Source organism: Cibotium barometz, chromosome 41, assembly GCF_041138505.1.
Source record: "Cibotium barometz isolate CiBa-2024 chromosome 41, ASM4113850v1, whole genome shotgun sequence".
NCBI classification, from domain to species: Eukaryota; Viridiplantae; Streptophyta; class Polypodiopsida; order Cyatheales; family Cibotiaceae; genus Cibotium; species Cibotium barometz.
Genome location: NC_141086.1, coordinates 47,381,946 through 47,526,124, shown reverse-complemented (window position 1 = coordinate 47,526,124; position 144,179 = coordinate 47,381,946). Strand labels below are relative to the sequence as shown.

Sequence of the window (144,179 nt, the reverse complement as noted above, 5' to 3'; positions counted from 1 at the left end):
AGTAAAACATAACAGTGATGGAAGCATAAACAGGTATAAGGCTAGATTGGTAGCCAAAGGATATGCGCAGACATATGGCATTGATTATGAGGAAACTTTCAGCCCAGTTGCCAAGATGGCAACAGTGAGAGTTGTGATAGCAGTGGCTGCATCAAAGCAATGGTCTTTACATCAGATGGATGTAAATAATGCATTCTTGCATGGGGATTTGCAAGAAGAGGTGTTTATGTTGCAGCCACCTGGTTATGAGGATGTGAGTCACCCCGAGCATGTTTGCAGGTTGAAGAAAGCCTTGTATGGCTTAAAACAAGCACCAAGAGCATGGTCTGACAAGATTTCTGAATATCTTGTCACTATTGGCTTTCATGTAGCCAATGCAGATTTCTCGCTGTATGTGAGACATGGTGATAGAGGGGTTGTGCTTGTTGTCATCTATGTAGATGACTTGATCATTACGGGGGACCATGATGCAGAGATCTTTGATGTAAAGATCTTGCTTAGAGAGAAGTTCGAGATGAAGGATCTGGGGGAGCTCAGATATTTCTTGGGCATTGAGGTGATTAGGTCACCACATGGTATTGGATTACTGCAGAGACAGTATGGCTTGGACATGTTGTCCAAGTATGGTATGACAGGCTATAAGCCTATTTCTATGCCATTGGATCAGAATGGCAAGTTGAGTGCAGATTTAGGAGAGATCTTGGAGGATCCTACTATGTATAGGCGCATAGTAGGAAGCTTGATCTACATGACAATCACCAGACCAGATTTGAGCTATGCTGTTGGGTTGGTGAGTCAGTTTATGCAGGTTCCACAGAAACGACATTTGGATGCAGTGAGACGCATACTGAGGTATGTGAGGTATACTTTGCATTGTGGACTATTCTATGAGACTGGGACAGAGATATGTGTACATGGGTACACAGATGCTGATTGGGCTGGTAGTATCTCAGATAGAAGATCTACGAGTGGATTCATGTTTTCTTTGGGGAGTGCTGCTGTGACTTGGAACAGCAAGAAGCAGCCTCCGGTTGCTCTATCCAGTACAGAGGCCAAGTACAGAGGAGCTGCTATGGCAACATGTGAGGTAGCTTGGTTGAGAAAGCTACTTGCAGATTTGGGTCTATCAGTGAAGTTGTCATTTTCTGTGACAACATTAGCAGTATACAGTTGGCCAGGAACCTAGTCTTTCATGCTCGTACAAAGTACATAGAGGTTCACTACCATTTCGTCAGAGAGAAGGTCTTGGCAGGAGACCTTGACCTTGTTTATGTCAGCACAGAGGATCAAGTAGCTGACATCTTCACCAAAGCATTGGGTATAGAGAAGCTCCGCGGATTCAGGGCTTCACTTGGTGTACATGAGATGGAGTTGAGCTCGAGGGGGAGTGTTGAGATATCGAGCTCGTCTAGTGAGGCGGTGGACATTGATGACCCGCCTGGGGGATAGGCCCCACACTTACACCACTGGCATGGTTGGTGAGATCTTGGGTGATATGCAGCCAGTGGGATGACAGGCTGTATGACAGCCATTCTAGAGACTGGCATAGTTATAGCGCCAGCTCATTTAGTCGAGTTCACACTATAGAGAACCTGTGTATATATTGGTTGAGTACCTTTCATATTGTGTGTACTCTTATCTTGTATATGGTGTGTTGTGTTGAGTGAAGAAGAAGAAGATTTCTACCTCTCACCTTGGGTGTTCTCTATTAGGGTTTTGTGAGTGTGTGTGTATGCTTGCAAGAGCTCAAGCTCTCTTCTCCCCTGCATCTTTTCAAGGTTTTGTCCCGAGTACCAAGGAAAAGAGTTCCAAGGCCCCCTAGCCGGAAGTACATGCAAACATAAAACTAGTCACACCACTTACACACCCAATATGAAATTGCCTTTTTCTCAGCATCAACTAGCTTTAAAACAATCCTTTAATAAAACCATTATGTCACTGATGACAATCCTCAAAGTCTCTGGTTGAATCCTTATTTCCAATCATTCATTCATCGGTGTACTTATGGCATCATTGGCAACCAGAACGCTCACCACCTGTTCACTCAGGGGCCTTTTCCATAGTTCCTAGCTCATAGTAACCGGTAATATATTCACATAATAGAATGGAATCTCCGTGGAAGATCAGCAAGATCAACCATCAGATCCATATAAAAGAGCCATGGACTCATCCGTTGAGGACCAGCAAGGTCAATCAACCAGATCCATGCCCGGTTTCAGAAAACAACTCTTATTCCTTGTTCCAAAATCTTCCACGACGCACGTGTGGGTATCTTCGACGACGCAGAGCCCGAGCACCGTATGGTCAGCACCCTCTAGGATCCTTCGCAGGTGACCTAGCACTTCACTCATAGGCCGCTTCCTTGGTCCCTAATCCACCGTATCGGAAGCTCACCATTTAAATCGAACCGAGGCTGGTCAAGACCTCGGTCAACCTTGCTACACGAGATGTCCTCCATTGACTCTCCGTCAGCAGTTGCAACTTTATCAGTTCGGTCTTCATGACCTTAATCCTCAAGACGGTCAAAATGCTTCCCCAGTATTCTTGACATAAAACAGTCATTTACAAACAGTCACAAAATACAGTTTCTATATTAAACTCTCGTCTTTCCACATTATCCCTCCTCAATCCACATTACTTAATCCACATTCCATTCAATGCGTATTCATTTTCATCCATTTACTCATATCGACGACACATTATTTTCCATACACATTCACGTTCATTATTCTACATACACATCCATGCATACATCCACATCATACCTCCAATCCCACATCCACATACATACATCCACATCTGCATTCACACATCTACATCTACATGTATACATCCACATCTCCATGCATACATCCATATCCCCATTCACATTCACATCCACATCCACATCTCATCCATACATTCACATCTCCATGCATACATCCACATCCACATTCTTATCCACATCCATACTTCTACATCTACATGCATACATCCACATCTCCATGTATACATCCACATCCATACTTCTACATCTACATGCATACATCCACATCTCCATGTATACATCCACATCCACATTCTCATTCACATCCATAGTTCTACATCTACATGCATACATCCACATCTCCATGTATACATCCACATCCACATTCTGATTCACATCCATACTTCTACATCTACATGCATACATCCACATCTCCATGTATACATCCACATCCACATTCTCATTCACATCCATACTTCTACATCTACATGTATACATCCACATCTCCATGTATACATCCACATCCACATTCTCATTCACATCCATACATCTACATCTACATCTTATCCCATCACATACACTTCTTACCTCATCCCATACACATCTTATCACATCTTAACTCCTCTTATCACATCCTAACTCATCCCATATGTATCTTATCACATCTTAACTCATCTTATCACATCCTAACTCATCTCATAAGTATCTCATCACATCTCTTATCACATCCTATCTCTTCCCATATCTATTTATAGAATACAAGGGAATTCTTATATTGATATAAGATTTCTTTACGCATCTAATTATGCATAAATTCTATTTAAGGAGACTAACACTTTCGAAATAAAAATCAATCTTTTATGCATCTTTCTATGCATAAATTCATTCTAAATGAGAATGACACTTTGAATTAAAATTCAATCTTTTATGCATCTTCCTATGCATAAATTCACTTTAGATGAGAATGACACTTTTGAATTAAAATCAATCTTTTATGCATCTTCTTATACATAGATTCAATTTAGATGAGAATGACACTTTTGAATTCAAGTCAATCTTTTATGCATCCTCTTATGCATAAAATTCAAATGTGATAAAAGTAACACTTTTACAATAAAATAATTATTTTTTTGTAACATTTTTACAATAAAATAATAATTTTTTTAAATCTCTATGCACGAAATTCAATATGATAAAAGTAACATTTTTATAATAAAATAATCATTTTTTTTCTTTATAGTTTTATAATAAAATAATCATTTTTTTTCATAACTCTATGAAATTCAATTATGCTAAAAGTAACACTTTGATAATAAAATATTCATCTTTTATGCATACCTCTATGCATGAAATTCAATTATGCTAAAAGTAACACTTTTATAATAAAATATTCATCTTTTATGCATACCTCTATGCATGAAATTCAATTATGCTAAAAGTAACACTTTTATAATAAAATATTCATCTTTTATGCATACCTCTATGCATGAAATTCAATTATGCTAAAAGTAACACTTTTATAATAAAATATTCATCTTTTATGCATACCTCTATGCATGAAATTCAATTATGCTAAAAGTAACACTTTTATAATAAAATATTCATCTTTTATGCATACCTTTATGCATGAAATTCGATTATGTTAAAAGTAACACTTTTATAATAAAATATTCATCTTTTATGCATACCTCTATGCATGAAATTCAATTATGCTAAAAGTAATACTTTTATAATAAAATAATCATTATAAAAACTTGACATTAATCAATTAACCATTCACCTAGGATAGAGAATGGTTGGTTTTGTTAGAAAAGAGAGGGAAATACCTTTTTGTAATGAGGTATAACATTTTTAGAGAAAACATAAAACATAAGAACCATTAAAGCCATAAAAATCATAAAATAAGTAAAAAGAAGAATCACCAACTTACTAATGACTTTGAAAGCTTTCCTTTGGCTTGATGGTTTGAGGGTTCAACTCTTGTTTGGACAAGAGTGGCCAACCAATCTTTGGAAGAGGGAAATGTCAAAAACTAATGAATTATTAATAAATTCATAGTTCTTGGCTTGGGTGAAATAGAGTAACAATGCCTTAAACACTATATATTTTCAACAAGGGGGAGGCTTCTATTTATAGGAAAAATTGAGCTCCTAACCAAACAAACTGATTCTAGAATTTTCCAAGTCAATTTGGTCAATTTTGACCATTTTTAGGTCAGTTAAGCTAACTTTTTGGAACTAGACTTGAATGAGGAGAGAGGAGAGATGAAATATCTCAATTTTTTATGATAAAAAACTCAATTTTTCCATGTGAAGTAGGCGCCTCATTGAAGGCCCTCCCCTTCCTTACATATGTGTCGAAAATGGAATCATTATACTCAAAATATCTCATATTTTTAATATTGCTCATAGTTTCTTACTAATAAACCTTGTACATATTCAACTCTTCATCTTATGTGAGAATTGAAGGGACTCCCCTTCCTTACATATGTGTCAAAATGGAATCATTATACCCAAAATATCTCATATTATTAAAATTACTCATAGTTTCTTATTAATAAACCTTGTACATATTCAACTCTTCACCTTATGTGAGAATTGAAGGGACTCCCCTTCCTTACATATGTGTCAAAATGGAATCATTATACCCAAAATATCTCATATTATTAAAATTACTCATAGTTTCTTATTAATAAACCTTGTACATATTCAACTCTTCACCTTATGTGAGCATTTACTCATTTTTGGGTATCTTCTTTTACAAAATTGGATTTATCTACTCCCCACACATGGATTGATCTTATTGGTCCATAAGAACCTTAATTGGACCATAATCTAAGATTTTTAAAAATCTAGACCCTTAGGCTAAGGTCTTTTATACCCATTTCCAATTAATTCCAATTGCACATTGGAAAGTTCTTTTTGAATTTCTGTTTCAGGGGAATTTATTTTAATAATATGAGAAATTTTTCTATCTAAAAATATTCAAAATCTGAATATTCTCTCTCTAAAATATTTTCTATCTCTAAGTCAAAACAGGCAGAGACAAGATCTTTTATATTTTTGAAGAGGGTATTGATTACAGGAGAAGATGCTGGACATTTTGAGAGACTGGGGAGGAATCTTACATTCTCTCCCACTTGAAAAACGCGAGATGTCCTCATCTCGCAAACTGGGGTAATTTTACAAAACGCACGAATATGAGACTGAGAGAAAATTTTAATTAAGATTAACCATCAAGAAAAGTCTCAAAGAGAGCAAGACTCACGATAAGAACAAAGATTTCAACTTTATTCACTCTTAGAACATATACAGTAAAGATAGAGGAACTTTTTTACAATTCCATAAGCCCGTCCATCATATGGTCACAAAAGCAGCACTCATCACAAGCTGCACATGTATAAGGTAACTCATCTATGGGAATAATTCGGCTGGTTATTGCAGCACCTACCTCAGTGGTATGAGGTGATCTAACAAAAGGACCTCTAAGATGCAAGCCAAAAACGGGATAAAGGCATATCTTCTGGTGAGGAAGAAAGCACGCTAGTAAGAAGACCCGCTCAAAAAATCCACCATGCCTTGATCTCATCACGCAGTAGTATCGGGGACCCAAACCCAAAGCTTCAATAACCATAGCCAAGCGGACATTGTTACAGAAGTGCTGTCGCCCCCACGGTGTTACCCTAGTTATATCTCGATAGGTCCGCCATTTGGTCTAAGCTACAGAAGTTCCCAAGTGAGGGAAAAGTGAGCGCTCATACAGTTCTATAAAATCCTTCTTCACAGACTCGCTTGCGTCTTGAAGGTGAGAAATCATCATGGATAAAACCAGTTCTTGCTGCCAAGCCATAAATGAGATCAAGAAAGAAAGGAGATCAATGGAAGTAAGATTACTGCGAGCGACAAGTAAGAGTTACGACTTATATAAAAGAAGAACTAGCGTAACCTAGAAGCCAACGGGGTATCTTGCCACTGAAGTTTTACCATCTTTCCATGATTTGGTTTTTGCACATATTTCTATAGAAGGCCTATATGAAATACATTATGAATTTTGAGATGAGGAGGTAAAAGAAGTTCGTAGGCTAAGTCACCTACTTTCTTTGAAATCAAATATGGCCCACAATATCTAGGGGCTAACTTCTTATACTTCCCAAGAGATAAAAAACTTCTTTTGGGCCATTCTCAAATGAAGACCATATCTGCTTCTTTGCATTCTCTGACTGACCTCTTCTTATCAGCATACGGCTTCGGTCAATCCTGGGCAGCTTTTATATCTTTATGAATTGTCTGCATCTGCTGCTCCATGACGTCAAGCATTTTTATGGACATCTCGACCCAGATCAATGGGCCGGACCTAGTTACTGGAGTTAAGCAATCTTGTGCGAGAGACGGACCCTGATTAGATTGGTATGAAGGAATTGGTCTCTGAATTTGGGTTCTTGACTTCCTTTCGCCCTTGTCATGGCAGGAGTCGGGCAGTCTTTTAACTGATGACCAAAACCTTGGCATCCAAAACACCGGTTCTCACTTCTGAACTCATCGTTCTGAATCCTTAAAACAAGTGGGGCTCCTGAGAAGTATTCTGGGTTAAACAGAATCTTTCTTTTATTTTAGAGAGGGAATAATTATAAGATCAGAAAGGGAGGTTCTTACTCCTATATACCTCGAAGGCTGGGGGAGGAATCTTACATTCTACCCCACTTAAAAAGGTGCGAGATGTCCTCATCTCGTAAAGTAGAGGACAACTCTTTTTCTTAAGACCCAATTTATTCTGGGGTTCCTTATATTCTGGTCAACCCAACAGAATATGGGAATAAATATCCCTTATATAGAACTCATCATTAAATAACAATTCATTTTAGATCATATCATTCATATCTTTAACACGATAATGGTCCATTAGATCAAAAATTTTGTTTTCTGAACATTCCTCCACGAAAATTTCAGTCAAGCAAGTTCTCAAATTGTCATCCCTTAACTTGATCTAACAAGTCAAGTGTTAACAGCAGCAATTTAACAGCACAATCCACTAATCTCATAGTGATTTGCTGAAATCATTATCATCATTCCAGTTATGAATATCATCACAGGGACTCGTCCCATTCATCCTCATTGAGGTTTCGCTCAGCTTATTACATTTCAACCAATTTTCAGGGATCATCATTTTTCAATCAGAATCCAAATCAATTCATCAGTTCTCAAACAAAATTAAAAATCATATCAACCACATTCGAATTCATCAACTGGATAGCATTAATGCTTATAATTTCAAGTCTTAGATTTACTCGTGTATACTGTCGGTAAAGAGCTACAGTTATATCCTCGGTATATACGGGTAGTCATGATACTTGGAACTATAAGGTAAATACCATCATGTCTAGGCCTCAAGCAAGTTAGAGTTCCATACAATTGCAGTACTTCCATCTGAATACCCAATTACTAATTTACGATTTTTTTAGTTTGAATATCAAATTGTATGAATTTATATCACACAATTACAACCTTTTTATGCTTCTTGATAAATTTTTGACATATTTCGCTTCTCAGTTGATCTTTATTAGCTAATTTGCTCTGATACTAACTGTGAGATCCTTGTTCCCACCGAGCAACGGATTCGGGATACTAGCAGCGAAAGTAGCACTTCTCGCGCGGGACAGGGTTCCACATTTCAGGCCTCGCCCACGGATATCCGGACAAGAGACTAATCCGTCGGTTTTCCCAAAACCGGACCCGGAAAAACTTCCCTTACCCGGAAAGCACGGGCGATTCCACCAGGTTAACTTTTTACTCTAACGTAGTCAAGACCATTACTAGTCTAACTGATCCGACTGCACTTATAAAGATACTCGGTCAGATCAAGGAAGAAACTTGCACTTGGATCATTGGGATCAACGCTTTTTTCCCCATCAAGAGGCACAGTCATTGATTCCTATCCATAGAACAATTACTATCCGGGATTTACTTTATCTATCATAATAACAGAAATTGAGTCTCGATTTACGGATCCATCAGTCCAGCCTGACCCCATCCAGTCCCATGGGTTAGCCAACCTCCCAACCACTGTAGTGATGGGATCCAATTTGGAATTTGGTTAGGTTTTGTCCCGGGTACCAAGGAAAAGAGTTCCAAGGCCCCCTAGCCGGATGTTCATGCAAACATAAAACTAGTCACACCACTTACACACCCAATATGAAATTGCCTTTTTCTCAGCATCAACTAGCTTTAAAACAATCCTTTAATAACACCATTATGTCACTGATGACAATCCTCAAAGTCTCTGGTTGAATCCTTATTTCCAGTCATTCATTCATCGGTGTACTTATGACATCATTGGCAACCAGAACGCTCACCACCTGTTCACTCAGGGGCCTTTTCCATAGTTCCTAGCTCATAGTAACCGGTAATATATTCACATAACAGAATGGAATCTCCGTGGTGGAAGATCAGCAAGATCAACCATCAAATCCATATAAAAGAGCCATGGACTCATCCATTGAGGACCAGCAAGGTCAATCAACCAGATCCATGCCCGGTTTCAGAAAACAACTCTTATTCCTTGTTCCAAAATCTTCCACGATGCATGTGTGGGTATCTTCGGCGACCCAGAGCCCGAGCACTGTATGGTCAGCACCCTCTAGGATCCTTCGCAGGTGACCTAGCGCTTCACTCATAGGCCGCTTCCTTGGTCCCTAATCCACTGTATCGGAAGCTCACCATTTAAATCGAACCGAGGCTGGTCAAGACCTCGGTCGACCTTGCTACACGAGATGTCCTCCATTGACTCTCCGTCAGCAGTTGCAACTTTATCAGTTCGGTCTTCATGACCTTAATCCTCAAGACGGTCAAAATGCTTCCCCAGCATTCTTGACATAAAACAGTCATTTACAAACAGTCACAAAATACAGTTTCTATATTAAACTCTCGTCTTTCCACATTATCCCTCCTCAATCCACATTACTTAATCCACATTCCATTCAATGCGTATTCATTTTCATCCATTTACTCATATCGACGACACATTATTTTCCATACACATTCACGTTCATTATTCTACATACACATCCATGCATACATCCACATCATACCTCCAATCCCACATCCACATCCGCAATCACATTCACATCCATACATCTACATCTACATCTTATCCCATCACATACACTTCTTACCTCATCCCATACACATCTTATCACATCTTAACTCCTCTTATCACATCCTAACTCATCCTATCACATCCTAACTCATCCCATATGTATCTTATCACATCTTAACTCATCTTATCACATCCTAACTCATCCCATAAGTATCTCATCACATCTCTTATCACATCCTATCCCTTCCCATATCTATTTATAGAATACAAGGGAATTCTTATATTGATATAAGATTTCTTTACACATCTAATTATGCATAAATTCCCTTCCCATATCTATTTATAGAATACAAGGGAATTCTTATATTGATATAAGATTTCTTTACACATCTAATTATGCATAAATTCCATTTAAGGAGACTAACACTTTCGAAATAAAAATCAATCTTTTATGCATCTTCCTATGCATAAATTCATTTTAAATGAGAATGACACTTTGATATAAAATTCAATCTTTTATGCATCTTCCTATGCATAAACTCACTTTAGATGAGAATGACACTTTTGAATTAAAATCAATCTTTTATGCATCTTCTTATGCATAGATTTAATTTAGATGAGAATGACACTTTTGAATTAAAATCAATCTTTTATGCATCTTCTTATGCATAGATTTAATTTAGATGAGAATGACACTTTTGAATTAAAATCAATCTCTTATGCATCCTCTTATGCATAAAATTCAAATGTGATAAAAGTAACACTTTTATAATAAAATAATCATTTTTTTCTGTAACATTTTTACAATAAAATAATATTTTCTTTTCATCTCTATGCACGAAATTCAATATGATAAAAGTAACATTTTTATAATAAAATAATCATTTTTTCTTTACAGTTTTATAATAAAATAATCATTTTTTTCATAACTCTATGAAATTCAATTATGCTAAAAGTATTACTTTGATAATAAAATATTCATCTTTTATGCATACCTCTATGCATAAAATTCAATGATGCTAAAAGTAACACTTTTATAATAAAATATTCATCTTTTATGCATACCTCTATGCATGAAATTCAATTATGCTAAAAGTAACACTTTTATAATAAAATATTCATCTTTTATGCATACCTCTATGCATGAAATTCAATTATGCTAAAAGTAACACTTTTATAATAAAATATTCATCTTTTATGCATACCTCTATGCATGAAATTTAATTATGCTAAAAGTAACACTTTTATAATAAAATATTTATCTTTTATGCATACCTCTATGCATGAAATTTGATTATGTTAAAAGTAACACTTTTATAATAAAATATTCATCTTTTATGCATACCTCTATGCATGAAATTCAATTATGCTAAAAGTAACACTTTTATAATAAAATAATCATTATAAAAACTTGACATTAATTAATCAACCATTCACCTAGGATAGAGAATGGTTGGTTTTGTTAGAAAAGAGAGGGAAATACCTTTTTGTAATGAGGTATAACATTTTTAGAGAAAACATAAAACATAAGAACCATTAAAGCCATAAAAATCATAAAATAAGTGAAAAGAAGAATCACCAACTTACTAATGACTTTGAAAGCTTTCCTTTGGCTTGATGGTTTGAGGGTTCAACTCTTGTTTGGACAAGAGTGGCCAACCAATCTTTGGAAAAGGAAAATGTCAAAAACTAATGAATTATTAATAAATTCATAGTTCTTGGATTGGGTGAAATAGAGTAACAATGCCTTAAATACTATATATTTTCAACAAGGGGGAGGCTTCTATTTATAGGAGAAATTGAGCTCCTAACCAAACAAACTGATTCTAGAATTTTCCAAGTCACTTTGGTCAATTTTTGACCATTTTTAGGTCAATTAAGCTAACTTTTTGGAACTAGACTTGAATGAGGAGAGAGGAGAGATGAAATATCTCAATTTTTTATGATAAAAAACTCAATTTGTCCATGTGAAGTAGGTGCCTCATTGAAGGCCCTCCCCTTCCTTACATATGTGTCAAAAATGGAATCATTATACTCAAAATATCTCATATTTTTAATATTGCTCATAGTTTCTTACTAATAAACCTTGTACATATTCAACTCTTCATCTTATGTGAGAATTGAAGGGACTCCCCTTCCTTACATATGTGTCAAAATGGAATCATTATACCCAAAATATCTCATATTATTAAAATTACTCATAGTTTCTTATTAATAAACCTTGTACATATTCAACTCTTCACCTTATGTGAGAATTGAAGGGACTCCCCTTCCTTACATATGTGTCAAAATGGAATCATTATACCCAAAATATCTCATATTATTAAAATTACTCATAGTTTCTTATTAATAAACCTTGTACATATTCAACTCTTCACCTTATGTGAGCATTTACTCATTTTTGGGTATCTTCTTTTACAAAATTGGATTTATCTCCTCCCCACACATGGATTGATCTTATTGGTCCATAAGAACCTTAATTGGACCATAATCCAAGATTTCTGAAAATCTAGACCCTTAGGCTAAGGTCCTTTATACCCATTTCCAATTAATTCCAATTGCACATTGGAAAGTTCTTTCTGAATTTCTGTTTCAAGGAAATTTATTTTAATAATATGAGGAATTTTTTTTATCTAAAAATATTAAAAATTTGAATATTCTCTCTCTAGAATATTTTCTCTCTCTAAGTCAAAACAGGTAGAGACAAGATCTTTTATATTTTTGAAGAGGGTATTGATTACAGGAGAAGATGCTGGACATTTTGAGAGGCTGGGGAGGAATCTTACAAATGATACATTAACCATTGGAGCTTGGGAAAAAAAGCGAGGCACAAATGGTAAGATCTTGTATCCCTACAATGAGATCAACAATATATTTGTTGATCTACAACGTCTTCAGAGAGCTATGATCTTATTCTATGGACTGTCTAAATAATGTAAGTAATTTTTTACATTCTTTGCAAACTAATAGAAAAATCTTTTAAGTACTAAAACTTATTTACTTTTGTTTGTCCTACAAGGTTACAAGGTAAGTTTTGTGTTGAAAGTGGATGAGTGTCAGATTGTGAAAGGTAAGATGTTAGAACGAATGAGTATCACACTTATGAATGAGGCAATGGAATATGCAAAGAGTGAGATCAACATGACTGAGGAGATTGAGTTACCTTTGGAAGGTTCTAATGAAAACCCAGACAATTAGAGGAGCAATATGGAGAGGGTTTGCAAGAAGTCAAGTTTTTCCTCTTTTAGTGTCCAATCTGAGAGAGAGATATGGTGGCTTGGGGTGATTGAAGTACTGAAGGAGACACATGAAGGGCTGACTTGGATATTTGATAGGATACCATGGATTACCAATGTCATCAAAGCATAGATTCAGGGGGAAAATTCAGAAGTGGAGGGTAAGGGCACTTATACAGCAGACTAGCATTTAGGAGGTGACTTGAAGACAATAAAGTGCCTTCTTGGGTGTCCACAAGGTGCTAACACCCCAAATCCTTCTCCATGGTGCATGAGAATGGTGAGAAAAAAGAAACAGAAGAAGGCACGAAGGAAGATGAAGCTAGAGAATCAAGATGATGAGAATGACACAGTGGTGGATGATGATGCTGGCAATTGGGTTGGTGGTGTCTTGTCTTCTAACATGCTAGCTGAGCCAAACAAGCATTTTGAGAGACCTCAAATGGAATCCTACCATTCGAACTTAAGAATGTCCACTTTGTACTTTGCATGCATTCATGCGTGGGTTTTTAATCGTCTGCTCAAGTGTCACGTTGATTATGCAGCAAGGCAAGGAAAGACAACATGAAGCTCTTCAAAAAGTAGAGGAGCTACTGAACTCAATTGGGTGCCATGGCAGCAATGTGCATATTACTATTAACAAGAAGACCTCTGGCATAAATCATGAAGTGGCCCAGCAGAGTGGATATAAGGCAAGACATTTTCTAGAGAGGCCAAAAAAATTTAAAGAACTCAAAGTCCTGGGACTTGTGGAAGGATTTGTGTAAATGTACAACGTTTGACTGCACCAATCCAAGCCTTGTAGTTCTACGTGAGAAGGTTTGGTCAGACTTCAATACAATGGTTAAATTAATAACCAAAAGCAGGATGACTGTAGAGGAGTGCCAAAAATTTCAAGAAGAGCTTCAAAATTTTACAAAAGTCATGGTCAATACATGGAGTGATACCAACATTACGCATTACATGGTAAACACAATAATGTAAGAACATTTTCTATTTTGTTTATTTTTTGTTTTATAAACTCTTTCAGGGCACTTATGAAGGAATTGCTTCCAAATCAAGTCAATTAAATATTCATTTGTGATCCCTTAGTGTCGCCTGCATTGATTGATATGAAGAAGAAGACTTTCGATCTCGCATCCTATTTCAAACCAATGAAAAATAAGAACATTTGTTTTGTTGTTTTGCCATATGTAGAGAGGTCTGTCTCTAAAAAAATTGATGATTCCTATGTGTTTACTATATGACATATGTGTAGAATTCTTTTAAGGATATTCTCTTTCTTAAATATTTCTTTTACTTTTTTCTAGTGGACACTGGAGTGCTTGTGTTATCAATATTCCGAGAAGAAATTTTATCAATATTCTGAGAAGAAGTGTTATTTTTATGAATAGCCTGATTGGCATGCATGGGCAGATTAAATTGTAAGTAGTTCTCCTTAATAACTTGAATATTGATCTTCCTTCTAAGCTTTATACTTTATTTTTCCTTGTATTCAAATTAAATTTTTAATAGGGCATGTAAGAGAGCTATTGCAGCTATTGAGACGAATATCCGAATTTGAAAAAGGAGGTAGAGTTTAAGTTTCTGAATCATGCTTTACAAAAAGATTCTACCTCATGTGGATGGCATGTTATTGCCAATGTGTGGAAATATCTTTTGTCTAAATATATTGAGATTGATAGTAGTCTAGGTTATATTAAAAACCCACTATTTTGCAGTAAATCTTTACCTAATTTTTTAACTTATTTTCTATAGTTCCAAGTTCTTAAATTTGAGAAATTTTCTTAATTTGACAGACTCTTGGATCTCACGAGTTTTGGATGTGGAGTGTTCATGTAAGAGAAATCAATATTATTTTGAATAATTCAATTACTTCTAATGATCCAGACTCTCCACCTCCCCCAAGGCAAGCCTCTCCATCTAAGAAGAAGAAGAAGAAAATTCTTGTACATTCACCACTGAAGCATTTTATGTTTAAGCAAGGAACTCTACATAAAGAAACCAAGAGTGCTCCTCAACAAGGCACTCATAAAGAAACCAAGGGTACAAAACCAGGAAAAACTTCAAAGAAAAGTGGTCCTCAAATGGGTGCCAAGAAGGGTGTTGGCAAGAAAGCTAAGAAGGAACTCAAGTTTGCTGCTAAGAATAACCAAAAACAGTCAAAGAAATGGAGACAAAGGAGGCCACAAAACCATAGGAGCAAAGGGGGACATGGAGACAAAACCAGAGGAGACAGAGACAAATAGAAAGCTTCATCCTCCTCCCTATTTATCATTGTAAATATTTATAAATTTTCTTCTAATTTTATAAAGTTCTTTTATAAATATTGAGAAATTCTCTTCTCATTTTATCATGTTTTTTACTCAAAACACATTTGTACTTAAATTTTTCAAGGTAGGAACATGCGTTTGTAATGGGCTGGCTATGGTTTTGAGATATTGTGCCAGAATTGCCTTCAAATATCATCTCATGACTCGAGTACATCTCTAAAAGAAAAATATTAGAACTCTAAAAGGGCTTCATAAAAAAAGCTCCAAATATTGTAATTCTAAAAGAACAACATAAAAAATTACAAAGGCACAACAATCACAAGACAAAACTTCTCATTGATGAATTACATAAGTAAATTTACAAAATTGGTTTGAGCATTAGGAAAATTCCCAAAAGATGATAGGTATGGATTGTAGGTAGATTTGGACATTTGTCCAAATCTAAATGGAGTGGTTAGTCAAATATAGTGAGAGAGGAGCATTAGCCAAGTTTGTGGTTAGGGTTAGAATTAGGAAATCCTTTAATGGGGTTGAGGTCTAGTCAAAGGATCATTAGGCAAGTCTCCAATAGGAGTAACCTATGAATTATAAATAGATTTGGATAAGTGTCTAAATCTATATTGTATGGTTGGTCAAATCTATTGAGAAGAGCATTAGCTAAGTCCTTAATAGGAGTGAGATATCAATTGTTATAGATTTGGAGAATTGTCTAAATCTATATTGAATGGTTGGTAAAATCTAGTGGGAGGAGGATTATGTGTCTCCAATGGAATGACCTATATAGATTTGGACAATTGTCTAAATCTATATTTAATGGGTGGTCAAATCTAGTGAGAGGAGAATCAGACAAATTCCCAATAAGGGTTAGCCTTAGACAAGTCTCCAATAGGGATGAGGTCTAGTGAGAGGAGCATTTTCAAAGTCCCCATTCGGACTGAGCTATGAATTGCAGTTAGATTTTGACAATTATCCTCCTGAATTGGGGTGAGCTATGAATTAAAAATAGTGAGAGAACCTTTAGGAAGATCCCCAATAAGGGTTAGTATTAGGAAATCCCCCAAATATAGGGATGTGAGGTATAATGATATGAGCATTATGCAAGTACCCAATAGGAGTGAGCTATGAATTATAGATAGATTTGGATTATCCAATTCTATATTGAATGGTTGACTTTGCATTTTTTTTGAAAAATCCTACTTTTTTAGGGTTTTTTGACCCATGAGTTTAATGGGGCTGAAATTGGTGGAGCCCTCTACTTTTTAGAAGCTACCCCCTTACTTTATGGCACCCTCCTTTTTTTGCACTCCACCTCCCTAATTTATGAAGGCCACTCCCTACTTTTTGAACCCCACAAATGTAGTAATGAGGGAGACAAGCCTAGTTGCCCCCTAATTTTGGAGGAGACCAAATGTGCACACTCCTCTCTTCCTACTGGTCCATTGCTAATGAAGGTCATTAGCAAAGGGCCCAAAATATGTCCAAAGGTTTCCTGATGTATGAATGAAACTAGCAACATATCAAAAGAAACTCCTCACACAAATGACCACAAAAAAAAACCCAAACATATATTCTCAACTTCAACAAGATCATCAACAACTATATACTGTGCAACAACTACTTATAGGCTTCAACTGGCAAATACAATTGGGAAATGCTTGTCAGCAATCCTTAATCTAGCCGAAGTTCCAATAGTATTATTGCACTCAGTGAGGTTCTAGGACACAATCTCCCACACAGAACCCTCAACCACTCCTATAACCCCTTGCTCTAGACAGGTCTAAGTCTTCTCAACAATCACCCGTCACCTTGTACATAGAACAAGCCAAAAGATAGCTAACTAGCTTCACCGCAATCTTCACAACCATACAATAGCTCTCTCAGCAATCTCTTCTTCAACACACAAAAGCTTTATCAATTCTCTCACAATACAAAATCGCTTACACACAACACTCTTACCCATCCTCCTTGTGCAACTATGCTCTATCTCCATGCATACCCACACCTACTCTACCCAATCTTGTGATCTATTCACCATGCAACAGTCCTAATAGCAGTTAATATAACAACAAATAACATATAGTCTACTTTTACGCTGATGTCCATGTAAGAAGCCTATATATCCTAGGGTCCCTAACCATGACCAATTTATTATTTTCTTCTCTTGGGGTTGGGATAGGCATCTCCATTGAGAATGTACTCTTGGCCACAAAAAATCCTATCAGCATCGCCACCCTTGATTCTTCAAGAATATGCATTGCCTAGTTCTTTGGATCACCATGCGCCTTCTATTTTTATTCATGCAACTGCGTTTTTCATCTGGGCTGCCACATGCAACCTTTTGCCACATGGACTCCTCCTCACACCATCTCATCTTCATCATTTCTATCTACACATTGCATTTAGGAGGGGCTTGTTTTTCTTCTCGCATATAGCCAACTGCCCTAGAGTGAAAACATTCATGTTTTCACTATTTTCCATGTGTTTCAAATTGCTCTCTTCCACATTACACTCTATATAACTCTATATACAACAAAGGCATGATTCGGTACTTCAAAAACCCCTTCGAATCAAATGGGTGCAATTCCATCCTCCACAACCTTCCAGTTAAATTTATCCATCCGCCTTGGATCAAATACTTTCAAAGAATCTACATATAACATCAAAGCTCCGCCTCCATCAAAAAACATATCCATACCAGACTTTATATATGCCCTTTTTCCATTCCGTCGATTCATAAAAACCCTTGACTCTCCATAAAATTCTAAATTTGTTTCACTTGTGCATGCCTCCATTGATCCCTCCATTGATCCCTCATAAAAAACTTTATTATCTTACCTTTGTATTGCATGCTCCTCTATCCCAAACACATCTTTACCATCAAATATCTTTCCATTCATACCATTCTCAGGTATATCACCAATAACATTCACATAAATATAATGAATATCTTCCAGCAACGAGTCTCAAATGATTGCATCGCATTCCCCCTGAAAAATTGCATCTACATTAAAAACATCATCACACTTATTAGTCACATCAACCCAACTCTGCATCTTCTTCAATTGCTCAGCATCATGCAAACCATTGTCAAGCATACCACAATTATCTAGTTGAATCCCCTCATATAAGGGCACATCATCATCTCCAGCACCACTCCCATCATCAACTTCATTAAAATAGTTAACATCCATCTCATCAAGGAAGGTTCCAACAAAACTTGGAGAAACATCATCCAACTCTGCTTGACCACACACTGATCATCCTCAACATCACCACTAAGTTCCCTTTCTCCTCTAGAACACACTCAAGTTTCTCTATAATGTTATCCTCCTTCAGATAACCCTGCAAACCTGCACCAGGTTCCTTAATATGCATCTCAAAATTTTACTCCAAAGCTCCCCAAATATCAATACATGGGTTTCCCCCCTCTACTTTCAATAGACTCTAATCCAGATCTACATTATCAATTTTATTTAAGAACTCTTCCTCTTTGATGTAATAGCTCCAATCATATTTTCATTTTCACATTGCCCCCCTGAGGTTGCATCTGATCTTAATCAACTCCAAGGACCTCCAGCACAACAAAATTTAAATTCACAATCTGATCAATCTACTTCTGTATCTCCTTATGGAGACCACTCTGCCCTCTACATAATTCTTCAAACTTGGGAGTTTCCACACAATTTCCCCTTTGTACATGCACATCCGTGGGCAAGGCTGTCACCCCAGATCTATCTCATTCCCTCTCCTTCCTAGCTAATTCCTATGTCCTCTCCTTCCTAGCCAATTCGTGCTTCCTCAACTTCTTTCTCCATTGCTCAGTTGCTATCCTAACTGCATTGTTGAACGTGTCAGGATCTTTTCATTCTACTTTTATCCTGATGCTCTCATGCAACACTCCAATGAACCTATCTTTTTTTAGAAATCAAAACTATCCATCTTTCTTTGTCAACATTTGTAGCTTCATATTCAAAAAACTCTCTAAATGCATCCTCCAACATCAAATCTTCCATCCTCAGCTTATAGGCATCATCATCCATGTTATTGCCCAAAGCCACTAATTCAATCTTCCTCCAAAATAGAATGGCATACTCACCCTTTTCACCTCTGAATACATCAGCCAAAATGAGACATTGGTCCTGAGTTGCTGAGCTAGTGGATTCCAACTTGCTGACCAGAACCCTTAAACAAGAGCCTTCTAATCCTCAGTGGGGGCACCAAAACAATGTGTGGTGGGCATGTATGATGTCACCAGTCAAAATTGTGTCTAGGATCCTCAGTTGTCCTCAGCTGACTTCACATCCACATCCTCAGAGCCTTCCTGGACACTTTGTCGACCTTCTTCTAACCCTCCTCTAACTGAAGGGGATTGGATTCTGTCTTAGTAATCTAACGCAGAATTGGCTGAATCAGAAGTTTACATAGAAACAAAAACCTTTCCACTTATCTTGTAGACTCTCTCTGTCCCTCAAGCAACTCTAAACTCGAATGGATATCACATTATTTGCTCCCTGCTCAGACAGTTGCAAACTCACAATAGATTCCAACCTCACTGCCCTCTCAAGGATGGCTAAGCTGACTCAGTTGACTTAGGATTCTTCTGCTTTACATTCACTTAGACCTCTAAGTACTCTGAACACTCAAATCAGGCAAAGATCCAACCTTTTAGACACCTAGCTGACAATACCTGACTCACAATTGCCTTATAAACCTCATTTAAACCACAAGCTCATCTGACTGCTGATTTTTGAAGTCAGTTGTGACTCACGACCACCTCACTTCAACTAGGACAAGCTAAAACCAATCTTCTACATCATCAGCTGACTTTACTAATGCCCAACTTACTGGTTGACACTTTGAACAGGTTTTGAGTGAGTTAGCACTGACTCAAAAACAACTCCACAGTCAAGAGACTGAATCACATAGGAGTTGCATCTCCACATGAACTCAAGGAAAACGATAACTTTATCAACAACCAAAACATGAGAACTGAAGATGGGACCCAAAATCTTTGTTTGCTTCAAAATATATCACAAAACCTATCAATGTCTCAACAACCTTGAGACATAGGTGTAAATAGACAAGAATAAAACTTCACATAATCTTAAAGGTCTCCCATAGGTAGACCTTGGTAATGAACGCACTTCCAAGCTTCCACTTCACGAGCTACTACAATTGAAGATGACTAGATTGAACCAAGTCTCTAATAGAGGGGCTAGCTAGAGAACCTAAGGACACACCTCTAGGCCAATTCTCTGATCTTCGGCCACCCTCTACTTTGATCAAGCCAAATCCTTCCACACTGCGCGGTCTTCACTTCTGTAAACTTGAAAAAATGCTGGTACTCTAGCTTGCAACCCTCATGAAGAAATGAAATTTTCCCCACCCAACGCAAACCATATTATATCAAAAAACTTCTTTTTTCACCTCAAATTTCTCTCCCTACACATTAGTCTTCTCTCCAACATCATCCTCTTCACCCCAAACCTCAAATCTCCATAGCTCATTCTCTCTCTATTGTGCAACCTTCTCTCTCTCTCTCTCTCTCTCTCTCTCTCTCTCTCTCATCCTTCTTTCTACTGTGCTCAGATTTGCATCCTTCTATCTCTATTACATGCACGTGCACACATTCGAATCTCCTCACACCCACATCTAACTCCCTCTCCCCAACAACCTCTAATCTTTACTCTGAAACCTTCTTTCTCTCTCTCTCCCCCTTAAAACCTTTCTAGCAAAACACACCATGGAGGGTAGTGCATATTTATCAAGGAGAAGGCCAAGGGACGAGGTTGGGGCTCTGCTCATGCACAATACTAGGGATGAACACGGTGCTTGAGTTGAAAAACAATTTCAAAAGGGAGATCGGCCAGTGCCACTAGACCGCATCGAGTTTAGCGTCGGGATGTGGTTGAGCACCATTGGAAGGGACGTCTACTAGGATTCAAGGAAATAAGGCATGATGGATTGGTGGCCCTAGTGAAACATGTGTACTTGGCATCAGAAATTTCTTTGAGCCCACATTGTCATAGTGCCTCAGAAACCAAATCCATCAAGGGGGAGAAAAGCTGATGAATATGTGAGTCAGTGTGAGGGATCAACATCATTGAGAAGCAGCCCATAAGGAGCCTAACAGGAACATTCTATGCCGTACGTGCACATTGGGGATGGTTTATTCTCTGACAGCGCCCCTTCTAACCTTGCTAGTTGAAAGATTTTCTTCTACACCCACAAATATGTAGTCCTGACACAGGTCAATGGGTTTGGCAAGCTTGAAGAATTCCCATCTCCTTCCCTCTCTAGTGTTGAATGGCTAATGCCTGATGTTTGGACTATTGTTTCTCTTAAAGCAAAGATGGCCAATGATATACATTCTTCTTTGAAGTACACAAAGGCCTTAAGATCGATTGGTCTTAGCTGGGCATGCCCTGTGCATATGTTTGCCCACATGTTTTGAGCCATTACTTGCACACGAACACCAACAATGTACATGTGCAAGGTGGTAGGCTATGAAGAGATTGTCAATTTTCTTGGCCAAGGGTGGGACATTATGGAGGGGGAGCACAAAAGAGAGAATTTTAGGTGTAATGTAGTGCATTACAGTGTCTCCTTTTGATTCTTGCAAGCTCGCACCACTTTGTATACTCGTTTTTGTTACGAGCGGTGGATGAGGAAGAAGGGTGCATGGATACCCTTACAAGCTCAAGAGGAGGTTATAGAGCCTATATATCTCTCTATAGGCCTACCTAATGTGGAGGTAGATATTGTCCAAGAAAGTAAGCATTGGAGCCTTTTGAACGTCCGTGATCACCTACGCATTTTGGGATTTGAGATAATTAGTAATGTTTGCTTCAGTGTGCAGGGTAGGAAGGTAAGGATTGTTTGACATTTAAACCTCTATATCTGCTCACCCCTTTCTGGAGTCACTTACTATGTTTGGTGTTTGGATATATTGGAGGATGGAAGCAAACACTAAGGTGTCCTTGGATTGGGGGATAGATGATGTCACCTTGGTTCAAAGAATCTAAGCTACGAGTTTCCACTGGAGGAATTTTGTAATATCCCTCCATCGGAGTTTTGTATAAAAAAATATTTTCTTAGATAACTTAGTGTTTAAATTATGTTGTCTAGTTTCTTGAAGAGGTGGTTTCATCTTTTTAAAAATCAACATTTTTTTGGTCCAATGTGAAATGGCCGCTATCTTGTATAAATAGTACTTTGAAGGCCATATGTGTCATTTTTCACTTATTCTCAAGAGCACAAGGCACCTCCACACTCAAGCTTCAAAGAACATGGCTACCTATGAACGCTTCATGGACTTCCTCCGTTAGAGCGAGTTTCCAAAGGCCACACACTTGCATGTAATGTTCACTCCGTAAGATCGATTGGATCTAAACACTCCACCTCCATGAAGAAATTTTTGTGGACACATTATCTTACATGGACACCCACATCAAGCCGCACTCTGTCTCTTTGGCCACCAATGACAGATATGGGTGCTCTCCAACCTCCTAGAGTACATCAACCACAACAAAAGCCCTTCCAAAAATGGCTCAGAAGATTTGAAGCAATGGAAATGAAATCTAGACACTTCCTAGAGCTTGACAAGAAGCAAGTACGCAAGCTCAATAGAGGTGCCATTGGTGGCCATAATTTCCTATCATGAAAGCCTCAGACTATAGCGCACACAATTGTATGTGAAAGCCTGATCGTCTCGCAAAACAGGAGGTGTGCTAGGGCTCATAGAAAATCCACGCCACTTTGAGGCCAGTGGAAGTGGCACATCAATTGAAGATGAAGATGACTCTGCCCCCTTCTTTCCTGAGATAGAGATTGACTCTCTATGTCCTGTTGTGGTAGGGGGGAGATTTTCATTTTTTTGCATGACATTGAAAAGTCATGTGGCCTCTACATGGATGAGTTCTTGAGCATGTTCAAGGTGAAGGTCGAGTTCCCATTGGACGATTCTAATACATGTAACATGGAGGAGAACCTCCTCCTCATAGACTCGGTGGAGGAGATGGTGGTCATTACTCTCTAGAGGCAGCTAGGAATGCAGAGCAGGCAAATGTCACCGAGGCCTGGAGTTCCAAGCGACGGCGCAACAAAGTGTATCCCATGTAATCGTGCCTGGGGGGGACACCAAATCCAACACAAAATATTGAGGATTCCAAGTCCCACATTGACTTGGCTCGCGAAAGGCTGATGCATATGAAGATGATAAAAGCAAGAGAGGGTGCTAGAGATGGATAGTTATGCTATGCAGGGTGGAGGAACATGTGCTACTACAGGACCATATCCGACTCTTGGCCACTACATCGGACACCTCCCACCCAATGACTGTGATTATTCACAAATAATTCACACCCAATGCCAGCTTCCACCTTTTTGTATTAAAGACCTTCTCAAAGCAACTCTACGTGGCCGCTATAGGCCAATCGGTCACTTTTGTAAACCTAATTAAAAAGTCATTAGTCATGACCACTTTTGGGAGCGGCTATAGAGGCAAGGTGCTTGCCCAATTAGGAATTGCCAAGTCGCTTGGCCATGACTCACCTTGATAAATTGCCACTGCTATTCTAATCGGTGAGCTCCCCATAGAGCTAAGAAGGGACGAACCTTTCTTGTAAAGATTATTCGCAAATCGCACATGTAAATTTGTATATCAATACAATTCTAAAATTTGCTTTTAAGTACATGTGTTTGATTTGTAATCTAAAAAAGAGGAGGGTTAAAAGGGTGTGAGAAAGGGTTGTCTGGGGGCCCCGCATAGGGCATTTTTGCACCCTTCTGGCCATCATGTAAAAATATTTGCTAGTTAATTTTAGTTGGTTTTCAAGTGAAATAAATGTGTTTTCCCTTGATGACATGGCTAGAGAATGTGTGTAGTCTTTGTAAGTGACTCGTTGAGAGAATCTTTGTAAGTGCCATGTTTTTCACTCATTCTCAAGAGCACATTGCTCAATCCCTTTGCTAGAAGATGTAAATTTTCCCAAATCCCACATGTAAATTTTTATATCAATACAATGCTAAAAGTTTCTTTTAAGTACATGTGTTTGATTTATAATGTAAAAAGAGGAGGGCTAGAAGGGTGCGAGAAAGGGTTGTCTGGGGCCCTGCATAAATAGGGCATTCTCGCACCCTTTTGGCCATCATGTAAAAATATTTGCCATTTAATTTTAGTTGATTTTCAAGTGAAATAAATGTGTTTTCCCTTGACGACATGACCGCATAATGTGTGTAGTCTTGTAAGTGATGCGTTGATAGAATCTTCGTAAAAAGTGACATGTTTTTCACTCATTCTCAAGAGCACATTGCTCACTCCCTTTGCTAGATGATGATGTAAATTTTCCCAAATCCCACATGTAAATCTTATATCAATACAACGTTGAAAGTGGCTTTTAAGTACATGTGATTGATTTGTAATCTAGAAAAGAGGCGAGCCAGAAGTGTGCGAATAAGGGCTGTTCACGGGCCCCGCATAGGGCATTTTCACACCATTTTGGCCATCATGAAGAAATATGTGCCATTTAATTTTTGTTGGTTTGAGTTATACCATGTTCGATTTTAAGGGATTTGAGTTTTAATTTTGATAAAAACCTTCAAATTTTAGGAAAAAAGCTATTAAAAAATTAGGTTGAAGGTTTTTCGAATTGTTGGGAAAAATGGTGCTATTGCTCGAGAAAGTCCTATGTTTCTGTCTTCCGTGTCCACCCCCAGCTCTACCTACCACCACAAGACAATTTGCCACACAAGAAAGGAGCGCTAGAGGGGTGCAAAAATGGCTTGTACGAGGCCCTTATACACAGCATTTTCGCACCCCTCTGGCCATCATGACTTTCCTACTCTTAACCCCATTTGAGCCACCCCGTTCCCTTCATGATGAGAGTTTATCTCTAGAATTGACACATCTTACTAGAAAACCATGTGGGTCAGAAGGGTAAAATCGCCATTGCACGGGACCGGGAGGGGCCTTTTTGCACCCTTATGGCCCTTTATTGAAATCTGATGGAAAGCATATACATGCTTAAATCAAGTAGACAATAGCAAGATAAAGTGCACATTTGAAAATTTCAAGATGTACACATCGACAGTTGGAAGATATATGACACGTCAAAAATTTATTAATATCAAAAATTGAGATACATCAAAAATTGAGATACATCATTGAACACTCCTCATTTTTTGTTCCTCTTTTCTTCGTGAATACGGTGGGACAATTGCATATTCTTTACCATTATGGTGACCCGCTTTTCATGGATGGCGCACAAGTTGGTGTCCTCAAATAGATTAACAAGATACACTTCAACGACTTCAGGAGCAAGGCCTTAAGGGAAACCGACTGCATCCGACATTCCATCTTGTATTCCCATAAAATTTCTATGCACGTTCTTGAGAAAGGTGCCCTTCAGATGAGAAGCTCTACGGACTTTTGGTAGTGTCGTATCTCTTGGAAAGCCCTGTACCTTGAGCGTCTCTTGCGGGCGAGGTCATGAGGAAGACATTCGATGGGATGTGGTTGTAGAGTGGGCGAGGCCTGTGATAGGTCAACTTCCTTCTGTTTCTTTTTGGGGCTAGTGCTTCTTCCTCTTACTCCCCTTGCTCCCCTTTGCTGCTCCTGCTTTGTGTATTACCAACAATCAAACCTAGCACGGGAAGCATATCAATCTAACAAAATTGCTAATGATGCATGGCTTCGTTGTCCTCAAAACCAAGGGGGACACCAAAAAACACAACAAAAATTGCACCAAACACTGCTAGTGCTCTGCAATGTTCCTAGCAAACTGCAACGCCCTCGTGCAGTCCACTTGTGGTATGGAGAGATCATTACGTGGCCTCCCGCTCGTCAGCATCTAAGCCCTGTTGATACTATATGCAAAAAAACAATTATTGATCTAGGCGGCAAGGTTGTGCAAATTCTTGACTTTTAGATCCTGGGTTGAGAGGTCATCCTCATCAGGTTGGATGGGGACCTCGATAGAGAATAGGTATCGTGTGAGTTCAAAAGCAGTGATTGTGCCCATGAGGAGTTGAGTTCTTGTGTGCTCTCAAAGTGCTTGTACAAAATGGACAAAAAGAGAGAGGGTGCTCATTTATAGTGCTGGCCAATGTAATCATTATAAATAACTCTCGTTTTTTTAGAGAAATGTCACGCACCAGAAAAATGGGTTTTTAAACATGAAAGATAACATGGTTCCATATTAGGCAAAAAAGAACCATTTAAATTCTCAATTATAACACATGATTACATTCGATGGATAATATCCCCATAGATCAGCTACACATCAACCCTAGGCCTCGTTCAAGTCTATAGGGACCCATACTTTACCAACTCTCCTACATTCGATGGTGGATAATATCCCCATAGATCAACCCTAGGCCTCGTTCAAGTCTATAGGGACCCATACTTTACCAACTCTCCTACATGTAACCCTCCATGCCGCATGACATGCAAGTCCTGTCCCTGCCCTCCACCTTGTTTTTTTCTGACTCTTACTTTTCATTTCGGCAATTTGGACCAATTTGGACATTCGAGCCCTCTCCCTTGAAAGGTTTCTTCCAAAGGTTAAACGGAAGAACCAATCAAACATTTCTTTGAGATAGTTTGATTGATTCCTGCCACCTCCATATCTTGTGTTCTTGAAATAAACTCACCTTGCACAGTAACGAATTTTCTCCATTCCTTGGGTGCTCCACATATCAAGCAAGCCATAGAGGCATTCATGAAATATGCACCATGAGTGTACAAGATATGCTGCAAATACCAAACAAAACCACCATTCAAGAAAAGTGAGTTAGAAGAAGAAATCTATTTTGCAAAACCTTTAAAAGCGTTCTATTACCATGTAGTTCACAATATTCAATTCACCCCATGTGCGAACCATGACTTCAATGAAGCTTTTCAACTCTACTTGAAATTGTTTATGGTTTTCGTGTGTTGTGCTGCTTTGACTCATCAACCACACTACCTTATTGAATTTTGCTGACACTTGCTCATGCAAAATAGCAATGTTTGCATCCAAGCAGTCTGAAGTAGTACAAGCAAAGGTCTTTCCACACAGCTCCCATCTCTTCAAAGGAACATTTTCACCTTCCTTTACATGTTACCTATCTCCATTTCTCTGAACCTTTTCTAGTTTGTTGAAAGCTTCTCGAGAAACCTTCTCGCCTTGCTTCCACTCATTAAAACCTTTTGAGTAACCATATGTGAAACTCTAGAAGTCTTTTGGTTAACGCGTATCTCCATGTTTCCCCCATGGAAACCAATGTCATTTAAAATCTTCTCCACTCTAGTAATCGCCTCATCTTGTCGAGTTTTACCAGGCATAGTGAATGCATAGTCTATGCAACACTTTAAGAGGTGGTCAAAGATACGCATAAAAGTATGCACAGTACAAAAGTGAACATTGCTAAGAGGGAAAGGAATTATGGGGTTCCAACTATTATCCCTTAAGTCCCTATTTGGAGGAGCCAACATAGGTGATGAAAGGACACCACCGTCCCACTCTCCCTTGCAATCTCGTGTTTCCTCACATTCCTCTTCACCACTGGCTGTCCCCCTGCATCTTTTTATTTCAATCCATGCATGCACCAAGGGCATGGGTGAGCTACATTTACACCTTGAGTGTAACCCAACATACACTTTAATGTCTTTAGATCCCTTCCAAGATGCCAATCAATGTCAAAGCTCCCAAAACCATTAACATCCAGCTTCTCACCCCCTATTTGTAACTTTATCACATGACTAACTCAAGGCAACCTTGTGTGTCTCCTTGGTAACTTCAAATGCTCCTAACCACCATATATCTTTCTTTGATTAAACACTGAATCATTAGGGCCAAAAACGGCTAGAAAAGGGTTGTTTGTTAATCTAAGGATTAAGAAATTGTCCAATTGTGAATTGACACGTATACAAAAGTATGGCATTCTTGTCTCCTCTAAATGTCTTCTTAACGGTTCTATTTTAGTGGCGAACGGCTAAAACGGCTTAATTTAGACGTTTACGATGGCTAACTGTGAGATCCCTGTTCCCACCGAGCAACGGATTCGGGGTACTAGCAGCGGAAGTAGCACTTCTCGCGCGGGACAGGGGTCCCACACTCGGGGCCTCGTCCACGGATATCCGGACAAGAGACTAATCCGTCGGTTTGTCCAAAACTGAAATCGAAAAAACTTCCTTTACCTGGAAAGCACGGGCGATTCCACCAGGATAACTCTTTACTCTAACGTAGTCAAGATCATTACTGATCAAACTAATCTGACTGCACCTTTAACGGTACTTGGTCAAATCAAGGAAGAACTTGCACTTGGATCATTGGGATCAACGCTTTTTTCCCCATCAAGAGGCACAGCCGTTGATTCCTATCCATAGAACAATTTCTATCCGGGACTTACTTCATCTATCGTAATAATAGAAATTAAATCTCGATTTACGGATCCATCAATCCAGCCTAACCCCATCCGATCCCATGGGTTAGCCAACCGCCCAACCACTGTAGTGATGGGATCCAATTTGGAATTTGGTTAGGTTTTGTCCCGGGTACCAAGGAAAAGAGTTCCAAGGCCCCCTAGCCGGAAGTTCATGCAAACATAAAACTAGTCATACCACTTACACACCCAATATGAAATTGCCTTTTTCTTAGCATCAACTAGTTTTAAAACAATCCTTTAATAAAACCATTATGTCACTGATGACAATCCTCAAAGTCTCTAGTTGAATCCTTATTTCCAGTCATTCTTTCATCGGTATACTTATGGCATCATTGGCAACCAGAACGCTCACCACCTGTTCTCTCAGGGGCCTTTTCCATAGTTCCTAGCTCATAGTAACCGGCAATATATTCATATAACAGAATGGAATCTCCGTGGAAGATCAGCAAGATCAACCCACAGATCCATATAAAAGAGCCATGGACTCATCTGTTGAGGACCAGCAAGGTCAATCAACCAGATCCATGCCCGGTTTCAGAAAACAACTCTTACTCCTTGTTCCAATATCTTCCACGACGCACGTGTGGGTATCTTCGGCGACCCAGAGCCCGAGCACCGTATGGTCAGCACCCTCTAGGATCCTTCGCAGGTGACCTAGCGCTTCACTCATAGGCCGCTTCCTTGGTCCCTCATCCACCGTACCGGAAGCTCACCATTTAAATCGAGCCGAGGCTGGTCAAGACCTCGATCGACCTTGCTACGCGAGACGTCCTCCATTGACTCTCCGTCAGCAGTTGCAACTTTATCAGTTCAGTCTTCATGACCTTAATCCTCAAGACGGTCAAAATGCTTCTCCAGCATTCTTGACATAAAACAGTCATTTACAAACAGTCACAAATACAGTTTCTATAACGAACTCTTGTCTTTCCAATTTATCCACTCTCGGACCACATTACTTATTCCACATTCCATTCACAGTGTGTACTCGTTCTCATCCATTCACTCATATAGATTACATTATCTCACATACATCTTCATATTCATTATTCTACATACATATCCATGTTCGTACGTCCACATCATACATCCAATTTCACATTCATACATACGCATCTACATGCATACATTCACATCTACATTCATACATCCATACCTCCATTTCCACATCCACACATCCACATTCATGTTCATACATCCACATTCACATGCATACATCCATTTTCACATCCTCATTCATACATCCACATTCACATACATACATCCACATTCGTATCTACATCCATACATTCACATCCACCTCTTCATTCACAATCACATCCATACATCCACATCTACATACATACATCCACATCTACATACATACATCCATACATCCACATCTATATACATACGTCCATTTTTACATCCTCATTCATACATACACATCCACATACATACATACACATCCGTATCTACATCCATACATCCACATCCACATCAACATTCACATTCATACATATACATCTACATGTATACATCCACATCACATTCATACAACCATATTACATCCATTCTCATCCTAACACATCCCATATACATCTTAACACATCCTAACTCATCTTAACACATTCTATCACATCTCATACACATCTTATCACATCTTTTTACATCTCATACACCTCTTATCAGATCCTATCACTTTCCATACGCATCTTATCAAATCTTATCACATCTCATACACATCTTATCACATCTTTTTACATCTCATACACCTCTTATCACATCCTATCACTTTCCATACGCATCTTATCAATTCTTATCACATCTCATACACCTCTTATCACATCCTATCACTTTCCATACGCATCTTATCAATTCTTATCACATCTCATACACCTCTTATCACATCCTATCACTTTCCATACGCATCTTATCAATTCTTATCACATCTCATACTCCTCTTATCACATCCTATCACTTTCCATACGCATCTTATCAATTCTTATCACATCTCATACACTTCTTATCACATCTTATCACATTTCATATCTTTTTTTTTTTTAAAAGAGAATTCTTATATTTGATATAAGATTTCTCTACACATTTATTTATACATAAATTCCATTTAAGGAGACTAACACTTTCGAATTTAAAATCAATCTTTTATGCATCTTCTTATGCATAAATTCAATTTGGTAGGAAATTACACTTTTAGAATAAAAGAATTTCTCTTATGCATCTAAGTTAAGCATAAAATCCATTTATGAGGAAAATCACACTTTTAGTATAAAAAGAATATCTTTTATGCATACCTATATGCATGAAATCCAATATGATAAAAGTAACACTTTTGATATAAAAATTTTCCTTTATGCATACTTCTATGCATGAAAATTAAAAATGATAAAAGTAACACTTTTGATATAAAAATTTTCCTTTATGCATACTTCTATGCATGAAAATTAAAAATGATAAAAGTAACACTTTTGATATAAAAAATTTTCCTTTATGCATACTTCTATGCATGAAAATTAAAAATGATAAAAGTAACACTTTTGATATAAAAAATTTTCCTTTATGCATACTTCTATGCATGAAAATTAAAAATAATAAAAGTAACACTTTTGATATAAAAAATTTTCCTTTATGCATACTTCTATGCATGAAAATTAAAAATGATAAAAGTAACACTTTTGATATAAAAAAATTTTCCTTTATGCATACTTCTATGCATGAAAATTAAAAATGATAAAAGTAACACTTTTGATATAAAAAAATTTTCCTTTATGCATACTTCTATGCATGAAAATTAAAAATGATAAAAGTAACACTTTTAATATAAGAAATTTTCCTTTATGCATACTTCTATGCATGAAAATTAAAAATGATAAAAGTAACACTTTTAATATAAAAATTTATCCTTTATGCATACTTCTATGCATGAAAATAAAAATGATAAAAATAACACTTTTGATATAAAAATTTATCCATTATGCATACTTCTATGCATGAAATAAAAATGGTAAAAATAACACTTTTGATATAAAAATTTATCCATTATGCATACTTCTATGCATGAAATAAAAATGGTAAAAATAACACTTTTGATATAAAAATTTATCCATTATGCATACTTCTATGCATGAAATAAAAATGGTAAAAATAACACTTTTGATATAAAAATTTATCCATTATGCATACTTCTATGCATGAAATAAAAATGGTAAAAATAACACTTTTGATATAAAAATTTATCCATTATGCATACTTCTATGCATGAAATAAAAATGGTAAAAATAACACTTTTGATATAAAAATTTATCCATTATGCATACTTCTATGCATGAAATAAAAATGGTAAAAATAACACTTTTGATATAAAAACTTATCCTTTATGCATGGTATTAAAATTCAATTTCTCCATGATTGTAAAGAAATTCTTTCAATTAATCTAGGATGATAATTCCTAGAATATGGTAGGAAGTCCTCTTTTTATGCTTTGAATGAGATTATTTTATGCATAATTTTTATAAAAATTTTGCCATAGCTCCGCTGCTATGACTGATAAATCTCAATTTTTCTAAGGGATAAAGCTTATCATTAAGGAAATAAAAATGATCTCTAATTGGCTCATTAATCCATAATGGATTGAATCATCAATATACATAAACTAAAAGCAAAAAAGCCATTAATTTAGCCTCAAGCATAGCTTAATCTTGGGTTAAGAAAAAGCTTTATGAAAAGCTTGATTTGGATTGAGAATGGGTCATGAGTATGACCATTTCTTGAGTGAGAGAGAGAAATTACATAAAAACTATTAGAATTTAAACATAAATGGAAATTAACTTCAATAGCATTTATTAAATTATGTAACTCTTCACTACTAATCACCAATTAACTTCAATAGCATTTAAAAAACCATACCAATTAAGCTTCTCAAGCTTGAGAGGGGTTGAGAAGAGAGAACCATTGAGAAATTATAGAAAGATCAATATTCACTAATTACCTTACAACTTGCTTGATTCTTTGTTCACGGTAGAGGCCCCCAACCAATCAATTGGTTAAGTATGTTGATGGAGCCACTAATGGGGATTGAAGAAAGAGGGAAGCTGCAAAAACTAGTGAATTATTAAATGAATTCACAGTTCTTGGCTTAGGTGGAGTAGAGTAACGATGCATAAACACTATCTATATTTCAACAAGGGGGAGGCTTCTATTTATAGGAAAAATTGAGCTCCTAACCAAACAAACTGATTCTAGAATTTTCTAAATCAGTTTGGTCAATATTTGACCATTTTTAGGTCAGTTAAGCTAACTTTTTGGAACTAGACTTGAATGAGGAGAGAGGAGAGATGAAATATCTCAATTTTTATGAGTTTAAAACTCATTCAAGCATGTGAAATATGCACCTCCTTTAAAGAACTCCCCTTCCTTACATATGTGTCATAATGGAATCATTTTAATATTGCTCATAGTTTTTTTACTAATAAACCTTGTACATTTTCAACTCTTCATCTTATGTGAAATATGCACCTCCTTTAAAGAATTCCCCTTCCTTACATATGTGTCATAATGGAATCATTTTAATATTGCTCACAGTTTTTTTACTAATAAACCTTGTACATTTTCAACTCTTCATCTTATGTGAAATATGCACCTCCTTTAAAGAATTCCCCTTCCTTACATATGTGTCATAATGGAATCATTTTAATATTGCTCATAGTTTTTTACTAATAAACCTTGTACATTTTCAACTCTTCATCTTATGTGAGCATTTACTCATTTTTGGATACCCAAAATATCTCATATTTTTAATATTGCTCATAGTTTTTTACTAATAAACCTTGTACATTTTCAACTCTTCACCTTATGTGAGCATTTACTCATTTTTGGGTATCTTCTTTTTACAAATTTGGATTTATCTCTTCCCTACACATGGATTGATGCTATTGGCCCATAGGAACCTTAATTGGACCATAGTCTAAAGATTTCTGAAAATCTAGACCCTTAGACTAAGGTTCTTTATACCTATTTCCAATTAATTCCAATTGCACATTGGAAAATTCTTTTTGAATTTTTGTTTCAGGGAAACTCATCTGAATTATAAGAGATATTTTTCTATCCAAAAATATTCAAAATCTGAATATTCTCTCTCTAGAATAATTTTTCTCTCTCTAGGCTAAAATAGTTAGCAACAGGGTCTTTATATTTCTGAAGAGGGTTGATTACAGGGGAAGATACTAGACATCAAAAAGGGGTTGGGGGAGGAATCTTACATTCTACCCCACTTAAAAAACGCGAGATGTCCTCATCTCGCAACTTGTGATAATTTCGCTTCACGAATATGAGACTTAGGGAAAAATTTTAATCAAGATTAACCACCAAGATAAGTCTTAAAGACAGCAAGATTCAAAATACGAACAAGATTTAAACTTTATTCATTCTCGGAACTTATACAGTAAAGATAGAGGAACTCTTTACACTTCCATAAGCCCGTCCATCATATGGTCACAAAAGCAGTCCTCACAAGCTGCACAAGTATAAGGTAACTCATCTATGGGAATGATTCTGTGGGTTATTGCTGCGCCTATCTCAGTGGTATGAGGTGTTCTAACAAAAGGACCTCTGAGAGGCAAGCCAAAAACGGGGTAAAGGCATATCTTCTCATGAGGAAGAAAACACGCCAGTAAGAAGACCCGCTCAGAAAACCCAGGATGCCTTGATCTCATGACGCAGTAGTATCGGGGACCCAAACCCAAAGCTTCAATAACCATGGCCAAGCGGATATTGTTACGAAAGTGCTGCTGTCCCCAGGGTGTTACCCTAGTTATGTCTTGATAGGTCCGCCATTTTGTCTGCGCTACAGAAGTTCCCAAGTGAGGGAAAAGTGAGCGCTCATACTGCTCTATAAAATCTTTCTTCATAGACTCCCTTGCGTCTTGAAGGTGAGAAATCATCAAGGATAAAACTAATTCTTGTTGCCAAGCCATGAAGGAGATTAAGAAAGAAAGAAGATCGATGGAAGTAAGATTACTGTGAACGACAAGTAAAAGTTACGATTTATATAAAGGAAGGAGCTAGCGTAACTTAGAAGCCAACGGTAACTTGCCACTGAAGTTTTACCGTCTTTCTATGATTTGGGTTTGGCACATTTTTCTATAGAAGGCATTCAGAACTTTGAGATGAGGAGATAAAAGAAGTTCGTAAGCTAAATCACCTACTTTCTTTGGTCCACAATATCTAGGAGATAACTTCTTATACTTTCCAAGAGATAAAGAACTTCTTTTGGGCCGTACTCGAGACCAAAACCTTGATATCCAAAACATCGATTCTCACTTCTGAACTCGTTGTTCTGAATCCTTAAAACAAGTGGGACTCTTGAGAAGTATTCAGGAAAAGGTTCTTCCTTTTTTAAACAGAATCTTTCTTTTATTTTAGAGAGAGAATAATTATGAGATCAGAAAGGGAGATTCTTACTCCTGTATACCTCTAAGGCTGGGGGAGGAATCTTACATTCTACCCCACTTAAAAGGTGCAAGATGTCCTCATCTCACAAGTAGAGGACAACTTTTTTGCTTAATATCCAATTTATTCTGGGGTTCCTTATATTCCGGTCAACCCAACAGAATATGGGGATAAATATCCCTTATATAGAATTCATCATTAAATAACAATTCATTCAGATCATATCATTCATATCTTTAACACGATAATGGTCCATTAGACCGAAAATTTCCTTCTGAATATTCCTCCACGGAATTTAAGTTAAGCAAGTTCTCAATTTGTCATCCCTTAACTTGATCTACCGTCTCAAGTATTAACAGTAGCAATTTGACAACATAATCCACTAATCTCATAGTGATTTACTGAATCATTTTCATCATTTATCATTACAGGGACTCGTCCCAATCATCCACATTGTGGTTTCGCTCAGCTTATTACATTTCAACCCATTTTCAAGGATCATCATTTTTCAATCAGAATCCAAATCAATTCATCAGTTCCCAAACAGAATTAAAAATCATATCAACCACATTCAAAATCATCATCTGGATAGCATTAACGCTTATAATTTCAAGTCTTAGATTTACTCGTATATACTGTCGGTAAAGAGCTGCAGTTATACCCTCGGTATATACGGATAGTCATGATACTCGAAACTATAAGGTAAATACCATCATGTCTAGGTCTCAAGCAAGTCAGGGTTCCATATAATTGCGGTACTTCCAATTGAAGACCCAATTACTAATTTACGAATTCCAATTTGAATTAACAATTTGTATGAATTATATCAAACAATTACAACCTTTTTGTGCGTCTTGATAAACTTTTGACATAATTTGCTCCTCAGTTGATCTTATTGGAGATCTATGACTTAAGTCTGATAAATAGATTTTTCTTTATCAGCAGATCGTCCGCCGTAAACAATCATTTATACAACAGAAAATTTTTCTCCGGAAAATAATTTTTTATTTATATAAAAGTTGCATTATGTACATAGAGCAGTTCGGCTCCAGAACTCAAAATCTCCTCGGGAAACGCATAGGACGACGGTATTGGGCCATAGCCATGCCCTGATACAAACGTCCACTTACTGACAAGGGAGCTATTATATTCCATTTAGGAATAAAACAACTAAGAAGTCTGTAGACTTGGCATGCAAGCCTGAAATTTCGAGGCGTTGAATGATATAAAATGACGCCACGTACGATTTTCAGCTTTAACAAAATCATAGCCAATGAGAGGTTCTCCCACAGCATTGCACGGCGGTCGCAAGAGGCGTGGACATATTGCCCTGCAAACCACTTATGCTGAATTCTCTCCGCTGGGTTAGGAAAATATAAATCCTCGAAATGGCGTGCGAGTCTTCTTCGGCTTATTCGAGTTGAAGCGGAAGAGATGAGATGCTCGAAGGCAAATGCAATCATATCTTGAGACTGGGTGAGGTCGGGAATACCAGATAAATGGGGAACTTCCATCTATAAAAATAAAAAAAAAATTTTGATTAAAATTTCTTCATTAAAGAAGCTTACGGAATGAAAATACATTATGAAAATGCTGTTTCTGAATACTTTTTACAATTTCAAATAAGAATTTAATTATCTTTATTAGCTTTCAATTTCGCTCTGATACCAACTGTGAGATCCCTGTTCCCACCGAGCAACGGATTCGGGGTACTAGCAGCGGAAGTAGCACTTCTCGCGCGGGACAGGGGTCCCACACTCGGGGCCTCGTCCACGGATATCCGGACAAGAGACTAATCCGTCGGTTTGTCCAAAACTGAAATCGAAAAAACTTCCTTTACCCGGAAAGCACGGGCGATTCCACCAGGATAACTCTTTACTCTAACGTAGTCAAGATCATTACTGATCAAACTAATCTGACTGCACCTTTAACGGTACTTGGTCAAATCAAGGAAGAACTTGCACTTGGATCATTGGGATCAACGCTTTTTTCCCCATCAAGAGGCACAGCCGTTGATTCCTATCCATAGAACAATTTCTATCCGGGACTTACTTCATCTATCGTAATAATAGAAATTAAATCTCGATTTACGGATCCATCAATCCAGCCTAACCCCATCCGATCCCATGGGTTAGCCAACCGCCCAACCACTGTAGTGATGGGATCCAATTTGGAATTTGGTTAGGTTTTGTCCCGGGTACCAAGGAAAAGAGTTCCAAGGCCCCCTAGCCGGAAGTTCATGCAAACATAAAACTAGTCATACCACTTACACACCCAATATGAAATTGCCTTTTTCTTAGCATCAACTAGTTTTAAAACAATCCTTTAATAAAACCATTATGTCACTGATGACAATCCTCAAAGTCTCTAGTTGAATCCTTATTTCCAGTCATTCTTTCATCGGTATACTTATGGCATCATTGGCAACCAGAACGCTCACCACCTGTTCTCTCAGGGGCCTTTTCCATAGTTCCTAGCTCATAGTAACCGGCAATATATTCATATAATAGAATGGAATCTCCGTGGAAGATCAGCAAGATCAACCCACAGATCCATATAAAAGAGCCAAGTTAGGAAAATATAAATCCTCGAAATGGCGTGCGAGTCTTCTTCGGCTTATTCGAGTTGAAGCGGAAGAGATGAGATGCTCGAAGGCAAATGCAATCATATCTTGAGACTGGGTGAGGTCGGGAATACCAGATAAATGGGGAACTTCCATCTATAAAAATAAAAAAAAAAATTTTGATTCAAATTTCTTCATTAAAGAAGCTTACGGAATGAAAATACATTATGAAAATGCTGTTTCTGAATTCTTCTTACAATTTCAAATAAGAATTTAATTATCTTTATTAGCTTTCAATTTCGCTCTGATACCAACTGTGAGATCCCTGTTCCCACCGAGCAACGGATTCGGGGTACTAGCAGCGGAAGTAGCACTTCTCGCGCGGGACAGGGGTCCCACACTCGGGGCCTCGTCCACGGATATCCGGACAAGAGACTAATCCGTCGGTTTGTCCAAAACTGAAATCGAAAAAACTTCCTTTACCCGGAAAGCACGGGCGATTCCACCAGGATAACTCTTTACTCTAACGTAGTCAAGATCATTACTGATCAAACTAATCTGACTGCACCTTTAACGGTACTTGGTCAAATCAAGGAAGAACTTGCACTTGGATCATTGGGATCAACGCTTTTTTCCCCATCAAGAGGCACAGCCGTTGATTCCTATCCATAGAACAATTTCTATCCGGGACTTACTTCATCTATCGTAATAATAGAAATTAAATCTCGATTTACGGATCCATCAATCCAGCCTAACCCCATCCGATCCCATGGGTTAGCCAACCGCCCAACCACTGTAGTGATGGGATCCAATTTGGAATTTGGTTAGGTTTTGTCCCGGGTACCAAGGAAAAGAGTTCCAAGGCCCCCTAGCCGGAAGTTCATGCAAACATAAAACTAGTCATACCACTTACACACCCAATATGAAATTGCCTTTTTCTTAGCATCAACTAGTTTTAAAACAATCCTTTAATAAAACCATTATGTCACTGATGACAATCCTCAAAGTCTCTAGTTGAATCCTTATTTCCAGTCATTCTTTCATCGGTATACTTATGGCATCATTGGCAACCAGAACGCTCACCACCTGTTCTCTCAGGGGCCTTTTCCATAGTTCCTAGCTCATAGTAACCGGCAATATATTCATATAATAGAATGGAATCTCCGTGGAAGATCAGCAAGATCAACCCACAGATCCATATAAAAGAGCCAAGTTAGGAAAATATAAATCCTCGAAATGGCGTGCGAGTCTTCTTCGGCTTATTCGAGTTGAAGCGGAAGAGATGAGATGCTCGAAGGCAAATGCAATCATATCTTGAGACTGGGTGAGGTCGGGAATACCAGATAAATGGGGAACTTCCATCTATAAAAATAAAATTTTTTTTTTTGATTAAAATTTCTTCATTAAAGAAGCTTACGGAATGAAAATACATTATGAAAATGCTGTTTCTGAATTCTTCTTACAATTTCAAATAAGAATTTAATTATCTTTATTAGCTTTCAATTTCGCTCTGATACCAACTGTGAGATCCCTGTTCCCACCGAGCAACGGATTCGGGGTACTAGCAGCGGAAGTAGCACTTCTCGCGCGGGACAGGGGTCCCACACTCGGGGCCTCGTCCACGGATAGCCTCGTCCACGGATATCCGGACAAGAGACTAATCCGTCGGTTTGTCCAAAACTGAAATCGAAAAAACTTCCTTTACCCGGAAAGCACGGGCGATTCCACCAGGATAACTCTTTACTCTAACGTAGTCAAGATCATTACTGATCAAACTAATCTGACTGCACCTTTAACGGTACTTGGTCAAATCAAGGAAGAACTTGCACTTGGATCATTGGGATCAACGCTTTTTTCCCCATCAAGAGGCACAGCCGTTGATTCCTATCCATAGAACAATTTCTATCCGGGACTTACTTCATCTATCGTAATAATAGAAATTAAATCTCGATTTACGGATCCATCAATCCAGCCTAACCCCATCCGATCCCATGGGTTAGCCAACCGCCCAACCACTGTAGTGATGGGATCCAATTTGGAATTTGGTTAGGTTTTGTCCCGGGTACCAAGGAAAAGAGTTCCAAGGCCCCCTAGCCGGAAGTTCATGCAAACATAAAACTAGTCATACCACTTACACACCCAATATGAAATTTCCTTTTTCTTAGCATCAACTAGTTTTAAAACAATCCTTTAATAAAACCATTATGTCACTGATGACAATCCTCAAAGTCTCTAGTTGAATCCTTATTTCCAGTCATTCTTTCATCGGTATACTTATGGCATCATTGGCAACCAGAACGCTCACCACCTGTTCTCTCAGGGGCCTTTTCCATAGTTCCTAGCTCATAGTAACCGGCAATATATTCATATAATAGAATGGAATCTCCGTGGAAGATCAGCAAGATCAACCCACAGATCCATATAAAAGAGCCAAGTTAGGAAAATATAAATCCTCGAAATGGCGTGCGAGTCTTCTTCGGCTTATTCGAGTTGAAGCGGAAGAGATGAGATGCTCGAAGGCAAATGCAATCATATCTTGAGACTGGGTGAGGTCGGGAATACCAGATAAATGGGGAACTTCCATCTATAAAAATAAAAATTTTTTTTTGATTAAAATTTCTTCATTAAAGAAGCTTACGGAATGAAAATACATTATGAAAATGCTGTTTCTGAATTCTTCTTACAATTTCAAATAAGAATTTAATTATCTTTATTAGCTTTCAATTTCGCTCTGATACCAACTATGAGATCCCTGTTCCCACCGAGCAACGGATTCGGGGTACTAGCAGCGGAAGTAGCACTTCTCGCGCGGGACAGGGGTCCCACACTCGGGGCCTCGTCCACGGATATCCGGACAAGAGACTAATCCGTCGGTTTGTCCAAAACTGAAATCGAAAAAACTTCCTTTACCCGGAAAGCACGGGCGATTCCACCAGGATAACTCTTTACTCTAACGTAGTCAAGATCATTACTGATCAAACTAATCTGACTGCACCTTTAACGGTACTTGGTCAAATCAAGGAAGAACTTGCACTTGGATCATTGGGATCAACGCTTTTTTCCCCATCAAGAGGCACAGCCGTTGATTCCTATCCATAGAACAATTTCTATCCGGGACTTACTTCATCTATCGTAATAATAGAAATTAAATCTCGATTTACGGATCCATCAATCCAGCCTAACCCCATCCGATCCCATGGGTTAGCCAACTGCCCAACCACTGTAGTGATGGGATCCAATTTGGAATTTGGTTAGGTTTTGTCCCGGGTACCAAGGAAAAGAGTTCCAAGGCCCCCCAGCCGGAAGTTCATGCAAACATAAAACTAGTCATACCACTTACACACCCAATATGAAATTGCCTTTTTCTTAGCATCAACTAGTTTTAAAACAATCCTTTAATAAAACCATTATGTCACTGATGACAATCCTCAAAGTCTCTAGTTGAATCCTTATTTCCAGTCATTCTTTCATCGGTATACTTATGGCATCATTGGCAACCAGAACGCTCACCACCTGTTCTCTCAGGGGCCTTTTCCATAGTTCCTAGCTCATAGTAACCGGCAATATATTCATATAATAGAATGGAATCTCCGTGGAAGATCAGCAAGATCAACCCACAGATCCATATAAAAGAGCCAAGTTAGGAAAATATAAATCCTCGAAATGGCGTGCGAGTCTTCTTCGGCTTATTCGAGTTGAAGCGGAAGAGATGAGATGCTCGAAGGCAAATGCAATCATATCTTGAGACTGGGTGAGGTCGGGAATACCAGATAAATGGGGAACTTCCATCTATAAAAATAAAAATTTTTTTTTGATTAAAATTTCTTCATTAAAGAAGCTTACGGAATGAAAATACATTATGAAAATGCTGTTTCTGAATTCTTCTTACAATTTCAAATAAGAATTTAATTATCTTTATTAGCTTTCAATTTCGCTCTGATACCAACTGTGAGATCCCTGTTCCCACCGAGCAACGGATTCGGGGTACTAGCAGCGGAAGTAGCACTTCTCGCGCGGGACAGGGGTCCCACACTCGGGGCCTCGTCCACGGATATCCGGACAAGAGACTAATCCGTCGGTTTGTCCAAAACTGAAATCGAAAAAACTTCCTTTACCCGGAAAGCACGGGCGATTCCACCAGGATAACTCTTTACTCTAACGTAGTCAAGATCATTACTGATCAAACTAATCTGACTGCACCTTTAACGGTACTTGGTCAAATCAAGGAAGAACTTGCACTTGGATCATTGGGATCAACGCTTTTTTCCCCATCAAGAGGCACAGCCGTTGATTCCTATCCATAGAACAATTTCTATCCGGGACTTACTTCATCTATCGTAATAATAGAAATTAAATCTCGATTTACGGATCCATCAATCCAGCCTAACCCCATCCGATCCCATGGGTTAGCCAACCGCCCAACCACTGTAGTGATGGGATCCAATTTGGAATTTGGTTAGGTTTTGTCCCGGGTACCAAGGAAAAGAGTTCCAAGGCCCCCTAGCCGGAAGTTCATGCAAACATAAAACTAGTCATACCACTTACACACCCAATATGAAATTGCCTTTTTCTTAGCATCAACTAGTTTTAAAACAATCCTTTAATAAAACCATTATGTCACTGATGACAATCCTCAAAGTCTCTAGTTGAATCCTTATTTCCAGTCATTCTTTCATCGGTATACTTATGGCATCATTGGCAACCAGAACGCTCACCACCTGTTCTCTCAGGGGCCTTTTCCATAGTTCCTAGCTCATAGTAACCGGCAATATATTCATATAATAGAATGGAATCTCCGTGGAAGATCAGCAAGATCAACCCACAGATCCATATAAAAGAGCCATGGACTCATCTGTTGAGGACCAGCAAGGTCAATCAACCAGATCCATGCCCGGTTTCAGAAAACAACTCTTACTCCTTGTTCCAATATCTTCCACGACGCACGTGTGGGTATCTTCGGCGACCCAGAGCCCGAGCACCGTATGGTCAGCACCCTCTAGGATCCTTCGCAGGTGACCTAGCGCTTCACTCATAGGCCGCTTCCTTGGTCCCTCATCCACCGTACCGGAAGCTCACCATTTAAATCGAGCCGAGGCTGGTCAAGACCTCGATCGACCTTGCTACGCGAGACGTCCTCCATTGACTCTCCGTCAGCAGTTGCAACTTTATCAGTTCAGTCTTCATGACCTTAATCCTCAAGACGGTCAAAATGCTTCTCCAGCATTCTTGACATAAAACAGTCATTTACAAACAGTCACAAATACAGTTTCTATAACGAACTCTTGTCTTTCCAATTTATCCACTCTCGGACCACATTACTTATTCCACATTCCATTCACAGTGTGTACTTGTTCTCATCCATTCACTCATATAGATTACATTATCTCACATACATCTTCATATTCATTATTCTACATACATATCCATGTTCGTACGTCCACATCATACATCCAATTTCACATTCATACATACGCATCTACATGCATACATTCACATCTACATTCATACATCCATACCTCCATTTCCACATCCACACATCCACATTCATGTTCATACATCCACATTCACATGCATACATCCATTTTCACATCCTCATTCATACATCCACATTCACATACATACATCCACATTCGTATCTACATCCATACATTCACATCCACCTCTTCATTCACAATCACATCCATACATCCACATCTACATACATACATCCACATCTACATACATACATCCATACATCCACATCTATATACATACGTCCATTTTTACATCCTCATTCATACATACACATCCACATACATACATACACATCCGTATCTACATCCATACATCCACATCCACATCAACATTCACATTCATACATATACATCTACATGTATACATCCACATCACATTCATACAACCATATTACATCCATTCTCATCCTAACACATCCCATATACATCTTAACACATCCTAACTCATCTTAACACATTCTATCACATCTCATACACATCTTATCACATCTTTTTACATCTCATACACCTCTTATCACATCCTATCACTTTCCATACGCATCTTATCAAATCTTATCACATCTCATACACATCTTATCACATCTTTTTACATCTCATACACCTCTTATCACATCCTATCACTTTCCATACGCATCTTATCAATTCTTATCACATCTCATACACCTCTTATCACATCCTATCACTTTCCATACGCATCTTATCAATTCTTATCACATCTCATACACCTCTTATCACATCCTATCACTTTCCATACGCATCTTATCAATTCTTATCACATCTCATACTCCTCTTATCACATCCTATCACTTTCCATACGCATCTTATCAATTCTTATCACATCTCATACACTTCTTATCACATCTTATCACATTTCATATCTTTTTTTATTAAAAAGAGAATTCTTATATTTGATATAAGATTTCTCTACACATTTATTTATACATAAATTCCATTTAAGGAGACTAACACTTTCGAATTTAAAATCAATCTTTTATGCATCTTCTTATGCATAAATTCAATTTGGTAGGAAATTACACTTTTAGAATAAAAGAATTTCTCTTATGCATCTAAGTTAAGCATAAAATCCATTTATGAGGAAAATCACACTTTTAGTATAAAAAGAATATCTTTTATGCATACCTATATGCATGAAATCCAATATGATAAAAGTAACACTTTTGATATAAAAATTTTCCTTTATGCATACTTCTATGCATGAAAATTAAAAATGATAAAAGTAACACTTTTGATATAAAAATTTCCCTTATGCATACTTCTATGCATGAAAATTAAAAATGATAAAAGTAACACTTTTGATATAAAAAATTTTCCTTTATGCATACTTCTATGCATGAAAATTAAAAATGATAAAAGTAACACTTTTGATATAAAAAATTTTCCTTTATGCATACTTCTATGCATGAAAATTAAAAATGATAAAAGTAACACTTTTGATATAAAAAAATTTTCCTTTATGCATACTTCTATGCATGAAAATTAAAAATGATAAAAGTAACACTTTTGATATAAAAAAATTTTCCTTTATGCATACTTCTATGCATGAAAATTAAAAATGATAAAAGTAACACTTTTGATATAAAGAAATTTTCCTTTATGCATACTTCTATGCATGAAAATTAAAAATGATAAAAGTAATACTTTTAATATAAAAATTTATCCTTTATGCATACTTCTATGCATGAAAATAAAAATGATAAAAATAACACTTTTGATATAAAAATTTATCCATTATGCATACTTCTATGCATGAAATAAAAATGGTAAAAATAACACTTTTGATATAAAAATTTATCCATTATGCATACTTCTATGCATGAAATAAAAATGGTAAAAATAACACTTTTGATATAAAAATTTATCCATTATGCATACTTCTATGCATGAAATAAAAATGGTAAAAATAACACTTTTGATATAAAAATTTATCCATTATGCATACTTCTATGCATGAAATAAAAATGGTAAAAATAACACTTTTGATATAAAAATTTATCCATTATGCATACTTCTATGCATGAAATAAAAATGGTAAAAATAACACTTTTGATATAAAAATTTATCCATTATGCATACTTCTATGCATGAAATAAAAATGGTAAAAATAACACTTTTGATATAAAAACTTATCCTTTATGCATGGTATTAAAATTCAATTTCTCCATGATTGTAAAGAAATTCTTTCAATTAATCTAGGATGATAATTTCTAGAATATGGTAGGAAGTCCTCTTTTTATGCTTTGAATGAGATTATTTTATGCATAATTTTTATAAAAATTTTGCCATAGCTCCGCTGCTATGACTGATAAATCTCAATTTTTCTAAGGGATAAAGCTTATCATTAAGGAAATAAAAATGATCTCTAATTGGCTCATTAATCCATAATGGATTGAATCATCAATATACATAAACTAAAAGCATAGAAAAAAGCCATTAATTTAGCCTCAAGCATAGCTTAATCTTGGGTTAAGAAAAAGCTTTATGAAAAGCTTGATTTGGATTGAGAATGGGTCATGAGTATGACCATTTCTTGAGTGAGAGAGAGAAATTACATAAAAACTATTAGAATTTAAACATAAATGGAAATTAACTTCAATAGCATTTATTAAATTATGTAACTCTTCACTACTAATCACCAATTAACTTCAATAGCATTTAAAAAACCATACCAATTAAGCTTCTCAAGCTTGAGAGGGGTTGAGAAGAGAGAACCATTGAGAAATTATAGAAAGATCAATATTCACTAATTACCTTACAACTTGCTTGATTCTTTGTTCACGGTAGAGGCCCCCAACCAATCAATTGGTTAAGTATGTTGATGGAGCCACTAATGGAGATTGAAGAAAGAGGGAAGCTCCAAAAACTAGTGAATTATTAAATGAATTCACAGTTCTTGGCTTAGGTGGAGTAGAGTAACGATGCATAAACACTATCTATATTTCAACAAGGGGGAGGCTTCTATTTATAGGAAAAATTGGGCTCCTAACCAAACAAACTGATTCTAGAATTTTCTAAATCAGTTTGGTCAATATTTGACCATTTTTAGGTCAGTTAAGCTAACTTTTTGGAACTAGACTTGAATGAGGAGAGAGGAGAGATGAAATATCTCAATTTTTATGAGTTTAAAACTCATTCAAGCATGTGAAATATGCACCTCCTTTAAAGAACTCCCCTTCCTTACATATGTGTCATAATGGAATCATTTTAATATTGCTCATAGTTTTTTTACTAATAAACCTTGTACATTTTCAACTCTTCATCTTATGTGAAATATGCACCTCCTTTAAAGAATTCCCCTTCCTTACATATGTGTCATAATGGAATCATTTTAATATTGCTCACAGTTTTTTTACTAATAAACCTTGTACATTTTCAACTCTTCATCTTATGTGAAATATGCACCTCCTTTAAAGAATTCCCCTTCCTTACATATGTGTCATAATGGAATCATTTTAATATTGCTCATAGTTTTTTACTAATAAACCTTGTACATTTTCAACTCTTCATCTTATGTGAGCATTTACTCATTTTTGGATACCCAAAATATCTCATATTTTTAATATTGCTCATAGTTTTTTACTAATAAACCTTGTACATTTTCAACTCTTCACCTTATGTGAGCATTTACTCATTTTTGGGTATCTTCTTTTTACAAATTTGGATTTATCTCTTCCCTACACATGGATTGATGCTATTGGCCCATAGGAACCTTAATTGGACCATAGTCTAAAGATTTCTGAAAATCTAGACCCTTAGACTAAGGTTCTTTATACCTATTTCCAATTAATTCCAATTGCACATTGGAAAATTCTTTTTGAATTTCTGTTTCAGGGCTACTCATCTGAATTATAAGAGATATTTTTCTATCCAAAAATATTCAAAATCTGAATATTCTCTCTCTAGAATAATTTTTCTCTCTCTAGGCTAAAATAGTTAGCAACAGGGTCTTTATATTTCTGAAGAGGGTTGATTACAGGGGAAGATACTAGACATCAAAAAGGGGTTGGGGGAGGAATCTTACACTAACAGTAAAGTTTGGGTCCAAAATAGTGACATCTTATTCCATTTTATATTTCAAAAAATCAAGCAGGAAGATACGAAATCTTCTCTTTTCAGGCTCTGAAAACAACGCTATTAATGACAAATCACCAAAATTTTTCAAACGTCTACTTTCCACCTTCCCTCCATTTTGGTATGTCTCATTCCCTTTTCCACCTTCCCTCCATTTTGGCATATGGCTTATTCTCCTTTCTTTGCATTTTCAAAAGACTCACTATTTTTCTCTCATCTGTGAGCTTCTATGGCGTCCTCACGTCGTCCTTCTCATAATATAACTTCTTGTGATTTTCATAACACCATAGAGTGGTGTTTGGAAACCCATGTCTTTTCGTGTGAATGATTGGGTAACAATGCTTCCCTCTTGCAAAGGTGCCCACAGGGTGAAAAGAACCAAGCGAAATGAAGTGAAATCCCATTGGAAAGGTCATGTTCTTGCCTTCAAAGTGACCGACAATGGCTGGCTTGCAAAAGTTCAACATGTCTACATGGCCAAAGACATGGTGTTGAACTTGGATGAACATCCAATTCTCCATTCTTACTGTAATTTAACAAAACTTTATCTATTTGATACAACACTATTTCTCCTTCTGATATATTTGTTGTTTGTTTAATTTCAGTTATCTTTCCATCAACAGCTGTGGAGTGGCAGCCTGTTGAGAGCTTAAGTGGCACATTCAAATCAATTCACAAGGGGATTACAGATGTAATGTATGCAGACAAACCACCTTCATTTTACAAATCAATGGATATATTTGTGTATTTTGCAGAATACAGGGTTCCATCAAGAGAAGGTGTTCATGGAGAATTATATGACATACCTATTCCCACATTGATGTCACTCGAATGGGAAGTTCCTGATCCAAATACCATAACAAGCTTCAAATCCAAAATCAAAGATGATATTCTTAAAGCTATAAAGACCGTATTAGGTATTATGGGAAAAATCTCGCATTATGGGAATTTTGAAATTGAGAGGTTTCATGTATTATGGGAATTTCCCACTTAATGTGGGAATAGTTATTGTGGAATTTCTTAATATAGAATGGAGGAAGGTAGTGTTGAGATAATCACTGTTCGAACCAAAAAAAGTGGTATAATTAGTATTTGTGCATAAACATATTTTGAAAGGAGTTTGATAATCATGTAGAAAGGTGGTGTTGATAAACACCATTAATAAGAAAGTGGTATTTGTTTCTTTGCAACAAGGACCTGCACCAATTGAGTTGTACACTGCACAAAATTTATGAAACAATTGAACAAATAAGATAGAAACATTATTATATCAAAAAAATGTAGGAGGCACAAAGAAAAATTTCATTCAATAAGTGAAAATAAAAAGTAATTTAAAAGATGATAGTACAAAAGTACATCTCATTTGGATATTAGAGTTATAACCTAAAAATCCACATTGTCAATATTGCATCTACAAATGCTACTCCTCATTGAACCATCAATATGAGCTTCATCCTCACAGGCCAAGCCTAAGCATGCTTTTGCTTTACGGGCTTCCTTTTCTGGTATCTTGATTCTTTTGTATGGTGGTGGATTCCTTGGTCTCCACGACCAAAGAATTGCATCAGCATTTTCCCATACTTGTTGTTCTGCCTCATTAATTTGCCAATATCCCTTCCAACAATCAGCATAAGCTTGAGTATCTGTCAAACCTTTCTTCCTTGCACAAGGTCCCCAATATTGAATCAAGAGTTTCTTGTAATTTGGTGATGTAGGCTCATCATCAATATCCGATTCAGCCATAGCAAGCCAAACTGGATAGATGTTTGTGTCATCTGGGTGCAGCATAACAAAGTGTCCTTGCTGAACATGTAGCATAGGGTTAAATGCCTCCCTTGGTTTATCCCGTGCAAGCCCACAATAATGATCATTATGTTCTTCAATACCTAAGAATCTTTATGCCTGCAATTGTTCAACATTCATATCATCTAATTGATGGGACCCTTCAGATTTTGGCCAAAAATTTATGTACTTTCTTGCCTCTGATTGTATTGGTTTTCCAAGCTCTTCGATTACATTACTCCAATAATCTATGACGGGCCTATAATATCTTGGCACAAATGAACCATTACTTAGATTCTGCCAAAATTTTATGTAACCCTTCAATCCTGATATTACTTCTGCATGCATCTTTATATGCTCGGCCATTGGTAGTAGAGGTGGATCTCCTTTTGGTAACCTTGGTTTACCTTCACTGTCTGTCTTCCAAAGACGGATCTTCTACTCCAATTACGAATAGCTACATGTGCCTTAAATTGCATTACCGGTGTGTCTCCTTCCATGAAGAACCTGAATAGAAGTGGTTTGGAGTGACCTATAAGTGCTTCTTGCCCATCACAAATGTAGCCATCACAATATGCCTTGAAGTCAGGGACCTCTGTAAGCAAGAAGGGAGCTGGAGAAGAAGTTGAGCTGGTTCTTAAATCCATCAAATGTGGTAAAGTAAAGGTTTGTCCCACTCTTAATTTCTCTGAAAACCTGCTAAACATGGCATCTATATCCCCATGTCCGACCATTAGAAATCCCAACTGTACAGTTTTGAAAGCACCCCGTGCAATAAGCAATGACAAATAGGCAAATAAGTACCGATTTTTATTTTCTCCAGCACAATTATCTAGTTGTAGCAACAAGTTTTCTGGCAACTTGCAAAACGAGGAAACCCAATTCATTGTGTCTCCCTGATTTATACATGGTTCAACAATGGGATCTTTACCATCACTCATATTGTGGTTGTCTAAAGCTGTCCTTGAATTTAAAGCATGTAGAAGTGAAACATTGCTCCTTGGAAGCCCATTTGTTACTAGATCACCGAGAGGATGCTTATCCATCCTCTCTAAGTTATGTAAACAACTTGCAATTGAGACAATTGTTAGATTGGGATCAGATGGCCATAAACCATTCAAAATAAAGTGTCCATAATGACCTTCTGCATGGCCATGAGTGATCATACCAATCAATGCAATTGGTAAATTATATCCCGAATCCACACCCTTGGGAAGGACCCGTAGTCTGGGAATGGCTGTTTTCTTTTGATCCATCTTGTCATGGATGATGCATACATACTTTTGTGGTTGGGTTTCCGAAAATATGCGCCATGCATAGTATAAGCTCCTGCAACTTTGTTGTTGTCGCATGTGAATTTCTCTTTCACTGAGGAGCCTTGCTCTTTCTTCTAGACTAGGTTTGGCTTCTAGTTTTGCCTTGAGACCACTACACAAGGTGCACTTGGAGAACTCACTTGCCTTTGTTAGGGACACTTGTGGGTACTCTTTATTCCAAATTCTACTAAACGATGACTTTGATAGCCTCTTCTCATGTCCCAACTGCTCAAGTGTTGCGTTGATTTCATTTAAAATGTCAACTTGCTTGAATATTGATGGAATCGACAACCTGGTTTCCCTTGAGCCATCTAGCATTGTTCTACTTTTGTGTGGCGCAGGCTCGGAGTTCATGTTCACAAATTCATCAAGTAGTGCTCTTGCCTCACTAGCATGTTGTAGGCCTCTCCTCAATACCCCTGTGTTTCCATGCAGATATTGACACACACCGGACTCAAACTTTTCCCTGTAACGGTAAAAGGATGTCTTTGGTATACCATGCATCTCATACCATGCTCTGCAACAAACAATCACCCCATTTAACCTAAATTCATATTTAATTTTTTGAGCTGAATCACGATGCCAAGCTGTAGAAAGCACATCATATACATAATTTGTACGAGACTCCTGAGATTGTCCCCAAAAGTCTTGTCGTATCCTCATTAGTACATCACGATCGATTAGCTGACAACATTTTTTTGCACAACAATCAATGGATGAAATCCTTTGGAACTGATTCACGTGACATATATAATGCAGAAGCTGGTTGTGGTTTCTGCTTTGGAATCCTGTTTATGAAAGTGTAGCGTCTTTTTGCAGAGGTTTGGGCAACAATAGCCTCATTAGTTACATCTCCATCATTATCCTCATTACATACATCAGCATGTTCAACATGCATGCCATTAAGCGGAACATAGCGTTGCAATGGGCTCCCATCCAACATTGTCAGCTGTTTAATAGGCCATTTAACTAGGGTGATACTATCCACTTGCAGCATAGTTTGAAATACATTTGCACTTTCAATAGCCACACCCACACAATCATCACCAAGTTGTTGAAAGTTGACACATTCAAATGGAAACACATATAAGATAGTCCCTTGATTGATAGTTTGCACCATGCTCTCATCCTTTAGAAGAACCATCTCATTCTTCCAAGATTGTCGGATTTGCATGTCAAGTTCTGGAGATGTTATCGGTATTGCATCTATAATTGGAGGTTCCACAGACTCTTCTTGATCTGCATCACTACATCTTTCACTCCACTCTCCAAATTCCAGCTCCCTTGTGAAAGGCCTTAAAAGCATTTTTGGCCAACGAACATTACTCCATAATGCATTTTTTAGATAAATGGTATCCATAGTAGGGAATGGTAGTTCCACATCCTTCAAGCATTCCTCCACAAGTAATGACACATTTCCTTGACCAATCTTTGTTCCACTACAAGTGGAATTTGGATCAATTCTACACACGCAGCCAATACCAACAGAATCATTGTTCAACATCATGTAGACCCTCCCTCCAGATTGGAAATCCATCCTGCACATAATCATGTTGGACTTGTTAAACTAGTAATCAAATCTAGCAAGCAATTTTTTTTAGATTGAAACGTACATCAGACTCTACCATGAAGTATAGCTCTACCATGTGGTCGAGCAAGAACTAGAGCTAGAACTAGCTCTATCATATGGTAGAGATAGAACCCATTAAAGACTATCTCTACTATGTGGTGGAGTTAGACTTCAAAGCATTCTAGCGATACCATGTTGTCTAGATAGATTATTTTGATATAGCTCTACCACATGGTAGAGCTAGATCAATGAACTCTAGCTCTGTTACATGATATAGTTACATTGATGCATTCTAGCTCCACCACATGATATAGTTACCAGATAGTATAGCTAGTTCAATGTATTCTAGCTCCAACACATGGTAGAGCTAGACCTCTAGGCATTCTAGCTCTACAATGTGGTTTATGGTACAGCTAGATTGATGCATTCTAACTCCACCACATGGTAGAGCTAGACCTTAAATTTCTACAATGTGGTCTAGGTAGAATACAGCTCTACCACGTGGCAGAGCTAGATCAAATACTTTGAGGTCTAGCTCTACCATGTGGTGGAGCTAGAATGCATCGATCTAGCTCTACCATGTGGTGGAGCTAGAATGCATCGATCTAACTGTGTACTATGCAGATTAACAAAACCAATTACTCCAAGAGAGACCTACTTCACATGACAAGAACCAAGGAGCTAGAATTGCATTTGATCTTGCTCTACCACGTGGTAGAGCAAGAATTGCATTTGATCTTGCTCTACCACGTGGTAGAGCTTTATTCTACCTAGACCACATCATAGAGCTAGAATTATTTGAGGTCTAGCTCTGCCATGTGGTGGAGCTAATGCAGATCAATAAAACTAATTACTCCAAGAAGAGACCTACTTCACAAAATGAGAACCAAGGATCTAGAAAAAAGGTCAGACTCCATTACTCCTAAAAATAGGTTATTTATAAACTTAAATTATATGGGTTTATATATAAATTATAGGTTTGATTTATATAGCTATATAAAGTCTATAAATAAGTAAAGTATAATTGTAAACTATAAACATGCTTTAAGTTACTATAGTTAACCTACATATTTAAATATAGCTTTAATCCTATTTAAATAAGCGCTTCACGGCCCATCGCTCGCCTCTCTCTCCCATCCGTCCAGTCAAGGGGCCATTCCCACACGTGCCACTTCTATAAACACTAGGGTCTTTTCACATTACAATTAAAAAAAGACCTAACGAGGCTTGAAAAAGGTAAGTTGAAGAAGTTATAAATATCTATGCCAAATAATGATCAAAACTAGGGCAATGTTCAGTCTCAATACCTGTTAACCTGAGGCTCTTGATCATCAATTAATACACATAAGCATAAATTTGTTGGTGGTTCTAGAGTTAGAAGGTGAGATGGGGCCACGTATCAACTTGACCCATGCCCAACACATGACCTCAAAAACATCATATTCGACACAAGCCTCACCTTATTGTTATAATTATTCCTATGCTTTACAAGGATTATCACAACCCTTTTTTGCAACCCGTGAGTTGGAATAAGTGCCTATAGGCACGGTGAGTTGGAATAAGTGCCTATGGGCATAAATCCCAAAAAAACAAATTAACCCTCTGTAAGATCCCTGTTTCCACCGAGCAACGGATTCAGGATACTGGCAGCGGAAGTAGCACTTCTCGCGTGGGACAGGGGTCCCACATTCGGGGCCTCACCCATGGATATCCGGATAAGAAACTAATCCGTCGGTTGTTCCAAAACCGAACCCGGAAAAACTTCCTTTACCGGAAAGCACGGGTGATTCCACCAGGATAACTTTTTACTCTAACGTAGTCAAGATCATTTCTGATCAAGCTGATCCAATTGCATCTATAAGATACTTGGTCAGATCAAGGAAGAACTTGCACTTGGATCATTGGGATCAACGCTTTTTTCCCCATTCAAGAGGCACAGCCGTTGATTCCTATCCATAGAACAGTTACTGTCTGGGATTTATTTTATCTATCGTAAAAACAAAAGTTTGAGTCTCGATTTACGGATCCATCAGTCCAGCCTAACCCCATCCTATCCCATGGGTTAGCCAACCGCCCAACCACTGTAGTGATGGGATCCAATTAAAAATTTGGTTAGGTTTTGTCTCGGGTACCAAGGAAAAGAGTTCCAAGGCCCCCTAGCCGGATGTTCATGCAAAATAAAACTAGTCACACCACTCACACACCCAATATGAAATTGCCTTTTTCAACCAGATTCAACCAGTTAAAACAATCCTTTAATAAAACCATAGTATCATTGATCACCATCTTCCAATTTATCCAATTGATTCTTAATTTCCCATCATTCCTTCATCAGAGTATCTATGGCATCATTGGCAACTAGAACGCTCAGGAGCCGTTTCGATAGTTCCTAGCCCATAATACTTGGCAATATAATCACTTAACAAGATGGACTCTCGTTGAAGATCAGCAAGATCAACCAACAGATCCATATAAGGAGCCATGGACTCATCCATTGAAGACCAGCAAGGTCAATCAACCAGATCCATGCTCGATTTCAGAAAACAACTCCAACTCTGTTCCAATATCTTCCTCGACGCACGCGTGGGTATCCTAGGCGACCCAGAGCCCGAGCACCGTATGGTCAGCACCCTCTAGGATCCTTCGCAGGTAACCTAGCGCTTCACGCATAGGCCGCTTCCTTGGCCCCTCATCCACCGTACCGGAAGCTCACCATTTTAATCGCACCGAGGCTGGTCAAGACCTCGGCCGACCTTGCTACGCGAGACGTCCTTCATTGACTCCCCGTCACAGCAGTTGCAACTTCTCATCACGACCTTAATCACAAGACGGTCAAAATGCTCCCCCCAGCATTCTTGACATAAAACAATCATTTACAAACAGCATTTACAAACAGTTTACAATACAATTTCTATTTTAACTTTCATTTTTCCACATTATCCCTCCTCAATCTACATTACTTATTCCATATTCCATTTATATGTAGACTCATCCCATCACATCATTTCCATCTCATCACTTCAGATTCCCTCACATCACAATCGTATATTCACATCCATTCATCCACAACTATATGCGTACATTCACATCTACATGCATACATCTACATCCCTATGCATACATCCACATCCACATTCACATTCACCTCCATACATCTACATCTACATGCATACATCCACTCCACATTCACATCCACATCTATACATCTACATCTACATGCATACATCCACCTCTACATCCACATCTACGTCTATACACCTACATCTACATGCATACATCCACATCTCCATTCACATCTACATCTATACATCTACATCTACATGTATACATCCACATCTCCATTCTCATCTACATCTATACATCTACATCTTCATGCATCCACCCACCTCCACATCCACATCTACATCTATACATCTACATCTACATGTATACATCCACATCTCCATTCACATCTACATCTATACATCTACATCTACATGTATACATCCACATCTCCATTCTCACCTACACCTATACATCTACATCTACATGCATCCACCCACCTCCACATCCACATCTACATCTATACATCTACATCTACATGCATACATCCACCTCCACATTCACACTCACATCCATACCTCTACATCTACATGCAAACATCCATATCTCCATGCATAATAATATTCTTTTAATTAATCTAGGATGATAGTTCCTAGGATATGGTAGGAAGTCCTCTTTTTATGCTTTGAATGAATTTATTTTATGCGTGATTTCTATAAAAATTTTGCCATAGCTCCGCTACTATGACTGATAAATCTCAATTTTTTTTCTAAGGGATAAAGCTTATCATTAAGGAAATAATTAGAATGGTCTCTAATTGGGTCATCAATCCATAATGGATTGAATCATCAATGTGCATAAACTAAAAGCATAGCAAAAAGCCATTAATTTGGCCTCAAGCATAGCTTGATTAAGGAAAAGCTTTATGAAAAGCTTCATTTGGATTGAGAATGAGTCATGAGTATGACCATTTCTTGAGTGAGAGAGAGAAATTACATAAAAACCATTAGAATTTAAACATAAATGGAAATTAACTTCTATAGCATTTATTAAATTATGTAACTCTTCACTACTATTCACCAATTAACTTCAATAGCATTTAAACAACCATACCAATTAAACTTCTCAAGCTTGAGAGGGGTTGAGAATAGAGAATCATTGAGAAATTATAAAAAAGATCAAAATTCAATATACTTACCTTATGATTTGCTTGATTCTTTATTCACGGTAGAGGCCCCCAACCAATCAATTGGTTTAGTATGTTGATGGAGCCACCAATGGGGATTGAAGAAAGAGAGAAGTATCAAAAACTAGTGAATTATTAAAGAATTCACAGTTCTTGGCTTAGGTAGAGTAGAGTAACAAGGCATAAGACACTATATATTTTGGCTTAGATGGAGTAGAGTAACAAAGCATAAGACACTATATATTTTGGCTTAGGTGGAGTAGAGTAACAAAGCATAAGACACTATATTTTTTTGGCTTAGGTGGAGTAGAGTAACAAAGCATAAGAGACTATATATTTTGGCTTAGGTGGAGTAGAGTAACAAAGCATAAGAGACTATATTTTTTTTTGGCTTAGGTGGAGTAGAGTAACAAAGCATAAGAGACTATATATTTTGGCTTAGGTGGAGTAGAGTAACAAAGCATAAGAGACTATGTTTTTTTCAACAAGGGGAGGCTTCTATTTATAGGAAAATTTGAGCTCCTAACCAAACAAACTGATTCTAGAATTTTCCAAGTCAGTTTGGTCACTTTTTGACCATTTTTAGGTCAATTAAGCTAACTTTTTGGAACTAGACTTGAATGAGGAGAGAGGAGAGATGAAATATCTTAATTTTTATGAGTTTAAAACTCATTCAAGCATGTGAAATATGCACCTCCTTTAAAGAATTTCCCTTCCTTACATATGTGTCATAATGGAATCATTTTAATATTGCTCATAGTTTTTTACTAATAAGCCTTGTACATTTTCAACTCTTCATCTTATGTGAGCATTTAAGGGACTCCCCTTCCTTACATATGTGTCATAATAAAATCATTATTCTCAAAATATCTCATATTTTTAATATTGCTCATAGTTTTTTATTAATAACCCTTGTACATTTTCAACTCTTCATCTTATGTGAAATATGCACCTCCTTTAAAGAACTCTCCTTCCTTACATATGTGTCATAATGGAATCATTTTAATATTGCTCATAGTTTTTTACTAATAAACCTTGTACATTTTCAACTCTTCATCTTATGTGAGCATTTAAGGGACTCCCCCTTCCTTACATATGTGTCATAATAAAATCATTATTCCCAAAATATCTCATATTTTTAATATTGCTCATAGTTTTTTACTAATAAACCTTGTACATTTTCAACTCTTCACCTCATGTGAGCATTTACTCATTTTTGGGTATTTTCTTTTTACAATTTGGATTTATCTCCTCCCTACACATGGATTGATGCTATTGGCCCATAGAAACCTTAATTGGACCATAGTCTAAAGATTTCTGAAAATCTAGACCCTTAGGCTAAGGTTCTTTTTACCTATTTTCAATTAATTCCAATTGCACATTGGAAAATTCTTTTTAAATTTCTGTTTCAGAGAAACTCATCTGAATTATAAGAGATATTTTTCTATCCAAAAATATTCAAAATCTGAATATTCTCTCTCTAGAATATTTTCTCTCTCTAGGTTAAAACAGCCACAAACAAGATCTCTTATATTTTAGAAAAGGAATTGATTACAGGGGAATATACTAGACATCAAAAAGGGGTTGGGGGAGGAATCTTACATTCTACCCTACTTAAAAAACGCGAGATGTCCTCATCTCGCAACTTGGAATAATTTTGCAAGATGCACGAATATGAGACTTAGAGAAAAATTTTAATCACGATTAATCACCAAGAAAAGTCTTAAAGAGAGCAAGATTCAAAATAAGAACAAGATTTAAACTTTATTCATTCACAGGACTTATACAGTAAAGATAGAAGAACTCTTTACACTTCCATAAGCCCGTCCATCATATGGTCACAAAAGCAGTCCTCACAAGCTGCACAAGTATAGGGTAACTCATCTATGGGAATGATTCTGCTGGTTATTGCCGCACCTATCTCAGTGGTCTGAGGTGATCTAACAAAAGGACCTCTGAGAGGCAAGCCAAAAACGGGGTAAAGGCATATCTTCTCATGAGGAAGAAAACATGCCAGTAAGAAGACCCGCTCAGAAAACCCAAGATGCCTTGATCTCATGACACAGTAGTATCGGGGACCCAAACCCAAAGCTTCAATAACCATGGCCAAGCGGACATTGTTACGAAAGTGTTGCTGACCCCAGGGTGTTACCCTAGTTATGTTTTGATAGGTCCGCCATTTGGTCTACGCTACAGAAGTTCCTAGGTGAGGAAAAAGTGAGCGCTCATACTGTTCTATAAAGTCTTTCTTCACAGACTCTCTTGCGTCTTGAAGGTGAGAAATCATCAGGGATAAAACTAATTCCTGTTGCCAAGCCATGAAGGAGATTAAGAAAGAAGGGAGATTGATGGGAGTAAGATTACTGTGAGTGACAAGTAAAAGTTACGACTTATATAAAGGAAGGAGCTAGCGTAACCTAGAAGCCAACGGTAACTTACCACTGAAGCTTTACCGTCTTTCCATGATTTGTGTTTGACACATTTTTCTATAGAAGGCATTAAGAATTTTGAGATGAGGAGATAAAAGAAGCTTGTAGGCGAAGTCACCTACTTTCATTGCATTTAGATATAAGGGTCACAATATCTGGGGGATAACTTCTTATACTCCCCAAGAGATAAAGAACTTCTTTTGGGCCATACTCGAATGAAAACCAAAACCTTGGTATCCAAAACACCGATTCTCACCTCTGAACTCACTGTTCTAATTCCTTAAAAAACAGGTGGGACTCCTGAGAAGTATTCTAGGGAAAGGGTCTTCCTTTTTTTTAAACAGAAACTTTCTTTTATTTTAGAGAGGGAATAATTATAAGATCCGAAAGGGAGATTCTTACTCCTATATACCTCGAAGGCTGGGGAGGAATCTTACATCCTACCCCACTTAAAAAGTGCGAGATGTCCTCATCTCGCAAGGTAGAGGACAGCTCTTATTCTTAAGATCCAATTTTATTCTGGGGTTCCTTATATTCTGGGTGGTCAACCCAACAAAACACTGGGATAAATATCCCTTATATAGAACTCATCATTAAATAACAATTCATTCAGATTATATCATTCATATCTTTAACATGATAATAGTCCATTAGACCGAAAAGTTTCCTTCGGAACATTCCTCCACACGGAAATTTCAGTCAAGCAAGTTCTCAATTTGACATCCCTTAACTTGATCTACCGGTCAAGTATTAACAGTAGTAATCTGACCACACAACCCACTAATCTCATAGTGATTTGCTAAATTCGTTATCATCATTCTAGTTATGAATATCATCACAGGGACTCGTCCCATTCCCCCTCATTGTGGTTTCATTATATTTCAACTAATTTTTAAAAACCATCATTTTTCAATCAGAATTTTCAATCAGAATCCAAATCAATTCATCAATTCTCAAACAGAATTAAAAATCATATCAATCACATTCGAAATCATCATCTGGATAGCATTAACGCTTATAATTTCAAGTCTTAGATTTACTCGTATATACTGTCAGTAAAGAGCTGCAGTATACTCTCGGTATATACGGGTAGTCACGGCCCTTGGAATTATAAGGTAATTACTATCATGTCTAGGCCTCAAGCAAGTCAGGGATTCTATATAATTGCGGTTCTTCCATTGAAGACCCAATTACCAAAATTACGAATTTCAGTTTGAATATCAAATTGTATGAATTATCTCACACAATTATAACCTTTTTGTGTTTCTTGATAAATTTTTGACATATTTGTCTTCTCAGTTGATCTTTATTAACCAAATGCTCTGATACCAACTGTAAGATCCCTGTTTCCACCGAGCAACGGATTCAGGATACTGGCAGCGGAAGTAGCACTTCTCGCGTGGGACAGGGGTCCCACATTCGGGGCCTCACCCATGGATATCCGGATAAGAAACTAATCCGTCGGTTGTTCCAAAACCGAACCCGAAAAAACTTCCTTTACCGAAAAGCACGGGTGATTCCACCAGGATAACTTTTTACTCTAACGTAGTCAAGATCATTTCTGATCGAGCTGATCCAATTGCATCTATAAGATACTTGGTCAGATCAAGGAAGAACTTGCACTTGGATCATTGGGATCAACGCTTTTTTCCCCATTCAAGAGGCACAGCCGTTGATTACTATCCATAGAACAGTTACTGTCTGGGATTTATTTTATCTATCGTAAAAACAAAAGTTTGAGTCTCGATTTACGGATCCATCAGTCCAGCCTAACCCCATCCTATCCCATGGGTTAGCCAACCGCCCAACCACTGTAGTGATGGGATCCAATTAAAAATTTGGTTAGGTTTTGTCCCGGGTACCAAGGAAAAGAGTTCCAAGGCCCCCTAGCCGGATGTTCATGCAAAATAAAACTAGTCACACCACTCACACACCCAATATGAAATTGCCTTTTTCAACCAGATTCAACCAGTTAAAACAATCCTTTAATAAAACCATAGTATCATTGATCACCATCTTCCAATTTATCCAATTGATTCTTAATTTCCCATCATTCCTTCATCAGAGTATCTATGGCATCATTGGCAACTAGAACGCTCAGGAGCCGTTTCGATAGTTCCTAGCCCATAATACTTGGCAATATAATCACTTAACAAGATGGACTCTCGTTGAAGATCAGCAAGATCAACCAACAGATCCATATAAGGAGCCATGGACTCATCCATTGAAGACCAGCAAGGTCAATCAACCAGATCCATGCTCGATTTCAGAAAACAACTCCAACTCTGTTCCAATATCTTCCTCGACGCACGCGTGGGTATCCTAGGCGACCCAGAGCCCGAGCACCGTATGGTCAGCACCCTCTAGGATCCTTCGCAGGTAACCTAGCGCTTCACGCATAGGCCGCTTCCTTGGCCCCTCATCCACCGTACCGGAAGCTCACCATTTTAATCGCACCGAGGCTGGTCAAGACCTCGGCCGACCTTGCTACGCGAGACGTCCTTCATTGACTCCCCGTCACAGCAGTTGCAACTTCTCATCACGACCTTAATCACAAGACGGTCAAAATGCTCCCCCCAGCATTCTTGACATAAAACAATCATTTACAAACAGCATTTACAAACAGTTTACAATACAATTTCTATTTTAACTTTCATTTTTCCACATTATCCCTCCTCAATCTACATTACTTATTCCATATTCCATTTATATGTAGACTCATCCCATCACATCATTTCCATCTCATCACTTCAGATTCCCTCACATCACAATCGTATATTCACATCCATTCATCCACAACTATATGCGTACATTCACATCTACATGCATACATCTACATCCCTATGCATACATCCACATCCACATTCACATTCACCTCCATACATCTACATCTACATGCATACATCCACTCCACATTCACATCCACATCTATACATCTACATCTACATGCATACATCCACCTCTACATCCACATCTACGTCTATACACCTACATCTACATGCATACATCCACATCTCCATTCACATCTACATCTATACATCTACATCTACATGTATACATCCACATCTCCATTCTCATCTACATCTATACATCTACATCTTCATGCATCCACCCACCTCCACATCCACATCTACATCTATACATCTACATCTACATGTATACATCCACATCTCCATTCACATCTACATCTATACATCTACATCTACATGTATACATCCACATCTCCATTCTCACCTACACCTATACATCTACATCTACATGCATCCACCCACCTCCACATCCACATCTACATCTATACATCTACATCTACATGCATACATCCACCTCCACATTCACACTCACATCCATACCTCTACATCTACATGCAAACATCCATATCTCCATGCATAATAATATTCTTTTAATTAATCTAGGATGATAGTTCCTAGGATATGGTAGGAAGTCCTCTTTTTATGCTTTGAATGAATTTATTTTATGCGTGATTTCTATAAAAATTTTGCCATAGCTCCGCTACTATGACTGATAAATCTCAATTTTTTTTCTAAGGGATAAAGCTTATCATTAAGGAAATAATTAGAATGGTCTCTAATTGGGTCATCAATCCATAATGGATTGAATCATCAATGTGCATAAACTAAAAGCATAGCAAAAAGCCATTAATTTGGCCTCAAGCATAGCTTGATTAAGGAAAAGCTTTATGAAAAGCTTCATTTGGATTGAGAATGAGTCATGAGTATGACCATTTCTTGAGTGAGAGAGAGAAATTACATAAAAACCATTAGAATTTAAACATAAATGGAAATTAACTTCTATAGCATTTATTAAATTATGTAACTCTTCACTACTATTCACCAATTAACTTCAATAGCATTTAAACAACCATACCAATTAAACTTCTCAAGCTTGAGAGGGGTTGAGAATAGAGAATCATTGAGAAATTATAGAAAAGATCAAAATTCAATATACTTACCTTATGATTTGCTTGATTCTTTATTCACGGTAGAGGCCCCCAACCAATCAATTGGTTTAGTATGTTGATGGAGCCACCAATGGGGATTGAAGAAAGAGAGAAGTATCAAAAACTAGTGAATTATTAAAGAATTCACAGTTCTTGGCTTAGGTAGAGTAGAGTAACAAGGCATAAGACACTATATATTTTGGCTTAGATGGAGTAGAGTAACAAAGCATAAGACACTATATATTTTGGCTTAGGTGGAGTAGAGTAACAAAGCATAAGACACTATATTTTTTTGGCTTAGGTGGAGTAGAGTAACAAAGCATAAGAGACTATATATTTTGGCTTAGGTGGAGTAGAGTAACAAAGCATAAGAGACTATATTTTTTTTTGGCTTAGGTGGAGTAGAGTAACAAAGCATAAGAGACTATATATTTTGGCTTAGGTGGAGTAGAGTAACAAAGCATAAGAGACTATGTTTTTTTCAACAAGGGGAGGCTTCTATTTATAGGAAAATTTGAGCTCCTAACCAAACAAACTGATTCTAGAATTTTCCAAGTCAGTTTGGTCACTTTTTGACCATTTTTAGGTCAATTAAGCTAACTTTTTGGAACTAGACTTGAATGAGGAGAGAGGAGAGATGAAATATCTTAATTTTTATGAGTTTAAAACTCATTCAAGCATGTGAAATATGCACCTCCTTTAAAGAATTTCCCTTCCTTACATATGTGTCATAATGGAATCATTTTAATATTGCTCATAGTTTTTTACTAATAAGCCTTGTACATTTTCAACTCTTCATCTTATGTGAGCATTTAAGGGACTCCCCTTCCTTACATATGTGTCATAATAAAATCATTATTCTCAAAATATCTCATATTTTTAATATTGCTCATAGTTTTTTATTAATAACCCTTGTACATTTTCAACTCTTCATCTTATGTGAAATATGCACCTCCTTTAAAGAACTCTCCTTCCTTACATATGTGTCATAATGGAATCATTTTAATATTGCTCATAGTTTTTTACTAATAAACCTTGTACATTTTCAACTCTTCATCTTATGTGAGCATTTAAGGGACTCCCCCTTCCTTACATATGTGTCATAATAAAATCATTATTCCCAAAATATTTCATATTTTTAATATTGCTCATAGTTTTTTACTAATAAACCTTGTACATTTTCAACTCTTCACCTCATGTGAGCATTTACTCATTTTTGGGTATTTTCTTTTTACAATTTGGATTTATCTCCTCCCTACACATGGATTGATGCTATTGGCCCATAGAAACCTTAATTGGACCATAGTCTAAAGATTTCTGAAAATCTAGACCCTTAGGCTAAGGTTCTTTTTACCTATTTTCAATTAATTCCAATTGCACATTGGAAAATTCTTTTTAAATTTTTGTTTCAGGGAAACTCATCTGAATTATAAGAGATATTTTTCTATCCAAAAATATTCAAAATCTGAATATTCTCTCTCTAGAATATTTTCTCTCTCTAGGTTAAAACAGCCACAAACAAGATCTCTTATATTTTAGAAAAGGAATTGATTACAGGGGAATATACTAGACATCAAAAAGGGGTTGGGGGAGGAATCTTACACCCTCGCCTTCTTAAACTTATCTAGTTTCAATCGGAGCTCCAGGTTCACTAAATCAATTATAGAAATCACCTTTTATAAAAAATTACCATTACGGTTTTTCCATAAGCCTATATGATGCATGCTTAACAAGGCTCAAATTGATAACTTGAGGTTCACCAAGTAGAAATCACTATAATATCTTGCTCTTTTTTCCAAGTTCTCTCAGTTCTCTCAATAACTGATAGAAATAGCTTTAATTTTTTGAAACTCATACAACATCTACTCCCGAGCTATGTCGGTCCGCTATGCGCGCACACGTGTGTATGGATGCATAAGGAGCATAGATGAGTCTAGTATGAAACTATGGATTAGGCGTCAAGAGCCGGGGACCTCAATATTGATTTTGCACAGCCATTGCATGTTCAAAAGATAAAACAAGGTGATTTGTCAAGATAAATTCGTAATAATTGATCTTCATAATTTAAGTAAATCCAAGAGCAAAAAAAGAATTATATGAAATTATCTTTGCTCTTGATTTTTTATTTCAAAATTGTGTACATGATGGGATGGCCTAATCCCAAATGTATGGAGAAATAAAGAGATCTTTGGAAACATTAAGATCTAGAAAATTACCAACATTTTGTAACTTCAAATTTGGTATGTTACCAAATTGAATGCTAATTTTATATACCAACGCTAATTTTATGAAAATCTTGAATTTAGACTTATCCTCCTCAACCCTAAACGTATCCGGACGGCGCTCTCCCCTAAACGTATCCGGCGGCGCTCCGGCGGACGGCTCTCATACTGCGGGTTCTGTTCTGGGCGGCTCTCTATCCTCTGCGGGGCGCACTTTCGTGGCCCTCCATCAACACAAGCTACTGGGTGCACGTTTGTCTGGCCTGCTTCTCTCTGGGCGGCTCTCTCTGCAGCGTTTGCTGCTCTTACTACCTAGCGTGGCGTGCTTCTCTGTGGGCGGCTCTTCTCTGCAGCCACTCGCCCCTTCAGCAGCTCCACCTTGCTCTTATCTCTCTGCAGCCACTCGCCCCTTCAGCAGCTCCACCTTGCTCTTACCTAGCAGCTACTCTTTACCTCCAAATCAAAGGATGCCTAGCATTATGTACACCTGCCAGCACTGGGGTTATAATCTATCTAAGCTTATCCGTCCCTCCACAGCCATGCAATCTGGATTCTAGCAGGTATATGGGAGTCTCTTAAACTTTAATTTTTTTATTTTCTCTTCTGAATCAGACGATAAAATGTTACAGTAGTAGTTTCATTAGCAAGAGCATTGTAGGTCATAAAGGGCAATAAACAGGCCCTGGCCATAAATCTCTCATGCTTGGTTTTCATTAGGCGTCTCTTATTGCTGTGAGCAGGCCCACTCTCCTACGCAGCATATACAAGACATTGCATAGTTGCAGGCCACATCTTCTACAGCAATAAGAGAGAGCAGCCAGCATATACTTGGATTTTCTCTTCTGAATCAGGTTTTTTCTCTTCAACCATAATTTCCTGAGTTTTTGAATTCTTGCATGCTTTTATTTTCTACTCTATGTCAATGTGTATGATCTGATTTTTAATTGACATGTTTAAAACTTTAAATCTAATCATAGATAATGATTTAATATGCATTGAGACAAAAATATGTGTACCTTGTTGTATCGTTGAATTTGATAATAGATGCGGTGATGTCCAAGTGCTAGTTGTCAATGACAAGATGGGAAAGTAGGTTTGTATTACATAAACGACATGGACGTCAAGGAAAACTTGAAAAATAGCAAGACCATTTTAAATTCTTTAAGGGCGGGATAATTTGAATTTAAAATTGGGCGGGATAATTTGAATGCTCTACCACATGGTAGAGCTGGAAAAATGCATTCTAGCTCTACCACATGGTAGAGCTGGAGTTGAAATGACTTAAACTAGTGCAAGATTACTTGAAATGAAAAACCATCCATCTAGTATCGTACCTCTATTCATAGCATAGCTTCTCCCCTCTCCTTGCTTGAAATTGTACTTTCCTGCTCTTACACTCTAAGCATGAGATCTATGCAAGAGAGCTCTCATAATAATGCAAGATGTAGCTCCTAATGCTCTTACTCTCTAAGCATGTCATTGAGACTATGCATGAGAACTCTTTTACTTTTTACATGAGATCTATCCATGGGAGCTCTTATAATAATGCAAGATATAGCTCTATGTATGAGAGCTCTTATAATAATTAATGCAAGATCTAACTCTATGCATGCGATCTCTATGTATGAGAGCTCTTAATGCAAGACTTAGCTCTATGCATGAGAGCTCTTTCACTCTATACATGAGATCTATCCATGGGAGCTCTTATAATAATGCAAGATATTATAGCTCTATGCATGAGATGTATGTAAGAGAGCTCTCATAATAATGCAAGATCTAACTCTATGCATGTGAGATCAATGTATGAGAGCTTTGAATGCAAGACCTAGCTCTATGCATGAGAGCTCTTTCACTCTATACATGAGATCTATCCATGGGAACTCTTATAATAATGCAAGATATAGCTCTATGCATGCGAGCTCTATGTATGAGAGATCTTAATGTAATACCTATCTCTATGAATGAACGCTCTAATGCAAGACCAAGCTCTATGCATGGGAGCTCTATGTATGAGAGCTCTTAATGTAAGACCTAGCTCTTTGCATGAGAGCTCTAGTGCAAGACCAAAATCTCTATAGCTCTCATGCATGATATGAGAGATCTATGCATATGAGAGCTATTAATGCATGAGAGATCTTACAATGCAAGAGGGATCTCATGCATGAGACCTCTTAGAATACAAGAGAGCTCGATCCATAAGATCTCATGTATGATAACTCTATATGCATGAGAGCTCATCGATATGCATAAGAGCTCTCATGCATGAGATTTATATGCATGACAGCCCTCTATGCATGATAACCCTCTATGCATGAGATATATATGCACACGACAGCCCTCTATGCATAAGAGCTCTCACAATGACTCGCACTTGATAATAGCTGATCTATATGCATTAGAGCTCTCTTTGCATGAGATTTGCGATCTATATGCATGGGAGCTCTCACAATGAATCACACACAATGTTAGCTCTATATTTATGAGATCTATATGCATGGATCTCTCATGGAAGAGATCCACGCTTGAGAGCTTTATGTAAGATCTCTCACAATGCATGAAAACTCTCTATGCATGAGAGCTCTCACACCTTGCGTAGATATATCCAAGATCTATATGCATGAGAGCCCTCTATGCATAATCGATAACACATGCATCACAGTAAATAAAAGTATGTAAATAATTCTCTATTGTGTTATTCTCTTGACCTCACGTCCTGACCATGCTTTGGTGTTAGGTCCTCACCACCTACCGAGTTGTGGTAAGCTCTAAACCCAATGCTCTCTTTTTTATGTTGCAACCCATCAGGGTGCTATGGGAGTTTTTTATAAGAGCATTAGATATCTCATGGCTGCAAGAGATCTCTATGCATAAGATCTCTTATTTTCATTTATTTGCATTGAGTGTACGAGCTCTCTTGCGCTGCATGATATCTCTATATGCATGTGAGTTCCCTATCCATGAGAGCTCGCATTTAGTAAGAGCTCTTTTTGCACGAGAGCTCTCATTTGCATCTTTTTCGAGAACCCGGATTCGGACAATTAGAAGTTAGGATCCGGGACCCCATCAGACAACGGACCACACGGACTTGTGCTAGGGAAGTTGCTCTATGTCCACATCACTCCGTGCATGGATTTGGGCATAGCAATCACTTCTCCCAACGCGTCAAAGTTAGGTCCCAGCGCCATTCAACACACTTGTTTATCTCCTTGGTTCTCGTCATGGTCTCTTCTTGGAGTAATTGGTTTTGTTGATTTGCATGGTACACAGCTATTCTAGCTCTACCACATGGTAGAGCTAGACCTCAAATGCAATTCTAGCTCCACCACATGGTAGAGCTAGACCTCAAAGCAATCTAGCTCTACGATGTGGTCTAGGTTGGATACAGCTCTACCACGTGGTAGAGCTAGATCAAATGCAATTCTAGCTTTTTGGTTCTTATCATGTGAAGTAGAACTCATCTTGGAGTAATTGATTTTGTTGATCTGCATGGTACACAGCTAGATCGATGCATTCTAGCTCCACCACATGGTAGAGCTAGATCGGATGCAATTGTAGCTCCTTGGTTCTCGTCATGTGAAGTAGGTCTCTTCTTAGAGTAATTGGTTTTGTTGATTTGCATGGTACACAGCTAGTTCCGGGTTGCTTGCCACACATTTTTCCATGCATGATTCAAATTTCATGCCTCTTCGGTGCCGTTTGTGCCACGGTTGGAAATTTTCGCCATTTGGCACGCTCGTTCATCTTTTTCGAGAACCCGGATTCGAACAGTTAGAAGTTGAGGATCCCGGACCCCATTAGAGAACGGACCACACGGACTTATGCTAGGGAAGTTGCTATATGTCCACATCACTCCGTGCATGGGTTTGGGCATCGCAATCACTTCTCCCATCGCGTCAAGGTCCCTGGCGAAGATAGTGCAAAATCACCATAACAGAGTCTCGGATCCGAAATGAGTCCGAATCGCATCTGAACACAACAACAAAGATCCGGTTGCTTGCCACACATTTGTCCATGCATGATTCGATTTTCATGCCTCTTCGGTGCCGTTTGGTCTACAGTTGGAAATTTTCGCCATTTGGCACGCTCGTGCATCTTTTTCGAGAACCCGGATTGGGATAGTTGGAAGTTGAGGATCTGGGACCCCATCAGAGAACCGACAACACGGACTTGTACTAGGGAAGTAGCTCTATGTCCACATCACTCCGTGTATGGATTTGGGCATTGCAATCAGTTCTCCCAGCGCGTCAAAGTTGGGTCCCAGCGAAGATAGTGCAAAATCGCCATAACAGAGTTTCGGATCCGAAATGAGTCAGAATCGCATCTGAACGCAACAAGAAAGATCCGGGTTGGTTGCCACACATTTTTCCATGCATGATTCGAATTTCATGCCTCTTCGGCGTCGTTTGGGCCAGGGTTGGAAATTTCTGCCATTTGGCACGCTCATTCATCTTTTTCAAGAACCCGGATTTGAACAGTTAGAAGTTGAGGATCCGGGGCCCCATCAGAGAACGGACCACACGGACTTGTGCTAGGGAAGTTGCTCTATGTCCACATCACTTCGTGCATGGATTTGTGCATCGCAATCACTTCTCCCAGCGCGTCAAAGTTGGGTCCCGACGAAGATAGTGTAAAATCGCCATAACAGAGTTTCGGATCCGAAATGAGTCCCAATCGCATCTGAACACAACAAGAAAGATCCGGGTTGCTTGCCACACATTTTTCCATGCATGATTCGAATTTCATGCCTCTTTGATGTCGTTTGGGCCAGGGTTGGAAATTTCCGCCATTTGGCACGCTCGTTCATCTTTTCCGAGAACCTGGATTCGAACAGTTAGAAGTTGAGGATCCGGGACCCCATCAGAGAATGGACCACACGGACTTGTGCTAGGGAAGTTGCTCTATGTCCACATCACTCCGTGCTTGGATTTGGGCATCGCAATCAGTTCTCCCAGCGCGTCAAAGTTGGGTCCCGACGAAGATAGTGCAAAATCACCATAACAGAGTTTCGGATCCGAAATGAGTCCCAATCGCATCTGAACACAACAAGAAAGATCTGGGTTGCTTGCCACACATTTGTCCATGCATGATTCCATTTTCATGCCTCTTTAGCATCGTTTGGGCCACGGTTGGAAATTTTCGCCATTAGGCACGCTCGTGTATCTTTTTTGAGAACCCGGATTCGGACAGTTAGAAGTTGAGGATTCGGGACCCCATCAGAGAACGGACCACACGGACTTGTGCTAGGAAAGTTGCTCTATGTCCACATTACTCCGTGCATGCATTTGGAGATCGCAATCACTTCTCCCAGCGCGTCAGAGTTGGGTCCCGACTGTAAGATTCCTCCCCAGCCTCTCAAAATGTCCAGCATCTTCCCGTGTAATCAATCCCTCTTCAGAAATATAAAAGACTTGTTTCTAACTGTTTTAACCTAGAGAGAGAAAATATTCTAGAGAGAGAATATTCAAATTTTTAATATTTTTGGATAGAAAATTATCTCATCTTATTAAAATAAGTTCCCCTGAAACAGAAATTCAAAAAGAACTTTCCAATGTGCAATTGGAATTAATTGGAAATGGGTATAAAGGACCTTAGCCTAAGGGTCTAGATTTTCAGAAATTTTTGGATTATGGTCCAATTAAGGTTCCTATGGGCCAATAGCATCAATCCATGTGTAGGGAGGAGATAAATCCAATTTGTAAAAGAAGATACCCAAAAATGAGTAAATGCTCACATAAGATGAAGAGTTGAAAATGTACAAGGTTTATTAGTAAAAAACTATGAGCAATATTAAAAATATGAGATATTTTGGGTATCCAAAAATGAGTAAATGCTCACATAAGATGAAGAGTTGAAAATGTACAAGGTTTATTAGTAAAAAACTATGAGCAATATTAAAATGATTCCATTATGACACATATGTAAGGAAGGGGAGTTCTTTAAAGGAGGTGCATATTTCACATAAGATGAAGAGTTGAAAATGTACAAGGTTTATTAGTAAAAAAACTATGAGCAATATTAAAATGATTCCATTATGACACATATGTAAGGAAGGGGAGTTCTTTAAAGGAGGTGCATATTTCACATAAGATGAAGAGTTGAAAATGTACAAGGTTTATTAGTAAAAAAACTATGAGCAATATTAAAATGATTCCATTATGACACATATGTAAGGAAGGGGAGTTCTTTAAAGGAGGTGCATATTTCACATGCTTGAATGAGTTTTAAACTCATAAAAATTGAGATATTTCATCTCTCCTCTCTCCTAATTCAAGTCTAGTTCCAAAAAGTTAGCTTAACTGACCTAAAAATGGTCAAAAATTGACCAAACTGATTTGGAAAATTCTAGAATCAGTTTGTTTGGTTAGGAGCTCAATTTTTCCTATAAATAGAAGCCTACCCCTTGTTGAAAAATATATAGTGTTTATGCATCGTTACTCTACTCCACCTAAGCCAAGAACTGTGAATTCATTTAATAATTCACTAGTTTTTAGAGCTTCCCTCTTTCTTCAATCCCAATTAGTGGCTCCATCAACATACTTAACCAATTGATTGGTTGGGGGCCTCTACCGTGAACAAAGAATCAAGCAATTTGTAAGGTAATTAGTGAATATTGATCTTTTCTATAATTTCTCAATGTTTCTCTCTTCTCAACCCCTCTCAAGCTTGAGAAGCTTAATTGGTATGGTTTTTTAAATGCTATTGAAGTTAATTGGTGAATAGTAGTGAAGAGTTACATAATTTAATAAATGCTATTGAAGTTAATTTTCATTTATATTTAAATTCTAATGGTTTTTATGTAATTTCTCTCTCTCACTCAAGAAATGGTCATACTCATGACCCATTCTCAATCCAAATCAAGCTTTTCATAAAGCTTTTCCTTAACCCAAGATTAAGCTATGCTTGAGGCCAAATTAATGGCTTTTTTCTATGCTTTTAGTTTATGTATATTGATGATTCAATCCATTATGGATTAATGATCCAATTAGAGATCATTTTAATTATTTTCTTAATGATAAGCTTTATCCCTTAGAAAAATTGAGATTTATCAGTCATAGCAGCGGAGCTATGGCAAAATTTTTATAAAAATTATGCATAAAATAATTTCATTCAAAGCATAAAAAGAGGACTTCCTACCATATTCTAGGAATTATCATCCTAGATTAATTGAAAGATATTCATTGTAGTCATAGAGAAATTGATTTTTATATTATGCATCATTGATTTTCATGCATAGAGCTATGCATAAAAGATTATTATTTTAACATAAAAGTGTTACTTTTATCATATTTGGATTTCATGCATAGAGGTATGCATAAAAGATTATTATTTTAACATAAAAGTGTTACTTTTATCAAATTTTAATTTTCATGCATAGAAGTATGCATAAAGGAAAATTTTTATATCAAAAGTGTTACTTTTATCATTTTTAATTTTCATGCATAGAAGTATGCATAAAGGAAAATTTTTTATATCAAAAGTGTTACTTTTATCATTTTTAATTTTCATGCATAGAAGTATGCATAAAAGAAAATTTTTTATATCAAAAGTGTTACTTTTATCATTTTTAATTTTCATGCATAGAAGTATGCATAAAGGAAAATTTTTTATATCAAAAGTGTTACTTTTATCGTTTTTAATTTTCATGCATAGAAGTATGCATAAAGGAAAATTTTTTATATCAAAAGTGTTACTTTTATCATTTTTAATTTTCATGCATAGAAGTGTGCATAAAAGAAAATTTTTTATATCAAAAGTGGTACTTTTATCATTTTTAATTTTCATGCATAGAAGTATGCATAAAGGAAAATTTTTTATATCAAAAGTGTTACTTTTATCATATTGGATTTCATGCATATAGGTATGCATAAAAGATATTCTTTTTATACTAAAAGTGTGATTTTCCTCATAAATGGATTTTATGCATAACTTAGATGCATAAGAGAAATTCTTTTATTCTAAAAGTGTAATTTCCTACCAAATTGAATTTATGCATAAGAAGATGCATAAAAGATTGATTTTAATTTCGAAAGTGTTAGTCTCCTTAAATGGAATTTATGTATAAATAAATGTGTAGAGAAATATTATATCAAATATAAGAATTCTCTTTTTTTTTTTAAAGATATGAAATGTGATAAGATGTGATAAGAGGTGTATGAGATGTGATAAGAATTGATAAGATGCGTATGAAAAGTGATAGGATGTGATAAGAGGTGTATGAGATGTAAAAAGATGTGATAAGATGTGTATGAGCTGTGATAAGATTTAATAAAATGCGTATGGAAAGTGATAGGATGTGATAAGAGGTGTATGAGATGTAAAAAGATGTGTATGAGATGTGATAGAATGTGTTAAGATGAGTTAGGATGTGTTAAGATGTATATGGGATGTGTTAGGACGAGAATGGATGTAATATGGTTGTATGAATGTGATGTGGATGTATACATGTAGATGTATATGTATGAATGTGAATGTTGATGTGGATGTGGATGTATGGATGTAGATACGGATGTGTATGTATGTATGTGGATGTGTATGTAAGAATGAGGATGTGAAAATGGATGTATGTATGTAGATGTGGATGTATGGATGTATGTATGTAGATGTGGATGTATGTATGTAGATGTGGATGTATGGATGTGATTGTGAATGAAGAGGTGGATGTGGATGTATGGATGTAGATACGGATGTGGATGTATGTATGTGAATGTGGATGTATGAATGAGGATGTGAAAATGGATGTATGTATGTAGATGTGGCTGTATAGATGTGAATGTGGAATGTGGATGTGGATGTATGTATGTATGTGGATGTAGATGTGGATGTATAGATGTGAATGGGAAGGTGGATGTGGATGTATGTGAATGTGGATGTAGATGTGGATGTATAGATGTGAATGTGGATGTAGATGTGGTTGTATAGATGTGAATGTGGAATGTGGATGTGGATATATGTATGTATGTGGATGTAGATGTGGATGTATAGATGTGAATGGGAATGTGGATGTGGATGTATGTATGTATGTGGATGTGGATGTATGAATGAGGGCGTGATAGTAGATGTATGCATGTGGATGTGGATGTATGGATGTGGATATGGATGTGGATGTATAAATGAGGATGTGAAAATGGAGGTAAGCATGTAGATGTGGATGTATGGATGTGAATGTGGATGTGGATGTGTATGTATGAATGTGGATATGGGATGTGGATGTATAAATGAGGATGTGAAAATGGAGGTAAGCATGTAGATGTGGATGTATGGATGTGAATATATGATATGTGATGTGAAGGAATCTGAAGTGAAGAGATGGAAAATGATGTGATTGGATGAGTACACATATACATGCATGTAGAATAAGTAATGTGGATTAATGAGGGATAATGTGGAAAAATGAGAGTTAATATAGAAATTGTATTTGTAAACTGTTTGTAAATGCTGTTTGTAAATGGCTGTTTTATGTCAAGAATGCTGGGGAAGCATTTTGACCGTCTTGTGATTAAGGTCGTGGAGACCTAACTGATAAAGTTGCAACTGCTGACGGAGAGTCAATGGAGGACGTCTCGCGTAGCAAGGTCGACCGAGGTCTTGACCAGCCTCGGTTCGATTAAAATGGTGAGCTTCCGGTACGGTGGATGAGGGACCAAGGAAGCGGCCTATGAGTGAAGCACTAGGTCACCTGCGAAGGATCCTAGAGGGTGCTGACCATACGGTGCTCGGGCTCTGGGTCGCCTAGGATACCCACGCGTGCGTCGAGGAAGATATTGGAACAAGGAGTAAGAGTTGTTTTGTGAAACCGGGCATGGATCTGGTTGATTGACCTTGCTGGTCTTCAATGGATGAGTCCATGGCTCTTTATATGGATCTATTGGTTGATCTTGCTGATCTTCAACGAGAGTCCACATCTTGATTTTTATAAGTGATTATATTGCCGAGTATTATGGGCTAGGAACTATTGAAAAGGCCCCTCTGTGTACAGGTGGTGAGCGTTCTAGTTACCAATGATGCCATAGATACTCTGATGAAGGAATGATGGGAAATTATGAATCAATCGGATAAATTGGAAGATTGTGATCAGTGGTTCTATGGTTTCGTTAAAGGATTGTTTTAAAGTTAGCTGATGCTCAGAAAAACGCAATTTCATATTGGGTGTGTAAGTGGTGTGGCTAGTTTTATGTTTGCATGAACTTCCGGCTGGAACTCTTTTCCTTGGTACCCGGGACAAAACCTAACCAAATTCCAAATTGGATCCCATCACTACAGTGGTTGGGCGGTTGGCTAACCCATGGGATCGGATGGGGTTAGGCTGGACTGATGGATCCGTAAATCGAAACTCAATTTTTGTTATTACGATAGATAAAGTAAATCCCGGATAGTAATTGTTCTATGGATAGGAATCAACGGCTGTGCCTCTTGATGGGGAAAAAAGCGTTGATCCCAATGATCCAAGTGCAAGTTTCTTCCTTGATCCGACCGAGTATCTTTATAGGTGCAGTCAGATCAACGTGATCAATAATGATCTTGACTACGTTAGAGTAAAAAGTTATCTTGGTGGAATCGCCCGTGCTTTCCGGGTAAGGGAAGTTTTTCCGGGTTCGGTTTTGGAAAAACCGACGGATTAGTCTCTTGTTCGGATATCCGTGGACGAGGCCCCGAGTGTGGGTCCCTGCCGCGCGCATGAAGTGCTACTTCCGCTGCTAGTAATCCGAATCCGTCGCATGGTGGGGACAGGGATCTCACACTGACGAAGATAGTGCAAAATCGCCATAACAGAGTTTCGGATCCGAAATGAGTCCGAATCGCATCTAAACACAACAAGAAAGATCCGGTTGGTTGCCACACATTTTTCCATATATGATTCGAATTTCATGCCTCTTTGACGTCGTTTGGGCCAGGGTTGGAAATTTCCGCCATTTGGCACGCTCTTCATCTTTTCCGAGAACCCGGATTCGAACAGTTAGAAGTTGAGGATCCGGGACCCCATCATAGAACGGACCACACGGACTTGTGCTAGGGAAGTTGCTCTATGTCCACATCACTCCGTGCTTGGATTTGGGCATCGCAATCAGTTCTCCCAGCGCGTCAAAGTTGGGTCCCGACGAAGATAGTGCAAAATCGCCATAACAGAGTTTCGGATCCGAAATGAGTCCCAATCGCATCTGAACACAACAAGGAAGATCCGGGTTGCTTGCCACACATTTGTCCATGCATGATTCCATTTTCATGCCTCTTTAACGCCGTTTGGGCCACGGTTGGAAATTTTCGCCATTAGGCACGCTCGTGTGTCTTTTTCGAGAACCCGGATTCGGACAGTTAGAAGTTGAGGATTCCGGACCCCATCAGAGAACGGACCACACGGACTTGTGCTAGGAAAGTTGCTCTATGTCCACATTACTCCGTGCATGCATTTGGAGATCGCAATCACTTCTCCCAGCGCGTCAAAGTTGGGTCCCGGCGAAGATAGTGCAAAATCGCCAAAACAGAGTTTCGGATCCGAAAAGAGTCCGAATCGCATCTGAACACAACAAGAATGATCCGGGTTGGTTGCCACACATTTGTCCATGCATGATTCGATTTTCATTCCTCTTCGGTGCCGTTTGGGTCCCTGTTGGAAATTTCCGCCATTTGGTACGCTCATGCATCTTTTTCCAGAACCCGGATTCGGACAGTTAGAAGTTGAGGATCCGGGACTTCATCAGAGAACGGACCACACGGACTTGTGCTCGAGAAGTTGCTCTATGTCCACATCACTTCGTGCATGAATTTAGGCATCACAATCACTTCTCCCTGCGCGTCAAAGTTGGGTCCCAGCGCCATTCAACACACTTGTTTATCTCCTTGGTTCTCGTCATGGTCTCTTCTTGGAGTAATTGGTTTTGTTGATTTGCATGGTACACAGCTAGATCAATGCATTCTAGCTCTACCACATGGAAGAGCTAGACCTCAAAAGCAATTCTAGCTCCACCACATGGTAGAGCTAGACCTCAAAGCAATCTAGCTCTACGATGTGGTCTAGGTTGGATACAGCTCTACCACGTGGTAGAGCTAGATCAAATGCAATTCTAGCTTCTTGGTTCTTGTCATGTGAAGTAGATCTCATCTTGGAGTAATTGATTTTGTTGATCTCCATGGTACACAGCTAGATCGATGCATTCTAGCTTCACCACATGGTAGAGCTAGATCTGATGCAATTGTAGCTCCTTGGTTCTCGTCATGTGAAGTAGGTCTCTTCTTAGAGTAATTGGTTTTGTTGATCTGCATGGTACACAGCTAGATCCGGGTTTCTTGCCACACATTTTTCCATGCATGATTCCATTTTCATGCCTCTTCGGCGCCGTTTGGGCCACGGTTGGAAATTTCCGCCATTTGGTACGCTCATGCATCTTTTTCGAGAACCCAGATTTGGACAGCTAGAAGTTGAGGATCAGGGACCCCATCAGAGAACGGACCACACGGACTTGTGCTAGGAAAGTTGCTCTATGTCCACATCACTCCGTGCATGGATTTGTGCATTGCAATCACTTCTTCCAGCGCGTCAAAGTTGGGTCCCGGGGCGAAGATAGTGCAAAATCGCCATAACAAAGTTTCAGATCCGAAATGAGTCCGAATCGCATCTGAACACAACAAGAAAGATCCGGGTTGGTTGCCACACATTTTTCCATGCATGATTCGAATTTCATGCCTCTTCGATGCCGTTTGGGCCATGGCTGGAAATTTTCACGCTTTGGCACGCTCGTTTATCTTTTTCGAGAACCCAGATTCGGACAGTTAGAAGTTGAGGATTCGGGACCCCATCAGAGAACGGACCACACGGACTTGTGCTAGGAAACTTGCTCTATGTCCACATTACTCCGTGCATGCATTTGGAGATCGCAATCACTTCTCCCAACGCGTCAAAGTTGGGTCCCAGTGAAGATAGTGCAAAATCGCCATAACAGAGTTTCGGATCCGAAAAGAGTCCGAATGGCATCTGAACACAACAAGAATGATCCGGGTTGGTTGCCACACATTTTTTCATGCATGATTCGAATTTCATGCCTCTTCGGCGTCGTTTTGGGCCAGGGTTGAAAATTTCCGCCATTTGGCATGCTCATTCATCTTTTTCGATAACCCGGATTCGAACAGTTAGAAGTTGAGAAACCGGGACCCCATTAGAGAACGGACCACACGGACTTGTGCTAGGGAAGTCTATGTCCACATCACTCCGTGCATGGATTTGTGCATCGCAATCACCTCTCCCAGCGCGTCAAAGTTGGGTCCCGACGAAGGTAGTGCAAAATCGCCATAACCGAGTTTCGGATCCAAAATGAGTCCGAATCGCATCTGAACCCAACAAGAAAGATCCGGGTTGGTTGCCACACATTTTTCCATGCATGATTAGAATTTCATGCCTCTTCGGCGCCGTTTGGGCCACGGTTGGAAATTTCCGCCATTTGGCACGCTTGTGCATCTTTTTCAAGAACCCGGATTCAGACAGTTAGAAGTTGAGGATTCGGGACCCCATCAGAGAACGGACCACACGGACTTGTGCTAGGAAAGTTGCTCTATGTCCACATTACTCCGTGCATGCATTTGGAGATCGCAATCACTTCTCCCAGCGCGTCAAAGTTGGGTCCCGGTGAAGATAGTGCAAAATCGCTATAACAGAGTTTCGAATCCAAAAAGAGTCTGAATCACATCTGAACACAACAAGAATGATCCGGGTTGGTTGCTACACATTTGTCCATGCATGATTCAATTTTCATTCCTCTTCGGTGCCGTTTGGGCCCCTGTTGGAAATTTCCGCGATTTGGTACGCTCATGTATCTTTTTCGAGAACCCAGATTTGGATAGTTAGAAGTTGAGGATCCGGGACCCCATCAGAGAACGGACCACACGGACTTGTGCTAAGGAAGGTGCTTTATGTCCACATCACTCCGTGCACGAATTTGGGCATCGCAATCACTTCTCCCAGCGCGTCAAAGTTGGGTTACAGCGCCATTCAACACACTTGTTTATCTCCTTGGTTCTCGTCATGGTCTCTTCTTGGAGTAATTGGTTTTGTTGATTTGCATGGTACACAGCTAGATCAATGCATTCTAGCTCTACCACATGGAAGAGCTAGACCTCAAAAGCAATTCTAGCTCCACCACATGGTAGAGCTAGACCTCAAAGCAATCTAGCTCTATGATGTGGTCTAGGTTGGATACAGCTCTACCACGTGGTAGAGCTAGATCAAATGCAATTCTAGCTTCTTGGTTCTTGTCATGTGAAGTTGATCTCATCTTGGAGTAGTTGATTTTGGTTATCTCCATGGTACACAGCTAGATTGATGCATTCTAGCTCCACCACATGGTAGAGCTAGATCTGATGCAATTGTAGCTCCTTGGTTCTCGTCATGTGAAGTAGGTCTCTTCTTAGAGTAATTGGTTTTGTTGATCTGCATGGTACACAGCTAGATCCAGGTTTCTTGCCACACATTTTTCCATGCATGATTCCCACATTTTCATGCCTCTCTGGCGCCGTTTGGGCCACGGTTGGAAATTTCCGCCATTTCGCACGCTCGTGCATCTTTTTCGAGAACCCGGATTCGGACAGTTAGAAGTTGAGGATCAGGGATCCCATCAGAGAACGGACCACGCGGACTTGTGCTAGGGAAGTTGCTCTATGTCCAAAGTAATTGGTGGCCACTCTTGCTTAAAACAAGAGTAGAACCCTCAATCTCTCAAGACAAAGAAAAGCTTACAACTCCATGTAAGCTAAATTTTTCTTTTTTTTTTAAATTTTAATTCTATGGTTTTCTTGATTTTCTTGTTTTATAGTTGATTAAAGTAAATTCTATTGCTATGCCTTGATGAATAGGCCACCTCCTTCTCTTCTTTACATTCCAGCCTTTCTTTATCCTAGAAAGATTAACAAAAAAATTAATTAAACTTTTTTTTTGCTTATTCTCTTGGAAATTAAGAATTGTGTAGATTAGAGTACTATACATCTAATTGTGTAGATTAGAGTACTATACATCTAATTGGGGTTAATTTAAGTTAGAATTAGAATGATAAAATGAGAAATGGTCAGCCATACAAAGGAGGTTATGGCAAAATTTTTTATATTTTTGTGGAAAAGAGTGTTTTTATGTTATTCCAAAAGAGTAATTCCCCCTGTTGGTGCATTCTATAGAAAAATTTTAATTTGCTCCATGTATATGCATGAATACCACTGATATTAATTATTAAAATTAATTTTTTTGCATAGAAAGATGCAAAATGGATCTGGAACCCCATCAGGGAACGGACCACACGGACTTGTACTAGGAAAGTTGCTCTATGTCCACATCACTCCGTGCATGGATTTGTGCATCGCAATCACTTCTCCCAGCGCGTCAAAGTTGGGTCCCGACGAAGATAGTGCAAAATCGCCATAACAGAGTTTCGGATCCGAAATGAGTCCGAATCGCATCTGAACACAACAAGAAAGATCCGGGTTGGTTGCCACACATTTTTCCATGCATGATTCCAATTTCATGCCTCTTCGGCGCCGTTTGGGCCACGGTTGGAAATTTTCGCCCTTTGGCACGCTCGTGCATCTTTTTCGAGAACCCGGATTCGGATAGTTAGAAGTTGAGGATCCGGGACCGCATCAAAGAACGGACCACACGGACTTGTGCTAGGGAAGTTGCTCTATGTCCACATCACTCGGTGCATGCATTTGGAGATCGCAATCACTTCTCCCAGTGCGTCAAAGTTGGGTCCTGACAAAGATAGTGCAAAATCGCTATAACATAGTTTCGGATCCGAAATGAGTCCCAATCGCATATGAACACAACAAGAAAGATCCGGGTTGCTTGCCACACATTTGTCCATGCATGATTCCATTTTCATGCCTCTTTAGTGCCGTTTGGGCCACGGTTGAAAATTTTTGCCATTAGGCACGCTCGTGCATCTTTTTCGAGAACCCGGATTCGGACAGTTAGAAGTTGAGCATTAGGGACCCCATCAGAGAACGGACCACACGGACTTGTGCTAGGGAAGTTGCTCTATGTCTAAAGTAATTGGTGGCCACTCTTGCTTAAAACAAGAGTAGAACCCTTAATCCCTCAAGACAAAGGAAAGCTTACAACTTCATGTAAGCTAAATTTTTCTTTTTTTTAAAAAATTTTAAATCTATGATTTTCTTGATTTTCTTGTTTATAGTTGATTAAAGTAAATTCTAATGCTATGCCTTGATGAATAGGCCACCTCCTTGTCTTCTTTACATTCCACCCTTTCTTTATCCTAGAATGATTAACAAAAAAATTAATTAAACTTTTCTTTTTATTTATTCTCTTGAAAATTAAGAATTGTGTAGATTAGAGTACTATACATCTAATTGGGGTTAATTTAAGTTACAATTAGAATGATAAAAATGAGAAATGGTCAACCATACAAAGGAGGTTATGGCAAAATTTTTCATATTTTTGTGGAAAAGAAAGTTTGTTTTTATGTTATTCCCAAAGAGTAATTCACCCTGTTTGTGCATTCTATAGAAAAAATTTAATTTACTCCATGTACATATTCACCTATGAATATGCATGGATACCACTGATATTAATTATTAAATTTAGTTTCTTTGCATTTAGAAAGATGCAAAATGGAGCTGGGACTCCATTAGAGAACGGACCACACGGACTTGTGGTAGGGAAGTTGCTCTATCTCCACATCACTCCGTGCCGCACGGATTTGGGCATCACAATCACTTCTCCCAGCGCGTCAAAGTTAGGTCCCGGCGAAGATAGTGCAAAATCGCCATAGCAGAGTTTCAGATCCGAAATGAGTCCGAATCGCATCTGAACACAACAAGAAAGATCCGGGTTGGTTGCCACACATTTGTCCATGCATGATTCGAATTTCATGCCTCTTTGGCGCTGTTTGGGCGCCCCTGTTGGAAATTTTCGCCATTTGGCACGCTCGTGCATCTTTTTCAAGAACCCGGATTCAGACAGTTAGAAGTTGAGGATCCATTACCCCATCAGAGAACGGACCACACGGAGTTGTGCTAGGGAAGTTGCTCTATGTCCAAATCACTCCGTGTACGGATTTGGGTAACGTAATCACTTCTCCCAGCGCGTCAAAGTTGGGTCCCAGCGCCATTCAACACACTTGTTTATCTCCTTGGTTCTCCTCATGGTCTCTTCTTGGAGTAATTGGTTTTGTTGATTTGCATGGTACACAGCTAGATCAATGCATAGCTCTACCACATGATGGTAGAGCTAGACCTCAAATGCAATTCTAGCTCCACCACAATGTAGAGCTAGACCTCAAAGCAGTCTAGCTCTACGATGTGGTCTAGGTTGGATACAGCTCCACCACGTGGTAGAGCTAGATCAAATGCAATTCTAGCTTCTTGGTTCTTGTCATGTGAAGTAGATCTCTTCTTGGAGTAATTGATTTTGTTGATCCGCATGGTACACAACCAGATCGATAAATTCTAGCTTGATAGAGCTAGACCTCAAATTAATTCTAGCTCCACCACATGGTAGAGCTAGACCTTAAAGCATTCTTGCTCTAAAATTTGGTCTAGGTTGAATACAGCTCTACCGCGTGGTAGAGCTAGATCAAATGTAATTCTAGCTCCTTGGTTCTCGTCATGGTCTCTTCTTGGAGTAATTGGTTTTGTTAATTTGCATGGTACACAGCTAGATCAATGCATTCTAGCTCTACCACATGGTAGAGCTAGACCTCAAATGCAATTCTAGATCCACCACATGGTAGAGCTAGACCTCAAAGCATTCTAGCTCTACGATGTGGCCTAGGTAGAATACAGTCCTACCTCATGGTAGAGCTAGATCAAATGCAATTCTAGCTCCTTGGATCTTGTCATGTGAAGTAGGTCTCTTCTTGGAGTAATTAGTTTTGTTGATGTGTATGGAACACAGCTACATCGATGCATTCTTGCTCTACCACAAAGCTTTCTACCTCTACGACTCTAGCTCCACCACATGGTAGAGCTAGACCTCAAAGCTTTCTACCTCTACTACTCTAGCTCCACCACATGGTAGAGCTAGACCTCAAATGCAATTCTAGCTCCACCACATGGTAGAACTAGACCTCAAAGCATTCTATCTCTACAATGTGGTTTAGGTAGAATACAGCTCTACCACAGTTACATTCAACCTCAGCCACTTACATTCAACCTCAGCCGGTTACATTCAACCTCAGCCGGTTACATTCGTTGAAGTCTAGCTCTACCACATGGTAGAGCTAGAAGAATGCAATTCTAGCTCCACCCCACAGGGTAGAGCTGGACCTCAAAGCATTCTAGCTCTACGATGTGGTCTAGGTAGAATACAGCTCTACCATGTGGTAGACCTAGATCCAATGCAATAATTCTAGCTCGTTGGTTATTCTCATGTGAAGTAGGTCTCTTCTTGGAGTAATTGGTTCTGTTGATGTGTATGGAACACAGCTAGATTGATGCATTCTTGCTCTACCACATGGTAGAGCTAGACCTCAAAGCTTTCTACCTCTATGACTCTTGCTTCACCACATGGTAGAGCTAGACCTCAAAGCATTCTATCTCTACAATGTGCTTTAGGTAGAATACAGCTCTACCACAGTTACATTCAACCTCAGCCGGTTACAAGCAATTCTAGCTCCACCACATGGTAGAGCTAGACCTCAAAGCATTCTATCTCTACAACGTGGTTTAGGTAGAATACAGCTCTACCACAGTTACATTCAACCTCAACCGGTTACATTCATTGAAGTCTAGCTCTACCACATGGTAGAGCTAGAAGAATGTATTTTAGCTCTACCACATGGTAGAGCTAGATTTCATAGCATTCTGGTCAATACATTCATTAATCTTGCTCTGCCACCTGGTAGAGATAATATCCATTGAAAAACCAGCACTAGAATACTTTGAAGTCCAGCTAGAATGCATTTATCTAGCTCTACCATGTGGTAGAGCAAGACTAATAAATGTATTGAGAGCTCCAAGATGGAGTAATTGAGATAGAATGCTTTGAGTTCTAGCTTTACCATGTGGTGGAGCTAGAATTGCACTTGAGGTCTAGCTCTACCATGTGGTGGAGCTAGAATTGTAGAGGTAGAAAGCTTTGAGGTCTAGCTCTACCACAATTACATTTAACCTCAGCCGTCAGCCGGTTACATTCTTTGAAGTCTAGCTCTACCACATGGTAGAGCTAGAAGAATTCATTCTAGCTCCACCACATGGTAGAGCTGGACCTCAAAGCATTCTAGCTCTACGATTCTAGCTCCACCACATGGTAGAGCTAGACCTCAAATGCAATTCTAACTCCACCACATTGTAGAGGTAGACCTCAAAGCATTCTATCTCAGTCGGTACATTCATTGAAGTCTAGCTCTACCACATGGTGGTAGAGCTAGAAGAATGCATTCTAGCTCCACCACATGGTGGAGCTGGACCTCAAGCATTCTAGCTCTACGATGTGGTCTAGGCAAAATACAGCTCTACCACGTGGTAGAGCTAGATCAAATGCAATTCTAGCTCCTTGATTCTTATCATGAGAGGTAGGTCTCTTCTTGGAGGAATTGGTTTTGTTGATGTGTATGGAACACAGCTAGATCGATGCATTCTTGCTCTACCACATGGTAGATCTAGCCCTCAAAGCTTTCTACCATGTGGTAGAGCTAGATCAAATGCAATTCTAGCTCCTTGGTTTTGTTGATGTGTATGGAACACAGCTAGATCGATGCATTTTTGCTCTACCACATGGTAGAGCTAGACCTCAAAGTTTTCTACCTCTACGATTCTAGCTCCACCACATGGTAGAGCTAGACCTCAAATGCAATTCTAACTCCACCACATTGTAGAATGCTTTAAAGTCCAGCTAGAATGCATTTATCTAGCTCTACCATGTGGTAGAGCAAGACTAATAAATGTATAATTGAGAGCTCCAAGATGGAGTAATTAAGATGGAATTCCTTGAGGTCTAGCTCTACCATGTGGTGGAGCTAGAATTTCAGTTAAGGTCTAGCTCTACCATGTGGTGGAGCTAGAATCGTAGAGGTAGAAAGCTTTGAGGTCTAGCTCTACCACAGTTACATTCAACCTCATCCGGTTACATTCATTGAAGTCTAGATCTACCACATGGTAGAGCTAGAAGAATACATTCTAGCTCCACCACATGGTAGAGCTGGACCTCAAAGCATTCTAGCTTTACGATGTAGTCTAGATAGAATACAGCTCTACCACATGGTAGAGCTAGACCTCAAATGCAATTCTAGCTCCACCACATGGTAGAGCTAGACCTCAAAGCAGTCTAGCTCTACGATGTGGTCTAGGTTGGATACAGCTCTACCACGTGGTAGAGCTGGACCTCAAATACAATTATAGCTCCTTGGTTCTTGTCATGTGAAGTAGGTCTCTTCTTGGAGTAATTGGTTTTGTTGATGTGTATGGAACACAGCTAGATTGATGCATTCTTGCTCTACCACAAGGTAGAGCTAGACCTCAAAGCTTTCTGCCTCTACGATTCTAGCTCCACCACATGGTAGAGCTAGACATGGTAGAGATAGACCTCAAAGCTTTCTACATCTACGATTCTAGCTCCACCACATGGTAGAGCTAGACCTCAAATGCAATAATAGCTCCACCACATGGTAGAGCTAGACCTCAAAGCATTCTGTCTCTATAATGTGGTTTAGGTAGAATACAGCTCTACCACGGTTACATTCAACCTCAGCCGGTACATTCATTGAAGACTAGCTCTAGCACATGGTAGAGCTAGAAGAATGCATTCTAGCTCCACCACATGGTGGAGCTGGACCTAAAGCATTCTAGCTCTACGATGTGGTCTAGGCAGAATACAGCTCTACCACGTGGTAGAGCTAGATCAAATGCAATTCTAGCTCCTTGATTCTTGTCATGAGAAGTAGGTCTCTTCTTGGAGTAATTGGTTTTGTTGATGTGTATGGAACACAGCTAGATCGATGCATTCTTGCTCTACCACATGGTAGATCTAGCCCTCAAAGCTTTCTACCACGTGGTAGAGCTAGATCAAATGTAATTCTAGCTCCTTGGTTATTGTAATGTGAAGTAGGTCTCTTTTTGGAGTAATTGGTTTTGTTGATGTGTATGGAACACAGCTAGATGGATGCATTCTTGCTCTACCACATGGTAGAGCTAGACCTCAAAGCTTTCTACCTCTACGACTCTAGGTCCACCACATGGTAGAGCTAGACCTGAAATGCAATTCTAGCTCCAGCACATGGTAGAGCTAGACCTCAAAGCATTCTATCTCTACAATGTGGTTTAGGTAGAATACAGCTCTACCACAGTTACATTCAACCTCAGCCGGTTACATTCATTGAAGTCTAGCTCTACCACATGGTAAAGCTATAAGAATGCATTCTAGCTCCACCACATGGTAGAGCTAGATTTCAAAGAATTCTGGTCAATACATTTATTAATCTTGCTATGCCACCTGGTAGAGATAATATCCATTGAAAAACCAGCACTAGAATACTTTAAAGTCCAGCTAGAATGCATTTATCTAGCTCTACCATGTGGTAGAGCAAGACTAATAAATGTATAATTGAGAGCTCCAAGATGGAGTAATTAAGATAGAATTCCTTGAGGTCTAGCTCTACCATGTGGTGGAGCTAGAATTTCAGTTGAGGTCTAGCTCTACCATGTGGTGGAGCTAGAATCGTAGAGGTAGAAAGCTTTGAGGTCTAGCTCTACCACAGTTACATTCAACCTCATCCGGTTACATTCATTGAAGTCTAGATCTACCACATGGTAGAGCTAGAAGAATGCATTCTAGCTCCACCACATGGTAGAGCTGGACTTCAAAGCATTCTAGCTCTACGATGTAGTCTAGATAGAATACAGCTCTACCACATGGTAGAGCTAGACCTCAAATGCAATTCTAGCTCCACCACATGGTAGAGCTAGACCTCAAAGCAGTCTAGCTCTACAATGTGGTCTAGGTTGGATACAGCTCTACCACGTGGTAGAGCTGGACCTCAAATGCAATTATAGCTCCTTGGTTCTTGTCATGTGAAGTAGGTCTCTTCTTGGAGTAATTGATTTTATTGATGTGTATGGAACACAACTAGATCGATGCATTCTTGCTCTACCACAAGGTAGAGCTAGACCTCAAAGCTTTCTACCTCTACGATTCTAGCTCCACCACATGGTAGAGCTAGACATGGTAGAGCTAGACCTCAAAGCTTTCTACATCTACGATTCTAGCTCCACCACATGGTAGAGCTAGACCTCAAATGCAATAATAGCTCCACCACATGGTAGACACCTCAAAGCATTCTATCTCTATAATGTGGTTTACCACAGTTACATTCAACCTCAGCCACCGGTACATTCATTGAAGTCTAGCTCTACCACATGGTGGTAGAGCTAGAAGAATGCATTCTAGCTCCACCACATGGTGGAGCTGGACCTAAAGCATTCTAGCTCTACGATGTGGTCTAGGCAGAATACAGCTCTACCACGTGGTAGAGCTAGATCAAATGTAATTCTAGCTCCTTGATTCTTGTCATGAGAAGTAGGTCTCTTTTTGGAGTAATTGGTTTTGTTGATGTGTATGGAACACAGCTAGATCGATGCATTCTTGCTCTGCTACATGGTAGATCTAGCCCTCAAAGCTTTCTACCTCTACGATTCTAGCTCTACCACATGGTAGAGCTAGACCTCAAATGCAATTCTAGCTCCACCACATGGTAGAGCTAGACCTCAAAGCATTCTATCTCTACAGTAAGGTTTAGGTAGAATGCAGCTCTACCACAGTTACATTCAAGCTCAGCCGGTTACATTCATTGAAGTCTAGCTCTACCACATGGTAGAGCTAGAAGAATGCATTCTAGCTCCACCACATGGTAGAGCTAGATTTCAAAGCATTCTGGTCTCAATACATTTATTAATCTTGCTCTGCCACCTGGTAGAGATAATATCCATTGAAAAACTAGCACTAGAATACTTTAAAGTCCAGCTAGAATGCATTTATCTAGCTCTACCATGTGGTAGAGCAAGACTAATAAATGTATAATTGAGAGCTCCAAGATGGAGTAATTAAGATAGAATTCCTTGAGGTCTAGCTCTACCATGTGGTGGAGCTAGAATTTCAGTTGAGGTCTAGCTCTACCATGTGGTGGAGCTAGAATCGTAGAGGTAGAAAGCTTTGAGGTCTAGCTCTACAACAGTTACATTCAACCTCATCCGGTTACATTCATTGAAGTCTAGATCTACCACATGGTAGAGCTAGAAGAATGCATTCTAGCTCCACCACATGGTAGAGCTGGACTTCAAACCATTCTAGCTCTACGATGTAGTCTAGATAGAATACAGCTCTACCACATGGTAGAGCTAGACCTCAAATGCAATTCTAGCTCCACCACATGGTAGAGCTAGACCTCAAAGCAGTCTAGCTCTACGATGTGGTCTAGGTTGGATACAGCTCTACCACGTGGTAGAGCTGGACCTCAAATGCAATTATAGCTCCTTGGTTCTTGTCATGTGAAGTAGGTCTCTTCTTGGAGTAATTGATTTTGTTGATGTGTATGGAACACAGCTAGATCGATGCATTCTTGCTCTACCACAAGGTAGAGCTAGACCTCAAAGCTTTCTACCTCTACGATTCTAGCTCCACCACATGGTAGAGCTAGACATGGTAGAGCTAGACCTCAAAGCTTTCTACATCTACGATTCTAGCTCCACCACATGGTAGAGCTAGACCTCAAATGCAATAATAGCTCCAACACATGGTAGAGACCTCAAAGCATTCTATCTCTATAATGTGGTTTACCACAGTTACATTCAACCTCAGCCGGCCGGTACATTCATTGAAGTCTAGCTCTACCACATGGTGGTAGAGCTAGAAGAATGCATTCTAGCTCCACCACATGGTGGAGCTGGACCTAAAGCATTCTAGCTCTACGAGGTGGTCTAGGTAGAATACAGCTCTACCACGTGGTAGAGCTAGATCAAATGCAATTATAGCTCCTTGATTCTTGTCATGAGAAGTAGGTCTCTTCTTGGAGTAATTGGTTTTGTTGATGTGTATGGAACACAGCTAGATCGATGCATTCTTGCTCTGCTACATGGTAGATCTAGCCCTCAAAGCTTTCTACCTCTACGATTCTAGCTCTACCACATGGTAGAGCTAGACCTCAAATGCAATTCTAGCTCCACCACATAGTAGAGCTAGACCTCAAAGCATTCTATCTCTACAATAAGGTTTAGGTAGAATGCAGCTCTACCACAATTACATTCAAGCTCAGCCGGTTACATTCATTGAAGTCTAGCTCTACCACATGGTAGAGCTAGAAGAATGCATTCTAGCTCCACCACATGGTAGAGCTAGACGAATGCATTCTAGTCCTACGATGTGGTCTACGTAGAATACAGCTCTACCACATGGTAGAGCTAGATCAAATGCAATTCTAGCTCCTTGGTTATTGTAATGTGAAGTAGGTCTCTTTTTGGAGTAATTGGTTTTGTTGATGTGTATGGAACACAGTTAGATGGATGCATTCTTGCTCTACCACATGGTAGAGCTAGACCTCAAAGCTTTCTACCTCTATGACTCTAGCTCCACCACATGGTAGAGCTAGACCTGAAATGCAATTCTAGCTCCAGCACATGGTAGAGCTAGACCTCAAAGCATTCTATCTCTACAATGTGGTTTAGGTAGAAAACAGCTCTACCACAGTTACATTCAACCTCAGCCGGTTACATTCATTGAAGTCTAGCTCTACCACATGGTAGAGCTATAAGAATGCATTCTAGCTCCACCACATGGTAGAGCTAGATTTCAAAGCATTCTGGTCAATACATTTATTAATCTTGCTCTGCCACCTGGTAGAGATAATATCCATTGAAAAACCAGCACTAGAATACTTTAAAGTCCAGCTAGAATGCATTTATCTAGCTCTACCATGTGGTAGAGCAAGACTAATAAATGTATAATTGAGAGCTCCAAGATGCAGTAATTAAGATAGAATTCCTTGAGGTCTAGCTCTACCATGTGGTGGAGCTAGAATTTCATTTGAGGTCTAGCTCTACCATGTGGTGGAGCTAGAATCGTAGAGGTAGAAAGCTTTGAGGTCTAGCTCTACCATAGTTACATTCAACCTCATCCGGTTACATTCATTGAAGTCTAGATCTACCACATGGTAGAGCTAGAAGAATACATTCTAGCTCCACCACATGGTAGAGCTGGACCTCAAAGCATTCTAGCTTTACGATGTAGTCTAGATAGAATACAGCTCTACCACATGGTAGAGCTAGACCTCAAATGCAATTCTAGCTCCACCACATGGTAGAGCTAGACCTCAAAGCAGTCTAGCTCTACGATGTGGTCTAGGTTGGATACAGCTCTACCACGTGGTAGAGCTGGACCTCAAATACAATTATAGCTCCTTGGTTCTTGTCATGTGAAGTAGGTCTCTTCTTGGAGTAATTGGTTTTGTTGATGTGTATGGAACACAGCTAGATTGATGCATTCTTGCTCTACCACAAGGTAGAGCTAGACCTCAAAGCTTTCTGCCTCTACGATTCTAGCTCCACCACATGGTAGAGCTAGACATGGTAGAGATAGACCTCAAAGCTTTCTACATCTACGATTCTAGCTCCACCACATGGTAGAGCTAGACCTCAAATGCAATAATAGCTCCACCACATGGTAGAGCTAGACCTCAAAGCATTCTGTCTCTATAATGTGGTTTACCACAGTTACATTCAACCTCAGCCGCCGGTACATTCATTGAAGTCTAGCTCTACCACATGGTAGAGCTAGAAGAATGCATTCTAGCTCCACCACATGGTGGAGCTGGACCTAAAGCATTCTAGCTCTACGATGTGGTCTAGGCAGAATACAACTCTACCACGTGGTAGAGCTAGATCAAATGCAATTCTAGCTCCTTGATTCTTGTCATGAGAAGTAGGTCTCTTCTTGGAGTAATTGGTTTTGTTGATGTGTATGGAACACAGCTAAATCGATGCATTCTTGCTCTACTACATGGTAGATCTAGCCCTCAAAGCTTTCTACCTCTACGATTCTAGCTCTACCACATGGTAGAGCTAGACCTCAAATGCAATTCCAGCTCCACCACATGGTAGAGCTAGACCTCAAAGCATTCTATCTCTACAGTAAGGTTTAGGTAGAATGCAGCTCTACCACAGTTACATTCAAGCTCAGCCGGTTACATTCATTAAAGTGTAGCTCTACCACATGGTAGAGCTAGAAGAATGGATTCTAGCTCCACCACATGGTAGAGCTACATTTCAAAGCATTCTGGTCAATACATTTATTAATCTTGCTCTGCCACCCGGTAGAGATAATATCCATTGAAAAACCAGCACTAGAATACTTTGAAGTCCAGCTAGAATGGATTTATCTAGCTCTACCATGTGGTAGAGCAAGACTAACAAATGTATTGAGATCTCCAAGATGGAAATACTCTTCATCTCCTCCACAGTGTTTTCATGGATATATATTGTGATTTTTGAATATGATATTGTAAGTTTTTTTTAAAGTGTAAGAATACAATAACTATAATTAACAATTGTGGTTTTTGTTGTAGGTGAAAGATGTCTCAGAAAAGAAAAGTGGTGGAAGTTCCGGACAGTGTTAACTTTGCCTCTGCTGATCAACGACGACAGTGGTACTTAGATATTTGGGGTCTTCAGGGTTCACAATTTAACAAAATTCATCTATTTGTTGCTAGTGATGTGGGCGTGGATACTTTTGAGGATCTAGGACCAATGACTCTATCTTATGTTTCTGTAGTTGATTCTCATCCCGATATTGAATGCATAAATATTGGGGTACCTGGGATCCATGAGTATCAACTAGATCCCAAGGCATTCATTATTGAACGAATAGTAAGAGATAAACAAGATACTATGTTCTCTCGAGGGTGGAAGTTAGATTGTGCAAGTCAAGAAATAACTCTTGAAGAGTTGCAAGCTTCCATTGCTTATTGTGTGAAAGGCAAACAAAAAAAAGAGAAAACGCCCTCTAAAAATCCAGTTCAAAAAAAGGCAAAAAGCAGTACAGGTATTATGGATGTAGATGAAGCAGTTCTTAAATCTACAATAGAGAAAACAGGCTTGGAAAATTCAACAAAAATAAGATTTGTGGATCCCAAAGTTTTGGAAAATGAGGTGCAAAAGGCACAAAAGAGTGATACAGGGGGTATGGAAAAATACTCTAAGTATTTTCCATTCAAGTACAAAGAGTATGAGATCCCTGTAGATCAATGCTGGCTAGCTCCTGATCACTATAACTCCCGTCAAATAGAACCTCACCGTGTGGATGAATGCGTGTTATTTTTTGGTGCAAGTGCAAACAGGCCAGGAGCGTGTGCATACTTGATGCCTGTAAAGAATGCTGGCAAGAAGAAAGGAATTCCAATGAAACTAAGTGAGGTAACAGAGGAGAAACTCACTGAGTATTCATATTGGATTATTGATGGCCAACATTCCATCTATGCTACAAAATTCTTACGGTATCAAGAAATGGAAAAAGATGGTCGTGCTCAAGATCTGATACAAGTGTATGAAAAAAGGAAGGCTCGAATTGTTGTAGATCCAGAGCCACAAGTTGCGACGGCCATATCTGCTATAGCTAATGAAGAGGCCCAATCATTATATGTCAAACAACCATACTATGATGTCTTGCAGCACTTGAGGAGTCAGTGGATCTTCAATAATTCTCCGTCAAGGCCACCATCTGGAGTAACAGAGGGCTCATCATCTCGTGTAGACTGGGATGTATGTCCATATCCCTTGCTCTCTTATAATTATAAGTTTTGAAAAAAATACTTGATTTTGATCTTTTTTTCTTTTATTTCTTTGCAGAAATTTTTACGAATGGCTAGAATTACGGTGGGAGCATCCTTCATTTCAAAGCAGTCTCACATGGTCATTTACTCTGATGAAGTTTTCAAAGGCTGGCTTGAAATCATGGAGAAGCAAAACAAGAAACCAACTGCCACAGTTTTCAGATGTCTTGCTGGGCTAGATGAACAAGAAGTCAAACAAATACAATCAGAAATCAGGTCTGGAAAAATTGTTCTTTCAAAGGGTACTAAGGATGTAGATGTGATTGACATGCCAGAGCGTATCAAGCAGCTCAAGCAAGATAAAATTATTCAAGATGCATTGCTTGTAGAGTTCAACACTCTGAACAAGGACAAACAATGTCAAGATTGGTCAGAATTGACTATCACCTATAGCATCAATGAGGTTGTATACTCAGTTCTTTTGAAGTTATGTGATGTGTATATAAAGTCAAAGCTACAGGTTGGATCAAAGAAGATTGATTTTCCAGTAGAAGCAAGGCAATATGTGGAGTGGAATATCAGCCTTAGCAAAGAAAGTTCAACCTTGTCCTTGGATCTTCCTTGGTGTATTTATGCTGTGAGTCTTCCATTCGACGGGAGTTACTACTTGAAGCGCCACCTCAACAATCCTATTTCCATTGGGTTATGTGTTCTGGATAACACTGAAGATTTGGGAAGAAATATGCATTGGGATGTGGAATCATTTTGCAATCTTTTGAACGGCATTATGATTATTACAGCAGCTGGTAGATCTTTGCCATCCCAATATGTGTTGCTTACCTTTCTAAATATTACAGATTTTATTCACTTGCAAAATGCTTTAAAAAATTTGAATGGCATAGCAAAGGAACAGTATAATGGGGCATTGCATTTTCGACGTGACAACCGATGCATTGGTGCAATAGAGTTCTTCACATCCTTAGTGTTTTTTAGCAAGGGAGATGCCTTTCAAGGACTAGCAGATGTTCCTGATCCAGGTACACAAGCGACAATATTGGATACTGGACTTCTCGATATAGATAATGAAGATGTTAAAACTATCCCAGACATTGAGTTTCTAAGAATCAAGAAGAATCTTTTGATCAAGCAATGTATTCGAAAGTATTGCAGAGAAGGCTGCAAGCTTGTTGATCTTTTCAGTAATGGCTACATCATCGAGCTAGGGCTAGCACTAAATAAGGAAGTGATTTGCCTAGTGGAGAGTATTGAAGATCAAAGAAAGATGGGAACAAGGCTTCTTGACTTTGCAAAGTCAAGAAATGAGCAACCAGTACCGCCTATTTCTAACAATCCAAGGAATACCACGGAAAGATCGAGCCATGGTGAAGTTCGTTCAGCTCGAGATTTTTTGGATTTTGAAGACAGTATGTAACTTCTTAATGGGCTTTCCTTGTATCTTCAATACTTTGATTTGGTGATGTTTTGACTTGTTATATCCTTGGTTCATTTTTTAGTAGTATTTTTGTAGCTCTCTCCAAATTGGGCTTTGGAATCTAGAATCACCAAGTTATGGATCCTAACATGTTCATTGACAAATTCACTTTTTACATAACCAATTGGTGAATTTGGAAAGCCTACTTAGTGGTCGCACAATGGCCAGTTGGTGAATCTGAAAATCTTGCTTATAAATCTAAGATGATAGAGCTAGAGATCCTCTCATTTACTTCAATCCTATCCTGTGGTAGATCTAGATTTCAATAGGTCTACAATTTGGTGGAGCTAGCTACCTCTTCAAAGTGGTGGACCAAGAATCCATTAAAGTCTAGCTACCTCTTCAAAGTGGTGGAGCTAGGCCAATGCACCCCCCCAAAGACAGTTTTTGCAGAGCATCCATTTAAGTCTAGCTCTACCATATGGTTGAGCTAGGCCAATGCATTTCTAGCTCCACCAGAGCTAGTTCAAATGCAATTCTAGCTCCTTGGTTCTTGTCACGTGCGATGAGCTAGAACCCATTGAAGTCTAGACCTAGAACCTATGGAAGTCTACTGGCTCCACCCATAAAGAAGCTATCTTGATCCCCAACTCAACCACGTGGTAAAGCAAGACTTATAAATTTCAGCTCTACCATATGGAAAATCAAAAACATCTAAAATTTTAGCTTTACCATATAGTTGAGTGGTTTTGTGTTTCTCACCTTCACCTACTCTTGGAGCTCAAGAGTGGATCTCAAGGGCTACTTCCAACAAGAGCTCCCTTGCAAACTGGCTCTACCAAACGGTAGAGCTAGAATAATGGGTGTATTTGGAAATCCATTTTAAACCCTCCATTTCTAGAGTGAGCAACTAGAATTTATAATTGGTATCCAAACATGATTTTCTTTTAGATTACACCAATAAACATGTGTTAAGAGTGAGTGTTACAATTGTAAATTCTTTTAGTTTGAAAGATTGTTGAGTCAATGTTACTTTTTTTTCTTTTAGATCCCGAAATTGAGATAGTAGCACCAAGTGAAGTAGCTACGGCGGAATGCCACAATCAAACTGTGGATGAGAGCTTCTCCCACACATTCAGTGATGTCCATCCAGAAGGTTTAAAGACAAATGCTGACAATGAGATTGGGGTACCTAAATCTCCAACAAATGAAGCAATGGGTGAGAGTGTCCAGCCTGAAGAAGAAGTACCAAGAAGTGCCGACACTGCTATCTCCAAGAAATCTGTGTTGACAATTGTGTTGGACCTGAATGGTCTACTACCGAAACGTTGTCAACAACAACCATCTTCAATACATGAAACTATTCAAATGGATTCAAAACGATATATTGTACTAAGGCCAGGATGTATCCAATTCTTGAAGATTTTATTAAAAAATATTAATGTTGGGATCTGGTCAACAGCGACAGAGAGTAATGTTCTTCAAATATTGAGAACATTACAAGACAGAGCAGGAGAGATATTGCCTTTTTTTGTAGTTTGGGCTCAAGAGGCTTGCGAGAAGGATAAAAGTGGTAAAATAGCTAGACCTGATAATCCAACAGTTCAGGCAATGTTCAAGCCATTGTCAAAAATTGCTTCATGTTTTGATTGTGATGCTCGTAGAACGGTTCTTATTGATGACTCTCCATACAAGGGATGTGCTTCTCCTGATAATAATTGTATATATCCTGCAAAGTTTGATGAAGAAAGGATGGTCGACAATATTCTCATTGATGAGCTGCTCCCTTACTTATTGCAGCTTGATGAGAGTGAAGATGTGCGTGAGATCATTGGCTCTAATCGCTACGGACAACCTCCAGTATCCAATGAAAATGAATACAGAGGTGTGGTAGATTTTTGGAGAAAGCGCAATTTAAATTGGTCACAGAAGACAATCTACACTGATAGGCTACCACTATCAGAGATTATACAAAAGTATGTCAACAATCAAGAGGTATTAGTGAGACAATATGAAAACAAAAGAGAAGAGATAATAGAAATTATGGCAAAAGAACGAGTCAGTATTGCTAGCATGAGGGGACCACAAGTGATTTCTCTAGCTAGAAAATTGGGTTCTACCACAACATAGTTGAAGGCAGCCAATGCAAGGGCTTTCATAAACAAGGTGTTAAATGAGTACAATCTTCTCCAACGTGAAAGAAATAACTAAGGTACTATCCAACATAAATGATAATTATAACTAAATACATGATTTTATACAACAATTGTGTATTCACAATGAAGAAACTTAATTTATGATGGTTTCTTGCAGATTTATTTCAAGGATATTGTTCCAAGGAGTATTCACTTAAAGAAGCCATTTGTCACCAAGGATTGTATTTTTTTGGAGGAATTTTATCTTTTTACAATCATGAATTGACAAGAAATTTTGTCTTGTTTTTAAAGTAGTGGCAAATGTATTACTCTTCAAATAATTTTATAAATGTTGGAGTGCACTCTACTATAAGGGGCCTCCTAATTTGAAAATGTATGGAAGCTTGATCTTTGTCTTATGATTTTAATTCCTACATATATGGACTATGGTAGAGCTAGATCAATGCCTTCTAGCTCCACCTCATGGTAGAGCTAGACTTCAAAGCATTCTACCTCCACGACATGGTAGAGCTAGACTTGAAAGCGTTCTAGCTCTACCATATGGTAGAGCTAGATCAAAGCATTCTACCTCCACGACATGGTAGAGCTAGACTTGAAAGCGTTCTAGCTCTACCATATGGTAGAGCTAGATCAATGCATTCTAGATCTTCCACGTCACCACACATGGTTGAGTTGGACTTCCAACCATTCTAGTTCTACCATGGGGTCTATCTAAAATATTTTGATACAGCTCTACCACGTGCTAGAGCTGGACTTCAAATATTATTTCTAATTTTGCCATGGGATCGAGCTAGAATACTTTGATATAGCTGTATCACATGGTAGAACTAGATTTAAAAATATTCTAGCCCTACCACATGGTTGAGCTAGAACAGTGCATTCTAGCTCTACCACGTGGTTGATCTAGATCAATGCATTCTAATTTTACCACATTTTGATACCTGCTAGCAAATTTTGTCGCGTCTTTTTAGAATCAAATGGAAAGAGTCTTTGCATCTTGAGTCATTTTGTAATGCAACCAGGGATTTCATTAACGTCTTCACAATTTCGTGATCACGTTAACAAAACCTAGTGTTAACATATTAAAACTTGTGATCACATTGTATATTCACATGACCTGAGAAATGACCTGCCGGAACCCACTAGTCCAGTAACACCTCCGGGCTTCTATCTTTCCCGGCGGGCCCGCCGAGATACAGAGTTTTCCCGGCGGGCCCGCCGGGAAAGACAAAAGCTCGGCGGGCCCGCCGGGGAAAAGAAGGAACACCGGCGGGGTATTATTCTGTATATAAACATTGCCCAACACCCATCGTACAACTTTTGGGAAGATAGTCCTTGTTTTGGGGGCGTGATATCTCTCCTCAAAGTACTTGTAGAGCTCTCGAGTTGCTAGAAGTGTCCTCTTGGGAAGAACGTCCTTATTTTAGGGGCTGTCGTCTTTCCTTGTAGGCACTCCTAAGGCTATTGGGCCACTCGTCCTTAGTTCTTTGAACTGGGGGCAGGGTGTGGTTCGTAGCTAATACTTGCGGAGATTTAGGGACAAATTTGGAGTCATTCAGCTTTGCATTTGAGCCACGTACGTAATCTACCTCATTCTGCTTTATGAATGGTTTGATGGAGCCAAGAGTCTTGCTTAGGGGCTTGTATTGGTTCTTGATACTTGATATAGTTTAGAGTAGACAAGGGTCTATTGTCCTATACTAGAGTATTGGGCAACCATAGATCTTTGATTTTTTTTGTGAATGTTAGAGAAGGTCTATTGTCCTATACTAGAGTATTGGGCAAGCATAGATCTTTGATTGTATAAAGTATCCTTAATTGGGTACAAAAGGCATCCTTCATTGGGGGTGCAATGTGCATGATAGTCTCGAAGTAGTTTTGTAGTAAGACCTTGCAAGATAGTTTGAAGTAGTTTTATGTTATGTGATGATCTTTTGTATTTGTCAAGATAGTTTCGAAGTACTTTGTCTGCAGATGTATGTTTTGTCATACGTGAGTGATTTGTTGTTTTTTCATTTGTGTATTCATTGTTATATGCTTGGTTGAATAGGTTATTTGTTGAGATGGAGGACAATGTTGGATCCAGTGATACCTCCAATAGAGTCCAAATTTCAAATAGCAGAAAAAAAAAGGCACCTGGGATAGAGTGGCAATATGCAATTAACATTGGTGATCGATTCATAGATTGGGAGTGTAAGCTATGCCATGCAGTAAAATCAGGTGGGGCGCCTCGACTAAGAGAACACTTTTTAGGCGGACCGAAGAAAAAGTCATGTACCCACCCCTCTGCACCTATAGTGGCCAAACGCATAAGAGAAGAAATTCAAAAGAAAGATTCAAGAAAACATGACACTCCTACCGTTAATGTATCAAGGCAGCAAGAACACTGTTGTTCTAATCATCAAACTCCCGCTACATCGCCTACTTGTACCCCGAACGGCAATGTGCAACGAGAAAGTAATCTACCCAGTGCATCTTCTTGCAAGTGAAACTTTGACGTAGGAAATATACCCATGCGTCAAACTTCATTGCAAGAAAGCCTACGTCAAGGTTGACTCGATGATGCACAACTCGTCCTTGCTGAAGCGATTTACTTTTCTGGGAGTGCTATGATGATGGTGGACAGTGAGCATTGGAAGAGAGCATGGAAGAAAATTGGTGAGTTTGGACCAGGGTTTTCACCGCCTACGTACCATGCTATGCGAAATGATCTATTAGAGAAATGTTATGCGCAGGTAAAAGAACGTGTACAAAGAATAATTCTTAGCAATATAGAGCTTTCTGGATGTAGTATAGTAAGTGATGGATGGTCTAATGTGCAAAGAAAACCATTAATTAATGTAATGGTTATTTCACCTAGAGGTGAGACTTTCATCCGTGCCGTGGATTCAGCTGGTTCAATCAAAACTGGGGCTTACATTGCTCAAGTCATTAGCTCTGTGATAGAGGAAGTGGGTGCCAAAAATGTAGTCCAAGTCGTCATGGACAATGCAAAAAATTGTAAAAATGCATCCAGAATCCTACAGCGACAATATCCACATATTTTTTCGGTAGGCTGTAATACTCATAGTTTGAATCTTGTATTAAAAGATTAGTATAAATCTGATGATACCAAATGGTTTGCCTCAATCGTCGACACTGCTCGCCAGCTTGTGAAATTCATGCTCAAGAGACAGAGAGTTTTAGATATGTTTCGACCTCGCATGTCAGTTATGTTAAAGCTTCCAGCGGAGACTAGGTTTTGCACTCACTTTTACACTTTTGAGTCTCTTCTTATAAATAAAGATGCAGTTTGTGAAACATTTACATGCATGGCATTTCATGACTGGGAGAACACTCAACTTGAAAAAGTGAAAGAGAAAATCAAAGTCTTGAAGGGAGCACTTACGAGAAGAAGTTGGTGGAACAGTGTGATGGATGCATACCATGTAATGATGCCTGTTATGTATGCTGTACAAAGTCTTGATCAAAGAGCGCCTAATCTCGAAAAAGCATGGATGCAATGGTGGACTGTCCAGTGGAGTTTGGAGTGTCCTGAGAAATTAGAGCATTCAGTGGTGGAAAAGCAATGGCGTGTACCATTCTCCAGTAGACAAAGAAAAGTTCTGTTGAAGTACTTTCATGCTAGATGGATTGGAGCGCATTCACCACTGCACAGTGCTGCTTACATGTTAGATCCTGAATATTGGAATATGGATTTGATGTCCAACGTTGAGGTGGTGCAAGATTTTTATAAAGTGGTAAACACTTTCTATAATAATGATGATGATCGTGTACAGTGCATAAAGGAGATGACCTCATTTCGGTTGAAAGAGGGTTTATTTTCCAACTCCCTTGTTCAACAAATGGCTAAAGAGCAACCTGCATGGAAGTGGTGGATGATGAATGGTGGTGAGCATTATGCTTTATTGCGCAACCTTGCGATGAAGGTTCTAAGTCAGTGCTCTTCAAACTCAGGCTCAGAAAGAAACTGGAGCATGTATAAATATATTCATAGTACTATTCGCAATCGACTTCTTGCAGATCGAGCAGATAAACTTGTTTACATGTACTGCAATGAAAAGATCTTGCGAGACATCGAAAGCGAAGAGTATGAAGAAGATATGCCCAGATGGATGTACAATTGTGAAGATGTAATAGACGAGAACTTTGATGTTGGACGTACGTTGTGCACCACCCTTGAGATAGAAGACAATTTAGACATTGACTTAGATGAGCTTAATTTAGCAGACGAGAGAGTAAACGGTGAAAGAATTTTGGAGCAAGATACTGACATAGAGGAAGAAGTCACTTCATTAATTTAATAAAAAGTACTTGTACAAATGATCATATTTGGAGAAATTATCAATACAAAAGTAGAATTTGTTTTTCTTAGCTCTCATCTTGAAATAAATTGCGAATTGCACTAGGAGTTGCATCTAAAGGTCCTGGTGGTTTATATTCGCTAGCCATGCCGAACACTGTATAAATACCTTGATTTATTGGGACATTGCACAATGCACATGTGGAAGTATTTTGCATTTGTCTCACTAAACATATTAAGTGGTAATAGTGTCCACATGGTAGTATATACTGGCCGCTCCACCCATCGAATACTTTGTAACATACAGGACATTGGGAGGTGGAGGAACTTGTAGCCTCAGCAGAAACTCCCACAAGATCAGGATGTATCAAAAAATGAGAGATGTGGTTTCCTTGGCGCACAGGAGCAATACGTGAGGAGATGCTCTGCACATCTTGGCTGATCTTTGTTAGTTGCTCTTGAATCCCTCTATTGGCCGGGGGAGGAGTTGACGCTTGAGTTAATCGGTCAGCTTCTTTCTCCTTCTCTGCTAGGTGTGCCCCTAAGCTTTCTTTGACCTGGTTTAACTCCAGTCCAGCGCCCTCCACCATGAGAGCAAGTTCTTCTCTTGTGAATGTCACTGTCTCTTCACGTATGTCGTGGGTGTTGACAGTGGCCTCTCTGGAGGCGAAGTCCACTGGAGTTTCTAGGATAAAGTGAGCATATAGCATTTTAGCAAAATAGAGTGGAGCGTCGGCGTTATGGAGAGGACGACCGTACACCTCCAAGAAAATGCGCTCGGCATTAGTTTTAATATCATTGTGAGTGCAACGAGAAATCTTCCATCTTCCCTTCTTAATCTCGCCATCTGGACATGGCCATATTTCCTTTATCATCTCTGTGGTTACGCGTTTGTTTATGTCTTTCCATTGGGCATAAGTTGGATTTGTCCGTTTCGATAACCTGCATGTTGTTCTTGTAGCTTCGCGGGCTGTCAGGCCATGTGCAAGGGCCTTCATTCGCTCGTATGCCTTCTTGGCTAACTCCTGATGCTCGTTCGCTTGCGCCTGCTCCATATCTGCATGAACGTAAATGACTTTAGGATTTTAATGAACTGTAAAGATCAACGTAAGATAAATTGACCATTACTCTCAAAATCTTGAAGTCAAACACCACGAGAGGAGATATGTATTGCAAAGACTCGATGAAAAATATCCACTTGACTCCAAAAACACTTCAAACAATGCTCGCACATCAAATTTTGAAGAGAAAACATAAACTTAAACACCACAAGAGGAGAGAGATGTTGCAAAGACTCAATGAAGAGAGAAACAAAATTTTGAAACATTGGACACATCAAATTTTGAAGAGAGAAACAAAATGCCATTCCTGAAACTTAATCTCTTGATACTGTATCATTACAAAGTTGGGGTGAATGCCACCGATAGCTCTACAAGAGGACGTTGTGCCCTCGTAGAGTCAGTATTTAGTGATCTAAAAAATTCAACTACTTGCAAAATTGATTTTCGCTCATCGCAATTAGGCAGAAACATCCAATTTTTGACTCTATGAATAATAGTATCCATGGTAACTTTGTCATGGGAACTATTATCCATCCACAACTCTTGCACTTTCTGCCAAAAGTCATATAAAGTTTGTAATAAATATCCCAAGGCAAAAACATCAGATGCAAGAGTGTATGCATCTGCCAAAAATGGATCATAAAGCTCTGGGGCTATCCACGGCCGTTTATTTCGCTCTCTGTCTGCGTAGGAGACTGCCTGTGCCACCTTCTCGGGGTTCTTGTCTGCTTCAAAAACAAAATTGAGAGACACCCGTTTTTTGGGCGCTCTCAGCAGCAACCCCCAATCGATAATACCTATGCGTGGCTTTAGCTATTTTGTATAATCCAACACTACATTGAAAGGATGTAGGTCGGTATGTACAATACCTGCCATATGTGCTGCCGCTAGACCTTCCACCAGGGCATGCATAATATGTGGCATGTTTATTACTACCTCTTTTATTTTTGAAAGTTCTAGATGACTTAAAGGGATATTATCAGGCGGGGGTTGTCTCCATCCTCGATCCAAACGAAAAATTGCTCTCGTGAACTCACTGAATCTGAAGGGAACCTTCAGAAGAGTATCACCAAGAGCGCCGCCATTATAGTACGGGAAAATTGTGATCCAAGGAGCCTCTTTTGTAAAGGCAATGCATCGGACAATCGATGGATGTAGCACTTGCATACCCTGCTCTGCCTGGAAGCTCTCGAACTTCGCGTTGCCTTCTCCTTTGTAGTGCTTTCCGCAAAAAGTGATGTGCTCCGGTAAAAATGATATACCTTTAATTGCATACTCTTTTACTGTTCCAAACACACCGGAGCCTATTGTTCGTCCTTCGTGAAGAGCTTCGTGCGGGATGCCAATAAGATGTGTGCACATAGAATTGTAGATGGTATGATTAATGACACCTGTACCACTTGCATCTGCCTGACTGGACATTGCAGCGACGTCCTGGGCAATGCACACTCTTTTGGGGAGGGACTCTGCATCCAACGCCTTCATGCGCTGTCATGACGTGGTGCGGTCTAGCCGGGAACACACTGGGTGTCTGGCTGTGAGAGCAGGTCATCAACACATAGCCTCATCAATGCAATCATGTAGTATATTATTTTGGAAAAGAGTTTTGTGAAGACCGGAGACAAGTAGTGCACATAAGTCACCCAAACACAACACCTATGGTATTTTAGCCTCTATGAGCCTCCCAGTAGCTCTGCATCAGCCTATCACTTCTTATGCGTTTCCATCAACATCATAATCATCAACATAGCCATGGAATGCATCAAGGTCCACAACCCACAAAGGCATCAATATACTTTTGATAAAAACCATTCGTAACCAAAAACTTGACCATAGCAGCCCACTATACTGACCAACAGCCCGTCAATATGCCCACATGAGCTCAACATCAAAGGGAGAGCCTTAACACCAAGCCCTCAAGTCAAAACTATTGTAGCCAATACATTTAGGTCCATAGCCTCTCCAATTGCTGCAAGTTGGTTATGCAAATTCCTCAGTCTCAATCATTTCCAAAAGGCAAACACGATGTGGTGAACGTAATCCATACCAGAGGTACTACAAATAGACGTTTTACAATGGTTTCAAGCATTGATGACTTATTGTTGATTGAAACCTAAATGCTGACATACAGGGTAACAGTGACTTTGACTGAAACACAAATTTGTCACACGAAAGAAACCTTGATCACGCCACTGAAAGCATAGTGGAGATGTAGAGGAGTCGTGCGTATGCCACCAATGAGAAAAGCCTTACAAATATCTTTTTGCTTAAGAAGCCTAGCCACCTCTGCACAGCCTTTAGTCGGGTATTCGTGGTGTCTGCATCCTGGTCCAAGTCATCCAAAAGCTTTGTGTTTGAAACACACACGCCCGCAGAGAGAGAGAGAGAGAGAGAGAGAGCTGCCCCCCTTGCCGGGGCGGGAGCTTTCCCCCCCTCTCCAATATGTTTTCTCAGAATAGCACGCCCCCTTGGATATCCAGAATTTCCCCCCCCCGTATTGTCCTTATTGAATGTGATTTTCCTGTTCCCTCTCCATTCCGTCTGGCCAAGGTCGCTTTTTCTGAAAAGGGAGAGGGAAACTTTCCCCTTCTGCCAAAATAGTAGGTGCATGGTGGGGTATATGAGCCAACCGGGAAAAAAAAGGATGCTGAAGCGCTTCAATGGCTGTTGGTCGCTGACTAGGATCCCATGAACACAAAGCCATCATAAGATTGATGGCTTCAGCACTTGCATCAAGCTGACCATTTATCATCTGCAACTGCTCCGGATGAAAAGTACCCACATTCGAGGCTAAAAATATCTCAAACCATAGCTCCTTTGCAAAAACTTCCTTCTACAAAGTTATTCCCAATATGTTTGACTATATTTCTCCAATTCGTAGCATCTTCATCAGGCACTCCCTGCTCCTGATATTTTGCCTCCAAAATGGCTCCCTGTCCTCCTCTATTACCCACACAGGCTTGTATTTTAAAGCATATACACACATGTACTTCACTGTTTTCATGTCCACGCATCTCAATCCATTTAAAATAGTCTCTGAGCATGCTTTCATTGCATGGACGTGCCACAGCACGACATCGACCCCCTCTAAACCTGCACATCCTCCGGTATGTGCCACCAAGTTGCTATGTAGGCTAATCTTCTTCAAAAGCACTAACAAAAATGGTATCCTTTGGCTCCATCCCTTCCCGCAGCATTTGCTCAAAAAGATGGAGAGTCTCCTCACCCCTCCCATGCTGAATCCCTGTATGCTAAGCTGGCAGGCCACAATTGAGTCTCTCTACCAGCTGCTATAAGCATCTGAAAGTCATTCCTTCATTGTGGTTTCTTGGATGGATTCTCCTCATAAGGTTTGCCTTACATACAACTGAGCATGTTGAATCACCTGCAGGTGGAGCCGTGAGTTCTAACAAACTGTTGAGTGTCTGAAGTAGTGTGTGAAAAGGAGAAGGGATAGTTGTTCAAGTTGTAGACTGTGTTCCTGACCCCATTTCCCCTTCATACAAAGGCAACAAAGCGCCTTGTTCTCAATGCTCCATTAAGGTGGAAAGACCATTGTGCACTCTCAAATGCTTCAAGGATGGTGGTAATGGAGTCATGAAGCTGCACTGCCATAAAACCCATGAAGCAAAACTTGATTGTGTTAAACGACCTCCTCCATATCTGCATACAATGCAATTGAAGTCCACCCTGACTCAAACTTTCCAGAAGATTGATGCACCATATTCCCAACATCAGGCGAGCTATTTGGCAGCTTCTCTCTTGAAAAACTCCTTATCATTTGATTTCCAATACTGACTGCATCATCCCACCTTCCCTCTGCAGCATACATGCTTGAAAGTATCACATAAGGTGCTGTATATTGTGGATCCAAATCAATAGCACATTTGGTGACAGACTTTCCACGCTTCATATCACCGTGCATTCTACATGCACTGAGTAACCCCATCAATACAAAGGCATTAGGTTGAAGCGGCATCCCATCTAGAAGGTTCTCTGCTTCATCAAGACATCCAACTCTTCCAATAAGGTCAACCATACATGCCTGGTGCTCCATTGTTGGACTGAGGCCATAATCTGCACTCATGGAAGTAAAGCAGCAGTAGCCCTCATCAACCAGGCCAGCATGACTGCAGGCAGAGAGAAGGCTCGTGAAAGTTGCATTATTTGGTTTCACATTTTCTTCTGTCATTTGCAGAAAGACATGCATGGCCGCCTTAACATGACCTTGTTGACTGTATGCTGCAATCATGGCATTCATAGAGGCAACATCCTGTCGACAGATTTTGTTAAAAGTAGAAACTGCATCATCCATGGCCCCACATTTTCCATACATGGTGATAAGGGCAGTCAGCACGACAATATTGGACTCCAATTTGCTGCTAACAACCCATGCATGGATAAATATACCCTCTTCTAACGCTGCCACACTGCCACATGAGCTCAGAATGCCTACGAAGGTAACATCATCAGGCCTCATGCATTGTCCCTGCATGTGCTGGAAAAGCTCAATGGCCTCCTCATAGTATTCCTGCTCCACAAAAACTGTCAGCATCGCATTCCAAGCAACCACATTCCGCTGTTGAATCATGTCAAATGCCATACATGCATCCTCCATGGATCCACTCTTGCCATACAGATTTATTAAGGCAGTTCCAATAATCACATCTTGCTCTAAGCCCATCTCAGCAACACATGCATGGATTAGTGCACCCTCTGCCATAGCTTTGAGGCCTGAACATGCACTGAGAATGCTGACAAATGTAACCTTGTTTGGCTTCACTCCCTCATATTGCATTTGCTTGAACATCTGAAAGGCTTCTTTGCTATGACCATAATGAGCACAAGATGTTATCATGGCTGTCCATGAGACCACATCACGCATCTTTAAGGGCCGCCAACGTTGAACAAGCACTAAGTGCACTAACAAGAGTGACTTCATCCGGATTCATGCTCTCTTGCTCCAGTCTCCAGAATAGTTGAAGAGCCTCCTTGCCACAGCATTGTTGAGCATACACCGTGATCATGGCTGTCCAATAGATCAGGTTGTGTTGATGTGATCTGACAAATGTGCACCTTGCGGCATCCACATCTCCTAGCTTACCATACATGCTGACAATGGCAGTCCCAACGGCTACATCTAATTCAAGACTGTTACTGATTAGGCCTACATGGATCTCCTTGCCCTTCCTCAGGACTTCTGTGTTTCCACATGCACTGAGAGCACTTAAGTACGTGACCCTGTTTGGTATGACATTTTCCAGCTGCATAGTCATGAAAAGTTGGAGAGCTTGCTTGTGATAACCCTGCCGTACATAAGCCGTAATGATGGCATTCCAAGAGACGACATCACGATGTCTCAGACCATTGAAGACATGGCGGGCATCATCTAATGCCCTGAGCTTGCCGTACATACTGACAAGAAGGTTGGCCAGGAAGGTATCTTGCTCTAGCCCCAATCTTCTGATGTGTGAATGGAGGCGTTTGCCCTCGGAAAGGGTAACACATTTTTTTAACACAGGAAGAATACCCTGCCATTTTGTGCATGTTTTTGCTCTTGTAGCTATGGCATGTTGATGCCGCTCTTCATGTGTGAAATGTTTCAGCGTGTTTGCTTCTGTGGCCCTCCAAGCCACCATATGATACATCTAAACCCATGCAGTTTTTTATGATGTTGCCCTGCAAGCTACAGAATATATCAACCTAAATTGGCAAACCATGCCTGCTTGACATCCATCTTTGGTCTACATATGGATGTAACGTGACTACATGACATGATAGTGGCGGGTTACGCCCAACCTTCTTCTCACACCAGAACTGATGGTCCTCCAACTCAACTGGCGGCGGGCGGGGATCATCTGTAAGCTTCTCAGACAACCCAGCTCAAAGTGTCGAACACCGACAGCTAAAGCAGTAACACATGTTCTGAACAACGAAGAGAGCTTTAATCTCCATGTTCATACACTCAATTCTACAGCATTCTGCATTGGCATTCCTTTTATCCTTCTGATGTTTTGGGCTTTCTCTATGTCGAACCATTCATTCAGATTATCATTGCATACATTTAGCCCTATTTTTCAAAGAGTTTCTTTCAGATATCCTGACAATCAGAGTACAAAGAAGTGTCCACCTTTCCGGCATTCATGAGTTCTTGAGCATTCTATCTGTTTTGCAACTTGTAGGGAAGACCTCAAGTCAATACAAGCTCCTCACCTTCCTCAGCTATCAGAAAGGTCGAGTGTCGTAAGCCCTTGAGACAAAGGGTTAGCTTCAAGTCACTACAAGCTCCTCTCTATCCTTGGTTATTGGAATAGATGAGTGTCATAGGCCCTTGAAGTGGCAAGAATGGATCAAGTCATTGCAAGCTCCTCTCCTTCCTCAGCTGTCGAGAAGGATGAGTGTCACAAGCCCTTGTTGCCATTCTACAGTCCTAAGAGAGAACTACAAGTCTATACAAGCTCCTTGTTACCCCCTTCTCTCGAGGTGAACAAGTGTCATAAGCCCTTGTAATCCTTCTTCTTCCCTAATCCACCTGGGTCAAATGATACCAACAAATCATACAGGCTCTGCTGCCTGTACCCTTAAGGAATACCCTCTAGATCATAGGCCATCAAGGTTTTCTGCCTCATACATATGCTGAAATCATCACATACATAGTTCACGGGGATTTTACCACACTCTCACCCCAGCAAGTTCACGTCGGGTTCACCAAAGTTGTCATGACGTGGTGCGGTCTAGCCGGGAACACACTGGGTGTCTGGCTGTGAGAGCAGGTCATCAACACATAGCCTCATCAATGCAATCATGTAGTATATTATTTTGGAAAAGAGTTTTGTGAAGACCGGAGACAAGTAGTGCACATAAGTCACCCAAACACAACACCTATGGTATTTTAGCCTCTATGAGCCTCCCAGTAGCTCTGCATCAGCCTATCACTTCTTATGCGTTTCCATCAACATCATAATCATCAACATAGCCATGGAATGCATCAAGGTCCACAACCCACAAAGGCATCAATATACTTTTGATAAAAACCATTCGTAACCAAAAACTTGACCATAGCAGCCCACTATACTGACCAACAGCCCGTCAATATGCCCACATGAGCTCAACATCAAAGGGAGAGCCTTAACACCAAGCCCTCAAGTCAAAACTATTGTAGCCAATACATTTAGGTCCATAGCCTCTCCAATTGCTGCAAGTTGGTTATGCAAATTCCTCAGTCTCAATCATTTCCAAAAGGCAAACACGATGTGGTGAACGTAATCCATACCAGAGGTACTACAAATAGACGTTTTACAATGGTTTCAAGCATTGATGACTTATTGTTGATTGAAACCTAAATGCTGACATACAGGGTAACAGTGACTTTGACTGAAACACAAATTTGTCACACGAAAGAAACCTTGATCACGCCACTGAAAGCATAGTGGAGATGTAGAGGAGTCGTGCGTATGCCACCAATGAGAAAAGCCTTACAAATATCTTTTTGCTTAAGAAGCCTAGCCACCTCTGCACAGCCTTTAGTCGGGTATTCGTGGTGTCTGCATCCTGGTCCAAGTCATCCAAAAGCTTTGTGTTTGAAACACACACGCCCGCAGAGAGAGAGAGAGAGAGAGAGAGCTGCCCCCCTTGCCGGGGCGGGAGCTTTCCCCCCCTCTCCAATATGTTTTCTCAGAATAGCACGCCCCCTTGGATATCCAGAATTTCCCCCCCCCGTTGTCCTTATTGAATGTGATTTTCCTGTTCCCTCTCCATTCCGTCTGGCCAAGGTCGCTTTTTCTGAAAAGGGAGAGGGAAACTTTCCCCTTCTGCCAAAATAGTAGGTGCATGGTGGGGTATATGAGCCAACCGGGAAAAAAAAGGATGCTGAAGCGCTTCAATGGCTGTTGGTCGCTGACTAGGATCCCATGAACACAAAGCCATCATAAGATTGATGGCTTCAGCACTTGCATCAAGCTGACCATTTATCATCTGCAACTGCTCCGGATGAAAAGTACCCACATTCGAGGCTAAAAATATCTCAAACCATAGCTCCTTTGCAAAAACTTCCTTCTACAAAGTTATTCCCAATATGTTTGACTATATTTCTCCAATTCGTAGCATCTTCATCAGGCACTCCCTGCTCCTGATATTTTGCCTCCAAAATGGCTCCCTGTCCTCCTCTATTACCCACACAGGCTTGTATTTTAAAGCATATACACACATGTACTTCACTGTTTTCATGTCCACGCATCTCAATCCATTTAAAATAGTCTCTGAGCATGCTTTCATTGCATGGACGTGCCACAGCACGACAGCGCTTGCTCTTGGCTCTTTGCTCGCTCCATACAACGTCCCATAACTGTAGACATTGCATATTGGCTTCAGGCGGGGCAGCATCTCTAAGATCACTGCATGCTACACGCATGCTCCCCAAAATGGTTCGTGTTATGTGCTGATGGTTGAAATCTGCTATCTTCTGTCTATCTAGCAGCTCAGCGTTGCCTCCGCTTCGAAGCCGACGCTGTGCATTTTCCCATATTTGGTCTATGAGATCTCGCATGAGTATCTCAGACTCATTGATCTTTTTGATGACATCATCAGTACATTGTGATACTGTGATAACCGCTTCAACGCGAATTGCTCGCAGAACAATTTTGCGCTCTTCGGGAGAAAGCATGTTGATCGTCTTCGTAAATCTAGCAAATATCACTAAACACAAAAAAACAGAATATCAAACATTACTGAAATAAACATCAAGCAAACGTGAGAGAACAGCAACAAGTATATCAATATCGTCAATGTTCATACAAAAACGGAATATCAAATAATTTTAATGAACTCAACATCATCCAATACATCATCAAACGTGAGAAAACAGAAATAAGTGTATCATTACTTATCAATGATCAAACAAAAACAGAATATATCAAACAACATTACTGAACTCAACATCATGCAATACATTATCGAACGTGAGACAACCGCAACAAGCGCATTATTACTTACGAAGTGTATACATTATCGAATGAGAGAGAGAGAGAGAGAGGGGAGGAAGAGAGAGAGGTGTGACAGATAGAGAGAGGAAAAATTAAATGACATTTTTTATAGTTTTGTGAGTTCCTAAAGAGAGAAAAATAATGTTTTGTAATCCTAAAGCACTTCTCATCTACATACCTATCGTGATAGAGAGAGATGTGAAGTGTATCATGAGAGAGAGAGAGAGAAAGAGTTGTGAAGTGTATCATTGCGAGAGAGAGAGAGAGAATTGTGAAGTGTATCATGAGAGAGAGAGAGAGAGGAGAGGAAGAGAGAGTTGTGACAGATAGAGAGAAGAAACATTAAATGACATTTTTAATGTTTTTGTGAGTTCCTAAAGAGAAAAATAATGTACACATCTATCGTGTTGTGAAGTGAATCATGAGAGAGATAGAGAAAGAGTTGTGAAGTGTATCATGAGAGAGAGAGGGGGGTAAGAAGAGAGAGATTCATATTTTTTGAGTTACGAATCACGATATTATAAAATAAAACGTTTAGACAATATGATGTAAACTTTGATCCATGAAATACTAATGCCGCGTTAGCAACCAAGTATCGCATGGATCAAACACAATAAAAACAATACAAGTCAAATCAAACAAATTTACGACATTTATTCGACCGCGTTAACGATCATATGCCGAAATACGCAAGCAAATTTACGACACTTTTTCGACCGCGTTAACGATCAAATGCCGCAATATGCAAAAAACATTTTATGCACTAGCGGACGACACCAACTTGCCGTGTTAACGACAAAATGCCGCCCGATTCTATGGGAATACCAATAGGATACGAACATACACTGGCCGCGTTACCGACCATATGTCCGCATTTGACAAAGGGAAGGGAAGGGAAGGTGACATCGCCATAACGATACTATGCTTGCCGCGTTACCGACTAGTACCGCTACGGCGTGTCATACTTACCATAGGACACAGACTAGCCGCGTTACTGACTAAGTGCCCCAGGGTAAGCACCATTCCGAAGAATGGCCTTACACACACACCAGTCGTGTGGCGGGCCACCCAAATCCTGCCGCGCATTGCGACAATGGGCGGCTGCCCGCACGAACTCACCCACACACACATCCCTCGTGTGGCGGACCACCCACATCCTGCCGCGCATTGCGATAGTGGGCGGCTGCCCGCACGAACACACCCACATACACACACACACACAAGTTTTCATTACCTGTGTATGCTGTCAGCAATGAAATCCCAAAGGGCCCCCCGGGCCCATATATATAGAAAATTGTACCCCGCCGGGCTATATGACGACCCCGAGGGGCCCGCCGGGCTTTGATTTATCCCGGCGGGCCCGCCGGGTATAGCAAAAGCCCGGTGGGATTTTTCCCGGTTACCAGGTCGCTTGCCACCGGCTTTTTTGAGAACATGTTAACATGTGAACATGTTAATAACATGTTCACACATGTTATTAACAAAAAAAATTTTGTGATCACGTGAATATAAAATCAGAGAATGCAACTAAAGTCAACATTTTAGAACAGTATATAGTTTAATGTTAGCGTGCATAGTCACATTTGTTTTGTAATTGTTTAAAATCTATCTTTGCATAAAAGTAGTTGTAACATGCCTTCCCCCACATGCACACCTTTATCATTAAGCATGCTCATTTTTTTCCAGGTCATGTGATTGATTCTAATTGGCAGAGGCGACTTCTTCGTCACAGAGCATTAGTACGTCACATGTCCAAGAAAATCCAGAGTGTACGAAGACAGTTGGTTCAGCGCCGTCTTGACCGTCTACGGGAAATTGATGCAAGGTTGCGCTTTGTGCATCCCTCCGAGGGGGTTATCATACTGACATGGTATTCGTCAGACCCAATATGCGTACCCCTACGCAAAGAGGATGATAGGAGGGCTATTATTCTAAACCTTAATGGTTTGTTGTGCCATGTTGTCGAAACCCAATATGATGAGAAGGATCCTCCTTATAGCAACGAGTTGGTAAAATATCCAATTAACCAATATCGTTATGTCCTATGTCACAAGGATGCACATGAGTTCTTAGATTGGTGTATTCAATTCTTTTATGTTTTTATTTGGAGCGCATGTAGGAGAACTAAGCTCTCTGGAATAATTGACACAGTATTTCCACAACAAAAGCCCAAGTTTGCAGGTGTTCTCTCACAAGAGCATTGTTCAAAATCCACATGGGTTGTGCAGAATAGACAAGTTTTCTTTAAAAAGCTTGAGACCTTTTGGGGTCTCCATCCTTTGTACAACAAGAAAAATACATTGATAATTGATGATAGCTACTATAAGGTGTTTAAGAATGAACGAGGAACCTGGTTAATAGTCCGAGAATTATACCATCAACCTTCCAAGGAAAGGTATAGTTTTTTGACAGAAGATTTAAGAAATTGGTTGTTTTTATGGCTACAGAATGATCGGCAAGAGTATACATGGGATAATGCCTTTGAAGAAAAACCTAACCAATTCCCAGATGATGTGATGAAGAAATGGCTTGAAGAAGAGAAATTGGAAGTAGAGAATAGGAAAAAGGCAGAGGTGTGGAAGCAACAGCAGGAGGCTGATGCTAAGGCAGAGAGATAGGAACAACTTGAAATTCAAAGAAAGCAAAGAGAGGAGGCTGAAGCTGAGGCAGAGAGGCAAGCAGAGAGTACAAATCAAGCAAAGCAACAAGAGGAGGCATCATGAAAGTAATACACCACCATGAAGCTCATTTTGTTTGTCCCTAATATAATCAAATGTAGAGGATGCAAGTATTTTGGCCTTTTTTTAATGTAATAAAAAGCCATATATTGAAATATGATATTGTAATCAGGCCTCTTATGGAGCATACTGTTCAAATGTTTGCTTTTGCAAAGCATTGAACAAATTCTAGCACAAGCAATAAATTCATGTTCATTTACAATGTCTTATTATAATTGAGTCATAAATGGAGTGCATCCTTCTCTAAGGGGACTCCTTTTATCCTTTTATCTTTTGGTCAAAGTTTGCAAATTATTATTTTTTTAGTAAGAGTAGGTGAAGACTTTTAACTATCATTTTGACAAAGGTCATCCTACTGCAAGGAGACTCTTTCTATCTTTAGTAATGTTAATTTGTAGTAGTTGTGTATATAAGGAAACTTTCACCATGTCAAATTATAAATTCTTGTTTCAAATTATTTAGTCTGTGTTCATTACAATGCAGTCATAAAATTGGAGAGTGCATCCTACTCTAAGGGGACTCTCAATATACAATCTCTTGTATCAATGTTTTTACTTGGGAGTCTAGATTGAACAAATGGTAGATCTTGGTTCTTTCAATGCGTTCTTGCTCCACGTTGGTAGAGCTAGCATTCTATGTCTATATCTACCATGTGGTGGAGCTACCATCCATTGAAGTCTAGCTGTATAATTTCATGGAGCTAGCTAGCTCCACCATGTGGTGGAGGTAGCAGCCATGGTCTCTTCATGGAATTTTGGCCTTACCACATGGTGGAGCTAGTATCCATGTGTGGTAGACCTAAACCTTTGGAAGTCATAAAATACGACTAGAATTTTGAGTCTAGATATACCGTTTGGTGGAGCTTGCATCCACTGAAGTCTAGCTCTATAATGTCCAAGTGGTGGAACAGGATCTAGAATGGATAAGTCATGGATCAAGAAATCCTTTTCAGCTCTATAACAGACAAGTGCTAGATCTAAAGTGAAGAGATAAAGTGATTGACGTTGGACTGCTAGCCCATGCTAGCTAGACACCTCAATATGAGCAACAAGTCAAATATCTCGCTACATTGTCCATTTCAGATAAATAACTACACGAGTTTTCTTCAAAAAAGTTCATTTCTTTTGGGGTCTCCATGTTTTGTACAACAACAAGAATACATTGAAACTCGATGATAGCTACTACAATGTGTTCAACAATCAAGATGATAATCAAGATAATAATTGAGAGAATAATCTAAGTGTGTAATCTTGTGAGTACACAAAATGAACATGCTTAAAAAGAAGCTCAATACCTCATTCAACCAATACACCCCCATGACACTAGTACATTTTGTTACTCCCTTTTGTAATTGAATGTAAATGGTCTTTGTAAATGGTCTCTATTATAATAAAATATAAAGGGTCTTTGTAATTTGGCCATCTTCGCGAGCGTGCTGTTCAATTGTGTGCCTTTTGCAAGGCATTGAACATATTTTAACACAAAAAAATAAATTCAGTTTCATTTACAATGTTTTATTATAATGGAGTCGTAGATGGAGTGCATCCTACTTTAAGGAGACTCCTTTTATCTATTGACAAAGTGCATCATACTTTAAGGGGACTCTTTAGTAGAATAAGCTTCATCAAAATGAAATCTTTTAACCGTAATTTTGACAAAGTGCATCCTACTCAAGGAGACTCTTTCTATCTTTAATAATGTTAATCTGTAGCGATTGTATATATAAGTATAATACCTTCACCACCTCAATTTATAAAATCTTGTTCATTTTGTCTTGTTCATTACAATGAAGCTTTAAAATTGGAGAGTGCATCCTACTCTAAGGGGACTCTCAAAATGCAATCTCTTGTATCAATGTTTGTAATTGGGGGTCTAGATCAATCAAATGTTATATCTTGGTTTCTTATGGACTGTAGAATGGCCAAGTGGTGGATCTAAAAATCTTTAAATGCTCCTCAATGTGTTGTAGCTCCACATGGTAGAGCTAGCTCAAAATTCTAGCTCTACCATGTGGTGGAGCTAGAACCCCTTAAAATCAAAATTACACCCCCATGATACTAGCACATTTTGTTACTTCATTTTATAATTGAATGTAAATGGTCTTTGAATATGGTCTCTAGTATAATAAAATATAGAGGATCTTTGTAATTTGGCCAACTTTGGGAGCAGACTGTTCAATTGTGTATCTTTGCAATGCATTGAACAAATTTTAACACAATAAATAAATTCATAGATGGAGTGCATCCTAGTCTAAGGAGACTCCTCTTATGCATCCACAGTGCATCCTACTTTAAGGGGACTCCTTTTATCCAGCTATCTTTTGGTTGTTAATGCAAAAGTTTTATTATTTCTTTAGTAGAATTAGCTTCATCAAAATGAAAATTTATAATCGTAATTTTCACAAAGTGCATCCTACTCCAAGGAGACTCTTTCTATCCTTATAATAATGATAATTTGTAGTGGTTGTGTATATAAGGATACCTTCAAGTGGTGGATCTGAAAAATCTTGAAACCTAAGTTTCTATTTCTAAGATCAAGCTAGGTTCGATCTAGCAGCACTTCATAAAGCAAACCATTTTTAAATTTTTTATACTAGGTTGAAGAAGGTAGATTCTAGATTAAATGCATACAATTTTTCAATGTGGGAATGGGATTTTTCCCACTTTACCTAATACGGTCTTTATATCTCCTGGAAGGATTTCAAGAAGGATAAAAATTCAATGGTTCTTGCCTATACATGTCTTTGTGGCATGTTTCAATACAATGGAATTGGAGAGGACAAGAACGATGTGGCTTAATAGAAGACTATCTACAACTGATCTGGACACTGTACTTGGAGAAGGATGGAGTACCAAGGAAACGTTTCATTTTGGTGACAATATCAGTTGTAGAGTAAGCCCAAATTCTATGTCTATCTCATACCAACTATGTCGTCAATCCCTAGTTTTGGGCTATGAATATAGGAGATGGAAAAGCAAGCTTGGTAGTTGGGTCCCTTTGGATTCTGAAGAGAATTGTCCAGAGTTTGAATTTAACATCATAGTCCATCCATTCATAGATCCTAGGAACCTTATAGTAACATCAAACTGGAGACTACAACATGTAAGAGAGTCGCTTGAGTTTCTGGACGAAACATCACCTGAATATAGATTCAAAGTAGATGATATTGTTGTCAGTACAAGGATGGAGAGTGTAACCTCATGCATCACATGTCTTCCCCCAAAAAAAGTTGTATTTGAGCCACTTGCAAGGGCAAGTTTGTTAAGCTGAAAAGGATTTCTCCAATAATACAATCAATATATTCTGCTAAATTTCGTCTTGACTTCTTCTCACAAAAATGGTCAACATATTGTTCGCAACACAAAACAAGGTTTAATAGTTGAATATCAAATTATTGATACTGAATTTAAGTACAAAATATAGTCCCAAAAAGGGTGTGTTCATATGGACAAAATGAACAAAACAAAAGCCAATTTGTGGAATCACTCAACAAAATCAACTTTTCTTTTGGCATGGGATGACCCTGGATCTTTATAGAATCTTTCTCTCTTCTGTTTGCTTTGATCAAATTTGGCTGATTGAGGTTCAAGTTCCGGTGTTTTGAGCTCTTGAGGTGTTGGAAAGGAAGACTTTGCAGTGGATTCCTCAACTGGTGGTAAGTTGGGCTCTTCTTTGAGATCTTTAGGTGTTGGCGAGGGAGATTTGGCAGTGGGGTCTGGTTTTGGAGAAGGTTCTTTGGAGGTTGGCTTTGGAGACTTGGCAGTCTTCTTGGGGGACATGAAAAAGAAATTGAATGGAGAGCCAACATTTGCCCTCTTACTTTCTTTGTTGGATGAACGACGTTTTTGAATTTTAAATTTCACTGGTGAGTGAAACGAAAGACCTTTAGTAGCACTCTTCTCTTTGACAGGGGTCTTCTCTTTGATTGGGGTTTTCTCTTTGACAGGGGTCTTCTCTTTGATAGGAGTCTTCTCTTGAGCTGGTGAAGAGCTCTTCTCTTTAGCAGGAGGGCTAGGGCTCATGGGTCTTCTCTTTAGTAGTGCTCTTTTTCCCCTTGGAAGATCTAACACCATATTGGGGAATATGGGAATTTCTCACAAGTTTGGGACACGTGGTCAAAAGTTTGGATTAACCATAACTTGAACACCACTAATCCAAAATGAGCACTTTATAGCTCTTTAGATTCCATTTTTCAAGCGCTTTCCAACGATAGGTCATATGATAGGGTTTTGAGAAACTTACAAACATGTTATCCATGTCCCCCTTTTTTTAAGTATTCAAAAATGGGAATTGGGAAATTCCCAAATTCACTAATATGGTGTTATCTGCTCTTAGTAGGGCTCTTCTTTCTTTCCTTCTTCTCTTTGGCAGAGGTCTTTTTCTTTTTGAATGAGCTATCTTTGACATGGCTTTTCTTCTCCTCCTTTTTTCTTTTCTTTGAAGTTGTACCCTTGGCTCCTTTCTTAGGTGGAAAGGGGGAATCAGGATCAACTGGATTGATAGATCTTTCCAAAACCATAGACACTGCCTTCTCCCTTATCCAACTTACCCAAGGATTTGGATATTCATGCAACTAAGGCAAAAGAAAATGATAAAATTTCTTAATATGAGAAAGTCACTAAATGTATTGACCCAATCAATCAATGCTATCATTACATGAACTTACAGTAAGTGTTGTCATTCTAAATCTTGACTCAAGATATCTCCAAGTATTAGCAAGCACCATCCATCCACAAGATGTTGAGTCTTTCTGCAAAGGAACTTTCTGATTGTAGTACTTAAAATCTTCAAGTTTGTAGTCTTCATAGGTGGAACCTAGGAAACTCAAGATAAGTTTGGCAGCACTGCAAGCATAAAATATTGAGGGTCAACCAAACAATTGAAAACTTACAAAATATTACTCTAGAACATAAACCATGGTAAAGTTGATTCTTACATTTTACTTCTCCCATGAATGGATGCTAAAGAACTCATAAAGATTACATCTCTATCCAATAGATTGAAGATAATAAGACTCCAATGGCCTCTGTGATAAGATGAATACTGCAATTAGTTATGAATATTGTAATGATGGACAAAAGATAATTGAGTGTGAGTCTTACACTTCAACATAAGGGTATACAATTGCATGTCAGCATATTAAAGTTTTTTAGAAAACTTGCAAGATCCCCTTGCCTATTGAAAAGGCACTATGTAACACGGGGATCAAGAATGGTCACTTGCATAGCCATTGAGTCAGGAAGATCCCTCATAAGAGATCTAGAGACATAAACAAAACATATCAATAAAATATGGAATCTGAGAAATTCATCAAGAAAGCAAAAGGAAATCCACACAAACCTCAGACAGATAAAGAGGACTGTGTTACATATCTCAATATTGTGATTCACAAGCATACTTGTGTCTTCAGGGGTAATGTCACAATAAACCTCATTCTCTCCATGCATGGAGACATCTACTACCATTTGACCTATAACATTCTGATAAAGTTCTGAATTGGATGCATGAAGAATTTTAGCTTGCTGAGAAAGAATGGCATCCTCTGTAATCTTCTCCTGCTCTCTCTCTTTCTCCACTTCTTCTTTAATATCATGAGCTTTTCTTGTACTATAAGTATGCGAAACATCTTCAATAACAACTGATTGTTTGGGTTGTCTTGCTGGAGGAATATTTAGAATTTCAAAAGCCCTCATATATTGACTTGGAATGGGTTCCAAAGCTTTGTCAAACTTGTATCTAAGTCTGGACATAAGCACAAAATCTTTGCTCATGAGAGTGATCCTATGAGCAAATGCAGCAGCAATGTATCCATCATTCATAAAGTCAATCAAAAAATCCTCAGCAGCCTCTTGAAGACACATAAGGGCTTGTGACTCCCATCAGACTTTATCAAGATATGTGTTTCTCATTTTGCCAATTAACCTTTCTGATATGTCCCTGACAACCCGCATAAATGGCAATGGAGGGATGAGAAGATTAGTAGATTTCTGTGCCGCTCTGATCTCTCTTAGTGACTTCACCTGATAGTTTAATCTCTTTCTTGCTGTTGCCCTAGCACGAGGCTTTGGAGGAGGCTTTTCTTGTTTTTCATCGACAACTGGCTTTTTGGAAGATCCTGGTTTGTCTTGAACTTTTTCAGTCTCCAAAGGGACGTAGACTTTCCTTGCAGTCTGTTTTGTCCTCGCCATTGAAGTTTAAGAAAAAGAAGAGAACCCGATCGGGGTGATTTGGGAGTTGAGATAAAAAAAACTAACAGTGGCCCGAACTAAGCGATGGGGCGGATCCAAATTGGTTGGATTAGCTCTATCACTTGATTCGGGCTATGACTATAGGAGATGAAACTAAGCGATGAATAGCTTCCAAAAGGATTGGAATAGCTCAATCGCTTGATTCCGGATATGTCCGGAACAAAGTGAAAATGGAGATCGGCTCTATTGCCTGACTCGAGGTATGGCCAAGTGATAGGGGAGGATCTGGAACCAAGCGATAAGAAGGTCCGATTTGTTTGGATGAGCGTTATCGCTTGAATCCGGGACTAAGCGATGAGAAGGATCCGAGATGTTCGGATGAGATCTATCGCTTGATATGGGTGAGAAGGGTAAAAGAAGATTCCGGGAATTTCGGAGGAGCAATTTCGCTTGATACCATGTCGATGAAAAATAGAAATGTTTTCATGAAAATTAAATTTTTATACCTCAAATCCGTCAGTACATAGGACCGTTGGATACACGTGTCATGCAATCATTTTTGCCACGTGGCACGAACGGTCACTATTTAAGGTATTTTTGCCACGCTCCACGTGCTCCATTGGATATTCTCAAAAACTCTCTCTCGTTTTTTTTCGAACCTTCAAATTGCCAAGGCCCGCACCAGATGATAGAATCATTCCTTAACTTTTGGACCACTTATTTTCGCTTAGTCGGGCTCTGCCATATAGTGACTTCCAAGCTCTATTTTGCAAAACTCTCTCTTTTTTGTTCAAACCTTCAAATTGCCAAAGCCCGCACCAAGCGATAGAAGCATTCCAAAACTTTTGGACCACTTGTTTTCGCTTAGTTCGGGCTCTGCCATATAAACACTTCCAAGCCTTCTTCAGAATTGTTCCAGCGTTTTTCTTAAATATCACAATGAGTAAAAGTGTTGAGGGACGACATGAACTTGATGAAGAAAGCCCAAGTGAAAGACTCTTGAATGCTATTTTGCAAGATGGTCATGACATGAAGGTATACGCAGATGCAGTGGAGATATTCAATCCAAGGTTTGTTCTTTCAGATGTTTTGATGAAGCTTATGGACATTCTTGAAGAGGAGTACAAAAATTTGAAATGTCAATTGAAGGTCATTGTTTTCATATCGGAGACAATGATTTTTGTCACCTTACCGATTTTACTCAGCTGTCAGTGGAGAAAGCCAAAGTTACAAAGAGGTTCAGTAGATTTTCAAATAGAATCTCTTTCACATGCCCTTCATCCATTTCTTGTCCAATTCATAAAAAGCTTTGTAACCTTGTCCCCAAAGATGTCTCCTTTCTTTTCTTTCTATTTTTGAGAGCAGAAATACAAGATAAAGAGCAAGAATCAGATATTGATGCAGAGAAGGAGGAAGAAAACTTAAATGTCACCACAGTCTCAAAGCTAGAGAAAAGTGAGATTTTAGAAGAGGAAGAAATTGATGTTCAAGCTGAGGAGAAAGAAAGTGCAAATCTTGATGTTGCTGAATTTAGGGCTTTCATTGTTTTACTGAAGAGCCCTCAGAGGAAGCAAGCATATCTGAATCCTCTGTTACTGTTCCAAGCTATCCTTTCTTCTATATCAATGAGAAAGATTTTATTCCTTTGTCCTATCTTCAATGTCTCTTCAATATCAGGGAAGACTACTGTATTGCAGCAATTTCAGAAGCTTGTGAGGTAACCAAAGACTTTATTGATACAGAAGTAGAGTCAAAGGAAGAGTTTTTGGCACTTGGTTTGCAAACATCTAACCACTCATTTATCCCTGCTCCTGATGCACTTGCCTTGTGCCTTAAAAGAGTGGATGAGGAGAAACCTTCCCTTAGAGATGAGGATTTTGAGAACAGGCTTATTGAGTTAGGTGTAGAGTCTTTTGGCAGAGATTTCAAGCTTCAGGTAGATTCTGATAAAGTGGAAAGGGTTGGCTCATGCAACTTGATGAAAGACAAAGTAGTAAGTGAGGATGAGTTGCAGAAGGTAGTTTCCTTTTAATCTTTTGCAAAATGTTATTGTGATTGTAATTTTTTTAAAGTGAGGTTTTTGTCTTACAGATTGAATTGCTTGATAAGGATGATTTTCTAGGAAGAGCTAAAGGCAGCAGAGTGAAAGCTACAGAGACTAGGTCAAGAAGGCCTTCATCTGCTCTCATGCACTACTTACCTACATTGGATAAGGCTGTGTTCTGTGCATTCCACATGAACTTCTCTGAAGATGCTGAGTTGCCAATATTTGCCTTGAAGGTGTTGTCAAGGTTCATGGGATACACTCCCCTTCAAATAAATGCTAACAAGGTCTTGCTTCTAGAGAGAGCTGCTGCTCTTAGAATCTTTGGATATGCTGCAAGTTTCAATGCCTCAAGAGTAGGATACTTTCTTTGCTACTCTAGCTATGCAGCTGCAACTGAGGAGTCAGATATCAATCTTCTTGGAGGTTATAGAAGGAGAAAATTTTTGAGATATAGAGGTGACATGCCAAATAGTCCCAAGAGAGTCAAAAACTAATGTACACACATATTTTGCAAGGACTGATTATAATTCAGCAAATATTTTATAAGAGGTACAAATGTGTTAGTAAATCATTAGTCTCTATCTTGAGGTGTTTGTGTAGTTTCAGATTGCGGGTTCTTTGATCTCATCCTTTGTAAATTGCCTCCTGCAGAACCAATTGAATAATTCTTTAAGTGCATTGCTTCTTCTTTGACCACCTCCTCTTCTGGTACATCTAAAAAAGGAAGTTCTCGCTTGATAGTAAGACTTTTCCATTCCTTGTGTGTTCCATGTTGCAAGGGGTCCTTCTGTAGCAAAATATGGTCCATGCAAGTAAAGAATATGCTACAAAGACAATTCTTTGTTAGTAAATTTAAGAAATTACACTTTAATTTTAACTATTTTGATAAGTCTAAACACTCACCAAGTAATAAGTTATGTCTTTTTCTCCCCAGGTATCTATGATAGCTTTTATTAAAAGCTTTATTGCTTTTTTGAAATCATCTGCATAAGTATTTGAACCAACTTGTTGTCTTAGGACTTTGAAAAAATTGTCGAGTTTTTTCCAAACTTCCATACATTTGTTGGCTACATCTGGTCTACTTTTGACATTTGTGGTAATGACACATAGATGTTTCAGCAGTTCCACATTGCATTGACTTGTTTGGTGTCATGGTTGCTCAAAAATCTTCTTGCTTTTGCTCCTCCCATTGAAACATCTTGCAGAACATCACCTGTACTTCTAGAAAGAACAGGATCTTTTTTAAGATGCACTTCGCCACCATGGAAACCCATTTGAGAGAGCAAGGCTTCGCATTTTTCTATGCACTCATCTGCAAGTTTAGTCGGCTTAATAGAATATGCATAGTCCAGATGAAGTCGGAGCAATTTGTCCAAGATTCTTATCTCTGCATGCAATGTACACATATGCACATTTTTTAAATGTATTGGTAGAATTGGATCCCAAATTTTAACAGAAGTTGGATAATCGACAACATTCACATTATTTCTGGATGGTGGTTTTCCAATCTCATTTTCTGCAAGCCATTCTCTTGTCCCTGTGTGCTTGCCATGCAATAAAGACATGGATATTTGGTATTTGCTCCTCCAGATACACCAAACACACACTTCAACGCCTTGAGGTCGGCACTCAAATGCCATTCCACAATGAAATCACCTATGTCGTCTACATGAAGGTGTTCACCTGCATTTTGGCTCTGAATAACTGAAGGAATGTTTGTATGTGAAAAGAGCCACTTTAATGTTTCATGACTCTCTACTAGCACATGAGCTGATCCAATCCACCATAGCTCCATTTCTGATTGAGTTTTGTGGTATGGAGAATCAAGCTTACCTTGACTATAGTCCAATGCTTTATTCATTAGGGATATAGATATTCTTTCCATTTTTTGACATTTTTGGATTTGAGCTTCATCTAATTTTATAACAAATACAAGTTTTCCTTCACAATCTATTTCTCGAATGTTGTAATATCTCACCATAAAAGATTGGACTTTTCTAATGTTCATCCAAATATTATTATAAACGTTGTATTCAAAAGACGATTTTTTTTTTTGTCTCTCATATAGCATTGTTCCCTCAATATAGAAATACTCTCCGAAATGTTTGGAAATTTCCTCATTTAACAGAGTTCTATATTTTCCAACATTGTGAGGTCTAGGCAACCCAAAAGCTTTGATTTTGTAATACTTAAGGACCCTGAACCAGGTTTTAGAGATGGCTCTGTATCCCTTTCTACTCACTCCCACTGTGTCACAAACTTCTTGCATTTGGGAAGGCTGGACCAATAAGTCCATATCTTTTAGTGGATGTTGAAAAACTAGTTTTTTTTTTAGTTTGATTTTCAGGAAGTTTCAAAAGTTTCAAGATATCCGACCTATTCATAAGCTCATTCAAAAATCTTACCCTTTCCTGAGCATTAGACATGTCAAATCCTAGAAGGGTAGTAACATGATCTCTTACAAGTTTTAACGTTTTTTTCCTTTGTCCAGATCTCTCTGTCAAGTTAACTACATCCCGCATTCGTTTTACTCGTGCTCTTAACCCTATTGGAGTTTCTTTTAAGGTTTTCAATTGATCATTTTCTTGTTTCAAAGACACTATTTTGTTTTCAAGTTCTATAATTTTTGTTGCATTCAAAGATAAAGTATTTTGAAGATATGTAATATATTCTGCATAATTAATATGTGATTGAGATAGTCTTGAACTATAACCAAGTAAGCCATCCACCCCATCACCAACAAATCTAATCAAATCATGTGGTGTGTGAAAAGAAGGATACCTTCCTGTTCTGGGATCCGGTGGATATAGACTTCCATCTGTCCATAGGTCAATATGCTTCTTTCCTTCGTTGTTGCGAAGATGTTGAGCTTCATTCGCACATGAAAGGGGTCTTTGGTAGACACTCCATGTAGCTGCATACTCTTGGTTTAGCTTGATATTCAAATGAAACTTACGATTAGATGTATCACTCATTACTAACAGAGCTAAAAATATTAGCAGAGCTATTAGAAGATGAGAGACGCAGAAGAATGAGAATGAGATGTAGCTTGTGAAATTCTTAGAGAAGCAGAGGAGTGAAACTAAGAATAAGCTTGTGAAATTTTTTGGAGAATGGATGAGAGCGCGTTCGGAGAGAATGGTCATTCAAAAGTAAGAGAATAAGTATTTGCCGTGAAGTCACTAAAAGAGGACAAATTTCGAGACGAGCCATTAAAGAGTAGCATGAAAACGATATATTTTTTTAGATTTTAAAATATGTACTTAGATACGTGTTCAATCACATTGATACGCTTTAAATATCCAAAACAGCCAAATTTGGAGCCGTTTTGACCGTCAACATTCTACTAATTAGCAAGTTAGCGAATTCCTTACACAGCCCATTTTGAGACGTTTTTGGCCCTAATGGATGGTTTAGTGTGTGAAATATTATCATTTCCTTGCTCTCTTGAAAATCAATTGTGCTCTCTTCCTCATCATCAGGCCCTTATGCAACAGTGGTAGCAGATGGAGATTTAAAGGTTTCCGCCTAGGGTGGTTCATGAGTATTACACTCATTCTCTCTAGCCTTCTTCCCTTCTCAATCTGGCACTCGTCCAACTTCAACGAAGGAGACCATGGAAACATAAAAATCAAACAAAATGTTAAGTCATTCCCTATAAATAAGCACATACCTAATGCGTATAAGGTTAAAAAACATACTTACATCCAGAAGGCAACCCATAGAACAATATCATTGCCTTTTGTAGCTTTCGCATTTCAACAAAAATGTTGTTGAACTCATTGAATTCGAATGAAACATTACCATCTGCAGTCTTCTTTCCCCATGCTATAATGCAAAGTGTATCATTGATGTGGTATTACTCCCCAATCCTGCATTTTACATTTTCATTTTCTAGACGAACCCTCTTTGGTGGCAGGAAAAGGTTTAGCATGATACCTTTCTTTTACGAAGGGTGTCTCCTAGCAATTGATGAAGAGATTTGTAGCCCTTCGTGCTAATGCCTAACTCATCACATGCATTAACAACATTAACATTGCTAATACTTTGGGAAACCTCTTATATAATTTTATTGGAAATATCCATACGTATCTTCTTGCAATGGGGATCCCTAATCATTTTAAACACATGCTCCCCATTAATAAAGAGCATAAGAGCTGATACAATCCCCGATTTGATCAAAACCCATGGCATCTTGAAGGAATACTCTAAAAACCAAAAAAATTACATTGACATTTCACAAGTGCACACATGATTTACATTGGCATTTTGAATTGGAAGTGCTAGAGAATAATAAAGAGGAGCCATACCGTAGTGCTTGAATTATCCGCTTACGAGCGCCCCCCCTCCCCCCCAACGGCAAGTGTTTCGATGTGGTTGAATGGCCTCCTACACTCCCTAGCTCCAATAGGAGTGCTTTTCATGTGGGAGATGGTCTGCATGAGCTTTTCCACACACACTGCTCTCTCTTAATTTACACCCTCAAGCTCCTCGATTTTTGCTTGAGCCTAAAGTAGGACTTGGTGTACACTAGTAAGGTTAACTTGGAGCATATACAACTGTGATGACAAGTAGAAGACTCTACCAGCGTCAATTGTTGCTAATCTCTTGCAGTAGCTGAGCATCCCATTCTCACCATCTCCCACATACATAATAAATGATGGTAAGTCTTTGAAAGTGGGTGGGTAATGCACTCTTGGGTCAGTTGGGTATAGATGCCCATCAACCCATAGATCCACATTAGTGTGACCCTTGTCTACGTACATTATTCAATGGCACATTAGTGTTAGTGATTTCACGCAATGCCATGTTTAGAACGAGTTGATAGTGGAAAATAAGAGGGAGGCCCTAAGATCATAGTAGAGAGAGAGAGAGAGAGAGAGTTTACAGGCCATCAGCTCACAATAGATAGAGAAAGGGAGAGTTGAGAGTAGATGAGAGGATTTTAAAGAGAGGGATAGAGTAAGCCTATATACGCCAAGCTCATAGTACAGAGATGAGTAGAGAGAGAGAGAGAGAGAGAGAGAGAGTTGGTTCAATTTTGGGGGAAAAAGAGATTGAAAATTGATTTTTTGACATATATATGGGTTTGGGATTACTTTTAAAGCAAAAAAGTTTAAAAATTAGAGAAAAAATCACTATTTTTGGCCCCCCTTAGTTGTGAGATTGATGATGTGGAAACTGACAAGAGATCTTTGATTTGGTTGATTTGGTGGGAAAATGGAGGCATTAAATGAAGCAAAAAAAGGTGGAGGCATTCAATGATGAGATAGAGTGGGTTTTATGAGGAAATCAAGGTTAAAAATTGAATGTTTTACATATATATGGGTATGGGGTCAGTTTCAAAGTATAAAACTTACAAAATGGGAAAAACAAAATTGTCCATTTTGGGCCCCCCCTTAGTTACGAGCTTGCTAGAAAGAGAAGAGGAGAGAGAATGACAACATTAGACCCTTATTTTGTAGGGGAGTTATGGGCTAGAAAGCTCAAATTATAGGCTCCAAGTAGCCCTCTTGATTGACCTTGTCTCCTTAAGAAAGTTATGGGCTAGAAAGCTCAAATTATAGGCTCCAAGTAGCCCTCTTGATTGACCTTGTCTCCTTAAGAAAGCACAAAATTAGCCTTAATCCTTAAAAATTAGGAATCCTTACAAGGCCCAAAAGATGTCCAAAGGGTCTCCTAATGATGCTCAAGTCTCAGGGTTTGTTGCGTGTTCCACAGTCTTCTAAAAGTACACAAAGAATCAAATTGTGTGGTATTAAATAGTTCTATGGTTTTGGTTCAATTCTATGTTGCCTAGATGGAGTTCTATTGAAGAAAAGGCTACAGGTGATGAATTTACTCTGGTTGATTCCATGCTCGGACAGTCAACCTGTGTTGGGGATAGCCATTGTGAGGCCATACATCAAAATAGTCAGCAAGGGGTATGGGGATCCTATTTTATCCTATTTGAGTTTAAAAAAGAAGCAATTCTAAAGTAGAGATGACAGTTCTAAATCTACCTGAGGATAGAAGGCTTGTTATCTTAAAGGGTTTTTGTGGCAACAATCTAACACTAGTGGTTAGTTGAGAGTTTCTGAGGCTAGGTTCTGGTTTTGTTTAAGTGTTTTGAGGCTCTCGTGGTGTTAGTTGACTCAAAGGAGAGAAACTTTGTGTTAGCCAGGTGAGTTTGGCTGGTTGGGTGGAAGCAATCTATTTCGAAGTAGATGTGGGCCTGCAGTAGTCAGCAGAGAGCCTATAAGTTGATATCTTACTAAGTTGAGAGACATTTGAGGGTTTGTAGCTTTTAGAGACATTTTCAGAAGTTTTAGAATTACTATAGACCTCAGAGGTCTACACAAACAATTTTGTGGCAGAATTTTGAACCTGAACTCTATAGAAGGAAGATCAAGGGAAGGTCGGAGGAGGGTTGGCAAGACAATCAAGGGAAGGTCAGAGGACGGTCAGCATGATAATCAAGAAGGTTAAGGGAGTGAATCTACAAGGTTTGTGGACGTTTGTGGTAGGTAGAGGACATTGGAGGATCAATTTTGGATTGGAGTAAGCCTTCAAAATTCCGAGGCAGGTAACAGAGTGAGTATGTGACATGTTTGTGAAAGTTGAGAGAGTACACTAGCAGAAGCGAGTGCGTCAACTGAGGGCAACTGCTTAGATCTGAGAGGTTTAGGACTAGGTTTGGATCTATGTGATGGTGGAGGACACTTTAGGACTCTAGAGAGAAGATTTCTAACAGGAAACAAAGATAGGACTTTGTAGGTAGAATCTCAGCAATTTTGCATCAGCTTAAAGATGTGTTTAGTCAACTGGATGCCAGCTATGGTCAGGAGAGGATGTTAGGTGGTAGATCAGAGGTACTAGAAGTACAAGCTGACCTTAGAAAATAACCTAAGTAAGCACAGTTAGATTGAGTAGGGAGGCTCGAAGACTATTGGAGTATCCAATTGGGGGAGTTGAGGACCATAGAATGTTATCTGGGTGTTTTGGTTCCTTCTAGTGTTGTTTTTGCTGGGTTGTGGTGATTGTAATACTCTCCTCTCACTCTGGTGTGCTTTGGATGGAGGTATAGAGGTAGTATCTCCCAAAGCCATCATTGTTTTTGTAAGATTCCTCCACCAAGCGTTTGAGATGTAAAGGTGTAAGAACCTTCCCTTCAGTCTTTGTAATCATCCCCTAATTCTAAATGCAAGAAAATATTCTTTTCCCTTGATTTTGGCCTAGAGAGAGAAAATGGTCTAGAGAGAGATAATACAAAATTGAGATATTTCTAAATACAAAATTCCTCATAAAATCTGAGATGAATTCCCCTGAAATAGAAATTCAAAATGAATTTTCCAATGTGCATTAGGAATTAACTAAATATGTGTATAGACGAGGTATAGACCTTAGCCTAAGAGTCCACATTTTCAAATAATTTTGATTAAGGTCCAAATAAGGTTCCAAAGGGCCAAAAGGATTAATCCAAGTGTTGGGATGGGGAAAATAAAAAGAATAAAAGAAAATAACCCAAAAATGAGTAAATGCTCACATAAGATGAAGAATTGACCAAGGACTGGGTTTATTAGTTAAAAATTAGAATATTTTAGTAAAAATGATGAATGTTTGGCACCTCAGCAAGGACGGAGAGCCCATCAAGTAGGTTCATTTTTTATCATCATTACTTGGATTTTTTAATTCAAAAAAAATGAGATATTTTTATCTCTCCTCTCTCCTGATGCAAACTAGATCATAAAGTGAGCCAAACTGATCCAAATCTTGTCCAAATTGGATCAAACTGAAGCTGGAAGCCTCTAGAACCCAGATGGACTTGGTTAGTGGCCTCACTCACCTATAAATAGACCCTTATTCCTTTGTAATTTCATCTTTGTGTAATTGCGTGTGCCAGTATTATCTTCATTCTAGTGTAATTTCTATTATCCCTCTATTTTGCCTCTTCTTTTGGGAGCTTTGGAGCTTCTTTATTCACCATCCTCTCTTGAAGATTACCCTCCCCCTCTTGGTGGCCAAGGACTTGAAGTTGTGGGCTTCACTTCTATCCAAAGAATCAAGCCAAAATCAAAGGTAAACCCTAATTTAATGGTTTTTTCTATTCTTCTTAATGATTTTCTTCTTCTCAACCCCTTTAATGCTTGAGAAGCTTTCAATGGAATGGTTTTCTCTTTAAATCAAGCTCTCCAATGATTCATAATGTTTAATTAGATTAATGCTACTTTTTATGCTTAATTATAGTATTTTTTTGTTAATAAATCTCTCTTTTGGAAAGATTAATCATCTTTATGGTTAGATCCTTGGTAGAAGGATGATTCTCAATGATAATCTCTTTATCCTAATCAAAACTCTAGGCTTGATAAGATGGAGAAAGAGATTACATATTTTCATGATTTTTAATCTATGATGGTTAATTCTTTTTAGCTTGATTATGAGTAAGAAAAATCATATTAACTCATTTTAAATTGAAAGAGGGTTATGCTAACATTTTTAGAAATGAGGAATGGTCATTTTAGAATAATTAAGAGATTTAATTATAATTATGCTTATAATTATGTTACATATGCATAATTAAACTTTAGTCTAAAAGAGGAGTTCTTATCATAATTCAATTGTGAATATTTAATCAAGTTTAGAAAATTGAGTATTCTCAAAATTTGCAGCGAAGCTATGGTAAAAGTTTCCATAAAAAGATAAATCTTATTTTTTATGCATAATTTTAATAAAGCAAAAAGTGGAATTCCTATCATATTCTAGGCATAAATATTTTTATGCTAAAAGAGGAGTTTTGAGCATTATTCAATAGTGAGAGAAATAAAGAAGGTTATGCACAAATTTTATAGAATCATTCAATTTATGAGAATTATAAAAATGATTCATTTAGATAAATGGATTAGTGTTTATAGTAAAAGGAAAAATATCGGTATATAAGATTTTGTAAATCCGATGAATCTTTTATTCAAAAAGAATAATATTGAGCATATTTTATTTTGAGAAATTTGAGAAAGAATCTGAAAATTTAAATGAATATAGGAAAGATGAGAATGGATGTGAATGAATGTAGGAATGATGTGAACGGATGTGAATGAATGTAGGAATGATGAGGAATGATGTGAACGGATGTGAATGAATGTAGGAATGATGAGAATAGATGTGAATGAAACTAGGAATGATGAGAATGGATGTGAACGGATGTGAATGAATGTAGGAATGATGAGAATGGATGTGAATGAATGTCGAAATGATGAGAATGGATGTGAGTGAATATAGGAATGATCACAATGGATGTGAACAGATGTGAATGAATGTAGGAATGATGAGAATGGATGTGAATAAATATAGGAATGATGAGAATGGATGTGAACGGATGTGAATGAATGAAGGAATGATGAGAATGGATGTGAATGAATGTAGGAATGATGAGAATAGATATGAATGGATTTGAATGGATATAGGAATGATATGAATGAATGTGAATGGATATAGGAATGATGTGAATGGATGTAGGATAGATGTGAATGGATGTGAATGGATGTGAATAGATGTAAGAAAGAAGTGAATAAATGAGAATGGATGTGAATGGATGTAAGAATAATGTGAATGAATGAGGATGGATGTGAGTGGATGTAAGAATAATGTGAATGAATGAGAATGGATGTGAGTGGATGTAAGAATGATGTGAACGGATGTGAATGGATATAGGAACGATGTGAATGGAAGTGAATAGATGAATAGGAATGATGTGAATAGATGTAAGAATGATGTGAATGGATGTGAATGAATGTGAATAGATGTAGGAATGATTTGAATAGATGTGAATGAATGTGACTTGATATAAGAATAATGTGATTGGATGTCAGTTAATGTAGAAAATGTGGAATACTGAGAAATGACATGGAATGGGACAATGAGAAATGACGTGGAATAATGTAAAAGGATGTGGGATGATGAGGAAAGATGGGAATTTTGTTTGGAACTGTATTTGTAAGTGAAAAGTGTTTTTTTAAAGATTGTTTTATGTCAAGAATGCTGGGGAAGCATTTTGCCCATCTTGTGAATGAGGTCATGGGGACCTAAGTGAAAAAGTTGCACAGCTGATGGAGAGTCAATGAAGGATGTCTTGCGTGGCAAGGTTGGCCGAGGTCTTGACCAGCCTCGGTTCGATTAAAATGGTGAGCTTTGTACAGTGGATGAGGGACAAAGGAAGCATCCTATGAGTGAAGCGCTAGGTGACCTGCGAAGGAGACTAGAGGGTGTTGACCATACAGTGCTCAGGCTCTGGGTTGCCGAAGATACCCATGCGTGTGTCGGGGAAGAAAATGAGTTGGAGTTATTTTTTGAACACGGGCATGGATTTGGTTGATTAGCCTTGTTGATCTTCATCAACGGATGATTTCATGGCTCTTTTACATGGATATTGTTGGTTGATCTTACTGATCTCCAAAACATAGAGTCCATATGGGTTTTATGTGATTAAACTCCTAGGTACTATGGGCTAGGAACTATCAAAAAGCCCCCTGAGTGAGCAGGTGTGACCGTTCTGGTTGCCGAGGATGCCATAGGTATGCTGAGGAAGGAATGACTGAAATCGGATTTTATGGTTGGAAAGTGGAAAAATGGAAATTGGATCTAGATATTTTGGAGGATTATGATTCGAAATACTATGGTTTCATTTCAAGTCTTCTTTAAAGACAGCTGAATCTGTAAAAGGCAATTTCATATTGGGTGCATAAGTGGTGTGTCTAAATTGAATTTTGCATGAGTGCAGGCCAGCGGGCCTTGGAACTCCTTCCCCTGGTACTACCCAGGACAAAACATAACCAAATTTTCATAATGGATCCTATCAATACAGTGGTTGGGCGGTTGGCTAACCCATGGGACTACATGGGGTTAGGATGGACTAATGGATCCCTGTAATTAAAATTTAATTCTATTCAAGTTATGATAGTTGAAGTAAATCACGGATAATCCTTGTTCTATGGAAAAGAATTCAACGGTTGTGCCTCTTTGAGAACGAGAAAAAAAGCATTGGTCTCTATGTTTCAAGTGCAAGATCCTTCCTTGTTCCGGCCATGTGATCCGCGGATTCGATCGGAATGAATAAGGGAAGTTAAGGCCCTTGACTACGTTAAAATAATTCCTCTGGAGGAATCGCCTATGCTTTTTGGGCGAGGAAAGTTTTTCTGGGTTTGATTCTGGAAGAACAGAGGGATTAGTCTCTTCCAGACATTCGTGTGGGCGAGGCCCCGAGTGGGAAACTTTGCGCTGCAGGTAAGGTTTCTACTTCTGCTGCTAGCTCCCCAGATTTCGGTGCACGGAGGGGACAGGGTTCTCATAGCTCGCATTAGAGCTTTGTTGAAAGCTTAAGAAGGAAAAATGAATTTTATCACAAATTTATATATATATATATAACTCAGAAAGAGCATTTACATGTTGTATTATCATTCCTTAAGCTTCATTAATGAAGACTTTTAGTCGATGAATTGGGTTTATAAAAGGAAGTACCACAATTGTGTGGAATCCCTGACTTGCTTGAGGCCTAGATATGATGGTATTTACCTTATAGCCCCAAGAACCGTGACTACCCCTATATAATGTGGGTATAACTGCAGCTCTTTACTGATAATATATACAAGTGAATCTACGACCTTGAAGTTATAAGAAAAAATGCTATCTGAGATGATGAATTCGTTGATATGATTTTAGAATTCTGGTTGAGAATTGATGAATTGATTTGGATTTTGATTGAAAGATGATGATTTATGAATTCTGGTTGAAAGAAGATAAGTTGAGTAAAGCCACAATGAGGATGAATGGAGAGAATCCCAGTGATGATGTTAGTAATTGGAAGACGATTATGACTTTCAACAGCAGATCACTATGAGATTAGTGGATTGTGATGAGACATTGTTCGCAATTTGACCTTTTACCTAGTAGACCCAATTAAGGAATGACAAATTGAGAACCTAAATAACTGAAATTTCCATGGGAAGTGTTCAGATGAAATTATTAGTCTGATGGACCATTATTGTGTGTGTTAAGGATATGAATGAACTGTTTTCTAATGATGAGTTTTGTATGTTTCTTCTTGTAGAAGGAATATTTATCCCAAGATTCTGAGGGTTGACCAAACTTTAACGAACCCCAGAATCCGTTGGATTTGAATTATAAATAAAGTGGTCTTTTCACATGGGCGTCTTGGTTAAGTTGGAAAAAAGGGACTTAACAAAGAATTTTCGTATTGATAGGATCATGGATCGAGGTCATCGTGGTAGGAATGTTAACACTCAACTCGATAGGAAGAGACGATCTAGATGTTTGCAAAGCTCTTAATAGATCTCATCCTGGACCTTTCCAAGGTGAAGCAGAGCACTTGGGAGAAACAGTAGAGAAGTGGATCAAAGCTATTGAGGAACACTTTGATGTCTCAAGGTACAACGAAAAGAGTAAGGTGGCTCTTGCCAAGCTAAAGATCGTAGAAACAACCTAGGTAGCATGGAGGAACCATTGTGAGACAAATCATTTGGATCGGACCCAAACGTGGAATGATCTCAAAGCTTACCTTAGGAAGAGATTCTATCCTCCCGGCTTCCTAGAAACTAAGATGAACGAGTTCCTGCTGGAGCTTACCCAGGGAAGCTGACGAACCACGGAGGAATATCACCAGGCGTTTACTCTCCTCCTCAAATACTCGCCACTGTGCTAGATGAAGAACAACTCATGGCTAGGTTCATTCGGGGAATGAAATAACCCTTGGATACCTTGGTAAAGAATGCTAAGCAAGTTTCTATGGCTAAAGCAGTGCGGATGGCAAAGGATTTCGCCAAGGCCTTTGATGTCAAGGTCCCGTCAAAGCCAACACCATCATCTTTCAAAAGATTCCTAGCTCCGTAGAGTGATTCCAACTTTCCACCTCTCCTAAGAGACAACAAGGTCAAACTCAGAATACGAGAAGTTCCAGAATGGAAGAATGGTCTTTTTTCTTGAGCACAATCCCCTGGAATTCAACTTCAGAATCTCCATCCTTGAACAAAGATGTTAAAGGCTTTAACTGCCAAGGATACGATCATCGTAGTATGGATTGCCCAAATCCTTTTGGATCAAGGTTTTCAGGACAAGGAAGTCAAGGACCAAGATTCCAGCTGCCAGCTCCTTCCTTGCAGAGTAATCAAGGTCTCTCCCATCAAAATCAAGAAAACCCAAGAGGTAGACCCCCTAACCAACCCTCAGCTTCAATGCAAAGTAATACAAGACCTCCGCCTCAGAATAGGGGAAGTCAAAGAGAGATGTTTCCAGATCGGCCATCTACTTCCAGGGAAGTAACGCTTGAAGTAATCGAAAAAAAAAGAGATGAAAGAGATTATCCTCCAAAAGCGAGATGACATTTTGCGTTTTTCAATTGGGATAGGATGTAAGATTCCTCCCCCCAACTTTTGAGATGTAAAGGTGTAAGAACCTTCCTTTCTCCTAATTCTGAATGCAAGAAAATATTGTTTTTCCTTGATTTTGGCCTAGAGAGAGGTAATACAAAATTGAGATATTTTTGAATACAAAATTCCTCCTAAAATCTGAGATGAATTCCCCTGAAATAGAAATTCAAAATGAATTTTCCAATGTGCATTAGGAATTAACTAAATACGTGTATCGGAGACCTTAGCCTAAGGGTCCACATTTTCAAGAATTTTTTATTAAGGTCCAAATAAGGTTCCAAAGGGCCAATAGGATTAATCCAAGTGTTGGGATGGGAAAAATACAATGAATAAAAGAAAATGACCCAAAAATGAGTAAATGCTCACATACGATGAAGAGTTGACAAGGACTAGGTTTATTAGTTAAAAATTGCGATATTTTAGTAAAAATGACGAATTTCTAACACCTCAGTCAGGAGGGAAAGCCCCATCAAGTAGGTGACTGTTTTATCATCATTGATTAGCTTTCTTAATTCAAAAAAATTAGATATTTTTATCTCTCCTCTCTCTTGATGCAAACTGGATCATAAAGTGACCCAAACTAATCCAAATCTTGTCCAAATTGGATCAAACTGAAGCTGGAAGCCTCTAAAACCCAGTTGGACTTGGTTAGTTGCCTTCCTCAAATATAAATAGACCCTAACTCCTTTGTATTTTCATCTTTGAGTAATTACATGCTAGTATTATCTTCATTTTAGTGTAATTTCTATTATCCCTCTATTGTGCCTCTTCTTTTGGGAGCTTTGGAGCTTCTCTATTCTCCATCCTCTCGTGAAGATTACCCTCCCCCTCTTGGTGGCCAAGGACTTGCTTGTGGGCTTCACTTATATCCAAAGAATCAAGCCAAAATCAAACGTAAACCCTAATTTAATGGTTTTTTCTATCCTTCTCAATGATTTTCTGCTTCTCAACCCCTCTAATGCTTCAGAAGCTTTCAATGGAATGGTTTTCTCTTGAAATCAAGCTCTTCCATGATTCCTAATGTTTCATTAGGTTAATGCTATTTTGTATGCTTAGCTATAGTGTTTTTTGTTAATAAAACTCTCTTTTGGAAAGATTAATCATCTTTATGGTTAGATCCTTGGTGGGAATTGTTTTTTTGGAATAACATAAAAACAAACTTTCTTTTCCGATATCCCACAGTTAGAGGAGATACCGGGCATGATTTTTCAGCCTTATGGCATGGAACAGGAGCCACCAATACCATAACCTCCTTTGTATGGCTGACCATTTCTCATTTTTATCATTCTTTATTTAACTTAAAATAACCCAAATAATCTTTCTAGGATTGAGAAAGGTTGGAATGTAAAGAGGAGAAGGGGGTGGCCTTTTGATCAAAGGCATAACATCATCGAGTTGAGGGTTAACATTCCTACCACGACGATCTCGATCATCAATACGAAAATTCTTTCTTAAGTCCCTTTTTTCCAACTTAACTAAGACGCTTAGGTGAAAAGACCACTTTATTTATAATTCAAATCCAACTTTAGATCCAACTGATTCTGGGGTTCCTTGAAGTTTGGTCAACCTTTAAAGAATCTTGGGATAAAGATTCCTTCTACAAGAAGAAACATACAAAACTCATCATCATAAAATAGTTCATTCATATCCTTAACACACACAATAATGGTCCATCAGACTAGTAATTTCATCTGAAATTCATTAATTCTCAACCAGAATTCTAAAATCATATCAACCAGCATTCGAATGCATCATTTGGGATAGCATTTTTGCTTATAGCCTAAAGGTCTTAGACTCACTCGTATATATATTGTCAGTAAAGAGCTGCAATTATACCCACGGTATATATGGGTAGTCATGGTCCTTGGAGCTATAAGGTAAATACTATCATGTCTAGGCCTCGAGCAAGTCAGGGATTCCACACAATTGCGGTACTTTCTTTTAAAAACCCAATTCATCGACTCTTCATTAATGAAGCTTAAGGAATGAGAAAACAACATGTAAATGCTCTTTCTGAGTTTTTTTTAAAAATAAACTTATGATAAAATTCGTTTTTCCTTCTTAAGCTTTGAACAAAGCTCTCATACTAGCTGTGAGACCCCTACCCCCTCCGTGCACCGGAATCCGGGGAGCTAGTAGCGGAAGTAGCAACCTTATGTGCACGGCAGAGTTTCCCACTCAGGGTCTCACCCCCACGAATGTCCGAACAAGAGACTAGTCCCTCGGTTCTTCCAAAACCGAACCCGGTAAAACTTCCCTGGCCCAGAAAGCATAGGCGATTCCTCCAGGGGAATTATTCTAACGTAGTCAAGGACCTTAACTTCCCTTATTCATTCCGACTGAATCCGCAGATCACATGGTCGGATCAAGGGAGGAACTTGCACTTGGAACATAGAGACTAACACTTGCTTTCTCGTCTCAAAAAGGCACATCCATTGAATTCTTTTCCATAGAATAAGGATTATCCGTGATTTACTTCACTTATCGTAACTTGAACATAATTGAATTTTAATTACAGGGATCCATCAGTCTAGCCCAACCCCATCTAGTCCCATGGGTTAGCCAACCACCCAACCACTGTATTGATAGGATCCGTTATGAAAATTTGGTTATGTTTTCTCCCGGGTACCAGGGGAAAGAGTTCCAGGCCCCCTAGCCTACACTCATGCAAAATTCAATTTAGACACGCCACTTACACACCTAATATGAAATTGCCTTTTACAGATTCAGCTATCTTTAAAGCAGACTTGAAATGAAACCATAGTATTTCGAATCATAATCCTCCAAAATATCCAGATCCAATTTTCACTTTTCCACTTTCCAACCATAAAATCCAATTTCAGTCCTTCCTTCCTCAACGTACCTATGGCATCCTCGGCAACCAAAACGCTCACCACCTCCTCACTCAGGGGCCTTTTTCGATAGTTCCTAGCCCATAGTACCTAGGAGTTTAATCACATAAAGCTCGATCCAGATGTTCGCAAAGCTCTTCATAGATCTCAACCTAGATCTTTCAAAGGTGAAGAGAAGCACTTGGGAGAAATAGTAGAGAAGTGGATCGAAGCTATGGAGGAATATGTTGATGTCTCACGGTACAACGAAAAGAGTAAGGTGGCTCTTGCCATGCTCAAGATCGTAGAAATAGCCAGAGTAGCATGGAGGAACCACTGTGAAACAAACCGTTTGGATCAGAACACCCAAATGTGGAATGATCTCAAAGCTTACCTCAAGAAGAGATTATGTTCTCACGGCTTCCTAGAAACTAAGATAAACGAGTTCCTCGAGCTAGCCCAGGGAAGCCGAACCACGAAGGAATATCACCAGGCGTTCGCTCTCCTCCTCAAATACTTGCCACCCACTGTGTTGAATGAAGAACAACTGATGGCTAGGTTCATTCGGGGAATGAACGAACCCTTGGATACCTTGGTAAAGAATGATAACCCAGTTTCTATGGCTAAAGTAGTGCAGATGGCGATGGATTTTGCAAAGTCCTTTAATGTCAAGGTCCTGTCGAAGCCAACACCATCATCTGTCAAAAGATTCCTAGCTCCGAAAGGTGATTCCAAGTTTCCACCTCCTAAGAGACAACAAGGTCAAACTCACAATACGATAAGTTCCAGAATGGAAGAAAGGTCTTTGTTTCGGAACACAATCCCCTGGAATTCAACTTCAGAAGTTCCACCCTTGAACAAAGAAGTTAAATGCTTTCATTGCCAACAAGGATACGTTCATCGTAGTATGGATTGCCCAACTCCATCTGGATCAAGGTTTTCAGGACAAGAAAGTCAAGGACCAAGATTCCAGATGCCAGCTCCTTCCTTCCAGAGTAATCAAGGTCCCTCCCGTCAAAATCAAGGAAACCCAAGAGGTAGACCCCCTAACCAACACTGAGCTTCAATGCAAAGTAATACAAGACCTCCGCCTTAGAATAGGGAAAGTCAAGAAGAGATGTCCCTAGATGGGCCATCTACTTCCAAGGCAGTAACGCTAGAAGTAATCGAAGAAGAAAGAGATGAAAGAGATTATCCTCCCATTGCCAGATGAGAACATCTCATGTTTTTTAAGTGGGATAGAATGTAAGATTCCTCCCCCCATATTTTGAGATGTAAAGGTGTAAGAACCTTTCCTTCAGTCTTTGTAATCATCCCCTAATTTTGAATGCAAGAAAATATTGTTTTCCCTAGAGAGAGAAAATATTCTAGAGAGAGGTAATACAAAATTGAGATATTTCTGGATACAAAATTCCTCCTAAAATTTGAGATGAATTTCCTTGAAACAGAAATTCAAAATGAATTTTCTAATGTGCATTAAGAATTAACTGAATATGTGTATTGGAGACCTTAGCCTAAGGGTCTACATTTTCAAAAAAAATTCATTAAGGTCCAAATAAGGTTCCAAAGGGCCAATAGGATTAATCCAAGTGTTGGGATGGGAAAAAAAGAATAAAATAAAATACCCCAAAAATGAGTAAATGCTCACATAAGATGAAGAGTTGACCAAGGACTGGGTTTATTAGTTAAAAATTGGGATATTTTAGTAAAAATGATGCTTTTTTGACACCTCAATAAGAAGGGAGAGCCCCATCAAGTAGGTGCCTTTTTTATCATCATTAATTGGCTTTTTCAATTTAAAAAAATGAGAATTTTTTATCTCTCTTGATGCAAACTAGATCATAAAGTGACCCAAACTCATCTAAATCTTGTCCAAATTGGATCAAACTGAAGCTGGAAGCCTCTAGAACCCAGTTTGACTTGGTTAGTGGCCTCCCTCACCTATAAAAAGACCCTCATTCCTTTGTATTTTCATCTTTGAGTAATTACATGCTAGTTGGGAGCTTTGGAGCTTCTCTATTCTCCATCATCTCTTGAAGATTACCCTCCCCCTCTTGGTGGCCAAGGACTTGCTTGTGGGTTTCACTTCTATCCAAAGAATCAAGCCAAAATCAAAGGTAAACCCTAATTTAATGGTTTTTTCTATTCTTCTTAATGATTTTCTTCTTCTCAACCCCTTTAATGCTTGAGAAGCTTTCAATGGAATGGTTTTCTCTTTAAATCAAGCTCTCCAATGATTCATAATGTTTAATTAGATTAATGCTACTTTTTATGCTTAATTATAGTATTTTTTTGTTAATAAATCTCTCTTTTGGAAAGATTAATCATCTTTATGGTTAGATCCTTGGTAGAAGGATGATTCTCAATGATAATCTCTTTATCCTAATCAAAACTCTAGGCTTGATAAGATGGAGAAAGATATTACATATTTTCATGATTTTTAATCTAGTAAAAATGATGGTTAATTCTTTTTAGCTTGATTATGAGTAAGAAAAATCATATTAACTCATTTTAAATTGAAAGAGGGTTATGCTAACATTTTTAGAAATGAGGAATGGTTATTTTAGAATAATCAAGAGATTTAATCATAATTATGCTTATAATTATGTTATGTATGCATAATTAAATTTTAGTCTAAAAGAGGAGTTCCTATCATAATTCAATTGTGAATATTTAATCAAGTTTAAAAAATTCAACATTCTGAGAAATTGCAGCAAAGCTATGGTAAAATTTTTCAGAAAAAAGATAAATCTTATTTTTATGCATAATTTTAATAAATCAAAAGAGGAATTTCTATCATATTCTAGGCATAGATATTTTTATTCTAAAAGAGGAGTTTTGAGCATTATTCAATAGTCAAAAAAACAAAAAAGGTTATGCACAGATTTTATAAAATCATTCAATTTATCAAAATTATAGAAATGATTCATTTAGATAAATGGATTAGTATTTATACTAAAAGAAAAAATATGGGTATATTTGATTTTGTAAATCCCATGAATCTTTTATTCAAAAAGAAGAACATTGAGCGTATTTTATTTTGAGAAATTTGAGAAAGAATGTGAAAATATTAAATGAATATAGGAATGATGAGAATGGATGTGAATAAATGTAGGAATGATGAGAATGGATGTGAATGAAATTAGGAATGATGAGAATGGATGTGAATAAATGTAAGAATGATGTGAACGGATGTGAATGAATGTAGGAATGATGAGAATGGATGTGAATGAAATTAGGAATGATGAGAATGGATGTAAACGGGTGTGAATGAATGTAGGAATGATGAGAAAGGATGTGAATGAATGTAGGAATGATGAGAATGGATGTGAGTGAATATAGGATTGATGAGAATGGTGGATGTGAATGAATGTAGGAATGATAAGAATGGATGTTAATGAATATAGGAATGATGAGAATGGATGTGAATGAATTCATGTATGAATGATCAGAATGGATGTGAATGAATGTAGGAATGATGAGAATGGATATGAATGGATTCATGTATGAATGATCAGAATGAATGTGAATGAATGTAGGAATGATGAGAATGGATATGAATGGATGTGAATGGATGTAGGAATGATGAGAATGGATATGAATGGATGTGAATGGATATGAATGGATGTGAATGGATATAGGAATGATATGAATAAATGTGAATGGATATAGGAATGATGTGAATGGATGTAGGAATGATGTGAATGGATGTGAATAGATGTAAGAAAGAAGTGAACGAATGAGAATGGATGTGAGTGGATGTAAGAATGACATGAATGAATGAGAATAGATGTGAGTGGATGTAAGAATGATGTGAACGGATGTGAATAGATATAGGAACGATGTGAATGGATATAGGAACGATGTGAATGAATGTGAATGGATATAGGAATGATGTGAATGGATATAGGAACGATGTGAATGAATGTGAATGGATATAGGAATGATGTGAATGGATGTGAATGAATTTGAATGGATGTAGGAATGATGTGAATAGATGTGAATGGATGTGAATGGATATAGGAATGATGTGAATTGATGTCAGTTAATGTAGAGTAATGAGTAATGACGTGGAGTAAAGAGAAATAGCATGGAATAATGAGAAATGACGTGGAATGGGACGATGAGAAATGATGTGGAATAATGTAAAAGGATGTGGGATGATGAGGAAAGATTGGAATTTGGTCTGGAACTGTATTTGTATGTGAAACGTATTTTTTTAGAGATTTTTTATGTCAAGAATGTTGGGGAAGCATTTTGACCATCTTGTGAATGAGGTCGTGAGTGGAGACCGAAGTGAAAAAGTTGCAACAGCTAACGGAGAGTAAATGAACGACGTCGCACGTGGCAAGGTCGCCGAGGTCTTGACCAACCTCGGTTCCATTAAAATGGTGAGCTTCCGGTATAGTGGATGAGGGACCAAGGAAGCGGCCAATGAGTGAAGTGCTAGGTGACCTACAAATGAGCCTAGAGAGGGTGCTGACCATACGATGCTCGGGCTTTGGGTCACCGAAGATACCCACGCATGCGTCGGGGAAGAAAATGAGTTAGAGCTGCTTTCTAAACACGGGCGTTGATCTGGTTGATTGGCCTTGTTGGTCTTCAATGGATGACTTCATGGCTCTTTTACATAGATATTGTTGTGGTTGATCTTGCTGATCTCCAACGAAGAGTCCATATGGGTCTTATGTGATTAAACTCCTAGGTACTATGGGCTAGAAACTATCGAAAAGGCCCCTGGGTGACCACATGGTGACCATTCTGGTTTTGCCAAGGATACTATAGGTACGCTGAGGAAGGAATGACTGAAATTGGATTTTATGGTTGGAAAGTGGAAAAGTGGAAATTGGATCTAGATATTTTGGAGGATTATGATTCGAAATACTATGGTTTCATTTCAAGTCTGCTTTAAAGACAACTGAATCTATAAAAGGTAATTTCATATTGGTGGGTGCGTAAGTGGTGTGTCTAACTTGAATTTTGCATGAGTGCAAGCTAGGGGGCCTGGGAACTCTTTCCCCTGGTACCCGAGACAAAACATAACCAAATTTTCATAATGGATCCTATCAATACAATGGTTGGGCGGTTGGCTAACATAAGGGACTAGATGGGATTAGGCTGGACTGATGGATCCCTCTAATTAAAATTAATTTTTTGTTCAAGTTACAATAGTTGAAGTAAATCACGGATAATCCTTGTTCTATGGAAAAGAATTCAACGGCTGTGCCTCTCTAAGACGAGGAAAAAAGCATTGGTCTCTATGTTCCAAGTCCAACTTCCTCCCTTGATCCGGCCATGTGATCCGCGGGTTCGGTCAGAATGAATAAGGGAAGTTAAGGCCCTTGACTACGTTAGAATAATTCCCGTGGAGGAATCGCCTATGCTTTCTGGGCAAGGGAAGTTTTTTCGGGTTTGGTTATGGAAGAACTGAGGGATTAGTCTCTTGTTCGGACATTCATGGGCGAGGCCCCGAGTGGGAAACTCTGCCGTGCGCATAAGGTTGCTACTTCCACTGCTAGCTCCCCGGATTTCGGTGCACGGAGGGGGCAGGTGTCTCTCACAGTTGGTATCAGAGCTTTATTGAAAGCTTAAGAAGGAAAAACGAATTTTATAAGAAATTAATATTTTAAAAAAAAACTCAGAAAGAGCATTTACATGTTGTATTCTCATTCCTTAAGCTTCATTAATGAAAACTTTTAGTCGATGAATTGGGTTTTTAAAAGGAAGTACCACAATTGTGTGGAATCCCTAACTTTCGTGAGGCCTAGACATGATGGTATTTACCTTATAGCTCCAAGGATCATGACTACCTGTATATACCGTGGGTATAACTCCAGCTCTTTTTTACTGACAATATATACGAGTGAATGTAAGACCTTGAAGTTATAACTGTAGCTCTTTACTGACAATATATACGAGTGAATGTAAGACCTTGAAGTTATAAGCAAAAATGCTATCCTAGATGATGAATTCGAATGCTGGTTGATATGATTTTAGAATTTTGGTTGATAATTGATGAATTGATTTGGATTTTGATTAAAAGATGATGATTTATGAATTCTGGTTGAAAGAAGATAAGTTGAATAAAGACACAATGAGGATGAATGGAGAGAATCCCAGTGAGATGATGTTAGTAAGTGGAAGACAATTATGACTTTCAGTAGTAGCAGATCACTATGAGATTAGTGCATTGTGCTGACACATTGTTCGGAGTTTGACCTTTGACCGAGTAGACCCAATTAAGGAATGACAAATTGAGAACCTGAATAATTGAAATTTCTATGGGAAGTGTTCAGATGAAATTACTAGTCTGATGGACCATTATTGTGTGTATTAAGGATATGAATGAACTATTTTCTGATGATGAGTTCTGTATGTTTCTTCTTGTAGAAGGA

At 38.7% G+C, this 144,179-nt stretch overlaps 1 protein-coding gene across 1 annotated transcript; it reads left to right on the top strand.

The window, feature by feature from the left end:
• The first annotated feature begins 65,423 nt into the window (after window positions 1-65,423).
• LOC147615023 (uncharacterized) lies at window positions 65,424-128,006 on the top strand. The gene is made up of 4 exons (XM_086780022.1): window positions 65,424-65,449; window positions 65,630-65,740; window positions 112,252-112,960; window positions 127,895-128,006. Exons 3-4 carry the CDS (start codon window positions 112,314-112,316, stop codon window positions 128,004-128,006), a joined length of 759 nt encoding a protein of 252 aa, XP_086636148.1. The 5' UTR covers window positions 65,424-65,449; window positions 65,630-65,740; window positions 112,252-112,313.
• Window positions 128,007-144,179: the final 16,173 nt, after the last annotated feature.

Coding starts and splice junctions, on each gene's coding strand:
- LOC147615023 (XM_086780022.1), top strand. CDS start 112,314: ATGTCCAAGAAAATCCAGAGTGTACGAAGACAGTTGGTTCAGCGCCGT. Junction 112,961..127,894: donor CATCAACCTTCCAAGGAAAG/GTATAGTTTTTT, acceptor ATTTTGTGGCAG/AATTTTGAACCTGAACTCTA.